This window comes from Pseudorca crassidens, chromosome 2, assembly GCF_039906515.1.
Source record: "Pseudorca crassidens isolate mPseCra1 chromosome 2, mPseCra1.hap1, whole genome shotgun sequence".
In the NCBI taxonomy this organism is placed as follows: Eukaryota; Metazoa; Chordata; class Mammalia; order Artiodactyla; family Delphinidae; genus Pseudorca; species Pseudorca crassidens.
This window is the reverse complement of record NC_090297.1, coordinates 107466520-107606254: the sequence shown is the minus strand read 5'-3', so window position 1 is coordinate 107606254 and position 139735 is coordinate 107466520. Positions and strand designations below refer to the sequence as shown.

General features: G+C 43.6%; 8 protein-coding genes and 2 long non-coding RNA genes across 17 annotated transcripts; 7 read left to right on the top strand and 3 right to left on the bottom strand.

The window, feature by feature from the left end:
• The first annotated feature begins 21284 nt into the window (after positions 1-21284).
• Positions 21285-77606, top strand: OTUD7B (OTU deubiquitinase 7B). Of its 4 annotated transcripts, XM_067727601.1 has the most exons (13): positions 21452-21588; positions 37047-37260; positions 51908-52057; positions 55948-56136; positions 58018-58245; positions 59743-59844; positions 61425-61552; positions 65745-65857; positions 67536-67663; positions 67972-68121; positions 68704-68818; positions 69782-69866; positions 71103-77606. In XM_067727601.1, the coding sequence occupies exons 3-13, from the start codon at positions 51973-51975 to the stop codon at positions 72309-72311; spliced, it is 2532 nt and encodes an 843-aa protein (XP_067583702.1). In that variant the 5' UTR covers positions 21452-21588; positions 37047-37260; positions 51908-51972; the 3' UTR covers positions 72312-77606. The 4 variants fall into 4 exon arrangements, with proteins under 4 accessions (XP_067583703.1, XP_067583702.1, XP_067583701.1 ...); XM_067727602.1 differs by lacking the exon at positions 37047-37260 and having other exon boundaries at positions 21285-21588; XM_067727600.1 differs by lacking the exons at positions 21452-21588; positions 37047-37260 and adding an exon at positions 22192-22213.
• LOC137219282 (uncharacterized) lies at positions 68243-78651 on the bottom strand. The gene is made up of 3 exons (XR_010941053.1): positions 78514-78651; positions 78037-78124; positions 68243-69012 (listed from the first exon to the last, which is right to left on the bottom strand). It is a non-coding gene; the product is annotated as an uncharacterized lncRNA (long non-coding RNA).
• Positions 78652-78765: 114 nt separating this feature from the next.
• On the top strand, positions 78766-86836 carry MTMR11 (myotubularin related protein 11). 5 transcript variants are annotated; one of them, XM_067727607.1, is made up of 17 exons: positions 78766-78900; positions 79272-79362; positions 79805-79926; positions 80161-80176; positions 80835-80977; positions 81449-81527; positions 81656-81791; positions 82042-82141; positions 82289-82377; positions 82463-82587; positions 83041-83107; positions 83300-83370; positions 83906-84072; positions 84369-84542; positions 84938-85120; positions 85555-85848; positions 86151-86836. In XM_067727607.1, exons 1-17 carry the CDS (start codon positions 78835-78837, stop codon positions 86295-86297), a joined length of 2070 nt encoding a protein of 689 aa, XP_067583708.1. In that variant the 5' UTR covers positions 78766-78834; the 3' UTR covers positions 86298-86836. The 5 variants fall into 5 exon arrangements, with proteins under 5 accessions (XP_067583708.1, XP_067583707.1, XP_067583706.1 ...); XM_067727606.1 differs by having other exon boundaries at positions 80161-80221; positions 82042-82129; XM_067727605.1 differs by having other exon boundaries at positions 80161-80221.
• Positions 86837-87603: 767 nt separating this feature from the next.
• On the top strand, positions 87604-92198 carry SF3B4 (splicing factor 3b subunit 4). Its single transcript, XM_067727611.1, has 6 exons — positions 87604-87727; positions 88203-88331; positions 88585-89127; positions 89695-89901; positions 91418-91591; positions 91795-92198. Exons 1-6 carry the CDS (start codon positions 87694-87696, stop codon positions 91980-91982), a joined length of 1275 nt encoding a protein of 424 aa, XP_067583712.1. The 5' UTR covers positions 87604-87693; the 3' UTR covers positions 91983-92198.
• An 8111-nt stretch (positions 92199-100309) lies between these two features.
• On the top strand, positions 100310-114456 carry SV2A (synaptic vesicle glycoprotein 2A). The gene is made up of 13 exons (XM_067727604.1): positions 100310-100467; positions 104117-105086; positions 106392-106572; positions 107395-107546; positions 107659-107792; positions 108458-108547; positions 108787-108897; positions 109086-109174; positions 109854-110018; positions 110229-110362; positions 111225-111431; positions 112024-112183; positions 112603-114456. The coding sequence occupies exons 2-13, from the start codon at positions 104465-104467 to the stop codon at positions 112784-112786; spliced, it is 2229 nt and encodes a 742-aa protein (XP_067583705.1). The 5' UTR covers positions 100310-100467; positions 104117-104464; the 3' UTR covers positions 112787-114456.
• A 2146-nt stretch (positions 114457-116602) lies between these two features.
• BOLA1 (bolA family member 1) lies at positions 116603-117860 on the bottom strand. Its single transcript, XM_067727595.1, has 2 exons — positions 117721-117860; positions 116603-117352 (listed from the first exon to the last, which is right to left on the bottom strand). Exons 1-2 carry the CDS (start codon positions 117751-117753, stop codon positions 116936-116938), a joined length of 450 nt encoding a protein of 149 aa, XP_067583696.1. The 5' UTR covers positions 117754-117860; the 3' UTR covers positions 116603-116935.
• A 1022-nt stretch (positions 117861-118882) lies between these two features.
• LOC137219277 (uncharacterized) lies at positions 118883-132106 on the top strand. Its single transcript, XR_010941051.1, has 2 exons — positions 118883-120683; positions 131947-132106. It is a non-coding gene; the product is annotated as an uncharacterized lncRNA (long non-coding RNA).
• On the top strand, positions 128005-128397 carry LOC137219274 (histone H2A type 2-B). The gene has a single exon (XM_067727596.1). It carries the CDS (start codon positions 128005-128007, stop codon positions 128395-128397), a length of 393 nt encoding a protein of 130 aa, XP_067583697.1.
• LOC137219275 (histone H2A type 2-C) lies at positions 128559-128985 on the bottom strand. The gene has a single exon (XM_067727598.1). It carries the CDS (start codon positions 128946-128948, stop codon positions 128559-128561), a length of 390 nt encoding a protein of 129 aa, XP_067583699.1. The 5' UTR covers positions 128949-128985.
• Positions 129229-131526, top strand: H2BC21 (H2B clustered histone 21). The gene has a single exon (XM_067727599.1). The coding sequence runs from the start codon at positions 129275-129277 to the stop codon at positions 129653-129655; it is 381 nt and encodes a 126-aa protein (XP_067583700.1). The 5' UTR covers positions 129229-129274; the 3' UTR covers positions 129656-131526.
• Positions 132107-139735: the final 7629 nt, after the last annotated feature.

Below are 139735 nucleotides of genomic sequence, written 5' to 3'. Positions count from 1 at the left end.
CTTCTCTAATTACTGTTCTCCATTAATGAAAATTAGTTTGTCTGATTTGCTGGCTGAAACCTTAGGCCCTGAGGAAATAAAAAGTAGGACAGGTAAATTTTATGGAGGTGAAAGGGAAAGCACATCAGTAACAGGTTCTCTGGGACAGCTGAAGAGCATTGAGCAGGAAAGAGCCAGACTAGGTTAATGAGGAATGCAATGCGGGTGGCTATTGCTGGAGAGCAGTTTTGTTTGGGCCTGCCCCCATACCTCATCTAAAATATGATGTTACAGTGCTCTTCCATATCACTTAACATTTTCATTGATGTATTTAACAAATAATCATTAGGTTCCTCCTTGCTAGGCACAATCGGGCACACAATGAAAAATTGTTTAAGGAGTCTATAACTTAGTAAGCGAGATTAGGGAGTACTAGAAAATGATCACTACAGTAAAAAGATACTATGTACCTTGAGAGGTCAAAGTGGGGAGAGATTTATTTATTTTTCCAGCTTTATTGGGATATAACTGATATATAACTGTATAAATTTAAGGAATACAAGGTGATGATTTGACACACTTATATGTTGCAAAATGTTTACCACAATAAGGCTAGCTAACACCTCCATCATCTCACTTAATTACCATTTGTGTGTGTGTGTGTGTGTGTGTGTGTGTATGGTGAGAACATTTAAGATCTACTGTCTTAGCAACTTTCAAGCATATAACACAGTATTGTTAACTATAGTCACCATGCTGTACATTAGATGTGCAGGGAGAGCTTCCTTTATCCAAATTTTTTTGAGCCCCTGCCAGCTGTTAAGCACTGTTCTTGGTACTGGGAGGACTGCAGATGACGAGACAAACACAGTTCCTGCTCTCACTGAGCTCATATTCCCACATCGAAGACAGAGAAATAATTATAACTTAGCCTAGTGTAAAGGCACAAAAAAAGAAAGAAAATGCTCCAGTTTACTTTATAATCTGGCAAAGCCAGGATATCAAAAACATACAAATTAGCACCAGAAAAGAATATTATACCCCATTTTCACTTATTAACACAGTGCAAAATCTTAAATATTAGAAAATAAAGTCAATAGTGTATTTTTAAAAAATAAATTTATTTATTTATTTTTGGCTGCATTGGGTCTTCGTTGCTGCGCGTGGGCTTTCTCTAGTTGCGGGGAGCAGGGAATACTCATCCTTGCGGTGCACAGTCTTCTCATTGCATGGCTTCTCTTGTTGCGGAGCATGGGTACTAGGTGCACGGGCTTCACTAGTTGTGGCTCATGGGCTCTAGAGTGTAGGCTCAGTAGTTGTGGGGCATGGGCTTAGTTGCTCTGCGGCATGCGGAACCTTCCTGGACCAGGGCTCGAACCTGTGTCCCCTGCATTGGCAGGTGGGTTCTTAAGCACTGCACCACTAGGGGAGCCCAAATAGTGTATTAAAAGAATAATCCGTCATGACCAAGTAGGATTTATTCCACGTTTATAGAATAGTTCAATATTAGAAAGTCTATAAATATAATTCACTAGATTAATGTACTAAAAGGGGAAAGATCATTTCAGTAGATGGATAAAAAAGATTTGATAAAATCCAACACCTATTCCTGAATAAATAATACAAATTCTTAGCAAAAAAGGAATAGGAAGAAAAATTCTTAACTTGATAAAGAGTTCTTAATGTATACACAGACATTATACTTAATAGTGCAACTTTAGAAGAATTTCCAGACAGGGGAATTCATCACTACTATTCAACATTCATTAGGAGGCAAACAAATATGAAAACATGAGAACAATAAAAGGCATACAGACTGTAAAAAGAAAATTGTTTTTATTTGAAGATGACATGATGATCTACATAGACAAGAAAATAAATGGGCAAACTATTTTTAAAAACACCATACACAAAAATAAACTCAAAATAGATTAAAGACCTAAATTTAAGGCCAGACACTATAAAACTCTTAGAGGAAAACATAGGAAGAACACTCTATGAATAAATTACAGCAAGATCCTTTTTGACCCATCTCCTAGAGAAATGGAAATAAAAACAAAAACAAACAAATGGGACCTAATAAAACTTAAAAGCTTTTGCACAGCAAAGGAAACCATAAATAGATGAAAAGACAGCTCTCAGAATGGGAGAAAATAGTTGCAAACGAAGCAACTGATAAAGGGTTAATCTCCAAAATATACAAGCAGCTCATGCAGCTCAATATCAAAAAAACAAACAACCTAATCCAAAAATGGGCAGAAGACCTAAATAGACATTTCTCCAAAGAAGACATACAGATGGCCAAGAAGCACATGAAAAGCTGCTCAACATCACTAATTATTAGAGAAATGCAAATCAAAACTACAATGAGCTATCACCTCACACCAGTTAGAATGGGCATCATCAGAAAATCTACAAACAACAAATGCTGGAGAGGGTGTGGAGAAAAGGGATCCCTCTTGCACTGTTGGTGGGAATGTAAATTGATACAGCCACTGTGGAGAACAGTATGGAGGTTCCTTAAAAAACTAAAAATAGAACTACCATACGACCCAGCAATCCCACTACTGGGCATATACCCTGAGTAAACCATAATTCAAAAAGACACATGTACCACAATGTTCACTGCAGCTCTATTTACAATAGCAAGGACGTGGAAGCAACCTAAGTGTCCATTGACAGATGAATGGATAAAGAAGATGTGGCACACATACAATGGAATATTATTCAGCCATAAAAAGAAATGAAATTCAGTTATTTGTAGCGAGGGGGATGGACCTAGAGTCTGTCCTACAGAGTGAAGTAAAGTCTGTCCTACAGAGTGAAGTAGGTCAGGAAGAGAAAAACAAATACTGTTTGTTAACACATATATATGGAATCTAAAAAAAATATAAAATGGTTCTGATGAACCTAGAGACAGGACAAGAATAAAGATGCAGCCGTAGAGAATGGACTTGAGGACACGGGGAGGGGGAAGGGTAAGCTGGGACGAAGTGAGAAAGTGGCAATGACATATATACACTACCGAATGTAAAATAGCTAGTGGGAAGCAGCCGCATAGCACAGGAAATCAGCTCAGTGCTTTGTGCCCACCTAGAGGGGTGGGATAGGGAGGGTGGGAGGGAGACGCAAGAGGGAGGAGATATGGGGATATATGTATATGTATAGCTGATTCACTTTGTTATAAAGCAGAAAGTAACACAACATTGTAAAGCAATTATACTACAATAAAGATGTTAAAAAAAAAAAGAGTACCCGCCACTTGCCGCAACTAGAGAAAGCCCGCACGCAGCAACAAAGACCCAATGCAGCCAAAGATAATAAATAAATAAAATTAAATTAAATTAAAATTCAGAGATGACAATGTGGTGCAGTAAAAAGAGCAAAGGCTTTGGAGAACCCACTGCATTTCCTGGCTATGTGGCCTAGGATGACTTACTTAAATCACTCTGATCTTCTGTTTCCTTATATGAAAAATGGGAAGCCAGAAGAATGCTAATACCAAATTGCTTGTCTTCAGGGACTGTGGAGCCTGAAAGAATGAACAACCTCTGCTGGAGGCAGCTGTAAATAAATGTGTTCCTAGATTTGCTTTGGGTTAAATTCTGAAACTTCTCCTGGAATCTTTAATAAGTTCTACTTATTAAAGTATCTTAATAAGTAGAACTAAGTATACTTATTAAAATACTGTCTAAGCTATCTAGTAGTACAAATCTAAAGCAATCTCAAGGGATAGGGTCAAACTTCAGTTACTTATCTGCTGGAAATAAGACTTTACCTGAGTCACTGTTGAAACATAGACCTCACACAACCTTATACTAGGCCAAATGATCTTGATAGGATTTACTCCAGTGGTTACTACAGTGTAAGCCGGGCTCTTTAGAGCTTGCTGCTACCTGCTTGGTTCCTTGTGCTTAGTTTCACGGTGTCTGTTGAATTAAGGACACAGTTGACAACTGTATCCTAGAGCCTTGCCAAACCTGTTTGATTTAAACAAATAACTCTTTTGAGTAGAATGGTTATGTACAGATCACCTAATGAAAACATGAATATCATTGAAGATTACCTACTATCTAATAACTTAATTTTTCTATCTGAAGGAATTCAACTTAAATTTCTGGTTTCATTATTTGGATATTGATATATTATTTTGGCTATTTCAGAAAGCTTTTTTTCTAGTATTTTCCCCTGTATTAAAAATGTCTGAGGACTTCCCTGGTGGCACAGTGGTTGGGAATCCGCCTGCCAATGCAGGGGACATGGGTTTGAGCCCTGGTCTGGGAATATCCCACCTGCCGAGGTGCACAACAACTGCTGAGCCTGAGCTCTGGAGCCTGTGAGCCACAACTACTGAGCCCGTGTGCCACACCTACTGAGGCCCGCATGCTTAGAGCCCATGTTGCGCAACAAGAAAAGCCACCACACTGAGAGGCCCGCGCACCGCAGCAAGGAGCGGCCCCCGCTCGCTGCAACTGGAGGGGGCCCGCGTGCAGCAATGAAGACCCAATGCAGCCAAAAAATAATAATAAATAAATAAAAATTTTAAATGTCTTCTGGTCTTGGCTAATTAATCATCTTAATAATTTGAACTCGTCAAATTAGTTGAGGAAGTTTCTTTTCTACTTGAAATCTCTCATGATAGAGTAGAATAGAATTTATATATTTCATAGGGAAGGGATAAGGTAAAGAACTATTTTTAATTTGGAATTTTAAGAAAATGCACTTTGTCTTAGCACTTACTCTTTTAGCACTGGAGGAGACTCGTAGAGTAGTCAATTAATTATTACAAAGAATCTTCTTTGATAAATAAAGTTGGAAATGTCCAGCTGATCACTCCTTCCTTTGTACCATTGCCCACCTTTTACTTATCTCTATACTATTGTAACTATTTATTTCCTCTGCCTCCCCTACAGAGGATAGGGATAAAGGCATAATCTTATATCCCTGGAACCAACCTAACAGGGTGCCTATCACATATAGAAGGCACTCAGTACAATACTATAGAACACAAAAGGGACTTCCCTGGTGGCGCAGTGGTTAAGAATCCGCCTGCCAACGCAGGGGGCATGGGTTCAAGCCCTGGTCTGGGAAGATCCCACATGCCGTGGAGCAACTAAGTCCGTGTGCCACAACTACCGAGCCTGCGCTCTAGAGCCCGCGAGCCACAACTACTGAGCCCGAGTGCCACAACTGCTGAAGCCCACGTGCCTAAAGCCCATGCTCCTCAACAAGAGAAGCCACCGCAATGAGAAGCCCATGCACCACAATGAAGACCCAAGACAGCCAAAAAAATAAATAAATTAAAAAAAAAAGAACACAATATATTTGATTTATATTATCTGAAGCCCGAAAGTTAAAGATTATTTAAGCAGGAGCTCATCACACCATTAATGGCATACACTGTATATGCATACAGTATAACTTTGTCTAGAAATTAAAAATTTTTAAATATTTAAAATTTAAATACAAATATACTTTTTTTTTTTTTTTTTTGCAGTACACGGGCCTCTCACTGTTGTGGCCTCTCCCATTGTGGAGCACAGGCTCCGGACGCGCAGGCTCAGCGGCCATGGCTCACGGCCCAGCCGCTCCGCGGCATGTGGGATCTTCCCGGACTGGGGCATGAACCTGTGTCCCCTGCATCAGCAGGTGGACTCTCAACCACTGCACCACCAGGGAAGCCCCCAAATATATTTTTTTTTTCAGACAAAGTTAGGTAAAATTTAATGTTTATCATAATTCACAACAGACTTCGTGTTTCCCTTAACTTGGGTGAACATTTCTTCACCTGAAACAGTTTAAATATTATCAAGAGTTGCTCTGGAGGTGGATTTATTCATAACAACTAACCACACCATGTATATTGTAGACAAGGTAGTCATTCTTGCTGAGATGGTCATGGTTCCCAGCACTGCTGACGTGGCCAGTAGCCTGACCTGCCTTTTTCCCAGTGCACAACTGAGTGTCTGCAGGAACACCGTGAGCTTCAGGGCTCCTTCCTTGTGGGTGGACATTGAGGAATCCCCAGGGCTAGCAAGCACTAAGAACAGACAGCTCCTGGAAGCTCCTCAGGACTCCAACATGCTGGGCAGGTGACCTGGTCACAGTGCACAGATTCACTCCTTCTAGAAGTGTTCATTTCTAACACTCTCTGTCACAGCCAGTGACATTGGAGCTCAGGGAGCACAGTTCCCACTGCACTGGGTGAGAGAACATGCATGGTTCTTGGAAGTAAACCTTCACAGTGAATGGCTTGCAGAGCATGATGGCGTCATGGTAAGAGGAAAGTCCAAATATACTTTTGATTACAAATTACAGAAAGCCAAATGGAATGAACTTAAGCAAGAAAGGGGATGTATTGGCTCGTATTGCCAAACTGAAGAAAGGGCAGGAGTCACGCTGTTCTCATAGCTGACTGGCTCCAAGAGCTTAGATATCATCCAGGGTCTCCTCATTTCTTTCTTTTCACTTTTCACCTCTGCTTCTTTCTCTGTGTTGGCTTTAATCTTTTAAGTTGCTGTCACCATATTTCAAGCATAGCCTTAAGTAGCCCTGAGCTATATACTTATGACCTCATAACCTAAGAAAAATCCTACTAGAAAATTCCAGGGAGGGTCTGTGATACGTTGAACTTGGGTTATGTGTCATCTTTCTGCTAATCACTGAGGTCAAGGTGGATGGCAATGTTACATTTGAAAGAACTTGGGTCAGCAGCTCATCTCTGTGGCCAGGGAAGTGGAATACTATTATTGGCAAGTCCCTCCAATATCACATGGTTGCAGTCGGAGAGAAAAAGTTCCCCGAAGAAGATAAGTACTGTTATAGTCAGGCAAAATAGTAAATATTCATTGCATGGCCTATATTGTTAGTTTTCTTTTACTATTCCTTCCGATCTTCTTCCTTAGTAAAAGAATTTCTCATTTTAACTTGGCAAACAGCTACCCAGAATAAATAATGTATTTACATTTATGAACTTTCTCTGCAGCTGGGTGTGGTCACGTGACCAAGTTCTGGCCAATGATGTAAGCAGAACTATTGTGTGCAGTGTCTAGGAAATGTTCTAAAAGAACATGTGCTTCTTCATTTTTTTCCTCCTCCCTTTGAGGAACACTGGAAAGCTCTCACTCAAGGCCACTGTTGCTCCAGAGCTCTCCAGATCCCCTTGCAGCCCTATAAGACTCTCCCCGCTCTGCTTCCCCTATACTGTTTTGTTCCAAGTATGAACATAAGCCCCTGACCACGTTGGCTTCTCCAATCATGTAATTCTTATGGAGGCTTCCATGTTCTTTTTTTTTTTTTTGGCTATGCTGTGCTGCATGCTGCAGGATCCCCTTTTCCCAATCAGGGATCGAACCAGTGTCCCCTGCAGTGGAAGCACGGAGTCGTAACCACTAGACTGCCAGGGAAGTCCCGGCTTCCATGTTCTTATATGACTCCTTGTAGCTGGCCATGCTCATTGGTCTAGGGCCAGACACAAGACTCAAACATAATATTTCACTATTCCCAACATTAGACATAATTCATTGGTCTGGTGATGGGCACCAGACCCACTTTGGTTCAATAAGAGCCCTTCTTCCAGATTTTTAAACTTGGCCAGAGAAAGCTGGTCTCAGATCTTCTCTGGTGGTGAGAGCACTGTGAGACGTGTGGCTCCTGGAGTTGTTACTCCCTCTTGTGTAAAAGAAGCCAGTCTGTGCTGGGAGAGAGTAAAGCTCAAACGTAGAAAGAACTTTACTCATGATAAAGGCTGCAGAGAATCCTGGAAACATTTGAGCCCTTGGTTTCAGTCACTCCTTCCTGAGGTCGCTCATATGTTGGACCTTCCGCAACTCAGCTCAGATCAGGTTGTGGTGTTTTATAAAACTTCACTGAAGACTTGGGGTTAAAAGAAGAATTGTTGAGAGGATTAAGTGAGAAAACCATCATCAGTCCTTTAGTTTTCTGTGCCTGGCATACAATACACTCTAAAATGATAGCTGCAATTATTTCTATTTATTGAGATATTTGTTCTCAAATCGCTATATTTATGTCTTTACAATTCTTGTCACATAATGTCATTCAGGCTAAACTCTTAAAACATCAAAAAAAATTTTTCTAGCTTTTGTGCAGAACATGGAAAGCAGCATACAGATCAATACCTTTAACCCTCTTTGGTGTTCTTCATCAAGCCGTCTGTTCCTAGGCTTTATCACCTTGTACTCAAATCCCTTATCCTCTTTATTGTTCTCCTCCTATTGAAGCTAATGTTCCCTCATAAGCCTGTGAGATCCTTTATTCCCCAGAGTGCAGAGGCAATAATCAGGGACAAGCTCCTGCCAGAAAAACTGTTACCTCAGACATTATTGTTTGCTGTGGTCTCATTCTTGACAACAAAAATGAAAATGGCTCTGTTTGAAGGGACTTATAATTTGTGATCTAAAATAGATCATAGGGGCTTAGAAAAGCTAAGCAGGAACTAGATTTGACTTGTAAAATGGAATATTTATTCCATTGCCTTATGCAGATAAATACTTGTGAAGTCTTTTTTATTAATATGCTAAGTAGTGGTGCTCCACTGAGAAATAATTGCCTTTCCTGTCCCTAGAACCCACCACTAACTGATGTGTCACAACTAGGAAGGAAATAGTTCTCGGCTAAAGTAGTTCAATTCTGTCATCACTCACTAACACGTGTAGAAGGAAGCAGGAAGTATGGATGTCACTAGGTCAGGCTACTATACCTTTCTGTATTTAATGTCAATAGCCCTTCCTGATTCTGCTTTCACACTATACACCGGGTAAGAGAAGTCTCCCTGTCTTTTCTAGTGCCTAGTCCCCCACAGCCAGGTATCATTTAATTGTATAAACCTCTTGCCACAATGATGGCAAACAATAAAATCTTATTGGATACTAATGTCCCTTAGCTGAGGCTCCTGCAGATAATGTTCTGGCCTTTTAGCAAAGAGACTCCTTGGGTTTTTTAGTAATAGGGCACTTTGAGGTGTTTCTTTTTTCTCTTACGTTCTTAAAAATACACCTACCATTGGACATAAGATGAATGAAATATTAGATGAAGTACTAGATAGCTGAATAAAACTGCAGGTAAATGGAGAGTGACTCCTGACCGACTTGCCCAGGGGACAGACTCCCATCCGTTTTTTGTGGTTTGCAGAGTCTGTTTTAGAGACATGGTGATAAGATGTCATTACATGGCCTGTGGAATCTGTCTATGCCAACAAGTCTACTTTCCAATGAACTCCCAGGTGATGTACTGTTGCTGGTCTGAGAACCACGTGAAGTACGCGCTCTGTTCACGTGAGCATGTGTGGACGTGGCTGTTTTACACAATTCCAGGTACCAAGGGCTGGAGTTGCTCCCTCAGCCAGATCAGCTGCTTCAGACTTAGGCATGAGGCTTTATAATATTGGTTACAGTTGAAGAGTGTTGAACTAACTCCGACTCATTACTACCTCCATTCTGAGTTCCAGAAGCTGGGGCAGGGAAGCAGGAAGAATAGTTTTTTTAAAAAGAGAGAGATATGCTAGATTTTTCTTCATTTTGGAATAAGAAACTGTTGTTTCTTAACGACTGTTGAAACTGTTGAAATGACTGGGTTAGATGTTGTATTTGGTGGCAAGAGAAAGTCTAGGGTAACCACTGTGTCTATAATGTTAGTGAATTTTAAATGTCCACGTTCGCACCTTTCTCTCCCTTTTGCCTCTCTTCAGGAAAGCTGCTCAGTTTGCTGGCCATATGCTTATTCTAATACATCTTATATATTCTTCATACATATTGTTGACTAATTAATAAATGGATTCCATCAACTGAAAGTATCCATTGAGCACTAGAGCCTGGATTCCATTGGGCTGCTGCTGTCGTGTCTTCTTCACTAAACCTGACCTGGGCTTAGCCCATGTTTGCTTATCCCATACCAGGGAGCTCTGGTGCTCAGTCTATTTCATTCTGTACTGGACCCTTTCACCTCATACCTGCCTTAGTCATGGTACTTGAGTTTCCTGAGTTCCTGCTCTCTGACTTCATCTTCTGTTTTTGGCTCTGAATTTGCCCCTCGGACTTGATGACAAGATTTTGCTTCTCCAGATTAATAATTAACCCCTGCCGGACCTCCCTAATATAGTTTTACACTCACCCTCTGGCTTCATTCACTCCCAGTGGCTGTGAGTAAATACCTTTCTCAAGTCCTCCTAGCCTCTGGGACCCTGCCCAAGGCTGGCCTGCTTTCCTCCTCACCCCCACTGGAAAAAAAAATCAGACATCAAAAGGCTTACAATACACTATTGAGCAAAACAGAGCATTTCCTACTAAAAGTATATGACCCAAAGGGGGAAATTCTGAGTCACTGAAAAAAGATTGTTAGATTTTTTTTTCTTTTGAGAGAAAGGAATACAAAAGAGTCGATTCATTTGCTATTGAATAAAAAGTCTTTTAATCTATGTACTTAAAAAATATGTGACTTTCCTTTTATTAGAAGGCTGATGGAAGTGGAAGGAGGGAGACTGAGGCCAAGCAGAGGAGAAAAGGTGGGAACAGCAGCCCCAGCAGAGACCAGAGCAGGACCAGATAAGGCAGACTAGGGCCAGGATCCAGGCCCTTGTTTGGAAGCTAAGAAATCAACAAGTGCCCATAATTATTTTGTTACACCAAACATGTGTGGGGAAAGTAAAATTTTTAGATACAGACAATTATTTGACAGGGGTCTGCTTCACCTTAGAGAAAAATTTCCAGGTAAATCAGTAGCTGTAAATAAAAATCTAGGTTTGTAGTCCAGTTTTAATCAATAGCAGGGAAGCATATTTTCTCTTAAATATATAGTTCTCTAGTCCCAAGCACTTTATTTTAAATAGGGTCACTCCTAACATTCGTAGGCATGGGGCAAGAGTACAAATAGAGGCCCATATACCATATGCCTAAATATTTAAAAGTTATGCATAGAGCTAAGAAGTTATTAGATAAAACATGTTTTATCTTCCTACCTTAACAAATGTATTTGCATAACAACTTGGAAGGCAGGGTTCAAATTTAGAATTATTGGTCTCCTGGGGTTGTGGCCTGGGGTGTTGCAGCGTGGGAGGAGCTGGCCCACTGGTGTTTGTGATCACCCTCAGAAATCTTGACCCGGAAAGAGGCCCACATAGGCCCTGGAAGTGGGCTCAGGAATTCCAGATTCCCAAGCACCTAGCATGTGCTCTAGAAGTGGGTGCCAGGCTCCAGATGTGTATGTCTCCTGATTCTACAGAATCCTAAGGCCATCAGAGGAAGGTAGGAATGGTACCTTTTCAAGTTCAGGGCTCAAAGCAGAGGCCCCTTGCATGAGCCCAGTGGGTGGTATAATTTGTCACCTGGGAACCACCCTTTATAATTCCTACTCTACTACAAAACCCCTGTCTTTTGCTTCTTTTCTTGTCTACTGTCTTCCCTCCAAATACACAGAGGTTACCAACTGTTCTGCTCAGATACTAGTTTCACTAAATAGGACACAAGGATGGTATCTTCCATTATTTCTCTCTTTGATTCCAATTCCCTCTACTAATTATCTGGGACCTTTCTTATTAGCAAAGTTAACCCAGGGGAGGAAAGAATGTGGGTGGCAATAAGTCTGGGGAAGAGACATGGCGTTTTGTTTTCACTGAGGAGAAGGCCTTAAGAATACTACTGTTCACTGGGTTTGTGGCAGATTCCACCCCTGGGTAGAGGAGCGGTGGCCCCTGTAACAGTCACACTGGGAGGGAGGGAACACTGCTTGCTGACCACAGCTGGAGGAACAGAAAACGCACAATGGAACAGGCCTCTGAGCAGACCATTTTGAATGAAAGGAAAATGAAAAATGTCAACACCATTATCAGATAGGTATTTATTTAGTACTCATGTTGTGGGCACTGAGCACACACTGGGCCCCCGGAATACTCACAGGGAACGGGAGTCAAAAGGGAATACACATCTCTCATCAAATCGTAACCCATGTTTCTGTGAAGGTTCCAGTGCTTTTGTACAGATACCAGTGAGATTCAAATGATACTGCCTTAAGCCCATTCTCCTGTATGGTAAGAGCCCTCAGTCTCTCCTGGAATTCTGGAGGTGGAGGTGTGCCTTATGCCTTTCCTTGTTACTAATTGGTTCAATGGATAGATTGGTTCACCATCTATAGTGGGCTGTTGCTGTTTTCCACCACATTGCCCCAAGATGTGAAATGACCACTTTCATTTTCCCCAGAAAATACTCCTCGCACAGGATATTTGTGTATGTGTTAAGCTTTGCTGAAGATTTGGAGGCGATGAAGAAGTCTTATATTGCCATATTGCTTGTTCCTTTCTCTTCGCTTAAAGATGCCTTGGGAATTCCCTGGTGGTCTAGTGGTTAGTACTCTGTGCTTTCACTGCTGAGGGCTTGGGTTCAATCCCTGGTCAGGGAACTAAGATCTCTCGCTAAGCCACACGGCACAGACAGAAAATAAATAAATAAATGAAAAAGACTCCTCATTTTCCTGATCTCCTTCCACGGGGCTCCCCTCTTATAATTTTATTCTCCTTTTTTTGTTAGAGCCAAGGACTCAGTAATGTGTCATGCCAATTTGTGGATCATCAGTTCTAGTTCCCATCCTGAGACTCAGAAGGACCAACTGAGCCTTGCAAAGGCCACCACTCCCTTCTTCCATTTCTGTGAGGGGAAGCAGGCAGTGTGAAGAAATTTTCATTTTCTATATGAATTACATCACTGCCTTTAAAAGGCAGCAGCTGTAGTCAATTTTGGTTTTAAATAACATTACATATTTTCTTTCTCAGTTTACGCAATGATCACAAAGTAAGCTACGAGCTCTTTGAATTCTTTTAGTCCCTCAGGGATGTATAGTGCCAACCACATTGACCAAAAAAAGTATTCTATAAGTATATGATAATATGATTATAATATAATAATATATATGTAATAGAATTATAATCTTTAATTTAATATTATAATATACCTATAATAATTATTATTATCATCATTATTATTATTGGCAGTAGCTACATTTTGCTTCAAGGACAATTGAAGGTTTTTGAACAGGGGAATGATGTGACCAGACCTTAGTTTTAGACAGGGCATGAAGGATAGTAGGAGAAGAGAGAGCTGAAAGGCAAGAGACCAGTGGTGGACTTATTTTACAGTAGCTTAGGTCAGAGGTCATGAGCTAGGATTATGGCAGTGGGAATTGGGTGAAAGGAACAGATTTAATGATTCGATGTAGAGGTATTGACAATAGATTCAGACATTAAAAGAAAACTAACCTGGGTTTAAGCAGGGACACTAGTGACAAACTGAGTCTGTGGTGTAACCTAACTGTAGATGTGTGTATGTCCAGTGCTAGGGGTATCCCACAGAATAGGCCAGAGCACTGGGCTGTGCTTCAGTGTTAAGAAGTAACCACCACGGGCTTCCCTGGTGGCGCAGTGGTTGAGAGTCCGCCTGCCGATGCAGGGGACGCGGGTTCGTGCCCCGGTCCAGGAAGATCCCACATGCCGCGGAGCGGCTGGGCCCGTGAGCCATGGCCGCTGAGCCTGCGCGTCTGGAGCCTGTGCTCCGCAACGGGAGAGGCCACAACAGTGAGAGGCCCGCGTACCGCAAAAAAAAAAAAAGAAGCAGTTTGCTGCATAAGGGCCTATAAATACTATTCATCTAGAGATGGAGGCGAGGAGGAAACTAAAGATCAAAAGGAAGTCATGTAGGAAGCAGGAAATCAATGACAGAATGTACAGTACGGGCAGTAAGAATTGGCCCTTTCAGCTTCTTTTAGGAATGGATGTCTGTAGTCAAAGGCCACATTGTCCTTTTATACTCTACATCACCTTCCTTTTGTGTGTGTGTGTTTGTGTGTGTTTCTTTTTTGTGGTTTTTTTTTTTTTTTTGCTGTACGCGGGCCTCTCACTGTGTGGCCTCTCCCGTTGCGGAGCACAGGCTCCAGACGCGCAGGCTCAGCGGCCATGGCTCACGGGCCCAGCCGCTCCGCGGCATGTGGGATCTTCCTGGACCGGGGCACGAACCCGCGCCCCCTGCATCGGCAGGCGGACCCCCAACCACTGCGCCACCAGGGAAGCCCCCTTTTTTAAAAAAATATTTATTTATTTATTTGGTTGTGCCGGGTCTTAGTTGCGGCTCAAAGGCTCCTTAGTTGTGGCATGCAAACTCTCAGCTGTGGCGTGCATCTAGTTATCTGACCAGGGATCGAAGCCAGGCCCCCTGCATTGGGAGTGAGGAGTCTTAACCACTGCGCCACCAGGGAAGTCCCACCTTCCTTTTTTTTTTCTGGATTAGGTGAAGGCTACGTGTCATAGAAGGATTTGGATTTCTAATGCCTGGTCCTGCTCATGAAATCTCCTTAAAGACTATGATTGTATTTTTGCATGCCTTACACATGGTGGGTGCCTAAAAATAGCAAAAGAATTCACTGAATGGTATTAATTCCCATTTTGTTGCTCCTGTAGAGGATCTAAATAAGGAGGCAAGTGTTCTGGCGCTATATTCAGTATCATTTCCTGGCAAGTAAGAGCAGAGCTGCCACTTGTGTGTGATCTCTGGCCCAGAGGAGGATAAAAAGGACACTGCTTGGGGGAGGCTAGACCACTCAAACACTGTTGCAGGGGCAGCATCCCTGAGTAGCACTTGTAACCTTCTTCGAGCAGGTCTCATTTTTCAGCCCCTCAGTTTTCCTTCCTTTCTTTTCCCATAGTCAATGCTTTCTCATAATCAATGTCCCTCAGGCCTTACACTTTTCTCTTGGGTGCCCCTAGAGTACTTTACTCATCCAAGCATCTCCCTAGTTCTTGGTCTTGTTCTCATTTCTTCTGACCTCAGGATTTCATCTCTTCTTCGACTAGGAAGGTTACCTAACGTGCTAGGGTAAGGGTAACCTAAGGTAACATTTTGACGCTTTTCAAATCCAGATTTTTTTTTTCCAGCAGAAAAAAACTATCATCCATTTACTTCTCTATGAGGAGCTGCTATGATCTGCAGGCTTGTCTACAGAACATAAGCAACACGGGAAAAACCCTAATGCTGATCAGTTCAGTAACCTGGAAAGAGGTAGTCAGAGGGTACCTATAGTCACTCAACTATACCACTTACAGCTGGATGGTAGCTCTCCAAGGCAGGAAAGAAGCACATATTTATAATTTAGAAAACATTCCTAGTGTTCAGTACCCATAGAGCTCAATATGGGCCATTTGTCTCATTAAAAAAGGAGAGTTTGGTGCAGTCTCACATCTCCTATCCCTTGAATGCTCTGTCAGTTTCCAGTAGCCTGAATTTGGCCTGCCTCCCAGGGCTGACCTAGTCAGGGGACAGAGTGACTTAGTCACTCCATTCCCCCGCCTCTCCTCATTGCCCCAGCCAATGTGTTGGCAGTCTAATTATTTGCTTTTCCTCCAAACCTAAGAGTGTCACCTGTGAGGTGGAGATGAAGCTGATCCACCTGGATGGCATTCCAATCAGGTAAGGTAGCACTTGCTCTCTTCAAAGCCTCAGGAACTGGCTTCTCTTCTTTACCTACCTGTTGCTAGGCCTCTGATGGCCTTAAACTCCCATTCTTACATCCTCAGGGGATTTGTCAGGACCAGAATAGGAACAAGCCCAAATCTTGCCAACAGCCTTGTAGTTAATGTCCTAACATAGCTCTCCTGGGGACCAGCACTTGCAATAATTGAGAGCTGATAGGTTCTATTTACAACAATGTACCTCCAGTGATCTTTACTACTTCTAGGGCCTGGAGGCAGGATTTTCTGCTTAGTAGTTCCCCTAGTGCCTAATCTTAAGAACCCTTTAGAAGATGTGGGAACGTAAATGGTATCACTGAACTCTTCTCTCTTGCTGTTTTATTATTCCTAGGTTCTTAAATTAATTGATTAAATAGTTGACTGATGAGCAAATGCTTGTGAAGACTAACAGTTCAAGACAATTTTTAGATTCCAATTGATTGGTAAAGCCATTTATAGTTTAGAATTTTATGGGAAGTCTTTAAAAGGACATGATACAGGTTGGGCCTTGAACTCTAGGGAGAAAACTTATAGACAGAAGAAAGGAAGGTGGGTAGTAGCATGGTAGAGCCCTCTAACTGGCTTGCTGGTGCTGATTGCATGTCTCTTCCCGACTCTGTGTTCAGTGATGTCATATTAGTGGCATGAAATTATCAGGAGTAGAAATATTTACACAATGGAAATTGGTAAAGGCTATAAATCAGGGCCTTTTCCACCTGGAGAGCTCGTTGTTAATATTTACCATTGATGGTAAAGAAAGCAGAAAACCATTGGAGAGATGGAAATTAGCAAGCCACATTCTGGAGTTAGTACTAGACTGGGGTCAGATTGTATAGGATCTTACAGGGGAGACTGAGGAATTTTGGCTTTATCCTATAGATATCGAGGAATTGTTGATGGCTTTATATTAGCTGAGATGCTTTTCCTTACAAGCAATAGAAAAACTAAGTTCAAAATTGTTTAAACAATAAGGAAGACGTATTCTTATATAATAAGAAATTCAAGGAGGACGGCTGAGGGTTGGCTAATTCAGCAGTTCACCCAAGACCCAGATTCTTTTCATTTTTTTTGCTCTGCCATCCTTAGTATGTCACCTTGTCCTCCAAACAGAACAGCAGTTCCAAATCCAGCAACACTCAGCAGCAAAAGAGAATCATTTCTTATTTCTCTTTGTCTCTTTGTAGGAGCAAGGAAGTCCATCAGATTTCCTCAAATCTCACACTGGAGAGAATTTTATCATAGTCCTAAACCAAGTACTGGCAAGGGGAATGGAACCCCGTGATTGGTTTAGATCCATCAGTGTTTCACCCATCTCCCTCCCACTCAGCCCCCACCCCTACACTGGAGTCAATCTCCCCTGAAGCCCATGGCCACATAGAGAAGGATGGCTGCTTAAACATGATCAGGATTCTATAAGCAAGGGCGGGGAAGGGGGATGGACAGTGGTTAAGCAAGCAACATGCTGCTACAGCTTTTGAAAAGGGAGAAAATATCAGTGAAGCATTTTAGGAAGCGTAATCTAGCAATGGTATGCGAGCAGATAGAAGGCCTGGAAATAGACCCAGTTATATTATTATGAGTCTAGATGTGACTCTATTATAAAATAGAGTCTGATATGTACTACCAAAGCAATGGTTCTCAACTGGCAATTCATTCACTCATTCACTCAATAGATATGTAATGAATGACTGCCATGGGTAAAGCACTATGCTAGGTACTATAGATAAAACGGTGAACATATCTGGTGGAGCTTTGCAATCTAACTGATGAATCAAATATCAATGAAATAATCTACAAGTAAATGTAAATTTATAACTTGGTTAAGTGTTATGAAGGAACCCAAGATGTTTGTTTTCTATTTTTTAAATTGAGGTAAAGTTCACATGGTGAAATGTGCAGATCTTAAGTACACAATTTGAGGTACATGTGTAACAGCTACCTCATCAAGATATAGAACATTTCCGTCACCTCAAAAATTTCCCTCATGCCCCCTTTCTATTCAATCTCCACTTCCCCCCAATATGCAACCATAGTTCTTTTTTTTTTCTTTAATAAAGTTATTTATTTATTTTTGGCTGCCTTGGGTCTTTGTTGCTGCGTGCGGGCTTTCTCTAGTTGCGGCGAGCAGGGGCTACTCTCCATTGCTGCGCGCGGGCTTCTCATTGCGGTGGCTTCTCTTGTTGCGGAGCACGGGCTCTAGGTGCACAGGCTTCAGTAGTTCTGGCACTCGGGCTCAGTAGCTGTGGCTCGTAGGCTCTAGAGCACAGACTCAGTAGTTGTGGCACATGGGCTTAGTTACTCTGCAGCATGTGGGATCTTCCCGGACCAGGGCTCGAACCCATGTTCCCCTGCATTGGCAGGTGGATTCTTAACCACAGTGCCACCAGGGAAGTCCCTGCAACCACAGTTCTGATTTCTATCATCATGGTTACTTTTGCCTGTTCTCGAATTTCATATAAATGGCTTCTTTTTCTCAACAAATGATTTTAAGACTTATCCATGTTGTTGTGTTTAAAGGGAGTCCATATTTTTAAAATTGTATTCCATTGTTTGATTAGTGTATTTTTTCTGTTGGTAGACATCTGAGATGTTTCCAGTTTGGGTCTATTATGAATAATGTTGCTATGAACATTTACGTAAAAGCTTTTTGTGGACATCTGTTTTCATTTCTATTGGGTAAATACCTACGAGTGGAATTGCTGGGTTACAGAGTAGGAAAGCGTTTCACTTTATAAGAACTGTGGATATTTTTAAAAAATATAGATTCATGGTCCTCAGTCCTAAGAATTCTGAGTTAGTCATCTGAGGTTCCTAGGCACATACGGTATGTAGTTTTTAAGACTCCACAGAACCACTGGTCTAAATTATAGTGGTGGTAGTGGAAAGGAAGTTATTTTGGTTTGATTTTCTTTTCTACCACAAAAGCATATAAATGCAAACAATTGCCGGGTGGCTTTTTTTGTTTGTTTTTTGTTTTCCTGGTTAGCTGCAAAATAGCTTTCTCTGAACATTTCCCCCTACTCTATCCATTAGCCCAGGTGTTGAAATAATCTCTCCTTTTAGTTTCTCTGCTGAAAGGCAAAGCTCTGTTTTTTTCTGCTCTTGCTTAAAGTGAAGTGAAAACTCAGGGAGCTCCTTGGAGTAGCCCTTAGAATTGCTAAAATGAGTAAACAGGCCTTTAGGGTGGATGAGAACTTTGTACTGAATGGCAGATAAGGCTGTGTGACCCTGTGTATACTGGTAGGGTTTTCTCTGCTGTTTTTACTTCCCTTACTGTTTTTCTACCTGTCAGCAAAAAATAATCACCTGTGTTCTGACTTCCCACAATGACACTGGACAGCTGCTTCTGAGCATTTAGCATAGTGACAGCCTGAATGGCTGCACATCACTACAAAAGAGGTCCCCTGCTTCTAGGCAGAGAAATTGACACATAGGAATAGGGAATCACTTAATGGATTAGGGGCTGGCTGAGCTGGGACCAGAACCCAGGTGGCCTGGCTCCCAGCCTGGCTGACCACACTGCTACGCATACAGCCTGGGCTGACCCAAAACAAGCAGCCCATTGAGCAACTGCACAAACAACAATGAGTGATGGATGGTCAGAGCAAGAAACAGGCACAAAGCAACTGCAACCCCATCACTTCCTGGCCCCTAAATTTCCAGGCAAGCCTATAAAGTGTGGTCACTTAAATGAGTTTGATCAGCAACTTGGCCCAGCTTTCAAATTTGGAAACTTTTTGTAGTCACTGCCAAAAGTAAAGGTCAGCCTTGTACTGAGAGGTGGAGAAGGCCTTTGAACGTCATACCTGGTCATAATAAGTCTGTGGTAGTGGAGTTAAGACTAGAAAGACGTAGTTAACAGATGGGCATAACCTGGTCCTGGGAGGGCCTTGGTGAAACAAGACAGCTTTAAATTTTTGAGGCTCCTCATCTGTGGACCTTTCTTCCTACCTCAGATCTAGCTGGCAAGGGTGGGTGTGATCCATGGAGTTCGGTGACCAAGTCTCATCCTACTCCTTCTCAAATTTGCCACTGAACAGTGTCCAAAATTTGTAGTCCCCACATGCTTGTCCCCCAAATGCCTCTGCCTGCCAACCTGTATTGCTGGTCCTGGATGTGCCTCATGCTAGGTACTCTGACCTACTTGGCCTTGGTATAGCCCTAGGCCCTAAATCTTCAACTCTAAATCCAGGATATTCCCAAGAGATATAGCTGTCTAGGAAGTTTCTTGTTTCAGATGTCAGTTTTCTAGTCTTGAGCTGGATAATTCTAAAGTGTCTATGCTCCCCTCTTTACCTTTAGAAACTGAAGACTTCAGAAAGTAGTGAGGGGACAGAAAAGTTGACTGTAATATTTGTTTTTAAATAGGCCTAATGGGCACAACATTTTGAAAACGCAAACCAGTTGCCACAATGTTAGGAATCTGAATTAAAATTTAGCATTTCTTGCGCTTCCCTGGTGGCGCAGTGGTTAAGAATCCGTCTGCCAATGCAGGGGACAAGGGTTTGAGCCCTGGTCCGGGAAGATCCCACATGCCACGGAGCAACTGAGTCCGAGCGCCACAGCTACCGAGCCGGAGCGCTAGAGCCCACAAGCCACAACTATTGAAGCGCGCGCGCCTAGAGCCTGTGCTCTGCAACAACAGAAGCCACCGCAATGAGAAGCCCTCGCACCTCAACGAAGAGTAGCCCCCGCTCGCCGCAACTAGAGAAAGCCCCCACGCAGCAATGAAGACCCAACACAGCCAAAAATAAATAAATAAAATAAATAAACTTAAAAAAACTTAGCATTTCTTTGGTCAGATTATAGCAGGGGCTGGCTGCACTTTGTGTTTGTCATAAAGAGGTATTTATTAAATGGCTCTTCTTACTTGAAACTGTCCACGTTCGTCTAATATTTATTCATTCAACAAATATGGAAGGTCTGCTATGTGCCAGGCAAGGCTTATGTTCCCATAGCCATAGGTCCTTGTAAATCACACAGCACATATGTGAGTTCTGCCTTATACAATACAGTTTTGTGTTTTACTAAAGTGTAAGACCCTTGATGCCTGGAATTATGTCTTATTCATTTTTGTGTCCCCAGGATCAATGAGCACAGTGCCTTGCACGTAGTAGGGACTCAATATTTGTGAATTGAACTATGCTACAGCATGGTTGTTGTACAAGGCTGTTAAAAGGTATTACCAAAAAAGCACTACATAACTTGTTTTGCTTCTGCTAACAGTCTAAGGCAGATATGTCAATAGGGTATTATCATTATGCAAGTAAATAAATATTGAGTATTTACAGAGAAAAGTATGCGGTTGGCCAAAAAGTTCGTTCGGGTTTTCCCCTAACATCTTACACTATGTTCACTGCAGGAGTGAAGGAGGGAGAGTGCTTAACTGGGTGGAGATTGGTCTGGAAGAAGTGTTAATTTTCCTCCGGTCAGTCCAGAATGATCGCGTAGAGTAACTAGAATTTCAGTCTTCTCAGTCTAAGTATTTTCATCCCTCTCACCTTTCTAGAACTACCCCGCCTCTTTCTGCTTCTTCCCAAAGGGCTGTGTCCAACTAACTACACCTCAAAGTCTCAAGAGTCCACCGAGTAGCCCTCCAGCTCCGGTTCAAGAACTCTCCAGAACAGGGGCTTTAGGTACACGGGCCAGGAAAACACGGGGTCACGCACGGGGCAAGCGCCAAACTGGCCGCAGCTAGGGGAGTGGCGCTAAGGGCGGGGCTGCTACGGGGTGGGGCGGGGCGGGGCTGGGCGGGAGGAGGCCCGGGGGCCGCTTGGGTGTCACCACCAACCCGCTCCGGCCGGAAACTGGCGCTTGTTTCCGGCCGGACGGCCGAAAACCACCGATCCTGAACCAGCAGCCGGAGTCGAGTGTGGAGCAGGCAAAAAGCCACTGGGGGAGGCCAGTCCAGATCAGTCCCGTCTGGCTCCAGCTCCTGATCCTGTGCGGAACAGCAGCCGCGGTCTCAGTCTCTGCCACCGCCTCCGCCTCCATCGTCGACGGGGGAGGGGCCGGCCGGACCCCGGGGTCACAGCAGAGGAATGAGGAGAGGCAGCCGGGCCCCGCGCTCCGCCCCGGCCTAGGGCCTTGCCCCGGGAGCCGCGAGGGTAACGGAGCCCCCGCCTTGTCACCCTCCCCCGTCTGCTCCCGCCCCTCCCGCCTCTTTAGACTCCCAAACTCTGACCCTCTGATCGCCACTGTTCCCCATCTCCTTTCTGATTATATTTCACCCTGAGCCATCTCCTCTCGGCACCCCCTCTCCGCCCTGACTGTTCCTTGCTTGGCCCCAACCTTTCCGCGGTTACTCCTCCCTTTCACCTGCGTCCCGCCTTCCCAGCCTCCCTTCCCCGTTCGTGGCCTCCCTTCGTCAACTGTGCTGGGCAGTTTGGACGGTCCTCCCTTGTCAGCTAGACTTTCGGGGAGAGATGGTGGAGTTTTAAGGTGGCTAGGAGTGCAGGGTACTACCCTCATTGTAGGATAAAGTTCATTTTAAAGTCTCAATATAAAAGTAAAATGAAAAGAAAACAAGCTGTTCTCCCCTATCGATAGCCAAACTGAGGTGCGTCCAGTAATGGAGGAAGGGAGCGAAAAAGAAGTGTGTGTGTGTGTGTGTGTGTGTGTGAGAGAGAGAGAGAGAGAGAGAGAGAGAGGTTGGTTCTAGGGCAGGCTTATGAACTTTAGAAAAAAGAAAAGTTGCCGTGAGCCGATGGAAACTTTAGAAGCTGATGATGAGTAAGCCGGGGGCTGCGTGATCTCACTCCTCTTCTCATAATTACTAGGTTAACGGTGTGGCTCCGGTCGGGATGGAACGGGATTTGTTTACTGGGCCGGCGTATTTTTAGCTTGTCGGCTCACAAGGACCAGCGCTCTGAGTCTCTCTCTCCGCCTCTCTCTTCCCCTCCGTCTTTCCTTCTCTCTCTTCCTCTTTTTTCCCACCCCTCCCCCCCACCCCCCCACGGTCTAGATAATCTCTCTGGAGCCCAGGTGGCTTCTCTGGGCACAATACAGATATAAAAATTAGGTTCAAAGAAATTTTCTGTAAGAGGTTCTCCCCAGCTTTTCAGGGAGTTTTCATGAATGCAAAGGCAAAAATTAGTTGACTTTTAGTACATATATGTATAAAATACTTTATAGAAAATCAGAAACAGGTAATGTTCAGTCTTTGGCTTCTCATACTGTATATTTAGATCTTAGAGGACGCTGGATCCCTTTGTCTTTCAACCTATTTCTAAAGTGGGAAAGGACAAAGTAGAAGAGGTAGTCGATAAGGCGGGTCCAAAAGGGTAGTTAGTCCTAAATCTTTTAAAAAACATTTTCTATACTGTATTACTTTAAAAAACAGAAACTTTCTTTCCTAATAAGTGAGATTGCATTCTTGATGGGATGGAGAAGACAGCAGGGGCTTATGCTGGGTGCCTAGGGAGAATCAGACTTGTAATTAAACATTTGCTGTGCATAATTTACAAATGAATACATTATGGGCAAACAATTATACTCTTTGTCCTCATTGTTTTTCCGAGCCTTTCTTTTAAAGGTTAGTAACCAACCTGCTGTGCTAGTCTATTGATATTTTGAAGGCTGGACAGAACTGTGAAATAAATGAAATTGATGTTGCTCATCTGGAAGCTGAATACCAGTCTGTTCTAATTTCCGCTAGCTACGCAGCATGCCTCAGAGCACCTCCCTGAGTTAGTGGCCAGTTACTATGTACTTAGAGATTACAAATGAATACACATATTAGCTCATGCTAGGAATAATTGAAATGATAAATACGCTGAAAAGATTTTCCAAAACTGAAATAGATTATTTTTCGATTTTTTCCATTTCGGATTATCAGCACCTTTCTACCGATAATCATCCATTAACATGAATAATTTAGAGTTGAACAGATATCCACTTTGGACAGTACGCATTCAAGCAGGAAGGAAAGATGGAAGGACGATAGTTTCCAAACTATTACTATTTTTGTTGTTGTTGTTGCCTGCTTTGACTTATCCCTTTCATTTAATGCCAAAGACTCCTTTGTGAAGAAAAAAAGTAAACCTTTGCCAAAGAAAGGGCTGTCTACTGACTTGTATAAGGCAAGCTGACCAGTAATGAATGTTAATTACTAGTTGGACTTTGTGTAGTTATGTTACCAACAACGTGGAAATTTTCCTGAAGCTTTATTTCGTTAATCTCTTTCTTTTGGGACCCCTATTGAAAATGACTTAATTTGAAGGGTAATATCTAATTTTTAAAAATCACACATGCTGTTCCAGAGTCTGTTGACTATCAATAGTTGTTTTAATTTATGAGTTAGTTCGTGCCAATATTAGTGATGATATCTGGCAAATTCAATTCATATCTGTATTTAGCAACTTCCCCTAGTTGAACTACATATATTATTCCAGGGGTTAGGGGTGGGGATTGAAGGAGTGAATAAACTCTAGGAATAAGTGTAGCAGCCCAATAGCCCATCACTGTTTTCAGTTCTCAGAAGGCTTTGTTTGGAATTTTGAGATTCAATATATATGTAACTAAGTGAATTATGATGGAGTAACTCAGTATTAAAAATAAGTTTTCAGACTGTTACGGGGGCACTAAGTGCCACTTGTTAAAGTTTTAGAGCTCCTGAATGTCTCAAGCATGCTAAGTATGCTGGCAGAGGACTTTATAAGGGAGCACACGTTCTCCTTACGCCAGATATTCATCCCATCAAGGGAAAAATCCTGAAACAATGCTTTGAAGTGTGACTTCAGCAGTATCTTTCCTATGCAAACTTAGGAGCTGTGGAATGGCAGCCTGGAATCTTTTCAACAGCCCCTGATAAGTCAGACAATTAAAATCTGTGTAACTAGAATGCAGATGCAGGACAGTTTTATCATGAATGCCTGAAATTAGTTGATTTTTTAATATGATAGAAGAAGGAAGTTGATTTTTTTTTTTAAGTAATAAATCCTTGCTGAATAATGACTGAACACTCCTGTGGATAAGGCAGTTTCCAAGTGTCAGTGACAGGCTTTGGGGAGATATAAAAGTTGTAAAAACAGGTGTTCTTGCCCTTGGGACAAGGGTGATGTTGGGGAAGGCAGTATGTAAATGAGAAAGCAGACTATTATAAGCTTTAACATTTAAGAAAAAACATATAAACAAAACCAAGTTTAATGTGCTACAAATGAAGTATGTAGAGATTAGGAAATTCGAAGTAACAAAGTATGAATGAAGTAAATTAGGGAAGATTTCTGAGTCAGTAAAATTTGAAGTGGACTTGGGAGGCTATGGATTACAGTCATAATGAGGCATGGGCTATGGAGTTAGACGATCTTGGTTCAACTTGTGGTTCTACTTTTTACTAATGTGACCTTGGGCAATTTACTTCTCCATCCTTATCTATATAATAGGTGTGAGCATTCCAATAAATAAAATAATTATTCTGTGTTAGGAGTAAAAGGAGATAAAAGGAGATTCTATACTTTCTGGGCAGAAAGTATAGAATGTACAGTGTGCAATGATGGTATGAATGACTAAGTTGTGTTTGTGGGGAGAATAAATGAGAATGACTGGAGAGAATGTGGGTTGGTCAAGTCATGGGTAGAGCAGGCGAGAGGGTGGAGGGGACTCAGAGGCCAGACTCTGTTGGGTGTTGATGAAAGGGTCAATAGAGTCATTGTAGGTCCTTGAACAAAGGATGGCTTTAATGAGAAGTATTGAGCCCTCTGATCCAAGAACTCAGGGACAAGGAGTCAGGCACCGGTAAATTGTGACTCTCCTACTTCTCTTCTGGACCATCCTGGCCTAAAGAGATCAGCCAGGAGACGTAAGATTCCTTGTAGAAATTTTTGTATTTACACACCTTACTCACTATGTTGAGCTCTGCTTGTGACTGTCTGATGTTGTACCAACCTGTGGGGAAGTCTCAAGGCTATGTCTGGATTCTCTTCAAGAGCTTATGGTAAGGGCAGTGTCATGTTTCCAGTGCATTGAACTTTCAGTTATCTCTGCTATTGTAGGGAGCACTAGTTTAGGTAATTCAGAACTTCAGAAAGAAATTTCTTGGTTTGAAAATGCATTATTTTAAAAACCAGACTTATTTTAGTGTTTTGGGGATCATACTGATGAAATGAATTGGCATTTCTAAGCCTGAATTACCTGATAGTGAGGAAAGTATACTGATGGTGAAGAAACGTCAGTCTTGGATTAAAGATTTTGCCTCAGAAATCCATAAAATGAAAAGTCCATATGAGGGTAATTAAGACTGGGCTATACTGAGTATGTTAATGAAGACCAATTTCTTTTCAAAATCTGTGTGTGTCCAATGTGGCCTCAGGCTGTCTGCCTTATTCCTAAGAGCTATTGGTAGAAGATGCCTGTGTTGCAGCCTGAATAAGTCTTTACACACAATATCTGGAAGAGTCCTACTGCGTGATACTGCATTGTTGAAGATTAAGCTGGCTTTTTTTTGAAGGACTTGGGCTTTGTAGAGGCTCTTCAGATATTAGCTCCTTTGAAAATCTATTAGATTTTTCCTCCTGGAGTAAACTTGTTTGAAAATGTGGCCAATTTAAGAAAAAAAAAAAAAAAAGAAAAAGGAATGAGGAGAAGTCCACACTTAAGAAGTAAACAAAAAAATCACACAGCTGTTCTTCCATCCTTGTTCTTTCAGTTGACTTGCTTTCCTTCATCCTTGCCTACCCCCAGCCTTCTCATAATCATTACCAAACTATGTGCTTGTGATGTCATGGGCACAGGATTATTATTTACCACTTAAGTCAGGAGATTGAAGTATCTCTGAGCTAAAATTCAGAGGTGGAAAAATCAGTCATCTTAATTTATACAGTTTAGTTCAGGATTATTTTTAACTGTGTTTTTTAGGATTATCTCTTATACCTTATACTATAAGAAATAGTTTTTGATAGGAGAGACTACTAAGCTGTTATTTTTAGTGATCCTGCTGTGAATTTAGTTCTACTAAGTGGTATGGAGGATTAGGAAAAATGACAGTTTTGTGCCCTTGAAGAATTTACAGCCTAGTTGGGAGTAAGGGGAATAGGAAGGAATGAATACCTATTGAGCCTCTTTATGCCAGAGAAAAATTTAAAATGTGAAAGTGTATTATCATTTGCATAATACAGACCTCATACCATAGGTGTTTTGGGAGTAGAGTACTCAGGTAGTTATGAGTGATGTCACAGAGGAATTGTGACTTACTCCAGATCTTAAAAAAAATTGTATTAGGTACAAGAAATGAAAATGAAGCAAATAACAAAAAAATCATTTAAATTTGGAGCTGAGAGGGATCAAGCAGAAGCCTGGGCACAGGAATGTACTTGGAATGTTCTTGGGGCAGTGATGAGACTGACCTGAGTCGCAGTGAATAGTAGTAAAACACAGGTGGTTAGGATGGTCTGGAGCTATGTTTATAGAGGGTCTTAAAAGTCAGGCTTATAAGTTTAGATCTTGAACAATGGAAAATAGCTAACCACTGAGAATTTTTTATTAGGATTGTAATATGATGATATTGGGAAATAGATTGGCTTGGAGGGAAGGGAGATTAGCAGCTGGGATGTGTGAGGTGATGAGGCCTGAGCTAGAGTTGTGGAGGGTGGGTTAAGGAGGGGAAAGAGTGACAAAGAGATTGTGAAGGAAAAAATTGAAATCAGTGCGGGCTGGATGTGGAAGATGATGGAGAGTGTTCAATCAAACATAATGATAGCATTTTAAGCCTGGGTTTCTGAGATACTGACTGGGGTAAAGAAGTTAGGGAGGTTTCCTCATTTCTTAAGGAAATATGATGAGTTCAGTTTGAGATGTTTTGGATTTAAAGTGGCAATGAAACATCCGAATGAAAGGTGTTCCAGTTGTTAGAGAAGAGCCTACAGCTGGTGGAGCGGTGAGGGTTAATAATGCTTGAAAGTGTTGTTTTGCAGTTCATCAGCATAGATGTGGTAGCTGTAGCCAAGAAGATGAATAAACTCTCTGAAGACTAGAGTTTAGGGAAAGAGCAGAAGGCCAAAGATAGTGGTACTGATAAATACTACTATTCTCCACTCTTCAGGCCATCTTAATTGAGTTTTTCTGTCTCCTTTCATGTTTTCTGTTCCTCTGCTCCCCACTCCATCAAATACCCATTGAATGTCTCTTGTAAGCACTGTCTTAGGCACTAAGGAAGCAGATGAGTCAGACAGGATCTCAATGTCCAAGGGGGTTATGGGTCTAGTGGGAGGAGAGAGATGTGTCAGTATATAGATGGAATGAAGTGTGATAGGTATTGTGTTAGAGGTATGTAGGGGGCAGAGTGGGGGCCTAAAGGTCAGTTCTGCCTTGGACATTCAGAGGTTGGAAAGTGCCTCCCAGAGGAGATGATATTTGAGCTGAGTCTTGAAAGATGAGTTAAGGATATACCCTACAGATGAGAGAGAGAAGTACACTCCAGGCTGAGAAAACAGCATGAACAAAAGCTTAAAGGAACGAAACAGTCAGGCTTCTTCAGGTAACTTTTAAGTAATTATTATGGCTGGAGGACAGGGTTGGAGGGCGGGGAAGAGGCTGGAGAAGTAGGTAAGGCCGATCATGGACAGCTTTATCTTGTGCTACACTAAATGATAAGCCATTTAAGGGTTTTTAAGCATTGGGTGATAAAGTAATTTTCATGTTCTAGAAAGATTATTTTGTTAGTGGTATATAGAGGGTGGATTGGAGAGGAACAAAGCAAAAGACTTTTAAAATAACTTTATTATGTTTAACAGTAATACGTTTGTTGTTGAGTGATCATGTTTGTGGAATCATGGAATCAGAGAACTAGAGGGACTGTTAGGCTTCTTAGTCTCCCTCATTGATTTTCAAACGGAATACCTGAGATTTACTTAGGATCACAGAAGTAGTGAAGTGATAGCTTGGTCTGGAATTCAGTCTTCAGTGGCTGTAATGAGGTAGGTGATTAATAAATGTTAGCTCACCTCTCTCATTCCCTCACAAGTCCCATTGCAGTGTTTGTTCCATTCTGCCACACTGCATTGAGCTAGAAGACAGAAGGACTTCTGTCGTTTCACTCCATTGTCCTTTTTACTAGTCCAAAGTGAACAGTGGTATTTTCCCAGGTCTGACTGAGGAAGATCTGTTCTGAGAGTACCATGGAGAATAGGGACTTTGACCTGGGGCAGTTGGATGCCCTGGAGTGGAGTGAATAGGATGTTAGGATTCTTCAGCGGTAGTGATTCAAATGTAGAAGAATGTCAGGGTATTTGTGTTATTGTGTGTGTAGATGTATTTATCTCTCCTGCTAAGTTGCCTTCAAGTTTTCTTTTAAACTTAATTTTAAATTGTACTAATGAAACTTTTTTAAAAGAAATAAGCTATGATAAATTGGGCACCGAAAAAAGTATATCTAAAAAACAAGATTTGTCATTATACTTGGATTCTAAATCTTTCTTCCCCATGTTTTTAATTTCATTGGATTTTTGTGAAGGTAAATAAATTATTTGGGTTTAAAGCGTGAAGTAAGAGTTTGGATTTTGCGTTTTAGTCTTTTTTGCTGGAGAAAAACAGAACAGGATAGAGGACATCTTAGAGGTCCTTAGATTCCCCTGGGGAAAGTTGGGACATGAGGGGATGTAGAAGGATGGATGCCTTCCACTGGTAAGTCTTCATCGAAACTTAACTGAATTATGATTTCTCTACTCCTTTCTCTGGGCTCTGTCAACATCTCCAGAGAAGGGCCTTGGATTGGATACTGTCCACTTTAGCAGAGCTGCCAATTCTTAATTCTTTCTCAAGTGGGCAAGGGTACATTTTGTTTTTGTTTATGAGTGTTTGGGGGAGGGGTGGGGAGAGAGGCGGCATGGAATAGCTACTCACAGTGAGTCTTTATCTGAATTCCTGTGTAACTGGAAGTTTCCTTGGCTTTGTTTTGCGGCAGATGACTTGGTTACAGGGCATTTAAGCTACGTGGGAAGGTGGTTCTCTCTGCCTTCAGTTATCTGACCTAGGATGGCAATAAAAACTTCCTTTCTGTCCATATATGTCAGCCTCCACCTCACTCTGTTCTAAGTGCCTTTTGTGCACACTAGGTGGGGGATCTGAAGGACGCTCTTCAGTCTAAAACTGAGCTTATCAACTGTTCCCTTAAAGTTTAGGGGAACCAACCTGCTCCTGATTATTTTTGTGTTAATGACCCCCCTATTCTTCCAGTTACCCGCCCCTTTCTTAATTTAAAAATTTTGAATACTAAGATATTTTAAATATTTAGAAAAGTTCAGGGGAAAAAACCCTAACACAATTTTGAGCCCACAACCCAAATTTAATGGATATTAACATTTTGTCATATTTGTTTTAGATCTCTCACTCTCTGTTAGGTATTAGATATAGCCAAAGTCCTACTCTGCATCCTTATCCCCTTCTTCTTTCTTGGGAAATGAATCCTGTTCTGAATTGTTATGTATCATTCCGTTTCATGTTTTATACTTTTTAAAAAAATGTGTAATACAGACACAAACAACATATAGTTTTATTTTGAAATCATAAATAGAGTCATACTGCATGTATATTTTTGCAACCTTTTCTCTCAACATTGTTTTTCACATTTGTGTCCATGTAGATCTAGTTCATTTAATCACCTTAATCTTGAAGACCTTTTTCCTCTACTGTCCTCCCCACTTGCCTCATGAAATAATCCTACCCATCAGAGTCCCAGTTTAAACCCTGTCTTCCATGAAAACTTTCCTGTTTTTTTTCTCCTGCAGGCTGCGATCTTTCCTACTTCTGAATCCGCCTATCATTTTATTGGTACTGATCTGGTGGTGGTTGTATATTCTTGTATTTTAGTTTATTTGTGCCCTTAGCATGGCTCTTCTACTATACTGTGAGCTCCTTGAAAGCAGATAAGTAGTTTATTTTATCTTTGTATCCCTCAGGGGCTTGCCACAGTAACATAAACATAGTAGGCATTTAGTCGCTATTAGTGACTAAATGGTTAACTAATGAATAAAAAAATAAAGACAGTCCTTTGAGTTGGTGAACTGTTTAATTATGAGTGATATAGTGGCCCTAATGAAAAATAAAGCTTATAAAGAAACATTCAGCACTGAAAATTATATAGAAATGCACATAAAAGTTGAGAGCAGTCAAGACTAACTTCCTGTAGGAGATGAGAGCAAACATTCCCTGAAAAATGAAATAGGAATTGATTGGTGATATCATCCCAATGAGGAAACTCCTGGGAATTGATCCTGATGGTATTTGAGGCAATGTGCTCCTGTGGCCAGACACATTTCACTAGCTATCAAATTCTGCTATTGTCATCAAGGTCTTGACACCTTCACTGGAGATTTATATTGGCATTGGGAAAAAGCAGCCTATCTGTTCACTTAATGAATACTGCTGAGAAACAGGAATTCTTAGGCCTCTAAAAAAGAAAGCCTAAATAATGTACACATTTGTACATATATATGTACTTATACTTTTAACAGCACCTTTTTTATTGATGCGACCAGATTGTATCTCAGCAAAATATTTTTAAGCTTTTAATTGTGGAATGTGTAGTACCAGTATAACATTGTTAGGCCTCACGGAAGCCCTTCCCTCCCCCCACCAGGAAGAAATTAAATGTTAAGTTTAACTATAATGAAATTGCAATTTTAGAGGTAAAGTAAGTAAAATATCACCAATGGTTATTGCTTAAACTTATGTTTATGTTGTTATGTTAAATGGTTATTATGTTTAATGGTTATTATGTTAAATGGTTATTGCTTAAGCTTATATTTAATGGTTATTGCTTAAACTTAAACTGTAGTTAAACTTAACATGTCACGTCTTGATTTCCTATGGGGGTTCTGAAGAACATTATTATGGACCTTTCTGAGGGCTAATTCCAAATCTATTTATAATTCTAAAATGCACTTCTGAACTTTAATTTACAACCGATTATCTTTTGTAGTTATCTTTAGCTCAAATTTTTGATAAAATGTTCTTATTTCTCAGCACACATTTAGTATATTTGGGAAGGTTGTAGGGGAATGTGTGAAGGTTATAGGCCAGAGTACCTGGAAGATAAGGCTGAGGTGAAAACTTACGCTGTCAGTAGCTACATATAATTGATTGAATTGGCTTTAATGAGCTTGCAGTTCCTTTGAGTAGATGACCACCCCACTATCCTTTCCTGCCACCCCCATGTCTCTTCTCTAGTCTTGATAAGAGAGATCTGGTGGTGGGAAGAGAAAATTGCTTGTGACCCTTGATTTTATTGATATTTGGAGACTTAACAGGGAAGAGGGTAAGAACCCTGGCTCCTGGCACCAGATTCTTACCCATGGTTCCCCAAACAGTTCTTAGGGTAAGAGCGAGGAGGAATGCGGAAATCAGGAGAAAGAGCAAAGAAACAGCGTAGAGAGCGAGAGTTAGCAGAGGAGCAGAAATGGGAAAAAGGGATATGTATAAAAATTTAAAGAGGTTCTGTTTCCTCTCATCGTTCAAAACCGCTTAGAATTCTTTATAAACCTTGTACCTAAACTATATCAAAGTTGTATCCAGGCCACATACCTACTTGGAAAACATCATATATAGACGTCAGCTTTGAAAGTATCAGCTTTGTGTTCTAAAATAATTCTTTGAAAAGTTAGGTCATTTTAAATGAGTTGGTCTGCTAGTGCCTTTTGAATCATTAATAACTGACTTCAAAGGAAAAGAAAAGAATTCCTCTGAGGCTTTAGAATGAGTAAGTCTTGATATTTACATGAAGATAGTCCCAAGTGAGGAATGAAGGCAAGACAATGGGAAAATATAATGCTACTAACAAAAATATTTTGGATAGCATGCTCTCATTTAAAAACTTTAAGGCTCTAATGAGTTCCTTTGTGAGTGTTTGCTTTCATCTTCTTTGAACTAGGAGCTCACCTGGCTGAGTGTTTGGACTCTTCATTTTCTGAAATTTTCCATCAGTACTAAGGACAAGATTATCTGATATGAAGAATACTTGGTCCCTGTTTACTGTCCAGGGATAGAGACTTAACACACTCCTCAGAATTCTGCAAATAGAATTTGAGGGTTAGACTTAAGATTGGCTGCATCCTAGTTTCTTTGGATGCCTAAAATAAATTCCTAGCTGTTTGACACAAGGTGACCTCTCATTTTAATATTAAGTTCCTTCTCTCTCACATCATCTTTGTAATTTTTGGTAATATACTAGTTCATTATGGAAAGTAAGATTGAAAAAAATCATCTACGCAGATTTCCCTTGATGTTTGCTGTCTGGCTGAGACTATAAATTCCTTTCTACTGAACACCTGCTGTGTACTGGAATTTGGACAAGATGCTCTGAGGAGATGCCAAGGAAGTGTTACCCAATAAATAAACTAAACAAGTAGTAGGAGACTTGGCCCCTTGGGAATATATATTCTGGGTTAAAATAGGACATAGTGTTATATATTTACACACACATATTTAGAAAAAAAGAAATACAGGCTATGTAGTATTATGTATAATCTCACGTAGCATTTTAGAATGGAAAGGAAATTTACATGTTGTCATCATTGTCTGGGTGAGGAACATGAGGCCCAGAATATTTCAATGACTTGTTCAAGGTACTTACCCTCAACAACAAACATTTTGTTAGATATCTGCCCTCTGAAAAGTTAGGCCTCAGGTATAGAAAGAGTTAAAGTTATCAAGAACTTAGTAAGTTATGAAGACTGAATGTTTGCATAAAAAGATAAATAGTAATACAAAGTCATGGGCATTACGTGTCAAGTGAGGGATACAGTTATATAGAGTTATACAGAAGTTTAGAGGGAGTGGGTAGGGAAAATTTTTACCCTTAGGATAATCTAGGCCTTAGAGAAGAGAGAAGACTGGGTAATTATAGAGGGGAAACATTCAAAGTATGAGAACTTTGAGCTGAGCCCATCTTGCTTGGGAGGCAGAACAAGTAGACATAGTGTTTCACCTAGGAGAGCAATGAGATTAATAAAGTTGGAGAGTTAGGTAAATTGGAGAGGGCCTTAAATCTGAGGCCAAGGAGTTTGGTTTATCCTTACAGTGAAAAATTCCTGAGCAGGGAATTGTATATATAAATTAGTATTTTAGGAAAATTGATTCAGCCGTGTGGTGTGAAATGGAGGAAGAGAGAGCAGTTAGAGGACTGTTACAAAAGAGTCTCTACAGGGGTGATGGGAATGGAGAAAGGGGAGAGACTCATGTGATTTGAAGAAAACTAAATAGAATTTGGTAACTGCTTTTATGAAAAAGGATAGATAAGAACAATGCTCATGTTTTTATTTATTCTGGGTTATAGCAGTAGGGGAGCTGGATTTGGTTGGTTTCTGATCTACTCTCCAAAGGGATACCCTGGTGGAAGCAAGCACTGAGTCTAGCCCAACACTCAGATAATACTGAATACAAAGAGTTTAAGTGGCTGGTGTGCATGCCTCGTAAGTAGTGGAACTTGGTGTAGAGCCCATTCTTTTGACTGTTGTTCAGTGCTCTTTCTATTATATCATACGGCTTACGAGGAGGTGGGTCAGGTGGTTAAAAACACAGAGCAAATGCCTGGAAGTGAAATGGGAAGTTGAAGACCACATTATGATGAGGTTTAACCACAAGCTGTTTCAGTTCTGCATAGATCTTCCTTATATTTAGACGCTAAATGTGTATACTTCTGTCAGGCTCGTAATGTAACAGTGATCTAGGTTTCTTAGAGCCATCTTCTTCTGAGTTTCACTTCTTCACAGTCAAGGAAAAAGATTCTTTCAGATTTTGGATTTAATTGCATATATTCTCTGACCCCCAATTTTCAAGATAAAATAGTCCTTCTCCCTGCATGTAGTTAGGTTGCTTTGGTTACAAACTATAGGTGAAGTAGCCTCAAAGGCCACATTAGTCTTTTTGGAGGAGGAGAGTTTTGGACCCAAATCTTTCAAGCTTATTTACCCTGTGAGCAGTTATGAACAGTTTCCTTACACAGATCTTATTACCTAAAAAGGGCAGTAAATACTGTGAATCAATAGGGTATTTTTGCTAATGGTGTGTTTTTAGAGAATTGAATGGCTTTCTGAAGAATCCTTTATGTTTTGTTTTTAAATATGTAGTCAGGTATATTTAAGATGTGACTCCTATTTTTTTTTTTTTTTTTTGCGGTACGCAGGCCTCTCACTGTTGTGGCCTGTCCTGTTGCGGAGCACAGGCTCCGGACGGACAGGCTCAGTGGCCATGGCTCACGGGCCCAGCCGCTCCGCAGCATGTGGGATCTTCCCGGACTGGGGCATGAACCTGTGTCTCCTGCATCGGCAGGCGGACTCTCAATCACTGCGCCACCAGGGAAGCCCGTGGCTCCTTCTTACTCCCTTTTTTTTCCTTTCCTTTCCTTTCCTTTTCTTTTCCTTTCTACCAGGCTTTTATCTATCTGGTAACAGATACCTGCAGATGCAAAATAGCATTTTCTGGATCAGCTAACACTATGTATCTACTATAAGGGTCTGGCACTGTTATGTAATTTCATCAGCCAAGATTAAATATTCCTGGATTTTATGTTAGCTCCCTTGTAGTCAACATATTCCAATGTTTGGCTTCTACAATTCTTATCCCATTTTAATCCTTGCCATGACTCTTCTTTTATAACTTGTGACCTGCCTGGGGAATAAAGGGAAGAAAACTTTGCTATTTAATAGTGAAGACCCTACCCTCAGCTATACCAAGTGTTTTATATAATCATCTCATTTAATACTGATAACAATTCCGTAAGTTAGGTAGATATTCTTATACCTGCTTGCAGGTAATTCATCCAAAGTATTTATTACTATGTTAATAAAATATTAATTCACCAGAATATTTAGGCGCTGTTTAAGGTGCTGAGGGATATCACAGTGAATATCAGATGAGGTTCCTGCTAAGGCACAGAGAAGTTAAATAACTTGCCCAAAGTCGCATAGCAAGAAAGTGGCAGAGGTAGGATTTAGGTATAGAACTGATGGATTCCAAAGGGAATGTCTGCAACAATTATTATCAATACAATATGCTACTGTTTACATGTACTACATGTTCTCTGTAATTGCACAAATCAAGCTATAAAAATAGGTGGGTTCCCCCAGTATTTCTTTTTAAAAAGGCTCTTGATGAATCTGAGAAATAAATCTGCCTTGGTGCTGGCAAGCACATCTGCACAGTAATGCTTTTCCTCTCTTCCCCTCCCCTCTACCCACTCTCTCTGAACCCACTCATACCTGGGCATGAACTGGACAGTGAGACCTGCTTTGGCATTTGGATGTGTTTGTGCTTTGAGCACTGGGAGAGTTTTGTTTGTTTCCTTGACTTCCTTGCCCGCTTGCAAGTTCTTTCTTGTAGCACAATGATGAGTAATGTGTTGTTAACCTCGTGATGTGGTCATGCCAGTTGGAATATTTTTTTCTTTTTCCCTTGGTTCTTTCTGATGAGTATGTGACTCTTGGGTCACACTTGCTTTCCACAGTTCATTCAAATAGAGAAGACTTTCTGTATTCAGAGGACTAGAAAATAGTCTCGAGGTTGAGAAGACTGTTAATATTCAATGTCTTCTGCCCAGCTGAAATCCAGTTTTGTTAGCATTTTAGGTTTATTCTTTAGCAAGTGTGATCCAAGAGAATACTTGTTAGATTATGGCCATTATCACCATGTGCCATATCTGGAATGAGTGGTATTCTGGAGTTAGGAGCTTAAAAACAGGCACAGGGAGTTTTTTCATGAGCATTACCTAGCAGAAAGCATTAAAAGATGGTTAAGTCTGTGAGAGTGATGAGCTAAATTCCAGTAGTTGAATTCTAGGGATTAATAAGGTGGGATCAAGGTTGTAAGTGTCAAAACTATTTAGTATTGGGGATCCAGTCAATTTAGTATTTGGATTCCAGGAATATCTGGGCATGGCTCATGAGGTTAATGAGATGATTTATGTGGGTGTGTCTAGCCTAGTGCTTGATACTTGATTTGGTGCACAGTAAACGTTAGTTAAATCTTAAAAAGATACTTGAATGCTGAGTATTATCACTTTGTCTTCCTAGGGCAGCTTCCTCATCATTAACTGTTCCTTCTTTAGAAGAGTATTTGTTGAGCCTTTACCTGTGGGTAAAGCATTTGGGAAAGGGGTTGGGGTAACAAAGATTTATAATATCAGATTCTTGCTGAGACTTAACATTTATAAATTGAATCAGTTAGGCCTGGCATATAAGGGGGTATTTGTGATTTTGCTTTGCTAGAGTCAACCCTTTGCTTTTTTGATAGAAATAACTTCTTGACCCGTTGGTAGAATTAAAAATGCTTGCTTTTCAATTCAGTTAAACTGGGTTTGATTTTTGATATTTGAGACAGTTGCCTATGATATTTCCTTTTATCCCCTCTCCATTTTTTTTAGTAAATAAGATAATATATTTGAAAGTGTTTTGTGAACCACAGAGCTAGTGGTTGCTATCACCACCACCATCATTACTAATAATAACATTAAAAATATTAATGGAATGGGATTCATTTTTACAGGGGTTGGTTTCCTAGATTAATTTCAAGGAGAAGAACTCAGAGGACAATGGGATATTTGCCAGATGACTTGTGTACTAATTGATACCTTTTGTAGTTTTTCTGGAAGGGAGAAGGAAAAGCAGATACCTGACACCCTGAAAACTTGGCCTGGTGCTATGTCTTCATGAAGGGTTACCTATACTATACCTGGTGCTCTGTGGTGGCAAGAAAATTTAACAGGATTTATCATCTGTTTGACCTTAGAGGCTTATAGTACATTTTACTGGAAGCATCTGTCTACATAGGAAACAACTCATCCCAGTTTATTGGTAAGATCAACCACATTCCTATATTATGGATCTTATAATAAATAACAAAATTATGTTGGTCCAGGATAGTATCTGCCTGGCCTCCCAGTGTAGGAAGATTGAGGAAACAGTGCCTTTGACCAAAATATTTGGTTAGGTGTTATCATTAAAAGCCTTTACAGTCAACTTCTGATGATTGGTGTTCTTAGAGAAGAACATGTGATTTTTATAATCCAAAAGAGCAACTTGTTCAGCAAATTTTGAAAAAACCTATTACTTTAAAAAATTTCCTTGCCATCCTTTTCTGTCTCTAGGCCTGGCACTCAGTAAATCTTTGTTGAATAAAGGAAGTTAGCTGATACTGATCTTACGGTTTTCTCTGGAACCAGCCCATTAGATGAACTTCTAGAAAGCAGGGATAATGCCTTATTAGTTGATGCATGATGTGTCCCCTCCGCTTAGCAGACTGCCTGGCACTGAGGGGGTCCTTAATAAGTGCTTATTGAATGATTGAGTCAGGAGGTTAAAGTTTTCATAAGGGGAGAGTTGTGTGACCTCGGTGCTGCTGTGCCGATGGTGGCCCTTCCTAAGAGGAAGAAGAAATGTAGCTTTTCTGCAAATAAACATGAATAAATGTGAATGCGAGGAAAGTGATTGCTTTGATGCTTCCAGGCATTTTACATTTTTGGACAAGGAGAAGTAATGTGTTAAAGGTTGGTGCTTTATCTCTTGGTTTTTATGTTTTATTCTGTTCAAAGTTTAGTTATTGCTGTGATTTCTTAACGTATGAGAAGTGTATTATAGCTTCAAACTATCAGTAGAAAAGAAAAAATCTCTCCCTATGTCATACATAATTTTATAATTTTATAAAACTTAAATTTTACAGAACTTCAGACCTTAGGGATATAAGGCTAAAAGAATACAGTATTTTCAAATCCAATTTATATTTTTAGTGGTGACGATCAGAACAAAAATGATGATTTGAGCATGTTTTCATGATTTTCTTTATAGATGATTTCCCTTCTCCAATATGGTTTGCTTAAGTGATTAAATTTCCCAGGTACACATTTTTTTCTTTGATATACATCTGTAGAAGTAAGAGATTTATCTGGGTGGCAGGAGGAAAAGACATTTTCATATATCAATCCGCAGTGCAGATTACATGGAGAATTGAAAGTTATCAATATATATGAAGTCAAGTGAAGATTTCTGGAATGGGAGTTAACAGATTTATGTTCTATACACAGTTTTCTCGCTAGTTAGCTGTGCGGCTTTGGGCAAGTCACTTAATCTCACTCACCTGGTTCTCAGTGTTCTTATCTGTAACTTGAGGGTATGGAATGAAATGATCTCTGATATCCTAGTTCTAAAGTCCATAATTCTAGAGTGCCAAACAAGGAAAATAGACTGACTTTCTGTACCTTACCACCAGCCTTGTTCCAAATAAGACCTGAATGTGAAATGTTAATTATGTAAATATATTAGAAGTGTATAACTAGGTAGACTAGACTTGTCAGATTGTATTATATGCTTGTAACTAATTTTATGTGCATAAATATGAGGCTTGCTTGCTTTTTTTAAAAAATAAATTTGTTTGTTTGTTTATTTATTTATTTTTGGCTGCATTGGGTCTTTGTTGCTGTGCGTAGGCTTTCTCTAGTTGTGCCGAGCGGGGGCTACTCTTCGTTGCCTTGCGCGGACTTATCGCTGCTGTGGCTTCTCTTGTTGTGGAGCATGAGCTCTAGTCACGTGGGCTTCAGTAGTTGTGGCGCATGGGCTTAGTTGCCCTGTGGCATGTAGGTTCTTCCTGGATCAGGGATCGAACCCGTGTCCCCTTCATTGGCAGATGGATTCTTAACCACTGTGCCACCAGAGGCTTGCTTGCTTTTAAAAGAGAAATTATTATCACAAAAGGTACAACCTATACAAATGAATGAGACCCAAATAATGCTCAGGATACCCTGGGTTGGAGTTTCTGCTTCTTAACTCTAACCTGGAAATAGAAATAGGTGTGTGTTGGCAGGATTGCTGGGGGATGGGGAGGGTGGTGGTGGCTAGAAGACAGTGTGGGTGAATGTGGATAGTAGTTATAAAAGCAAAGTATTAAAGAGTTCTTCAGCTTGTGGACTTTGCATGGCTAGACTGATTTCATTTTGCTATAAATCCCTGGAGAACTGATATGAACCCTGTATTCAAATTCAGAATATGTAGGTCCAAGCTCCTTGCTATCTGGGTATCACTCAAGCTTTGTAAGCTTCTCTCTGTGTATGTGTTTTCCATCAGAAAAGAGGGGATTAAAAATCTCAAAGGGTATATAATTTTTAAAATTGTTATTAAATGAGGCCATATTTGTGAAAGTGCTTTAAAAACAAAAAATTACAGCGAAAGAGAAGCTATTCTTAGTGAACAGACAGCTGTACAAATGTATTTGTTCATATAGACCTTTATTTTACATGTCTATGGGGTGAATGGTGACATTTGAAACCTGTAAATATTCACCAGCCTATTTTAGGTATAGATGAGCTCTTAGTTAACCACACACATGGACTACCATGAATAATTTAGAACCACAAATATTTGTTGGGCATCTACTATGTGCCAAGCAGTTTGTTAGGCCTGTTTAGAATTTTTAAAAGTATAAAAGAGAGGTGCCAAGCTCAAGGATCTTAATTCTACCTAGAATGTATCTTGTCCTCCAGCCTTACACATCCTAAAAACTAAGTTTGAGAAACTTCCCTAACCCATCAAGGTAAACTAGTTGCTCCTAATACCTCTTCCTACCCCACTGGGCACTAAAAGCATGTTTAGATTTCTCACACCAGACTGGAGTGCCTTGAAGGTAGGACTCTGGCTTCTCTTCTTCATTTGTATCCCCAGGCTGTGGTGGACCCGGCTTGGTAAATTTTGAATGAATGACTGTTAGTCAAATTGGCGAGGTAAATTTCCGGAAGGCCAACTAATATGATAAGGCAATATATGATAACAGCAAGTGCCACTGAATTTTTCACATATTGTACCTGTAGGAGTTCAAATGAGGATTAGATATAGCCAGGAAAGATGGAACAGTGGAACTTGCAGGTGGAGAATTTAAAAAAAAAAAAATAGTAATAAAAAGTGTCTTTCTTTGAACTGAATTATATCATTTTATAAAACGCAGATTTCATTTTCTAATTGAGGCTTTTATAAAAATTAGTAGTTGTATGCTGAAGGAAGTTAATTTATCAGAAGGAATTTACAAAGTGAATTAATTTCCTGTGGATAACTAATCTCAGATAGGATAGTAATTGGAATTTTTTTCCCTTCTGCTATTTCTTCCCTTGAATGGAAGTTCTGTAATTGACAGTGAAATGACCAGTAGTTAGGAATCAAGAAGGGGAGAGAAGGTTGTCAGCTACTGAATATTTGAGGGTTGATTCTAGAGAAATAGTGTGTTTTGCTATTAGACTAGCCTCTGTTGATTTGTAGTATTTATTTTTCTCTCATGTCGAAAGTTCAGGGCTTCCCTGGTGGCGCAGTGGTTGAGAGTCCGCCTGCCGATGCAGGGGACACGGGTTCGTGCCCCGGTCCGGGAAGTTCCCACATGCCGCGGAGCGGCTAGGCCCATGAGCATGGCACTGAGCCTGCGTGTCCGGAGCCTGTGCTCCGTAAGGGGAGAGGCCACAACAGTGAGAGGCCCGCATACTGCAAAAAAAAAAAAAAAGTTCAGTAATGAGAATATTTTTTTAAATAAATTTATGTATTTATATATTTTTTATTTTTGGCTGCATTGGGTCTTCATTGCTGTGCGGGCTTTCTCTAGTTGTGGCAAGCAGGGGCTACTCTTTGTTGTGGTGCACGGGCTTTACTTTGTGGTGGCTTCTCTTGTTGAGGAGCACGGGCTCTAGGTGCACAGGCTTCAGTAGTTGTGGCATGTGGGCTCAGTAGTTGTGGCTTGTGGGCTCTAGAGCACAGGCTCAGTAGTTATGGCACACCAGCTTAGTTGCTCTGCAGCATGTGGGATCTTCCTGGACCAGGCTTGAACCCATGTCCCCTGCACTGGCAGGAGGATTCTTAACCACTGTGCCACCAGGTAAGTCCTATTTTTAAGGGCTCAGTAGAACTTCTGTTTTTACAGGCTATTCTTTTTTTTTTTTTTTTTTTTGTGGTACGCGGGCCTCTCACTGCTGTGGCCTCTCTGGTTGCGGAGCACAGGCTCCGGACGCGCAGGTTCAGCGGCCATGGCTCATGGGGCCCAGCTGCTTCGCGGCATGTGGGATCTTCCTGGACCGGGGCAGGAACCCGTGTCCCCTGCATCAGCAGGCGGACTCTCAACCACTGCGCCACCAGGGAAGCCCTACAGGCTATTCTTTTAAAAGTTGAACTTACTGAGAATCAAACCTTGGGCTATCCTTGACCTTAGCTGAAAGGAAAAAGAAAAAATTCATTGTGTGTGGCAAATAGACATACTGGTCTGGATCTAAAAAAAAATAAACATTAACATGGTTTCTGTTTCTATTCAAGTTACTCTTGTGCCAATATTATAATAATAGACTTTCTCTGTGACTGTCTCTGCCCTTATTTTTCCAAAGGTCACTTCCATTGTACAAGCCTTCCAAATTATTAAATTTCCCAAATAACTGTAATCCAGGGAGCCTTTTATCAGTAGCACTGAAAAGACAAATACCAGTTCATAAGGAGTTCTCTGTGAACTTCTGTCTCATTTGTATATTAACATTTGGCTATTTATGGGATTTGTCTCTTAGAAATTTATTTTGCTGTTTGTAGCCCAATAAAAACTAGAAACTTTTGAAAAGAAATAGTTAAATCTTGTTCTGACTCATACACATACCAGTTGTAGTGATAAAGTCCAGGGGCCAATTCTTGAGTCCTTACTGGTGTGTATACACAATAACATTGTTTTGGGAGTGGTAAATTATATGATCGGGTTAAGTTTTTTTCTCTTGAGTTTGTTTTTGGGGGAGAAAATAGACATTCCCCAAGTATACACTGTAGTGGAGGTAGAAAACATCTCAGAATTGTGCAGGGTGAATAGGATTATTCCAATAATCCAAAAATAGACATTGTGCATGAGATTAGGTGAATATTATAGAGTCTTTGAATCTGGAATGAGGAGAGTAGTAAGGTGGGGAGATAGGGCTGGTAGATTAAGGCATTAGAATTTCGGTCAATATGTGTGAAATTGCTGTTCCTGGAGATTTGGGGATGAAGGAGCTATTTAGCTATGTCTGTACCTCTAGGAGAGGACAGACATTTTTCTTTTGCTCTTTTTTTTGAGGGACCATCCGGTAGAAGATGCAACTAAGGGAGTTCCCTTTACGACGTTTTCTTGAGGACTTGAGGAGTTGAAAGACACTGGAATGGGAGTGATAGAGCATGTACAATGTGTATGTGTTAAGACTGTGCCTTGGAAACAGTTGTAGGACTGGAGGGTTTGTTTGGAGAAGTAGGGGGAGCTTCTGAAGGAGAGATACAGAGGCTGTGTTGGGCACACAGTGGAGTGAGGTAGAGCGCGTGGGAGGGAATTAGGCAAGAAAGCAAATGACATTTTTTGAGGACTTACTGTGTGCTAGGCACTGCCCTAAAGGCTTTTCATATCTTAAGTTATTTAATCCTAACAAGAGGTCTGAAGTGTAGGTATTTCCCCCAATTTAACATGAAGGAACAGAGGCACAAAACAGTCATATTACTTACCCATGATTGCACCACCGTTAGTAGTAGATCAGGGATTTGAACCTAGATCTGTCTGAATCCAGAGCCTATTCTCTCTCTCCAGGTGGAGTTGAAAGGAGTTGAAGCAGTGAGGGTGGACTTTCACATGGTGGACTGCCTGTGTTTCCTCAGTCCTCCTCCCTGGACTAAGTGTGATTTAGTGCAAGTGTTTGGTCTTGGGAGTCAGATTGGCTGGACTCATAAAGATTCTGGTTCTACCACTTTTTAAAACTGTATAACCTTGGGTAGATTATCTAACCTTTGTGAGCTTTAACATCTCCATCTATAATATGGAGTTAACAATACAGACAAACCTCTAAGAGTTGTTTGGAAGTTTAAATGAAAACAGTGTCTAAAACTGTAACACATATTACTTCTTTTCCTTCTTTTCTTCCATTTAGACCCATCTTATTATCTCTGGGTTATAACATTTAGTGATATATAGGTCTCTTTAGTATGGAACTCGGTCAATTCTTTTTTTTCTAAGAAGGTTATATTCTGTTTCTTTCACTTGGAAGGATGTATGTTAACTAAAAACAATCTGCCAAGACAGTCTTTCATCTCTCCCGCCCACCTAGTCAAGAATTGTGTGAAAGTCTAAGGGTTTCTGTCCCTCCTCTTTCTCCCTGTCTGGATTCCTTGGGACTGACATCATAGACGTGGAGGAGTTGCTGACCTTTGAAAATTCTTGACAGTCTTGAATGTTGTGGTTTTCCAGTGAGTTTGGGGAGGAGTTGGAGAGTACTCAGACACAGCTGTAATGCATCACTGGGACCAGGAGAGTGGGTATAGTGTGAGAATGTGGACACTTTGGGGAATGTTGTAGATGGGAGAATGTAGGGTCAGTAGTTTCTCACGCATTTTAACATAGCTGTATTATCTACAGTCGGTATTTAATTTTAAGTCACTTTTCTCTGTTACTAAGTAGTTGGGCACTCAGATCATGCAGACTGGTTTTAATATTAGTCTGAGCTAAATGTTTAGGGAGAGAAATCTGTTGCAAATAAGATCATATTACAATCTTAAGCAAATGTATTTGAGATGAGCAGCGTTTACAACACTATAAACACTTTGAGATGACTTGCCTGTTTACAACACCGATTATCTGATTATCGACAATACTGTTTTGTGTGTGTGTGTGTGTAGTGGGATACTGTACAAGTAGAATTCAGTTCATCTGAACAAAAACTGAGTACCTCCCAGGTGCTTGGATGCTAGGAATACAGGATGAACAAGACAAGATTCCTGCCCTCAAATTGCTCATGGTTTAGTGGGGAGAGAGACATGTAAATAAACACAAATACTGTGCAGTGTGATAAAGAATATGATAGAGGTAGAGTACAAGATGTAACACCAAGGAGGAAGCAGGCACTTTAACTTGAGAAGCCAGGGAAGGTGTTGCAGATGAGGTAGTACTTAAGTTAGCCTTAAAGAAGAGATAAGAATTCACCTGCTAGGCCAGGAGTTGTTCCAGGCAGAGGGAACAACATTCACAAAGGAACTGAAATGTGAATCACGTAGTATATGCTTGGGGAACTACCAGTACAAGGAGGGGAATGATGGGAGGTAGATAAGGCTGGAGGGTTAGGTAGAGCTAGATCATGAAGGGCCTTGTTTGTCATGTATAGGAATTTGGATATTAAGCTTTAGTCACTGAGGATCCAATAAAGAATTCAGAGCAGTGGGATATAATACTATCATATTTGTATTTTAGATTGATCAGCCTCTACAAGCAACCATTGTGAAAAGTGGCTGGAGAGAGGAAGAGGGAGAAATTAGGAAGCTACTTACTGGGGTCCAGGTTATGAACATCTGAAGGTGTTGGATGGATTTGAGAATTTTTTAAGGTTAAAATTAGTAAACCATAGTAAAGGACTATTTGTGAGCGAGGATAAGGCACAAGAGAAATCCAGGGTGGTTCCCAGGCTTGTGACCTGAGTGATAGGAGGGATGGTGGTACCACTTGCTAGAATAGGCAATACCAGAAGAAGAATAGCTTGAAAGGGTGGGGGACAGAGATAGAGAATGGGCTCATTTTTTTAATGTGCTGAGCTTGAAGTGCCTGTGGGATTCCTGGGTGAGTTGAAAGAGTTGGGGACTGTGAATGCATTTTTTTAAATGAATGAATGAATGAATGAATTTTTGGCTGCGTTGAGTCTTCCTTGCTGCGCACGGCCTTTCTCTAGTTGCGTTGAGTGGGGGCTACTCTTCGTTGCGGTGTGTGGGCTTCTCATTGTGGTGGCTTCTCTTGTTGTGGAGCGTGGGCTCTAGGCGCACGGGCTTCAGTAGTTGCAGCACGCGGACTCAATAGTTGTGGCTTGTGGGCTCTAGAGTGTGGGCTCAGTATTTGTGGCTCATGGGCTTTAGAGTGCAGGCTCAGTAGTTGTGGCACATGGGCTTAGTTGCTCCACGGCATGTGGGATCTTCCTGGACCAGGGCTTGAGCACCACTGCACCACCAGGGAAGTCCCTACAAAGAGATACTTTGGATAAGCAGTAAGGAGGATGGTGATGATCTTATCTATAAGACAGTGGTGCCGTTGTCTTTCTATAGAAGCCCATTTTAATAGGTCGAGGACTGACCATAAGATGAGAAAGTAGCATCAGTGACTGTAGTCTAATTTAAGGAGTTTTGCAGGGAAGAAAATAGCAGCCAGCAGGTAGGGCAGAGGAGGAAGCCTGAAGGAACTCCTTTTGCTTCGTTTCATTATTTTTTCTGTGAAGTCAGAGGGAAGGTCATCTACCAGGAGTAAGGGAGGTAATAAGGTTTTGGTGGGAGGCTCAGGGAGAATGGCAAAGGTGTGGGGTAGTAGCTGAGAAGACTGGTTAGGTACCAAAGTCAAGCAAAAGACTGCAGTGTTTCACTGAAAGGAATGAGATGGAACGCCATATATCTGTAGTCACTTTACTCTGTAGTATTATGTGATCTTGTCTTGTACAGTAGCCCTATTTAGTAGCAGAGAAGTTGAATGTAGGGTCCATCCAGGTTGGGCCAATGAAATGGAAGGATAAGGATAGGTTTTTACAGGAAAATAAAGTCATCACTCATTGTGTTTATGTTCAGGTAGGTAAGAAGGAACAAAGTGGAATCTATCTGTTTTTCTCAGTCTTCTCCGCTCTCATCCTAGTCTAGCTCACCATCATCTCTTTTCCAGCAGTTTTCTAAACAAGTCTCCCTAAATCCACTTGTGTTCCCTACAAACTATTCCCACTGCCACCAGGATGATCTTTTAATGATTTAAATCTGATCATGTCCTATCCCTGCCTACAACCCTTCAAAGCCTTCTCATTACTTTTAGGATAAAATCTCAATCTTCATTAGGGTCCACTAGGGCCTTTTTTTTTTTTTTTTTTTTTTTTTCCGGTACGCGGGCCTCTCACTGTTGTGGCCTCTCCCACTGTGGAGCACAGGCTCCGGACGTGCAGGCTCAGCGGCCATGGCTCACGGACCCAGCCGCTCCGCGGCATGTGGGATCTTCCCGGACCGGGGCACGAACCTGCGTCCCGTGCATCGGCAGGCGGACTCTCAACCACTGCGCCACCAGGGAAGCCCTAGGCCCTTTCTTCATCCTCATTTTGCACCATTTTCACTTCTGTGTTCCTCCTTGCCACAGAACATTGATATGTGTTTCCTCTGCTAAGAGCATTCTTTCTTTCTTAGTTTGTCTCCAATGCCTACTCGTTCGTCAGTCCTTAGGTGTAATGTCACTTTCTTGGGAAAGCTTTTCCTGACTCCCTATAGGCTATAACACCCCTCCCCCCAATATTTTTCCCTATTATAATTGTGAAATTTTGTGGGTTTTTTCCTCCATACTGGAAGCTTTGTGAGGATAGAGATTATGTCTAGTTCATGGTTGTGTTCCTAGTCCTGACCGTAGTGCCTGACATAGAGTAGGCACTCCATGAATTTTTGTTGAATTAATGAATAAGGTGGTTAAGGAATTGGATGTCTTAGTCTGAGGTGAGGATGTCTTGAGGTGAGGTAGCAGGTTTAGTAGTAAGGGAAAGCTGGAGGGAGATGAGGTTGTAGACAGAGTAAGATGTTAGGAGTTGAAGATTTAGAGGTGGAATGGTTTCAGGGCATGGCAGGGTCCAGGACTGAGTTGTTGAAGTGGAGATGGAGGTCTTTGCATTTGATGAGGTTATGAAACTCTAAGGCAGAAATGTTGGATGGATTATGCAGGTGGGTGTTGAAATTGCTCAGGAAGGTGGTAGGCTTTGAACTGAGGAAAATATAAGGCAGGTGTCTAAGTCATTAATAAACACTGAGAGATAGGCACAGCCCTTTCCTATGGTGAAAGAATTGAATGGATAAGAATCAGTGCAGTTCTGGGAATCAGTAATGACTTAGTCCCTAGGGAAGCAGCATGGTACAGTAGAGAGAGCATGTGTTCAAAATATCTGGGTTCAGACTTTGGGCAACCCACCTGACTTTTCAAACCTTATACCTTTCTCTACTTGTAAACTGGGAATAATAAGCCTGCTCTAGGGGTTTTGTTGTTAATGAATAAGATAGTGTTTTTGAAAGTGCTTACTTAATATTAACTTGTTAGTTTTTATTCTTGATTGCTGTCATCACTTCAAGAGGGCATGAAAGTGTGGAAGTAGGGATGAGAGGCAAAGATAGCAGCAGAAGTGAATTTTGAACAAGGTACATGACTTCATTTATTCCACTAGTTGAGTTTGTACTGTAGGGTCAGCATAAACATTTATGAATGAATACAGGTAAAAGCAAGTATTGATATAAGGAAGAATTTTGTAAAAGAAAAAAAAAGGCACTGGCTGGCTTATGATAACATTGCAGTGTTGACCTACAACACATTTTTATGGAAAGAAATGCTTTATCTGTTCCTTTTCCATGAAAATTCCATCATTCCTGGGAGTAGATTTTATTGTTCTAGAGAAGAGATCAAGGACCATTATGTGAGAGAGAGAGGGGGCTGGTGATTTAGTTTAAAAAAGCATTTTCTAACAATTAGAGCTGTCCAACAATAAAATGGACATTGTGGCAAAGAAATGAGTCTCCATCAGAGCTTGTATTCATGTGGAGACTGGATGATTTATCTGTCAGAGATGCAATAGAAGGATTCTTGCATTGGGGCAGACATTGGTTTAAATAATTGCTAAAGTCCCACCAATTGGAAGGTTGGAGGATTTTGACTCCATTTTAGATTTGTCTAAACACCATTCAATCAACAAATATTTGAGTACCTCTTCTGTTTCATTTTGAAAGCCAGTGTTTTGTTTTCTTTTTTTTCCTTCCTGTGTGCTGAGTCAAGGACTATGAGTCTTAGTCATTGCCTTGGATATTCCCATTTGGAATTTAAGAAGCTCAAGCCAGGTGTTGGTGGTGATGTAACAAAAGCTGCAGTCCTCACCTGTTGGGTGGGCTTAGGGTGGAGTCCATGGCATGCACCTGGAGACATCAAATATAAGAATGGGCTGCCAAGAAGTTTGGTTTAGTGCTTCGAATTTTTGAGCAAGTCATTCTAGATAATGTTGGACCTTGAAATTATTTATTTATTTATTTTTCAGATGACTTACTCAGAATTAATTCTTTTTTTTTTTTGGAAATTATTTTTTAAAAATATTATTTTAAAACTTTTTTTTTTTTTTTTTTCCTGTATGCGGGCCTCTCACTGCTGTGGCCTCTCCCGCTGCGGAGCACAGGCTCCGGACGCTCCGGCTCAGTGGCCATGGCTCACGGGCCCAGCCGCTCCGTGGCATGTGGGATCCTCCCGGACCGGGGCACGAACCCACGTCCCCTGCATCAGCAGGCGGACTCTCAGCCACTGTGCCACCAGGGAAGCCCTAAAAATATTTTTTTAAAAGAATATCCTACTACTTTGGCATATGAGGTCTACGATGCCATGACATCGATGGTATTCATTGGCTTCTCTCACTCAAAAGCCTCTGGCTGGCTGGGAAATTGCCTATAAGCCTGTGGCTTAATCAACTCCTCTCTTCTGCTGAGTACCTTTTTGTTGATTGTTATTTGTGTACTTACTGTATATTTCCCACATCCTTTCAGTAAGTTATTAGAGTGGCTTTACCAAGTTCCTTTGCATGTTTTTTTAAGAGAGAAGGTTGAAATTCATTTTGCAGCTGTGCTCTTGGTTTTAGATTATTCATGTGTTTAAGTTATTTGGGCTGCTACCATGCCCTGTGACCTAAGACAGTGACTAAAATGGGCTTGAAGAAGGAATTCTTGTCTGTATTAGAGGAAAGGGAAACCACTCATTCATCTGTGAATTTTGAAGGAATTTAATTGTTAAGTATTTTATCTGAGGAACTAAGTTGTTTAAAAACAACAACATTTTGAATTTGAGACATCTCAGGCCAAAAGTTCTTTATGTAATGGTAGTCTTTTCTGACAGTTGTGATATTAAAATGGAAGTAAATTAGACATTGATAATATGCAGACCAAAAGAGAATGTAAGGATCATGGTTTCTGAGGCTGTAGTGAACTAAAGAAGTTCATTTTTTAAACCTGGGAAGAATCTTAGAAGTCATCGAATCCAAGTCTAGGATATACAAGAAGCAACTGACACCCTGTAAGTAATTTGACCGAAGTCACCCAGCTAATATATATAAGTGTAGGTAGAACTCTTCTGATACGAGGGTGGTGGAAGTGTCAGTATGTTGATGTCTCTTTAGAAAGGAGAGTTTGTAAAACTTTGAGAGATGGATTGGGACTGGGACAGACCATTAGAAATAGTGGGGTGATGTGAAAGATGAAGTACCCTTGAATTTCTCTTCTTTTTATGTTTTTTTTAAAATTTATTTTTGTTTTTATTTATTTATTTTGGGCTGTGTTGGGTCTTCATTGCTGGGTGCGGGCTCTGTCTAGTTGTGGTGAGCGGGGGCTACTCCTCGTTGTGGTGCGCGGGCTTCTCACGGCGGTGGCTTCTCTTATTGTGGAGCATGGGCTTTAGGCGCGCATGCTTCAGTAGTTGCAGCTTGCAGGCTCAGTAGTTGTGGCTCGCGGGCTCTAGAGTGAAGGCTCAGTAGTTGTGGTGCACGGGCTTAGTTGCTTGGTGGCATGTGGGAACTTCCCGGACCAGGGATTGAACCCGTGTCCCCTGCATTGGCAGGCGCATTCTTAACCACAGTGCCACCAGGGAAGTCCCACTCTCACATTTCTGATCTTCTGAATTAAGCCTCAAATTGATTGGTTTGGTGGTGGCTGATGTGGAGGTTCAGTTAGTCATTTAATCATTTATTCATCAGGCGTTTATTGACTGTCGACAGTAATGTAGATGCTGTGCTAGATGTTGCGGCACGAATAGGAATTAAACATGTCCCTCTGCTCCTGGACCTCTTGTACTCATGGAACAGTACAAGAAGGAATACTTTATATTTTGCCATCTCTCTCCAAAAAAAAAAAATTTTTACATGAAGTTATTAAGTTAATGGCCTACTGGTTTTATAACCCACAAATCACTGCTTTTCATTTGCCTTACTATTTCTAAGGAATTTAGATAATTAGGATCTGATCACACTACTAAAGAATCTGTGTCTTGGGGTCAGGGGAGGTGTGATGAAAAAGTACCTGAGAATCACCCTTAGAGTTTAGGTTGTTTAGAAGGAGATGCTTCTGAAGAGACAGTCATCTGAGCCACTCTGTTGCCTTTGAGAACTCTACTTTTGGCATTCCGCCAAAGCAGGGGACTGGTGGGTTTGGTGGGGCAGGTATGTGCCTGGTGACTTTACCAACAAGTCCTCTTTTACAGAGAACTGTAAACCTGTCTGAAGTGGCAGATTTTGGTGAGAAGTTGTTTTTCACTCGGTTATTGCTCCCTCCGCTGGGACTGCTAACTTCAGAGGAATGTGGATTGGTGCCAGGCCGACAGGTCAGGGACATAGTTTCTGCCAAAGTCAAGTCTGAAAGAAGCGATCTTTTTCAGGTGAACTTACTTGGTGGTCATTTGTCCTGAGTGGAGAAAGGCATGTTTCCTGGGTTCATGAAGTTAGTGGACAAAGATTGACGTTTGTTATGAACCTTTGGGATCTCCACTCTGCTTTGCATAATCGCAGATTGTTTTATTTTGAGTATTCTTATTTTTAAAAATTTTTTTGGCCGCGCTGCTCGGCTTGTGGGATCTTAGTTCCCCAACCAGGCATCGAACCCATGCCCCCTGCAGTGGAAGCACAGCGTCCTAACCATTGGACCGCCAGGGAAGTCCCTATTTTGATTAAGTTTAGATATCAGTTTGCTCCTCCCATTTCCTCAGCTAGCATCAGAGTACTAGTCAACTCTAAAGTTACTCAGTGTATAGTATTCATTCATTCAGTAAAATGTTTGCTGAGAGCCGTGTGCCAAGCACTGTGCCAAGGGATACATGCTGGGGATACATTAGTGGACAAAACACACAAGCTCTGTACTTTCAAGAAACTTTTACGTTGGAGGAGGAGGCTAGACAGCAACCAACTAAAATAATTTCAGGGTATATCAAGTGCCAAGAAGGAAATAAACAGGCGCTATGTAAGAGAATAATGCAGGGGGGGAATTCTTCAGGGTGGTAGTCTGCTGCTTCCTTCCATTAGTTTGGATAAGCAAACTGATGGCTAGAAATGTAATACTCTAGAAAGGTAGAGGAAGAGCATTATTTGGAGTGGTATTATGGTTTTGTGGTTAATGTAGTAGTTAAGAAATTAATATAGGTGAAGTGGGTGAACTGTATGTAATGGATGGTAACTAGACTTGTGATGGTGATCACTGTAGTGTTTATAGATGTTGAACTGTAATGCTAGACACCTGAAACTTATATAATAAAAGGAAAAAAAACTAATGTTAATGAGAAATTAGGAAACTAAATGTTACTCTTTATAATAAATTCTACTGAAATGAATGAGCTAGGATAGTTAGTTTCCCCATTTGGTTAGGAAGCTGCTGAAATTGGGCTATGATCATCCCGTTCCAGTGTAATTTGGGCCTTATGTGTTTATTTCCTCCTCAGGTGGAGGCCTGAATTTTGATCTATGTCCTCCCTACATCAGCTGCCTGAAAGTACTTAATGATCACATGACCCTGGACATGGATGCTGTCCTGTCAGATTTTGTCCGTTCCACAGGAGCAGAGCCAGGGTTGGCCCGAGATCTCTTGGAAGGTAAGGAGTCTTTGGGGGAGAATGAGAAGAGAGAAAATAAGATGTGATATTTATTGTTAGGATGATTTGGAACATTTAAGGTGAACAGAAAGACACTTTGTGTATGGTAGGCCTTACATTTAAGTTACTTCTAATAATCTACTTTGTGTATTACCCACCATAATTTTAAAATGCAAAATTCCCTTTTCACCTTGAATTTTTGGGTAGCTTTCTCCACTGTCAATTTAAGCTCAGGTAATGCAAGTGAAATTTGATATTAGTCCACTAATAATTAATCCACTAAAACCATAATTTTAGATCTGTAAGACTTCTTTTTTATGTATAAATGATTAGATTTTCATATTTGGGATCATTCATGTTTTTTGTCTTTCCTTCCCTAACTTGTATGGGTCATTCTATATAGAGTGGATTAATTTAATGTTTTCATTTAGCTGCTTTTGTTTACTTATATCTGTATGTATACGTAAGTGTGAATGTTCTAGATTTTAAGGTCCTTTAAGGCTTGGCCTCATGTCAGTAGGATTCTTTGTTTGGAGTCATAGTTAACAGATGCTTTTTGGTGAAAATATATAATGACGCAAATAGGTGAGCCTGTGGGGGAAGGAGCAAGTTCTTAGCACACATAGGTAATTTTCTAGGTTGTCAGCCCTTAGTAAGGTGTGGCAATATGACATTTACTTAGGCACCTGTGAGAATAAGGTTGGTTTGGAAACGGAAGATCAGGGTTTAAATTCTAGTTTGATAATTCAGTATGGCTTTGCCCTTAACTTGTATTTTCAGTTTCATCTCCTACTACCTTCTCCCACAGTTCCTGTGCTCCAGCCAGGCCTGACCTGTTTCCTTTCCCTGATCATATTAAGTTGTCTCCTAAGTCTGCAGTGTCCTTTCCTCCATTATTCTCTTGAAATTTTCCTCATCCTTCCGGATTCAGCTCAAATGCCTTCTCTTCCTCTTGTAACATGTGTTGAACACTTCTATGTGTTCAATATGTGTGAGGCACTTGAAATATATTACTTTATTCTCACAACCATTCTGCAAAATAGGTTTTATTATCCCAGTATTACAGCTTAAAAACTGAGGTCCAAGAAGTTAAGTAGGATTTGAACCTAGGCCATCTGGTTTCAGAGTCTGGCTTTTAACAAGTGTGTTACAAGTTAATGCTTGCATGTCGTCTCTCTTTCTCTCACACACACCCATGTGCACACACACTCATACTATGAAAGAAAAGTTGAGGGTGCTGTGGAAGTTTAAGAGAGAAACCTAATTTGGATATAGAGTTCAGAAAGGCTTTTTCTGAAGAAGTGACATGTGAACTGAACACAGAAGGATGCACAGGAGTAGCAAGACAAAGGGATGTAGCACAGAGTGTTTATGTAAAAAAAAGTAGCTTATACAAGGACCCTGAGGTGGGAGAGAGTTTGGCACTGCTAGTGAGCGAGGTAGGAAGAGTAGTACAAGAAAGAGTGGTAGGAAGCTGGTTAGATAAGCAGGAAGCAGAATATGGGGGGCCTTTGTAGGCCGTGGTAAGGGTTGTGCATTTCAGTGTATGTTCGGTGGGAAGCTGGTGAAGGATTTTAATCAGGGGAGAGAAATGATTGGGTTTGAGTTTCTGAACAGTGTACTGATAAAAGATACGGAACCGATTGGAAGGTGGCCAGAGATGAAGTGGTAAAATCAGTTAAGAATGTTGCCATAGTTCAGGTGAGAGGTGATGGTGACTTGGACTACAGTGGTAACAGCAGAGTGAGAAGTGGGTAGATTTAAGGTATAATTTAGAAAGGGAACCAAAGGATCTGATCCTCATTTTCTGTCTCTATCTTTCTGTCTCTTGCTTTTTCCTTTGAAAGTTAACCCTGGTTGTAGTGTAAAGAACAAATTATAGAGGGGAGGGGACTAAGAGTAGAGAGACTAGGGAGCCCCCTCCCAAAAGACCAGGTGAAAATATGAGGACCTGAATTGGGGTAGTGACAATAAAAATGGACAAGAAAGAATAGATTTGAGAAATGTCTCAAGGGTACAAACCACCTTGAGAACTGAGTAGATAGTGAGGGAAGAGAAGGAGTGGGGTCTGAGGAATGGTGAAGAGCTGAAATGACTGTAGTTTCTGGCCTGGAGGGGTTGTGATGCCATTACTGATTTAGGGACTATAGAAGAAGGAGAAGAAGCAGGCTTTAGGAGGGAAGATGATGGACGTTCAGTTTTAGACATGTTGACTGTTAGGAGGACCTGATTTTAAGGACTTTAGCAGACAGTTGGAGATAACTATCCAGTGCTCAAGACAAATCATTTATTCATTCATTGGTTCAGAACAAAAGTCCTCCATTCTTTAACAAATATTTATTGAGTACCTATTATGTACTAGGTTCTAGATGCTTGAACAAAACAAAACAAGCAAAAATCTCTGCCCTTACATTCTAGCCTGAGAGATAGTCAATAAACAATAAACATGATAACCAAGTAAGTTGTAAAGTACATAGTATAAGGTGTTAGGTGCTGTGGAAAATGGTAAGGGGAATAATGAGGTAGGTTGTGATTTTTAGTTGGGTAGTCAGGGTAGGCCTTTTTAAGAGTGTGACATTTGAGCAAATATCTGAAGGAGATGAGGAATTGTGTAGATATATTGGAGAAGGAGCCTTCTAGGCAGTGGGAATAGTTGGTGGAAAGGCTGTAGGTGGGAGCAGGCTTAGCACATTTCTGGGAACAGCAAAGAGGCCAGTATGACTGACGCAGAGTGTAGAGTGAGCAAAGGGAGTTGGAGCAAGTGGTGAATCTAATGGTTCAGAAATAAATTCATCTGGCATGGATGATTAATACAGCTTAACTGGAGAATTATAACAAGAAGCATAACAGCAATGGCAGTAAATACATATATAACACTTTCTGTGTGCCAAGCACTGTTTTAAGTGCTTTCAGTTAATTTAATCTTCTTAACAATCCTATGTGGTATCACTTCCACTTTCATAGCCAGGGAAGTTGAAGCACAGAGGAAAGGTTAGAAAAGTAAGCTAAGTCATAGAAAGCCTTGAACGTCAGACAAAGGAGGCTAAACTTTATCCTGTAGGTAGTGGTAAGCCACTAAAAATTTGATTATGGAACTGGAATGATCAGAATTGTGCTGTAGAAAGATTAATCTCATGGGATCCTTTAGAGTAGATTGGAGGTGGGACACTAGGTGATATAGGAATTGAATTAAGGTGGTGACAAATGGAATAGAACAGAAAGAAGTGTGAACAATTATGCAATATGTTATTTATTGACTAATTTAACTGGAGAAAGCAACTGAAAAATCTGCTGTGACAAATCTATCCTTCGGGTGTTTTCTTCAGCAGAGTAGTGATTCTTAAATTTGAGGGGAATTAACAATTCCCTTTGATAACCTGATGGCAGCTATCAGCTCTTTCTTTAGAACACACATACCTATAACTTTGTATACAGTTTCAGGTGGTTTAGGACACCCCAGAGCACATCTAGGCTCAGAACTCTCTGGATCTCAGAATTAGGAGACCTGGGCTTGAGTCCAGCTGAGGCCCTGGTGTGAACTACCCGTGACTTTGGGCAAGTAACTCTACTTCTTTAGGCTTCATTTCCTTTATCTGTAAAATGAGGTTACTAGGTCTCCAAGGGCCCTTTCAGTTCAGAGAAACAAATTCTGTATGCACACAGGGCTTTCTTAGGAAATAGACAATAAGTAAATAAAGAAGTTGTGGTATTCCAGATCGAAGTGTTATGAAGGAAATTAAAGTAGGGGAAGGAAAAGGAGAATGACTGAGGTACGCATGAGTATATGCTCGCTGGTTTTGATAAGATGCTTAGAATGATGGTTCTGTATCTTTCCTCAATTTTTCTATACTCTTAGCTCCCAATTCACTTTTTGCTTTGTGTCCTGACAGGAAAGAATTGGGATGTGAGCGCCGCCCTCAGTGATTTTGAACAGCTACGTCAGGTCCATGCTGGGAACCTGCCCCCACCCTTTAGTGAGGGGAGTGGTGGCTCCAGGACCCCTGAGAAAGGGTTTTCTGATAGAGAGTCTACTCGCCCTCCCCGACCCACCCTACAGCGGCAAGATGACATCGTTCAAGGTATTGGGGTGCTGAGGGCTGTTTCCATATGCGGAGTAGAAAGAAAGGGAGGCAGCTGCTGACCAGTCAGAGAATTTAGTGATCCTTTAGAGATGATTCCATTCCTCCCCCACCTCCCCAACCAAATGATCAGAGGTGACAGTCTGTCCAGATGCTGGAACCCCTCACTTTCTGCATCTTGAGTGCCATCCTGTATAAATGCCATCTTCAAAGAGATAGAGGAAGAAGAATAATGATCTAATTGTTGAGATAAGGTACACATAAAGATAGAATTCAAAGGATCACTATCATCTGCCCCTTTGGAGGATATTTTGTTAATATTTATTAGCATCTGTCAAAATTTTTAAATGCACGTATACTCTATCTCAGCAATTTTGTTTCTAGGAATTTATCATATATGTGTTGTGTGTGTCTGTGTCTGTGTGTGGTGTGTATCCTTTTAAATAAATACATACTTACCTAATTCATAAATAGACACAAAGACATGTAGTGTAAAGCTTAAAAGTTAAAGCTTGAAAACAACTTTTAATTATCCATTAATAGAGGAGTGGTTAAATAAATTGTAATCATCCATATTATGGAATACTTGGCAGCCATTAGAAAGAATTAAGTAGAACTTGATGTGCTATTTTGGAAAAATCTCTAAAATCTATTGAGAAAGGTAAGATGCAGAACAATATATATAGCATGTTCCTGTTTATGTTTTTAAAAATTGTTATAAAAGTTGTTTGTGCTTCTATGTGCATAAAAAATTCTAGGAATTCCCTGGTGGTCCAGTGGTTAGGACTGCGTGCTTCCACTGCAGGGAGGCACGGGTTCAATCGCTGGTTGGGGAATTAAGATCCCACATACCACGCCGCACGGCATGGCAAAAAAATTCTAGAAGGATACAAAACATCGCCTCTGGGGAAGGGATCAGGAATTTTGAATGAGAGGGACATTTCTTTGTAACACTTCAAACCTTTTGGTAGTATTTTGATTTTTTACCATGGGCATGTGGTACTTTTAAAATACCTTTAAAAAGAGTTTAAAAAATAACACTATAAAATAACTTTAGACTAACTACTTACTTTATGCATCATCCCTGGCAGATATTGGATTAAGACCTGATACCCAATATAATTTTTAGCTCTTTCTGATAGTCATTATATAACTCAAGCCATGCAAATGAATTTCAATACTATACTGAGCAAATTATTATCACACTGGAATATCTGCTGGAGAATTATAAGTGCCATGTATTCAAAACAAATGAAATAATTTGGGGCACTATCTATATTACCGCCTTCCTCTGTAGTATGTTAAGTAAGAATTGACTGTACCTATAAATTTCTGATAAATATGAGCATCAAGAATAGTTGTAGTAAATAATGTAAATAAATGTTATTGATGGTAGATAAGAAAGTTCCTGAATGTGTAAGATTTGTCATTAATTTTCTATAATGGAAATCCTTTTCTACATTCTCCAAGGCCCTGAAAATTATCAGAGAGATTATTTGACTCAGTGTAGCCAAATGAAACTCCATTTCCCTTATTCCCTCTTCCTCCCACCAAACAATGACTAAGTTGCCAAATGAAGGGTCCCTATTACGTTGGGAAATGGAAGTGGAAGAAGACAGTGTCGTGGAGAGAAGTTCAGGCAAAAGGGTAGAAAGAGGAACGTATATTTGGTGCTAATGCGAGTGCCTGTGAAAAGGCCACTTTCTATGTTTCTCCAACTGTGTTTGGCATGAGAAAGAGGGTCATGAAATTTGGTAGCCAGTTAGACTTACAGTTTTTCCCTGACTGGAAACCTTGTCAAGAGGTAACCATCACCTCATGAGTGGAAAGTTCTCTGAGTGGGTTGTGTTTGTTCTAAGGTGACTCCATTTCTCATTGCAGAAAAACGCCTGTCTAGGGGCATCTCCCACGCCAGCTCCAGCATTGTTTCCCTGGCCCGGTCCCATGTCTCCTCCAATGGTGGGGGTGGGGGGAGCAGTGAGCACCCCCTGGAAATGCCCATCTGTGCCTTCCAGCTTCCAGATCTCACTGTGTACAATGAAGACTTTCGCAGCTTCATAGAGAGAGACCTCATTGAGCAGTCCATGCTGGTTGCCTTGGAGCAGGCAGGTCAGTGAGCACTTTCTTTCCCATGCTCTTCCCTCTGCTCTCCACGTCTAGGCAGCCATGTGGAGGGGCTGGGCTTGACAAGCGGCTTCCAGTCTAAGCCTGCGATCTGATTGACTGCAGTTAAACTCGGCAGTCAGTCAGAGAGACATGTACTGAGCTAGGTGCTTCTTCAAGTTAAAGAAAGGACACAAATAAGACACTTTCCTCTGGAAATTTCCTGTTTGATTGAAGGGAAACCAGATACACATGTGAAAGGCCTACAAATCAATACCTAAAACTCAATACATGAAAAAAATACAAATGAATTATAATTGGCTCTGGAACACCTTGTGTGTTCCAATGCTGTAGATGGTTGGTTCCAAGAACCAGTGCTGTACATGATGCAAGTGGTGATTAAACTAAGTCACATTTATTTATACGAACCTTTCCCAAAAGATTTATTTACCTTTACAATTATGTTTGTCTTAAATTATATTTAAAATTTGTTGGTATGTTGGGGTGAGGCAGCTGGGATTTCTGGGAAAGCTAGTCAGTTATTAAAAACCTCCCATGGAAGAAGGACGGGGGCGGTGGGAGGTGGGGGCACAGAAAGGAAGGTCTTGTTTTTCATTTTGTGCCCTTCTATACTAATCATGTGCATCTATTTACAGTTTTTTAAGTAGTAAGCAGTTTATCTGACTGCTGTGATTATAGGCCAGTTTTTCTTTCAGTAGACTGTCCAGTAATTCAAAAAAACTTTTAAGCATTATTCATAAATTATTTTCCTTATATAAGTAATGGATCAGCAATTATAGGATCACTACAGAATTGAGAATCATTTTCTTGGGTATTTTAAGTACTTTGTCTTATTGCTCATGTCTTTAAAGTCATACCACATACATGGTGACATGCTTACTGTCATATATGCAGATGATACTTGCATGACACTTTGAATATACATGTTGGGTTGTTTTTCTTTTACTGATGATGGATTTGTGCTGACCTTTATTGCTACAGTGTCTGCTGGTCTCTTGACCAGAGTGAAGAAATCAGAGCCAGACCAAGTAGCCAACACAGATTTCGACCTATGACCTAGGCCTCATCATCTAACCCAGGGTTGTTCAATCTTAGCACTACTGACACCTAAGACCAGATGATTCTTTGTTGTGTGAGCTGCCTTGTGCATTATATTGTGTTTAGCAGCCTTCCTGGCCTCTACCCACTAGATGGCAGTAGCATCTCCCCACCACTTGTGACAACCAAACATATTTCCAGATGTTGCCAAATGTCCCTTTGGAGACGAAATTGTCCCTACTTAAGAAGTGATCTAACCAGTTGTGCTCACCAGATTCTGATGAAGCAGATACAAGTGAAGAAGATACACAGAGTAATAGAGTGATGGTTTGATTTTGGATAGGCTTCCTAGAGGAGGCAAATTAGGAGTCTGTTTTAGAAATAGGGAAGTAGGGAGAACTTCATGCATCATCTGCTGCTCTCCTTTTCGTCCTGTTTCTGTAGGGCGTTTGAACTGGTGGGTGAGTGTGGACCCCACCTGTCAGAGGCTCCTTCCTTTAGCAACTACTGGAGATGGAAACTGCCTCCTGCACGCAGCCTCTCTTGGTGAGTCTTGAAAATGGTCCTTCATTCCCTCATAGAAAGGAAGCAGTAGTTAAATCTCATGTGAAGGGCTTGATCCGACTATTCTTGATCTCAGACAGAAGTGATGGCTCAGAGCAAGGCTGTGTGTGTGTGTGTGTGTGTGTGTGTGTGTGTGTGTGTGTGTGTGTGTGTGTGTGTGTGTGTGTGTGTGTGTGTGTGCATGCTCACTGGTGCAGGAGGAGATGGAAGAGAGCCCTGCCCTAGTTTTTCAGTCTTGTTGAGAAATCGTATGGAGTACATAGGATTTAGCACAAGTCCCACTCGGAGAACTGGCCCCCAGAAGTAATGCGCAGCAGTAAGCAAGCAGTATACTGTATGTGTATGCATATAATTCCACTAAGTATTTATTCTTTTGGTATATAAAAAAGATACGTTTTCATCAGTCCCCTGTGAAACTTGTTTATTATTATTTTTTAATGTATGTCTAATCTAGAATAATGTATTTTTCTTTTTCTTTCTTTTTTCTCTTCCAGTTTTATTGATATAATTGACATACAGCACTGTATAAGTTTTATACAGCATAGTGATTTGACTTACATGCATTATGAGATGATTACAATAAGTTTAGTGGACATTCATCATCTCAAAATTAAAGAGATAGAAAAAATTCTTTTTTCCTTGTGATGAGAACTTTTAGGATTTACTCTCTTAACAACTTTCATATATAATGTACAGCAGTGTAATTATATTTATCATGCTGTACATTGTACCCCTAGTACTCAATAGTCTTGTAAATGGAACTTTGTACCTTTTAACTACCTTCATCCAATTCCCCCTGCCTTTGGTAACCACAAATCTGATCTCTTTTTCTGTGGGTTTGTTTTTGAAGTATAATTGACCTACAACACTGTTATACCCTGGCACACAACATGGCGATTCAATATTTCTATATATTTCAAAATGATCACCATGTTAAGTGTAGTTACCATCTGTCACCATACAAATATATTACATAATTATTGACTTGTTTTCTTTAAATTGTTATGCCTATTTATAATTCAATATATTATTTGCCTTAGCTTTTAAAAAAAGTCCCCATTTTCCAACCACCCCTCAAGCTTTGATGCTGATTACCATGTGCCAGACCCATCTTATCTGCTGCTACTCTGTATTTTACTTTATTTATTAAAAACAATTTGTTTTTAATTGGCCGCACCACGAGGCTTATGGGATTTTAGTTCCCTGACCAGGGATCGAACCCAGGCCCTTGGCAGTGAGAGTGAGGAGTCCTAACCACTAGATGGCCAGGGAATTCCCACTCTGTATTTTAATTTGTTAGACTTGGTATCACGAGTAAAGGCTTCTTGTCAGGAGTCTGTAGGATGTGGTATATCCCCCACTTTCAGGTTCTCAAAGTTTCTGAACCTCCAGAATAGGAACATCTTTTCTTTCTTGATTACCTTTCCCCCAAGTCACAGCAGGGGTTTCTTTGAACCTGGGCTTCAGCCTGATTTCCTTCATGCCAGGGTCTGTGTATCATAATTAATGAGTGGAGTTGAGTCGAGGTAGGGTGTCTTAACCATAATGTTTTCTTGCCATAGGGATGTGGGGTTTCCATGATCGAGACTTGATGCTACGGAAAGCTTTGTATGCACTAATGGAGAAGGGAGCGGAGAAGGAAGCATTAAAACGGCGCTGGAGGTGGCAGCAAACTCAGCAGAATAAAGAGGTGAGGGAGCTTGGGCAGGAGCACCTTGTTTCCCAAAGTTACCGAGGGGAAATGCTCAGTCCCTACCAGTAGGAAATGTCTCCTACTTAGGTGCTTAGGTCAGTGTCACTCCTCTTGTAATCCTGGAAATGGTTGAAAATTCAGATACCACCATAGGGTACATGCCTTCTGATAGAGTTATGAGAACTGGTGTGGGGAAGTGGAGACTTGTAGAGGAGGTATCTAACGTTGTGCATTTCTACCCGATAGGCACTCAATAAGCCTTTAGTGGCAGTCTTTTGCAAAATGAAATACGACAAGCTCATAGGATTTTTGTGTTGTTTTGTGTTTTTGCATATAATAAGGCTAGACCAATTTTTAAGGACTTATGTTTTCAACCATTATAGAAATGTAAATGCATAAAAATAGTTTTGGCCATATATACCGTGTTTTGTATGTTCAGTTTATCTGTTAAAAAATTGTAAAAGCATGAGTTTGAATGGTACTTCTATTAGAAGTTCAGCAGATGTTGAGTTGAGTTTAATTGGTACTTCTCAGGGATTTAGTAAATGTTAAGGCTACTTTCGTATAAGAAAGCAATACTGGGAAGTTCCCTGGGGGTCCAGTGGTTAGGACTCCGGCGGTTTCACTGCCATGGCCCGGGTTCAGTCCCCACCACCACGACGCAGCCAAAAAAAAAAGAAAAAAAAGAAAAAAGTAACACTGGACTGTTTGTACTTTCCATTCCTATAAACGGGCTGGGCAAAATATGGCCTGTAGGGCTTCCCTGGTGGCGCAGTGGTTGGAAGTCCGCCTGCCGATGCAGGGGACATGGGTTCGTGCCCCAGTCTGGGAAGATCCCACATGCCATGGAGCGGCTGGGCCTGTGAGCCATGGCCGCTGAGCCTGCGCGTCCGGAGCCTGTGCTCCGCAATGGGAGAGGCCACAACGGTGAGACGCCTGTGTACCGCAAAAAAAAAAAAAAAAAATATGGCCTGTGGGTCAAATCCCACCAAATGTTTTTGTTAAAAAAAATTTTTTATTGGAACACAGCCTCCCCAACTCAATTCATTTACATGTGTTTGTGCTACAGCAGCAGAATATAGAAGCTGCACGTTGCCCCACCGCAAAGCCTAAAATATTTCCTGTCTGGCCCTTTACAGAAAAAAGTTTGCCGATTCCCTTCCCTTTAATAATGACGTTATACAGTTAAATAAAGATAATGAGTCTTCCTATTTCCTTTTGCCCTGGTTCTCTGTCTTCTATGTTTATCTCCTGCTCTTCATGTATATCTTTTTTATTTTTGCCATGTATATAAAGCTGGGTGTTTCTGGCATTAATATGGGAATATCTTCAGAAACTTAATTTCCAGCTTCTTTTCCTTCTCTTTTTATTGCTCTATCATAACTGGCCATAATATAGAACTAACGGACTTGTTGTTTGTTTCAGTTATTAGAATTTTATGTTCTCAAGATTTAAAATATGGAAGTAGAATGTGTTATGTTTCTTTCTCAAAAATAAAGAACTCAACCTTAAAATTAGGATGATATTAAGATCAGAATCCGGTCTTTGATCAGCCAGTCTGCCCCGGAAGATTCCTGAGGGAAAGAAATGCACAGGGGCAAGGCCAAGTAAACAGCATTCTTTATTGACACCAAACCCCCTGGCAGTCTGGTGAGCTGAGCTGGACTATGTGGAGAGCTTTTTTTGTCTGAGCTAGAGCCAGCCTAGAGTTTGCCTTCCTCATTGTTGAATTCAGGCTATACCTGAACCTTAGATTTGACCACTTCAGAGACAGGAAAAGACCAAACCAGGTCATGCCAGCTAGTAAAGTAGACGTGATAGCCACAGTCAGAGGATAGGTAGGCCCAATTCCAGCTATATTAAGCTGTTATAGTTACTATTTTAAAGGTTAAGTTAGATTATGATGGTATTTAGCCAGGAGACCCAGAAATACCCAAGTTCTATTCCTGGTCAGCTATCTATTCCCTCTCAAAGTCCTCAAATGGAAATACATGCCTGGAGGATAGTAGATATTGAAGGACTGATCTTTTTACTCCTTTTGCTCAGCACATTGAAAGTTCCACATGGAAACAAGATAATTGTTTTAGCTCAGACCATTCATAGCATTATAGTGGGGTGGGGAAGGGGGTGACGGACTGCGGAGCTACTTTTAGCCAGTACCAAACACCAAACAAACTAAATTGGTTTTGATTTCCCAGGCCTCCTTGTTTTGTTGTTAAAAATGGTGGTAAAACACAGTAAGAACATTTTCAGCCTAGAAGGGTACACCACCTAGTGGCTGTGTGTATAAAAACAGCAAACAAAAATAGGTGAGAGCAAGACGGAGACAGATCCTCATGAATGTGTATCAGGGACCATTTATCAGAGTGACCAGAGCACCCCATATATAACCTGTGCATTGTTCTTTTGTATTTTCAGTTGAAAAAATCTGTGATAGAATTTTACACATTGAAAATAGCTTTGTCTATTTTTTTATTGTTAAAGTAAAATGTGGTCACAATAGCTCTTTAATTCCTGTTAAATTTGTTCTGATACTTCTCATGTTTCCAGTGTGATTCTTTCTACTATGTCAATGTGTGTTTAAAGTATAAACTCATTTTAACACTTATATAGGTCAAATATAATTAATAATATAGACTTTCTTCCAAATCATCATATACATCCTAAAGCCAATATGGTATTTTAAGATTGTTTGTACTACTCCTTCTACTCCTTTAATAAAAAGTTAATAGTTTTACTGAGCATGTATTTACTGATTACTGATCACATAGTAGGTACTAGGCATATTGCATAAAACATGGTCCTGGTTCTTAGGAGTAGTAGTAGGAGATGGACATGTAAATACATAATTGCAACAAAGTAACAGGTTATGACTTCTATGATAGAAGTCTACATAGCACTTGAGGAGGGAGAGCACAAAGGAAGGAGTGAGTGGTTGATGTACCAGGGAGATTTAGAAAGGGCTTCATAGAGGAGTGATACTTGAGTTCTTTCCTGACAGTTGAGAAATTATTCACCAGGTGGATATGGAGTGGGCTGCTCCAGGCAGAAGGCACAACCTAGACAAAAGCTCAGAAGTATAAAACAACACAGTGCATTCAAGGAACTATGACTAATTAAATGGTATTAGAGAAGTGGGTTGGGAGCCAGGAAGTGGAGTCTCTGCTATGCTTAAGGAGTTTGAACTGTATCTAAGAGGTAATGACAGGTCTTAATTTGTAGCAGGAAGCAAACATCATCATATTTTAATTTTAGAAAAATCTTTCTGGTAGCATTGTAGAAAACGGATCGTAAGAATGTATGACTGGAAGTAGTAAAACCAATTAAGGGTCCATTGCTGTAGTTCATGCTTAATAACTGTTGACTAAAGGGTTAGTAAATCCTTTCACCCATCCCAGGTATGGGATGGGTGAAAGGAGAGGAGTCGTAGATAACCCCCTGGTTTCTAGTTGGGTGTTTGGGTGATAGTGTTGTTTACAAAGGTAGGAAAACAGGAAGAGAGGGTTTTTGAAGAGGCAGAAGTTCAGTTTTGACTGCACAGAGTTTGAGGTAGTCATGGGCAGGTGGCAGTCTTCAGTAGGCAGCTGGATGTGAACATAGAAATTAAGAGGAAATCTGGGCTGGAGAAGAAGATTTTTGAATCCTGAGCATGTAGATAGCAGTAGATGAGATTATAGTAGTAGAAAAGATAACCTAGAAAGAACCAAGGCTAAAATCATTGACACAACATCAATATTTTTGAGGTAGACAGAGTTCAGAGAGGTAAGAGAAAGTAGTGTTGTGTGAGCTAAACGAAAAGAAAGTTTGAGGAGATCAAATGCCACATGAAGGCTAAGAAAGATGAGAACTGAAGAGTTTGCTGAATTTGGCAATTAGAAGGTAATTGTCTTTGCTAGAGTCAGTTAGGTGAAGTAGTTTGTGGGGGTGAGGGAGGGGGCATAGGCTGGAGGGCAGATACAGAAGCTAGACTGCAGTGGGTCAGAAAAGAATGGAAGAAGTGTGAGTGATCATAGACATTCTTTCATGGATCCTGACTATAAAAGGGAGAAGAGATTGGACTTTGTAGTAAAAATTGTTAGCCAAGTGGTAAGAGAATAGGGAGTGGAGTAACACGAGTGAGTTGGAATGGCTATTGCCTCTTGAACCTAGCCTCTAATTGCTTGATATTCCTTGCCTGTCTTTCACACAGTCGGGGCTGGTATACACAGAGGATGAGTGGCAGAAGGAATGGAATGAGCTGATCAAGCTTGCCTCAAGTGAACCCCGCATGCATCTAGGTACCAATGGAGCCAACTGTGGTGGGTAAGTATGTCTAACTGGAGGAGCCGGAAATAATCTTTGCTGAGTCCTCAGTGTCCAAAGAGCTCTGTGCTAAGAGGATGTTAGAAGGAGAGGAAGAGAAGCCATGGCAAGGGCACAGAAGGGTGTAACAGCATGGTACGTTCTAGGAAATACAGGTAGTTCAGTATTGCCAGAATATAGAGTATGTGGCGCAGAATGGTAGATGAGGCTAGGCCGTCCAGATTTTTGTGTGCCATGCTAAGGAATTAAAATTGTATTCTATCCAGACTTTGGGAAACTGCAGGATAAATGACCTGGTTTCCTCAATAAATAAAGACAAAGAAAACAAAAAGGGAGAAAGAACCTAAGTTTAAAGACACTTTAGAGACACATCAACCAGCTGGAATGTATGGACATATATAAGACAGTTGGGGAAATGTGAATAATGTTTACATTATTGTTAAGTTTTTAAAGTGTGGTATTGATGCTATTGTGGCCGTTTTTAAAGGAGTCCTTTATTTTTTAGAGATTGAAACTGAAATATTCATGGATGAAATTATGTGATGTCTAGGATTTGCTCCAGAATAATCTGGTGGGGTGGGGTGGGTGTGGGGGCCATCCCTAGGAAAATATATCAAGGTCTAGGTGAAACGAGATTGACCATCTGTTCATAATCGTTGAGGCTGGGTGATGGATACATGAGAGTTTAGTATAATATTCTTTCTAGTTTTGAATATGTTTAAAATTTTAAATTTTTCTATAGTTAGAAAGTTAAAAAACTATAACCTATCCAAACTTTATTGGGCGTAAGAATAATCTGGGAGGATTGTTTAAAATGCAGATTTTTGGACTTCCACCCTAAGGAAGTCCAGTTGAGTTGGACTGAGGTGAGGCCCAGAAATCTGCATTTGTAGCAAGCACCCAATGTTGAATAACATTGCTTTAGGGGGCAGGAAGCCACTAAATTGTGAGTTTGTGAGTGACGGGAGCAAATTCATGTATTTGAACACACTGACAGCAGAGTGGATGATGAAGCGGAGGGGAGTAGTAGTAATGGGTGTGAGCAAGAGTGGTGGGTTGCAGATAGGCCAGAGGAGACAGTTACAAGAGACACTTAAAAGATGGAATTGGTCAAGCCAGGTGATTAATTGAAGATGAAATATAAAGCACAGTAAATATTTCACAGATTTCTGATTAGGCTACTAAGCAGATGGGTGAGGCTGTTCTTCAAGTAAGTGAACATAGAAGGAGGGATTTTTGTTTCTTTCCTGTTGTGTTTTGTTTTGTCCTTTTTTGATAGGACATGGTGAGTGTGATGTGTGCGTTGTGGTGCGTAAAGTGATAAGCAGGATGAAGCTACACAGCTGTACACTGAGCTACTGGACAAAGAATTGGGGAAGGTTGTTGAACAAGATGGGTATTAAGAGAGGGATTACGTGCCGATTCCTAACACTACTTTAACTCTTGAACCTTCATATTTCTTTTCTTGTATTTCCCCATCTGTGAAACGGAAGTAGAAACAGCCATGGTAGCATAAAAAATAATCAGCTGTGTGTGTGACAGCCTTAAGACTGGAAAACAAGGAAGGGACATTGTTTTTTCCTCTTTGCAGAGCTGGTCTTCATGGGTTTCTTGTTTTGTTTTCTTCCCTCTCCCTGCCACTGCACCCCTTCCACTCTCTCGCCTCCTGCAACTCTAGGGTGGAGAGTTCAGAAGAGCCTGTGTATGAGAGCCTAGAAGAATTCCATGTTTTCGTCCTTGCCCACGTGCTTAGGAGGCCCATAGTTGTTGTGGCAGACACCATGCTGAGGGACTCTGGTGGGGAAGGTGAGTCAGTCAGTCCTCACTCTACCCTGAGCAGCCCTATTTGCAGAGCCTTGGGCTAAGCACTGGAAGGAGGGCAGGAAAGGGGTTATATAGACCCTTGGGAAAAAAACAAGGTATAAATTAGAACAAGGCAAAATTCTCAGGAGATTCAGAGTAAAGCAGCTGAGGTTAATTGATGTGGCTTCTTAGGAAAGAATTATTAAACATGGGTTGGAATGAGAGGGGGGCTCAATTGGCAGAGTGGGGTGGAGGGATTTCCCACTAGGCAAGAATATAGCCTTAATAATAATCTCCGTGGTTTCCTGCAGCATTTGCCCCTATTCCCTTTGGGGGAATCTATCTGCCCTTGGAGGTTCCAGCCAGCCAGTGTCACCGCTCCCCTCTGGTGCTCGCCTACGATCAGGCCCACTTTTCTGCACTTGTGTCCATGGAACAGAAGGAGAATGCCAAGGAACAAGGTGCGGAATGCAATGTCTGTGTCTCTGGTGTCTTTTGATCCGCTTTATTTTCACTTCGAAAAACTGAAATGAGAGAGAATGTAGGAGGAAAGAATTAAGCGACATGCAAGCTCAGACAGTGCATGTTGATACTGTTTTACTAAGCTATAAGATATACAGAGGTTTTAAAATTAAAAAAAGAAAAAAGGTTTGGAGAAAAACACAGCCTGTATTCCCTGCTCTGGAGTAAAGAGCTAATACAGTAAGGTCATAGTACCTTCCAAATGATGCTTTGCTATATTTGTCTTGATAATGACTTTGAATTCCCTGAATCTCCGTTAACTGGCAAGAACATCATAGGTGCTAGATGACTGGTGGGAAGTCATGGAGATTAGTGGCCTAAATTGTGTGCTGGGTTACAAGGGAAAACCTGCCTGTTAAGTTTTTAAATGCTAAGGTAATTCACATGTTACGAACTGAGAAGTGACTGCAGTTAGAGACCTTTGGTATGGTTCAGCCTCCTTTTCACTGAAGTCAGTCTGTGTTCAGTTGCCTTCCTCTCTCCTCAAAGAGACTCCTTGATCATGTTTCTTTCCTTCCCAGCTGTGATCCCACTTACAGATTCAGAGCATAAGCTGCTGCCCTTGCACTTTGCTGTGGACCCTGGAAGGGGCTGGGAGTGGGGCAAAGATGACAATGACAATGTCCGATTGGCCAGGTGAGGCAAGCCTAGCCTTTCTATCTGCTTTGTAGCTGCGATCTCTTCCACATATGATGTCCGATGTCCGTCTCCCGGGGACTTTTCCTCAGCTCAGAGGCAAAGACAGTCGCATCCTAGTTCCAGTGTCTTTGGGAAGATGGAGAGGAGGGAGACAGATTGGGCACCAGGACTCTTGCAGCTGCCTTTTCTCCCTGTGAAAGACAAGGGAATCCTGGGATCTCCTTACAGTATGAGGAGTGTTCTTGCAGAATCCCCAAAACAGTGATCAGAAAATCAAGATAATCAAATCACACTTCTTCTCCCAGCCCAAATGAGAAGGGTTTTAAATAGCTGACCAAAACAGTTTGGTCTGGGCTTTTGCCTTTCTGGAACTTAAGCAGCAAGAAAAATATGTTCTCCGCCCCCCTGCCACCTCCCAGAAGTTGGCTTCCTCCTGCCTCCAAACTTCCCATAAGAGCTTATGAATGTAAAAGCTCCTCCCTTACCTCTTAGCCAGTGCCGCCTTCTTCGGGCTCCTAAAACTGAACCCAACTGAGACAGTTTGATTTAAAAACCCAGCGTTTATGGCTTTTTAAATAGTTCTCACCTAATTATGAAAAGCTCCTTCTGAGTAATACTTACAGCAACAACAATAATAGTGGCTGCCGTTTAGAAGTATTTCCTAGTTTCCAGACACTGTGCTGGGCCCTTTTCAAATACTATTTTAATCTTCACAGCAACCTTGCAGGATAGATATTATTATCTATACCCATTATCAACCCCTCCCTGAGTTTCAGGGAGGTTGAAGTGACTTGCTCAAGGTCATAAAGCTTAGTAACTGGTGGAGCCCTAATTCAAACTCAACCCTGTCTGAGTTCCCAGCCATGTAGCCCTCTCCCACCCTACCTCCCAAATGGATCACACTGCTCTGCTTTTTAAAGGTCACAGTATTTTGAAATTCTTTTTTTCTCCTTTTCACAGTGTAATCCTGTCCCTAGAGGTCAAATTGCATCTGCTGCATGGCTACATGAATGTGAAGTGGATCCCAGTGTCCTCGGATGCACAGGTGAGGACTTCTCCCACCCCACCCTTGCATGTCCTCATTTTCATGTCAGGGAGAACAAGGAAATCTGGTGGTGGTTCCTTCTGAGTCTCTTCTGAGTAGTGGCTTATGATTCAAGGTTAGGAATACCTAGAAAATATCAGATAAATTCCAAACGACACTTTTTCTTGCCTTTCTACGTGTTAGTGCCCTTTGTTTTCTATATCTTCTCACCGGCCAGGCTCTTCTTTCTGATACTAAAACACATTCTTCAAGAAAAGTTTTCTGAACTTTTTGGTGAACTTGAGATTGTTATTACTTTGTTCCAAGCCCTCTGTACATAGACCTCTGTGTTGGGCACCAGAGGAGACAGAATAGCTTAAAGGGCTCCTGATACAGTAGGTTCTGAGGATGTCATTATTATCCATAGAACAGGAACACAGGAGCAAGGGCCAACTGATGGACTCCAGTGCTGAATGTCTAGAACTTGAGGGGATGCAGAATGGTTAAGGCTTGGGGTGGTTATTCAAGACTTCCTTGAGATTAATTTTGAGCAGAATTTGGCATAGAGAAATTTATAATAAAGGCCATTCTAGTATCTATAGAATATTCTCCCTCCTCACCCAGAGGCCATATATTTGTATAGTTGCTCATTGTTCTAGAAGAGCAAAATCCAGGCTTCATTTTGGTATCCCCTTATTACAGAAGGGCATCAAATTGCAGGGGGTGAGATAAAAGTTAGTTATTAGATACCTCTTTCCCTGGTTCATGGGAGAGCTGATGAGCTGGGGAAGGACAGTGCCCTCCTGGGTGACCCTTCCCCTGTCATGACAGCAACCCTTCTCTGGAACTAGGCAGTCACTCCAAGGAAGGAGTTCATAGGGGTGTTACCACCCCTCTTCCACATGGCTAATTCCTATAGCAACAGCTGCAGGGAGCCCCGTGAGCCAGATGGATGGGCTGGAGGTTCCTGGGGGCTTCCCTCAACCCAAACCAATGGGATAACTGTCAGTCACATTCTTTTTTTTTTTTTTTAATTAAAAAAAATTGTTTTTATTGAAGTATAGTTGATTTACAATGTGGTACCAATCTCTGCTGTACAGCAGAGTGACTCAGTTATCCACATATACAAATTCTTTTTTAATACTCTTTTCCATTATGGTTTATCACAGGATATTGAATATAGTTCTCTGTGCTATACAGTAGGACCTTGTTGTTTATCCATCCTATATCTGTCAACCACTTTCTTGTCTCTTCCAGGCTCCCCTGGCCCAGCCTGAGTCCCCGACAGCCTCAGCTGGAGATGAGCCCCGGTCCACTCCTGAGTCTGGGGAATCAGACAAGGAGTCAGTTGGCAGCAGTTCTGCCAGCAATGAGGGCAGCAAGCGGAAAGAGAAGTCAAAACGAGACCGGGAAAAGGACAAGAAAAGAGCAGATTCTGTGGCTAACAAACTGGGCAGCTTTGGCAAAACCTTGGGCAGCAAGCTCAAGAAGAACATGGGAGGCCTGATGCACAGCAAGGGTTCTAAGCCTGGAGGGATGGGAACAGGGTCGGGGGTAAGCAGTGGCACTGAGACACTGGAGAAGAAGAAGAAAAACTCACTGAAGAGTTGGAAGGGTGGCAAAGAGGAGGCAGCTGGGGATGGGCCTGTAACTGAGAAGCCCACATCTGAGTCTGTTGGTAATGGAGGGAGCAAGTATAGCCAGGAGGTGATGCAAAGCCTGAGCATTTTGAGGATTGCAATGCAAGGGGAGGGGAAGTTTATTTTTGTTGGAACCCTGAAGATGGGTCACCGTCACCAATATCAGGAGGAGATGATCCAACGCTACCTTTCTGATGCTGAGGAGAGATTCCTGGCAGAGCAGAAGCAGAAGGAGGCAGAGAGGAAGATCATGAATGGAGGGGTAGGGAGTGGGCCTCCTCCAGCCAAAAAGCCAGAGCCAGATGGCGGGGAGGAGCTGCTGACTGCCCCTCCAGCAGAGTCCAAGGCGGTGGCATTGTCTACTGGCTACCCTGGTGGCTTTACTATCCCTCGACCTTCTGGGGGTGGAGTCCACTGCCAGGAGCCCCGGAGGCAGATGGCAGGGGGGCCATGTGGGGGGGGCCTGCCACCATATGCCACCTTCCCCAGACAGTGCCCTCCTGGGCGACCCTACCCCCATCAGGACAGCATCCCTTCTCTGGAGCCAGGCAGTCACTCCAAGGATGGAGTTCACAGGGGTGCATTGTTACCACCCCACTTCCGCGTGGCTGATTCCTATAGCAACGGCTACAGAGAGCCCCCTGAGCCAGATGGATGGGCTGGAGGTCCCCGGGGGCTTCCCCCAACCCAGACCAAATGCAAACAACCGAACTGCAGCTTCTATGGACACCCTGAGACAAACAACTTCTGCTCCTGCTGTTACAGGGAAGAACTGAGGAGAAGGGAACGTGAACCGGGTGGGGAGCTGCTGGTGCACAGGTTCTGAATGGGGAAACCCTGGAGGGCAAGGGGGCTAAACAAAGAAAGTTAAGCTCAACTAATTGGCTCATGAGACCCAGCCTCCATGTTGATGGGGCAAATGCAGTAATGTTTGTGTGAACCTGGCCAGAAACTTTTAAGTGTGTATGCTCTGGAGAGCTGCCAGGCTGGCAAGAGCAGGTCAGGGCTGGATGGTGCCTCAAGGGCTCTACTGGTCCTTTGCCCATCTTGACTTAATGGTACTGAGGAGGTACAAGCGGGGAAAGATGGTAATTCTGTGTCATAATCCCTTGGGTCCATCCCAGGACCTAAGGGAAAGTGTAAGGGAAGATTTGATGTGAGGGGGTGGGGAGGTGGGCAGAAGTCTGGGGGAGGAACTGGCAAAGGAGGTTCTCAGTCAATAAAAGAAAAAAACAGACCAAAGTTCTTTTAGGTTGGAAAAAAGCACATGGTGGTGGAGTTGGGAGTGTGGAGGGAAACTGGGAAATTAGTCAAATTTTCTATTGAGTTGAATTAAGGTAGAAATTTAGTGTTGGATAAATTTTTCCTCTTGAAGGATCTGGAAAGACAAGGCAGTAACATGTGCTTATGGATGCTTATTAGGAAGGGGCTGGCTTAAATCAGTTTAGTGAGATGGGAAGGGGAGAAACTTAAAAGGGGAATCTTCTTCCTCTTGAGTTTGATTTCCTTCTAAACAGCTATCTGTCATCCCTTCTAGTTCGGGAGGAGATTGCCAATTGCCCCCTATCTTTTTCTCATCCTTTTTGAGGGCTGAGCTAAGAAGGTTGTGATTTTTTTTTTAAGACTTTAATTTTATTAAAAAACAACAACAACAACAAAAGTTCCCTCTGGGGAAGGCAAGAGAACGATGAGAAGAGCAGCTGTGTGTGTTGAATTTTCTCCAGGTGAATTGGTACAGAGGTGATCTTTTTTTAACTACTAGCAATAACCACATATTGGGGTTTGAGTGCGCCTTGGGAGGGGGGTGGGAGGAGGACAGACTTTTGGCCAGACTGTTTCAAACAAAACCAAAAACCTAAATAGAGCACTACCATCCTCTGCTGCTGTGTTTCTGTAGAAAGCAACTTATTTTTTGGAATTTTTTTTTTTTTTAAAGAAAAGAAACAAAAAGACCCCAGCAAGCAAAAACATTTTAAAAAATATTTTTTTTTCCTCCTATTTAAGTGATTCTTTCTCCTTCCTCTCTACTTTTGGAGAATGAACTTAACGTCCCGGCTTCTTTTGTTAAGCCATAGCTGACCTTAATCTGTGGTTAGTTTATTAAAATAATAAAAATACTTTGTAAGAAGAGATATTTTTGATAATAGGACTGATGTTGAAACTTGGGGTAGGGGCTAGGGGCAATTTATAAAAAGGTAGAGAAATATATTTTAGTGAACTATAACCACAGATCACAGATTACTCCCAATGAGCTGATCTGTTTTTGGGTTTCCCCCTTTCCCCCTGCCGCCCCCCCCCCCCCCGCCATCCTTTTCCCCAGAGGATGGGAGTGGGTCTGTGGACACAGTAGCGGGGAGCTCCTTTGCATTTTGCACAAAGCACAAGTCTGGCCAGCCTATGCTCTGGCCAGCACCATTTCTAAGAGCTTTAAACTGGAGGACCTATCCTGGGCCAATTTTCCCTTTTCTTTAAATTTTTTTTTTCTGGGGGGAAAAAAACTCAACTATGCAATTGTATACACTCCTGGGTGCATATGAGGAAGGGGAATAAGTGTACTTAAGTGTCCAGAGTGTTAATTGGGGCTATTTTTCTGTATTTGGATTTCTCTTTTGAGGTATGTACTCATAAACCATCCTGTGGAATGTAATCCCCACATTTGATCCAAGGCAGACATGGGCTGGGTGTGTGTGTTAGGGGGACTCGTGTTTGCCCTGTGTTGCTTCTGCCCAATCAGGAAAGTTGTCATCCCATCTCCCCCTTGGTAACAAAGCCAGCCAAGACTGTCCTATACATTGGAACTGCTCACAATTTAGAAAGTTTCCTTTCTCCTCAACAAACTTGAAAAGTCACTTATTTTCTAAATCTGATTGTTGATTTAATAATTTCCATGGCTGTTAATTCTTAGGCTTTTATTTGAAAACAAACCTGGTGTTAAGGAAGCAATGAGATGAGGTCAAAGGAGATAGGTTCCAAAGGAGGGTGGAGGGTATGTATATATTTCTGGGCAGGACTGGGACTAGTGTGAGACAAGCACGCCCCTCAGGTTCAAAACTTAAGGAGATACCAAAAACTTAGTAATCAAGATAAATACTGTTTTAATGCAGTATTTTTAAAAATTAATGCAAAAAATCCATGACAAGCAAAATATCAGAATCTTAAAAAAGACAGAATCCAACAGGACTGGGGTTAGAGTGAGGGTAGGAACACTGAATTGAGCAAGTACGGGTTGAATCCTGTCTTTATTTAAAATTTTGATACTTTAGTCATTGTGGATTTTTTTACATTAGTTTTGATTTTCAAAATATACTGTGTTAAAATAGTATCTTGGTTACTGGGTTTTGGGGCACCCCTTAAATTTTGTGCCCAAAGTGAGTGCCTTGCTCACCTTACCCTGTTTCCGGGGTTAGAACAGCACTGGTGAGACCACCACCTTATGAACTTCATCCCCTAACATGCACCCAAACAACAGGTGGCTCAAACCCACACCAAGGATTTGCATAGCTCACCTAGCTTTCCCATAGGCATCCATCTATATCATAGGATTTTGGCCTGGACCAATAGAAATGGAAACAGACCAGGGACTTCCCCAGAGAATAAAACCAGGAAAGTTGATTCTCCACTGGACTGCTGTGTTTGGATTTGACCTGTTATTAGATTCTAGTTAATACTTTTGTTTTTAAAAACTGAGGACAAATGAACAAAAACGGAAACCTTGTGTCATGTTTGCTTTTGTTCTGATTTATAAATGAATCAATCCCAATTGCTTTTGACTTCTTTTCAAATAAAAAAGGTGGAAATTCTGGTGGGTGGCCTAGGGGTGAATATGGTAAAATAGAGCTTTATTTAGACCCTCTAGCTTTTTCATTAAGAAATACATTTCTTTTTTTAATTTGGGAAGGTAACTATTTATTGACACATTAAAAAAAAAAAACACCCTCTCTATTCTAAAGATGAGGGACCCTGAGTCAATGGATGTTTTTCCACAGGGATGAGTAAAGTTTGTTTTGCTTCATCCTTTGAGAGGGCTGTGGAATGGGAGGGTGGTGAAAAAATAATGCCTGCAAAATGAAGACAGACTCTAGTTGGTTTATGGTATTTGGGGAGGATGAGGGGGTGGAAGAGGCAAGCTCATGCAATTACTGTGTTGGGGAAAAGGGAGGAGAAGAGTACATGATGTGCACTCAAAATGAGCCAAACTCCTTAGTTAAGGAGGGTGTGGGTGAAGGGGGGAGGCAGACCCCTCAACACTGGATGAGGGATGATAATCTCTCAGGCTTAAATAAGTGCACCTAGTTCCTTTAATCCAGGCACTGGGGTACCTACTGAGGTTTTTATTGGAGAGGGAAGATTTTTCAGGGCTCTTATTTTTCCCCTTTTGATTTAAGACAGTGCTACCCCTCCACCCTACGTTCTCCATCTCAGCCCTGATGGAGCAAGTATACTATAGGAGAGGCCTCCAAATTCCTCCCTTAATCTATGCTGGTTTTATTGAGAGTTATAAGATTTAACCAAATGTTTTCCCCTCACACTGGATTCTAAAACAAAAGTAAAAGATTATATTAAAAGTTTTTTTTTTTTTTTTTTTTTAAGATTCAGTCTCTTTATGGAGTGCGGATGGTGTTTAACTCAGTGCTGTACAGGGCCTGGAGGGAAGTTCCTTCCCTCTCCTGTTGGCTGTTTCTTCTCAAGTGAAACTAAAGCTCACAGACCAACACAACAGAAATTAGCAATGACTTTTTGTTGTATATTTGAGAATGATACTGAGCTGGAAAGAATGGAGCTGAATGAATTCTGAGAACCTAGCTTTTGCTATTCTTACTACTTTCGAAACAGCCACATGTCCAAGGTTCCAGTCACATTTTATCTTTCCCAATAAAGGAGGTTCAAAGATAATTGTCCCCAGTTACTCGGACACCTCTGGACTCTGTGTTCTCTTCTTTCTCTAAGGAGTCAGTGCCCCAGACACACAACCACAGGTGAGAAGACAGAATCAGAAGCCCCTTCTCGGCCTGGAATCACCTGCACCCCAGATTTTTCTAATTTCCTTTTCCCTCCAGGCCCTTCAACAACAGATTCAGTGACTCATGTAGGCAGTCTGTCTCTTTCACTTTGTAGATACCTGGTCTGCAAATTACAGGCTGTGTTGCCTCCTGAACTTAAGTTGACTAGCAAAATATGACATCCCCCATGGAGACTTTCTCCATGCCACCTCCCTTCACTGGCCACTTGGGTAAGGGGCAGTAGAAAAGAGAAAGGGAAGCTGGCTGACAGTGGCGCAGAGAGGAGTGGGGGTGGGGAGGACCTTGGCCTCTTTTCTGTGCTTATAACTGGATCTGTGACTCATCTTGTGAGTCACACAGCTCCACCTCCTTCCTCTAGCTGCCCCTCCCAGCAGCCTTCACTCCTGGCACAAACCTGCAACCAGACCAGGATTCTGAAAATGGAAAAATCTGATACAGCCCCTTGCCTCTTCACCCTTCCTTTCATCCACTAAACCTCTACTGGGTGTGTGTAGAATGGACAGAGGGGATCCTCCTGTTACTTAACCCTCAGCTGCTGCCCCCTTTGCATTCCTGGTGAGGTGCTGATCCAAGTCACCCATCTTTTTTCTGCCTGTGACCTTCCACCATTCCCCTGATGTTTTTTCTCTGTATTCCTCTGCTGCTCCTACACCTCAAGTATTAAAGAATAGAATGAGGCTCTTGAATGAAGGGTGGTGGGGAGAAGGAAAGTGGATAATGGATTTTTAAACTGTGGTACACAGCTCTTCCTATTGCCACAGACCTTGGGAAATATTTTCTTCCCCCCAAGAGATTGAGGCTGATGGAATGCAGGTGGGGGTGGCGGGGCTTGGTAGCTTTTAAGACTTCTAGAATCAGGCTTCTGGGCTACCTTCCTAGCAGGTGTATGCCTCTCTGTTCCAGACTGACTCCCTGCCTCAGAATATCTTCACTATTTCCACAGTTGCAGCCAAGACAGGGAACTTTTAAAGCTGAGGCCGGAAGGGTGTGTGTGCTGGTGGGGGGAAGAGACAGTTGTCACTAGAAAACTGGGGCCCCCACCTAAGAATTGCTGCCTCTGTACAAACTCAAAATCAATAAAACAGCAGCTCGTGAATTCATTACTTTGTATTTTATTTTCTGTCTTTTTCATACCTAAAGTTAGAGTTTTGCGTTCCTACCCCCAGTCACCGTTGCCTACAGTTCCTTTACTTCCCTCCTAGTGCCCTCCCCACCCATCTTTGCTTCTTGGGTTGCAAGGGGGAGGGTGGGGGGATGGGACTGTTGCACTTAACAGAGGTTTCCAACCCTCAGCCTTCAAAGTCCTTAACATGAATCATTAACTTGGAGATCTGATGTCTGGGCTGGAGGGAGGGCTCCTGTACCTGGAATGGGCCCTAGTTTCCAGCTGGGTGTGTGTGTGTGTGTGTGTGTGTGTGTGTGTGTGTGTGTGTGTGTGTGTCTGTGTCTGTGTGTGTGTGTGTGTTGGATTAAGTGGATCTTTTCCTTGAGCCTCCCACCCCCACCACCAGAACTTGCATGTAAACATACCTGTACCTGTGTCTGTATCCTGCAGATGTTTCAATTTCTCTCCCTACTTTTCCACTGGACCCTTCACATGAGATATGTTTCATGCTCTCTGGAGAAGGACACACAAAAACACTTTAACTCACCCCCCTCCCTAATTCCCTCCCCAGGCAAAAATACCCTGAGGGCCAATTTCCATTAATAAATTTCTTCTCAACCACTTCTGTTAGGTCTGTAAGGGGAGGCAGCAAGGAAGTCTGCACTACTTTAACATTCCCCCCACCCCCACCCCCTTTAAGAAGACAAAAAAACAAAAACAGCTTCCCAGGGAAGCCATCAGTGAGAGTCCAGGGAAGTGGCCCAATGATTCCAGTTTAATACTTGGCACTACTGCTCCCCTCAAACAGTCTCCAATGCTCATGAACAGGAAGACAATAGGATCTGGGTTTGGGGTAAAGCGGGGAATCTGGGTATTTTCTCACTCCCCCATTTTTTCCTCACCTTTCTTAGGCTCCTCCACTTCCTCTCCACTTTTCCAAAATTGTGTGTATTCTCCTTTAAGGGGCTGGGCATCTCTCCCGCCCTCTCCAGAGTCGACTGAAGTTTCCGAGGAGCCTTCTCTAGCTGGGCTGGACACACCTTTCAAAAGACCCCAAAGCGTGCTCCTTGCACCTTAAATGCTCCTTTCCCTTGAATCTTCCTCCTGCCCCTCTCCCTGACTTCCCTCCTCCCATCTACAAGATTCAGCCTCTCCCCAAGGGGCTTGAGCATCCTCGAGGTTTCCCACCCTTGACCGCTCCATCCCCGGATGGAGCCAGAGAAATGTGGTGGGGGGGCCGGGGCCAGAGTTTCAACGTCACCCCCCAGAAGGAGGAGCCAGAGATGGGGGTAAGGAGAGGAAACGGGCTTGCGCGAGGGGGGCATTGGCAAGAGGGTGTGAATGGGGATGGTGTGGAGAAAGAGGGAAGAAAAGGATCTAGAGGAGGAGGAGGGTGTGTCTCATATCAACCTCAGTTGATGGAGCTTGGTCTTTTTTGCAGTTTCAAGTTCATTGTCTCATTATCCATTAACCAGCTCCTCCCTTAACTATCTGCCAACCCCCCCCCCCCCCCCCGCCCCGGCCCCGTGCTGAGCTCCCCACAGCCACTGATCTCAGTTTATCCTGAGTGTCTGAGTGTAGGCCTCCAGAGGTGGTTGCTGAAGTAACCCCAGACCCCAGGATTGGAGAGGCCTAGGGATTAACCCTACACCCTTCGCAGCTCTCTGGACCAAAGTCTGTCCAGGGGAGTGGGATGCCAGAGCCCAGGAGTCATCAGCTTGGCAGCTGCCTGGCCTCTGGATGCCTCCCAGGTAATAATGCCCTTCCAATACTTCTGATCTCCAAAGACTCCTCCAAATTTCATGCTCCTCAGACCTTGTTTCAAACCTCACCAAAGGTACCTCTGTACTCCTCTCCTGGCTCAAAGTGCTTCTGCCTGAGGTTTGCTCTCTTCTCTGTCCAGGGCTGGCTGGGAGCTTGGACCTTGATGGTCTCTCTGTTTTCTTGACCCTGTTACTCCTCTTCTCATTTACTTATTCAATAAATATTTGGGTGCCTACTATGTCCCAGGCACTTTCTAGGCTCTAGAGTAAAAGAATATAAATTCTCTCCTCCTAAGCTTTCATTCTAGTGGGGTTAGGGGAGGATCTTAATCTTTCCTCTTTAGATCCTCCTGTCTGAGAGGAGTGGGTGTATACAAGTGTGGGCAGTACTGGGAACAGTCATAACCTGGCTTCCCTTCTTGCCCTGCAGGGGAGCAGATCCTAGCATGGGCCCCAGGGGTGAGGAAAGGGTTGGAACCTGAACTGCCTGGAACCCTGATCTGCAGCAACCTGAGGGTCACCTTCCAGCCCTGTGGATGGCAGCGGAGTGAGGTGAGAAGGTTAGGGCAGCGCAAAGGACAACTAGTGGGAAGTGGGTAGGGGAGTCTAGAAGATGTAGACAAACATTACAGGAAGTGAGAAAGTGAGAGTTATGCTTAAGGGCTGTCTTCTGAGAGTATCAGGGATTGTCCATAGGGACCATCTCTAGGGAGGTTAGGGCTGCCAAGGTAGGACAAAGAATGAGACTTCAGATGTCTTTAGCATCAGTTCATGTGCTTCCTCTAGGAGACTCCCCTGAGCAGTGAGTATGATTTTTCCCTGGCCAACATTGGGCGATTAGAGGCTGGTAAGTGTGGGAGCTTGGTGAAGGGGCTCACTGGGAGTATCGGAACCCCTCATCCTTCCTTTATTTTCAGAGGACAGCCTGAGTGGATGGAGTGGGATGGGCTGGAAGAGTTCCTCCTAGAGGGACCCTGATCCATGGCTGTACCGCTCTCTAGCTCTTTTTTTTTTTTTTAACATCTTTATTGGAGTATAATTGCTTTACAATGGTGTGTTAGTTTCTACTTTATAACAAAGTGAATCAGTTATACATATACATATGTTCCCATATCTCTTCCCTCTTGCCTCTCCCTCCCTCCCACACTCCCTATCCCACCCTCTAGGTGGTCACAAACCACTGAGCTGATCTCCCTGTGCTATGCGGCTGCTTCCCACTAGCTATCTATTTTATGTTTTGTAGTGTATATATGTCCATGCCACTCTCACTTTGTCACAGCTTACCCTTCCCCCTCCCCATATCCTCAAGTCCATTCTCTAGTAGGTCTGTGTCTTTATTCCCATCTTACCCCTAGGTTCCTTTTTTTTTTTTCTCTTAGATTCCATATATATATATGTGTTAGCATTCGGTATTTTTTTCTCTTTCTGACTTACTTCACTCCACTCTCTCTTGACTTCAGTGAATGGCCTGTCCCGAGTCCAGCTCCTCCGTCCAGGGTCCCTGCTTAAATTTATCCCTGAGGAGATTCTGATTCATGGCCAAGACTTCCGGCTACTCAGAGTTGGTTTTGAGGCTGGAGGACTAGAGCCACAGGCCTTTCAGGTAAGAGGCCTCCAGCCCAAGGACCCCTCTTCCCCTTAGAACCTTGGCATCCTTTCCCTGGAAATTCCCAATAGTCCCCTGTCTCCCAAGATCCCTCTCATCATTCTCTCTGCTTCTCTTCTCAAGGAGTGACTAAAATGATAGTATAATGAGAGTAAAGGCCTGAATTCTAGCCCAGCTCTGCCAATTATCAGGAGTGTAACTGCGGACAAGTTTCTTCCTTTGAAAAACAGGGAGGGTTGCATAAGATTATCCCCAAGATTCCTCCCAGAATTACCATTCTGTCATTCTCTGGTCCTAAATGTGTTCCCCTGACTCCAGTCCCCATGACCTGTGGAAGCTCCCTTCGTTAGGGATTGTCTTCGCTTTTCTTCTCTATTGGCAGCAAAGACAGTGGAGCAACACATGAGCCCTATTTCCTTCTTTTCACTTCAGTCTGAGACAAAGGATGGGATGTCCTTTCTTCTACAGGTGACCATGGCCATTGTCCAAGCCAGAGCTCAGAACAGTCAAGCCCAACAGTATGCAGGGATAACCCTGAGCAAGGCTGGTGAGTGTGGTGGCTTTAGGATAAGGAAAGGGTAGAGAGTCTGAAAAAGTAGAAGCTGGCTGAAGGCAAAAGAGCTGAGCTGGCTCTGGTTCCTCTTCCTCCTCCTCTGTGCCTCCCTCCTGCCCTAGGCCAGAGTTCTGGTTCCAGAAAACCACCTATTCCCCTCTTGGAGACATCAGAAGACTGGGAGATTGAGCGAAAAAAGCAGGGGGCCAGGGGCTGGAGGGTCAGCACTGTCAACGAGAGGTTCGACGTAGCCACCAGGTGATCCCCCAGTCCACCCAACCCCTGCTGCCCCCTCAATCTTCCCACACTTCTCTGATCCTCTAAAACTAGGACTTCCCACAAACTCCAGCCTCCTAGGACATCCGCAAAGCTATCCCCTTTAATTCCTAGATCTCTAAACTTGAGATCCCTTGGAATGATCCCCTCCTAAGCAGCTTCCTTGTAATAACAGGTTCGCATTATAATGAGGTCACTGAGCCAAGCTGTGACATAACTCTCAATTTCACAGCCTCCCCCGTTACTTCTGGGTCCCTAACCGAACTCTGGACAGTGAGGTCAGGAGAGCATTTGGCCACTTCCATCAGAGCCGTGGACCGGTCAGTGTGAGGGTGAGGGTAACGGTTGGGAATTAGAGGGTCATGGGAGGTTACGGGTCATTGTGGAGGGAGGGGATCCCTGTGAGGTCAGTGTGGGGGCAAGGGTAGGGTGGGGCTAGGAGTTTCTCCCTCAATGATCCTTCTCTCATCCACATGAAGCGCCTGTCCTGGCATCACCCTGGGGGTAGTGATCTTCTCCGCTGTGGTGGCTTCTATACAGCCAGTGACCCCAACAAGGATGATATCAGGTGAGGGGAGGTTTGATGAGAAGAATCAAGCGTTAGATATTCAGGGCAGACAGCTTCCCTTACTTTCTGACTCTCTCCCCTCCAGAGTAGTGGAGTCGATGCTCCAGGCTGGGCATTCAGACGTTGTCCTGGTAGACACTATGGATGAGCTCCCCAGTCTTGCAGACGTCCAACTTGCCCACCTGAGGCTGAGGGCCCTCTGCCTGCCTGGTGAGTAAACTATGACCCCTTACCCCATCTCTAGGTCTGCTGACCCTAACCTGGTTTACCCTTTTGCCTGCTGTGGATGAGTACCCCTTCAACCCACTGATCCTTAGTTTTCTACTCAACTCCCATCTCCCACAGACTCACTGATTTCCTGTCTTTTTGACCCCGAGATATTTTTTTTTAAACAGCTTCATTGAGATATAATTTATGTACCATAAAATTCACCCTTCACCCATCTTAAGTGTACAATTCAATGCATTTCATTGTATATACAATGTTGTACAACCATCGCCACAACTTAATTGTAGAAACCTCATAGCCATTTATAGTTACTTCTCATTCCTAACCCCAGACCCAACCACTACCCAACTTATTATTGACCCTTCTTAATTCTGGATCCTGAACTCCCAGTTCTCCTGATCTCTTTGCCCTTCTGACTCCTCTACTCTCTCTCAGATTCATCTGTGGCTGAGGATAAATGGCTCTCAGCTCTGGATGGAACACGATGGTTGGACTACGTCAGGTACTCCCTCTGACTCCTAAATGGTCTTCCATTAACTCTTCTCCTTGGTTCCCCAAGAAGACTGTTATTTGTTTCTCCTTAGAAGGAGAGGGGGAAGGAATTGGGAGTCTGTCTCTGTTGTATCCTCTGACCCATCATTCCCTTCCTCCAGGCTTGTTATTCTCCCCTTCTCTTCCTCACCCACTCCTCTAGGTCTTGTCTTCGAAAGGCTAGTGACATCTCAGTCTTAGTGACATCCAGGGTTCGCTCTGTAGTACTTCAAGGTGAGTTTCTTGGGCCAACCCACTCCATTCCTTGCCTTTTCTCTTTACTCACCTGACTGGATTCTGCTCAGGGAGGGAGACCTATAAAGCTTCCTTGTCCCCTCCCAGTGCTAGCATCCTCTCGTTTTGCTAGGAACTACCCATCAGCTCTAACTCATCCTTCAGTGCTACTTCTGCCTCCCCACTAAGCTTGTGGTCCCTAACAGAGGGGTTCTCAGCCCTCTGTTCCTGTCCTTCCATCAGAGGATGGGGATTGGGGTTGGGGTGGGAAGGAAAATGTGGAAGCTGGTTGGACATTTATGATTCTGCTTCCTACATGTGAAGCTGGGTATTTCTATGTCGGTGGAGTGTATGAAGTGAATCACTCAAAGTCTTTGTTTTCTCTTCACTTTTATGTGCCCTCTCAATCCTACCTACCCCAAACTTTCCCCCTCTGTGCTGCTCACTTCCTCTTGCCATATTTCTTTTTCTCACTCTCTTCTGCCCTAGTTTCTTGGCCTTCCTTCTTTGTCCCTTATCCCTCTTTATCACCCAGAGCGCGGTGATCGTGATTTCAATGGCCTCCTCTCTTCACTCGTCCAGCTGCTTTCAGCCCCTGAAGCCCGGACACTGCTTGGCTTCCAATCACTAGTGCAGCGAGAGTGGGTGGCAGCTGGACATCCTTTCCTGACCCGACTTGGGGGAACTGGGGCCAGTGAAGAGGTGAGAATGTTTGGGGAGGGTACTGGGAGAGTATTATTAAGAAGTACGGGGATGAGAAAATTAAATAGTAAAATCCATCGGAGGCGAATTAGGTCCAAAGGGTTCTGAGGTTGGGCTAAGCTTGAAGGGAGACCCAGATGAGTGAGGGACCACAACCCCCTACCTCAACTGAGATTTCCACTCCCTGACCTCCTTAGTGTCCTCTGTTCCTGTGCCCCTCATCCCCTGTTATTTTGTCATCCTCCCCATTTAGGTCCCCATAACCCCTTCCAACCTCTTAATTTCCCTCTTCTCAGGCCCCAGTGTTTCTCCTCTTCCTTGATTGCGTCTGGCAGCTCCTCCAGCAGTCTCCAGCTGAGTTTGAATTCTCTGAGTTCTTCCTTCTTGCTCTTCATGACAGCGTCAGGGTTCCTGACACCCTTACATTCTTGAGAGACACTCCCTGGGAGCGTGGAAAGCAGAGTGGACAGGTCAGTGAGTTCCATTTTTGACTTGTCTTTTTTTCCCCCCATTAAGAAGAACTCTCTGGGAGTTCCCTGGTGGGCTACTGGTTAGGATTTTGGGCTTTCACTCCCGTGGCCCAGGTTCAATCCCTGGCTGGGGAACTGAGATCCCGCAAGCTGTGCAGTGCGCCCCCCCAAAAAAACCCCAGAAAACCCCACTACTCTCTGAAGTTTAGTCTTGATTATGAAAAGTGAGGTCTGTGGATGGGAAAGGGGGAGGTTGATGCTCACTTTCAGGATGGGACTTTCACCCTATATCTGATTCTTAAGAGATGAGAATTTCATGATTTCTCTCTAGACTTGGGAGAAGGATTATATATTTTTGTTTGTTTAACCATCCTTTTCTTGTTTCCTCTAACCAGTTCAACACCTATACACAAGTCTATACTGCAGGGTACTCCCAGCCCCCAGCTGGGAACTCTGTTAACCCACAGCTATCTGTCTGGGACTGGGACTTACGCTACAGCAACGAACAGATACTACAGTTCCATAATCTTGGCTATGACCCAGAACACTGCCCAGATTCATGGCTCCCTAGACAGCAGGTGAGGTGTCTAAAGTTCCTAAATTCTTCTGACTCTCTCACAGGCTCATCCCACTAGGTGAGAAGTGAAAAGACAGTGTCTGAGGTCCTCACTCCTCTTCTGTTAGCTGGCATTTATAGTACCTGACTGTCCCCAGGAAGACAGAAATCCTAAAGTTAACATAAAGCATCTTTTTTGTCCTCCTCATCCTTATTAGTCTTCCTGTCTCACGCAAACATTTTTATGTTTCCCTAAAATCAACTTGAATCAGTCCTGAGGCCTAGTCTGAAGGCTAATAAGGAGAGCAGATAAAGAGTTCTAGGGCGGAGGCTGGTAGTTTGATCACACGTGCAGTGTTGAGTTAGTGGCAGCTGGACATTCCTTCCTGACCCAGTTTGGGGAAACTGGGGTCATCAGTTTTCTAGGTTGTCAGTTGATTTCCCTTTCCTCCTTAGCCAAGCTTCATGGTTCCTGGGCCCCCCAGTTCCGTGTGGCTCTTCTCTAGAGGGGCCCTGACCCCCTTGAATCAGCTCTGTCCTTGGCGGGACAGTCCCTCCCTGCTGGCAGTCTCTTCTCGTTGGCTCCCTCGACCTGCTATCTCCTCTGAAAGCCTGGCTGATCAGGAGTGGGGGCTCCCCTCACATTGGGGAGCTTGCCCTTTACCCCCAGGGCTGCTGCTGCCTGGATATCTGGGACCCCAAATCAGGCTCTGGAGACGCTGCTACCTGAGGGGAAGGCCTGAGGTCCAGGTGAGAAGGAAAAACAGGGACTGGGAGTGGGAGAAGGGGCCTGACTGCTGAACCAGAAGTTCTAGGAGAAACCAGATATTTCCAGGAGCTGGAAAGGGAAAGGGCTGGGGGTCTGGGAAATGAGGTACCATTCTTGTTGGTATCAAAGTGGATAGGTCTGGGAGTGTGGGGAAACTGCTTGCGACTAATATCAAGTGGAAACTAGGGCATAGTTGGAGGGGGAAAGAGAATTAAGGATGCCAGGAGCAGAGAGCTGCAGCTAAAATAATATTCCTCTCTGCCTCTCTTCACCCCCTCCCCAGATGGGACTCTCAGCTCCCACGATCTCTGGCCTTCAGGCTGAGCTAGCCCATCTTCAGGAGTTATTAAGGAAATGGACACCAAGAATATCTCCTGAGGATCACTCCAAGAAAAGAAATCCAAATACCATTATGTCCCAGTCCCGTTGAAATTGCTGGCTTTCTCATGGGCAGGGCAGAGGGTGGTCTGGGGTGAGGGAGAGTTTTGTCTAATCCTTCAATTTTCTTACTTGGTCTTGCTGCCTCAGCTTTCATACGCCAGCCCTTAAACAAGCTCACTGACTTGAGTTTCCATTGCAGATGGGTGGTGCTGACCTTATCCAACTCTTACTCTGCCCTGTTTGGTTTAAATAGTTTCTTGTGATTTGAAGAATTAAGAAACGAAAACAAACAAAAACAATCCAGAATATGATCGCATCCTTTTTTCAGGGCAATGCCATCCCTTTTGGATGGAAATTTTGGATACTGAGCTGGTAAATTGTGAGATCAGAGATACCATTTATCAGTGTCAACAAGATGGCCTACAGACCTCCTTCTCACCTCCTCTTGCTGTTCCTGTAATTCCGATTTCTACTTCTTCCTTTACAGTTTTCCATGGGTATGGGAGACACCCTGTCTCTTCCAATTGTATATTTTTGTCGTGACATTTCTATTTAAGGAGTTCATTAAAGCACAATATTTATACACGCTGCTGGCATTGTTTCTTGTGTCTGAATAAAGGAATCTAGGTAAGAGAGCGGTGGGGGGTGGGGTGGGCGAAGGCGGTGTGACCCAAGAGAGGAAGGTACCGACCATATTATATTGCTAAGGAAATAAGGGGATGGGTCAGGGGAGGCTCTGAAGAATTCACAGGCAATTTGGGTTCTCTCTTCCGTGCAGATGGGTCAAAAGACACCCAGACGTTGCTGGGCGTCAGGGTGCGCTCTGGACGTTGAGACAGAGGACTCTGGGCTTCTGTGTCAACCATCCTTCAGCTTTGCTATCACTCCACCTCTGAGCCTCACGTTCCCCTCACTCTCTATGCAATAACGCCTAGGCGAGCTCAGACCTTCCGCAATCCCCTGGCTGAGGAAAAACGAAATACCTCAAGCCCAGGCCGGGGCTGTGAGGCCGCATCTGTCCAAAGGCTGCGGGTCGGGGCGGACAGCTGCCTCCACGCCTTGCGTTGGGGGGTTCCTCAGCACACCCTTCTCTGGGAAACGAAAGAAGGCTACAAAATACATGAAAAGTGAAGTTTTGTTCTCTCAGCTTTTGAATTGACATTTTCGGGAGCAGTGTGACCCTTTAACGTCTAGCACTGCCTTAGGAGGGTCTGGGCGTTTCCGTTCGTCTGCCCCGCCCTGACAACTCCCAGACGCACTTCAAACGCCGTCACCTCCGCCGCTTCAAGTATCAGCGGCTCCTAAGATGGCCGCGGCCGCTTCCGGCTCCTCCCCTGCCTAGGGCCCGCCCACCGCCTCACGTCAGCTTTCGCCCCGGAAGTGGAAGTTGTGACTGAGGTCAGGGGGCGGGATCGTTGTCTGGAGACGGCGGGAGTTGTTTCGCCATGGCGGCCGGGCCGATCTCCGAGCGGAACCAGGGTGACTGGAGGGGACAAGCCCGGAATGAACTCAGGGAGTTTGGGGGGCCCCGATTAGGGCTAGCAGTGTTTCCTCCGGGGCGGGAGATTGGGCCGTTCCGAAGGGTGCCAGACCTACCCCGATGCCTGCTGGGGACGGGATGGACGGGTGCAGGCTGAGGCCTGTAGGTGTGATGCTATGTCCAATCCCCTGCTGCCTTCCCACTCAAAAAAAAAAAAAAAAGAGAAAAAGAAAAGTTACGAAGTGAATTTGCTCTAGAACTCTAAGTTAGACTTAAGAAGTTTATCTGTTTTCTGGAAAGGAGGAGGTGTAAGGGCTTAAGCTAACGTCTTTTTTTTTTTCTCTCTCTCTTTCCCTCTTTGCTCCTATACCCTGTCTCAACCCGCAAATCCCCCGCCTGGGTTCCATCTTCATGTTCCCGTTACCTCCCTATCTCCTCTCATCTCTGCCCTAACCTCCTAATCCTGTCCTCCAGATGCCACTGTGTATGTGGGGGGCCTCGATGAGAAGGTTAGCGAACCACTGCTGTGGGAGCTATTTCTCCAGGCAGGGCCAGTAGTCAACACCCACATGCCAAAGGATAGAGTCACTGGTCAGCACCAAGGTGAGTACATGGCAAGAATTGCAGTTATGTTTTGAGGGGACAGGCTGCTCCAGGAGGCCCCCAGCAGTATTCATAGCTGTCTTGGAATGAGCAAACTAAGGATTTTTTTCTCTTAAGCCTAACTCACAGTTTGTTTCTGGAACCATTCTCAGTTGAAGTGAGATTATTATTTCTTGTTCTTTGTGCTTCAGAAGGCAAATGAGTTATACCTCATTTGGAATCACTTGTTAACCTCTTCTTTCCACTCCCCCAGGCTATGGCTTTGTGGAATTCTTGAGTGAGGAAGATGCTGACTATGCCATTAAGATCATGAACATGATCAAACTCTATGGGAAACCAATACGGGTGAACAAGGCATCAGCTCACAACAAAAACCTGGATGTGGGGGCCAACATTTTCATTGGGAACCTGGACCCAGAGATCGATGAGAAGTTGCTTTATGATACTTTTAGCGCCTTTGGGGTCATCTTACAAACCCCCAAGATTATGCGGGACCCTGACACAGGCAACTCCAAAGGTTATGCCTTTATTAATTTTGCTTCATTTGATGCTTCGGATGCAGCGATTGAGGCCATGAATGGGCAGTACCTCTGTAACCGCCCAATCACCGTGTCCTATGCTTTCAAGAAGGACTCCAAAGGTGAACGCCATGGCTCAGCCGCTGAACGACTTCTGGCAGCACAGAACCCACTCTCCCAGGCTGACCGCCCTCATCAGCTGTTTGCAGATGCACCCCCTCCACCCTCTGCTCCGAATCCTGTGGTATCATCACTGGGGTCTGGGCTTCCTCCACCAGGTAAAGCTTTTGATAAAAAATATGTTTGGGGGCTTCCCTGGTGGTGCAGTGGTTGAGAGTCCGCCTGCCGATGCAGGGGACACGGGTTGGTGCCCTGGTCCGGGAAGATCCCACATGCCGCGGAGCGGCTAGGCCCGTGAGCCATGGCTGCTGAGCCTGTGTGTCCGGAGTCTGTGGCCTGTGCTCTGCAACGGGAGAGGCCACAACAGTGAGAGGCCTGTGTACCACAAAAAACAAAAACAAACAAACAAAAAAAACATGTTTGTCTTGGGTTGGGGGGCTGGCAGGTAAGGAGAAGGAAAAAGAACCTGGAAAGGGAAGAACATTGAGTCAGTAAGTGATAAGAAAGGGATTGAGGGGTGATTGTGGAGGGATGATTGTGGAGGGAAGAAAGTTGTTGAGTTTCTCCAGAAGGTGCTGTTTGAGTCATCTAGCATTGCTTCTGACTTTAGAGAGCTGGGAGGAGGAGGAAAGAGCTCATCCTTCTTGGAGAGGCCAGATTGGAACAGGCTCTCTAAAGGCACTCTCTTCTCACTGTCATTAACTCTTTTTACATTTTCTCTATAGGCATGCCTCCTCCTGGCTCCTTCCCACCACCAGTACCGCCTCCTGGAGCCCTTCCACCTGGGATACCCCCAGCCATGCCCCCACCACCTATGCCTCCTGGAGCTGGAGGACATGGCCCCCCATCAGCAGGAACCCCAGGGGCTGGACATCCTGGACATGGACACTCACATCCTCACCCATTCCCACCGGGTGGGATGCCCCATCCAGGTGGGTGTTCTTTGCTGGGAAGGAGAGGAATGTTGGTAGAGGAGCTCTATCACCACTTATGCTGCTGCTCTTTGTCCTTCAGCAATAATAAATAGTCCCAGAGTTCTCCTTTCTTTCAGACATTCTTTTGTAAAAGTAAATACAAGATACTTTACTCTGTTTACTTTAACAACTACCACCCTGTCTTCATTTCTTATTTCAGTTTTACCAAAGAGTATAACTATACTTGCTATTTTTTGTTTCCTTAACTTTTACTTCCATTCTCTCCTCTGAATTCCACCCAAAAGCAGTGACCTAATTGCCAGGTCTAGGGGACACTTCTGCTCCTTATCTGGTTTGACCTTTGCTATACTTGAAACTGGCCATGTCCTCCTGTTTGAAAATCTTGTCTCTTTTGATTTTTCTGGATTCTCCATCTATCTCTCTGAATCCTTAATCTCATCCACCTTAATGGGCTCCTTTTTCTCTGCTTGTACCTAGGTTTTTGTGTTTGGCTCTCTTTTCTGCATAGTTCCATTATTTGTACACTGATGCCTCCTAGATCTGTATCTCTGTTCCATGGTTATTAACATTCCATACCCTTAATCTTGGTGTTTAATGGACAGCTCCATTCTTCTGCCATTCCCCTTCAAACCTATTCTTTCTCTAGTTTTCTTTGTTTTCAGGTGCTTGATTCAGAAATCTAGGAGTTATGTTTGACTGTTCCCTGTCACCCCACTCTTAATACCAAGTCTTATTTATATCTGGCATCGACCTCCACTAGGCCAGTGCCCTAGTTCAGGCTGTCATATCCTCATTATTTCACACCTAATTTATTGTAGTAATATCCTGACACTTTGACTCTAATTATGTCTACCTTTCATCGACTTCCACAGAGTAATTTTTCTAAAATACAGATGTTCACACACCCTTGCTCAAAATTCTTGTGTTGCTCCCTTTTATCTACAGAGTGAAACCCAAACTCACTGCCGTAGCATTCTAGGCTTTTCACCATCTGGCTCCTTCCCCTTACTCCTATGACTGCACGCTGCTCCTGATGACTGAGTTACTGGATTTCCTTTCACATACTATGCTGTTGATCATCCACGTGCTTTGCACATGCTAATCTTTTCTGCCTGGAATATTCTGTTCCCATTCTGCTGTCCACCTGAAAAATTCCTTTTCATCCTTTAGAATTAGATCTTCGCTCAGACAGCATCTCTGTTACCTTCCCAAATCCTACTCCGTAGAATAATCACGCCATTTGTTATGTACTGTTGCAGCACTATTACAGTGCCTAAATCATGGAAGGAGCAAGTGAGCTGCAGGGGGCAGGGAGTTGATTGGGTAGTTCGTTGGTTTGTTCTCTTGGAATGGAGTCAAGGATAAGGGCACTTTTTACCAGCCTTATTTTCCATGCTCTTCTTCCTGATGTCACTTGCTTCTCCATTTTCTTCTCTTCCTGTCTCGTTTTCTTTGCCCTCTTGTCTAACTTCCTTTTGTCTCCTTTCTCTTTGTGTCTGTTTTGTTCTCATAGGGATGTCTCAGATGCAGCTGGCCCACCATGGCCCTCATGGCTTAGGACACCCCCATGCTGGGCCCCCTGGCTCTGGGGGGCAGCCACCACCCCGACCACCACCTGGAATGCCTCATCCTGGACCTCCTCCAATGGGCATGCCCCCCCGAGGGCCTCCGTTCGGCTCTCCCATGGGTGAGTAGGCTGTAGCCACCTCCCTCATCCTCACGTGGCATTCTTGCAGCTTCTTTTGTCACACCTCTTATCCACTGCACTTCCTTACTTTTCTTTCTTAGATTTCTTTTCACTGTCTCCCTGTCTGTCCTCTCTCTGCATTGTCCCAGTGTGAACTGTCTCCTGTTTCTTGTTTTTACTAAGTTTTCCTTTTCTTCCTGCAGGTCACCCAGGTCCTATGCCTCCGCATGGCATGCGTGGACCTCCTCCACTGATGCCCCCTCATGGATACACTGGCCCTCCACGACCTCCACCCTATGGCTACCAGCGGGGGCCCCTCCCTCCACCCAGACCCACTCCCCGGCCTCCAGTTCCCCCTCGAGGCCCACTTCGAGGCCCTCTCCCTCAGTGATTTCTCGTTGCCTTTCCTCTTGTTATAGCCTCCCAATATCTGTTCACTTCCTTGGACCAATCAGAGTTGCTGTAGCTCCCAGGGACTAAGGCGCTAATCCCTCTCAGGCCTCCTTTTGTAAGTGTAATTTTTTTCACAGGAGGTTTTATTTTTTTCTGTGTCAGTCCTAAGTGTTTTGCAAATGCACAGAGAAAATAAAACTAAACTCCTTGTTTATTCTTTGTGGTGTTTAACTTGGCAAAATAACTTCTTTTTCTCTAAGAAGAGACGTATATTGGGAGAAGAATGGTAAGGTAGGAGTGAGGGTGTTTATTCCATGTTTTAAGGGCTTACTCTGTAATGTGCTGTTGCAGTTGCTGGACTGCTGTGTACTACAGCAGCTGTTTCCTTACATCAAGCTTATACATAAGATGGAGACCCAGTATCCATGGCATCGGTTATTGTGAGTATTAAGTGAGAACAGAAGTAAAGTTCCTGGAGATATGATGGCAAAAATATAAAGTAACATACACAAAGCTATTCATTGCAGCACTATTTGTAATACCAGTAGATTGGAAACAACTCACGTATCCATCAGTAAGGGAATGGTGGAATAAACTGGTAAATCTATACAGTAGAGTACTGAGCAGCAGTAAAAAAGGAATGAGGGAGACTCTACATACTGTTTGGAGAGAGCTCCAGGATATGTTAAGTGAGGAAACTAACACGCAGAACACAATGTATAGTGTGTTTCCTTATCTAAGGGGTGACACGTAATATATACATTTGTCTATATTTTAAAAATGGAAGGATAAACCAAAAACTAATGGAAGTTGTTACCACTGGGGGAAGGGAAGGGATATGGAGGAAACTGGATTTCTCCGAGTGTACTATGTTAATGTGGTTTTCTTTGGAACCATATAAATGTCTTAAATGATTGCAAAACAATTGAAATGGGACAGTAGGAACTCAGTAAGCCGTCATTTTCTTTCATTCTTCATACCACCAGGTATCTTGGGTAAGGGATTTGTATCTTATTCCTATTTTTTCCTCATTCTCAGTCCTTCCAGACCTGATTTCCATCATATTTAAATCTGTGCTCAGACTTTCAGTAACTAGAGCAGTAACTAGACCGAATCCAATGGCCTATTCTGTTCTTTGCCACATTTAATCCTGTTATATCACCCCCTTCTCTGAAGCTCTTACGTAACCACGAACTAAACTCTAGGAAAGAAAAGGTGAGCCTAGCTCTCTCGTTCTCTTGCATCGTTCTCATTCATGTAACGTACATACAAGGGCTCCATGCTGGTGGCCGCTGAAGATGCAAAGATGAGCAAGGTGGTTCTGCTGTCTGATCATTACCGAGGGGGTAGACTGACACATAGGAAACAAAATATTTTGGGGAGCGTAAGGAAGGGTATCTAACCTGGCATGGAAGTCCTGGCATGAAAACTTCCTGGAAAAAAAGTGATACTTGAATATAATCTTAAAGGAAGGTTAGAAGCTTCTCAGACAAAGATGAAGGGAAGCTCATTCCAGGTGGATGGGATGTTTCTGAGCAGAAGCAGAGATTGACGAGTAACATGGTATGTAATTCGCTAAAGCTAATAACACTGTTCTGTGCTGGAGGTGGGATGAGGTCAGAGCCAGTTAGGGAGCTCCCAAAGATCAGTGCTTCTCAGCCCTTTTTCACATCAGGGCACAGAACCATTTCAAGCAACACATTGAGGTAAAGAGAGGAGGGTTCTTTAGGCTCGAGGCTATTGGCTTAAGAATTCTAGCGATCCCAGGCCCTGCCTAGCAGTCCAAAGTGCTGAGGGAATTAATAACTGAGCATCATTGTCAAGGCACACTGGTTGGGAAGTTGCTATCCATGATGGGAAGCCACAGTAGGGATTTAAGCAAGGGGATGACAAATTGGTGTTTTAGAACCATGGTTGCACTGTAGAAAGTAGATATGGGGGAGATGAAGACTGGGGGCAAGGTAACAAGTTATGCATCTGGCAACAATTCAGGTGAGAGATGAGGGCTAAATGAGGGCTGTGACAAGTAGGGAAGGAAAGGGAGAGATGCAGTGGGGAGATATTTAAAAGGCAAATTAGGACTTGGTATTAGATAGGATACAGTGAATGAAGGGGAGGGTGGCATCAAGGATGAGAGTATGCAGCAGGAAGAATTTAGGGGGGCAGGATAAAAACGATAGGTTCAGTTTTGGATATGCCAACTTTGAGGGGTGTTGTGAGATATGCAGGTTGGGTCGTCTAGTGGATGTCTGATTCCATATGTCAAAAGCTTGGGGGAAGGACTTCTCTGGTAGTCCAGTGGTTAAGACTCTCCGCTTCCACTGTAGGGGGCATGGGTTTGATACCTGGTTGGGGAACTAAGATCCCGCATGCGGCATGGTGCAGCCAAAAAAAAACTTGGAAGATTAGATGTGATATTTCACATCATGACTGGATGCCGGTCTTCTGAGTCATAATGGGACAAACTGACCTCGTAATTTCAGAGTTCTGCTGTATGTGGTCATAAGCTGAGGTCCCAGGAGCACTTGGAACCCGGCACAGCACTGAAGCAGCCCCAGGTGGTGGGAGGGTTTTTTCAGTCTCTGTGTCCTTTCTGTCTTCAGGTTACCTATCAAATGAATGGACTCTTCTGAGATCTCACTTCCCCGACCAGGGATTGAACCTGGGCCACGGCAGTGGAAGCCCAGAATCCTAACCACTAGGCCACCAGGGAACTCCCCCTATGCGGTATTTTCTGCTGTTATCTGATATCGTGTTGATGAATTCACACCATAGAATAAATTAGTGCCTTTGCTGAATTCCCTACTTCTCTCTTTGGAGCCACTTTTTTTCTCAGGCATTCATTCTCAGAATCTCTGAGCTTTTCTTCGTTCAGTGATTCTTGAGTGCCTCCACTACTCACTGAGTTTGACTCCCCTAAACTCTCCTTTATCTCTCCACCCTCTGGTTCTTTCAGACTCTAGTACTCAGCAATTCTCTGAACAGAGCTAGTATTGCTTGTACACTTAGGTACTTCAGTTTGCACATCTGTTTGTTTTTTAGTGTTTGCCCATCCTCTGACATTTTTTCCTAATTGCCCTCCCCCTATGCATGAAATTTTAATATCACCAATGTTCTGTGTCTCTGCATATGTACTATGGCCCTTTGGAAGGACATAAACATTGTAAAGCTAAGATTCCCATCCCTGAACCAATTTTTGACTTCTTGTGTGTGGGGGGTGGCGATACCACCCCCATTGAGAATGCATGCTCCAGACGATGGGTTCTCAGTGTTTTGTAGGTCATGGGACAGTCCTTTGAGAATATGACAAAAGCTGTGGACCCTACCCAAGAAAAAATACATACATGCATATATATCCAATATCCTGAAGCAAAAATTCCAGAAGTTTCATGGATCCTGGTCTAAGTATCCCTGCACTAAACTGAATCCCTTAAGAACCTTTAATGAATCTCATTCTGTTAATCTGTATCTCCCGAGAGTGTTGAAAGGTGCCTAACATATACAATAATTGTAAAAATAATGGCTAATATTTATTGAACTTTTACTATGTGCCAGGTACTGTACTAAGTGTTTTGTATGCATTATCTCAATTAATCCTCAAAACAACCCCTTAGGTAGATTTTGCTGTTATGCCAATTTTAAGATCAGGAAACTGATACTAATTTACTTGACCAAGGTCACATGCTAAGAAGTGGTAGATGAAGTAAGATCTGTCTGAACTCCAGAGCCAATTGCTTAGTCACATTATACTATTTTATATTTACTGAATAAGTCCTTGTTGAATGAATGAATTTTTTGCTTTGTGACTTATTGGCTTTATATATAAGCTATCCCCTCTCTTTAACTGGATTATAAGCTCTTCAAGGATAGGAATTTTGGTGCTTCACTTGTTAGCCTCTCTCACTGGAACTTCATGGTATCTTAGAGGGGCTGTCACTGACCTTGTTTTGTCCCTCTTTACACTCCCCATTCTGACAATCTCGTGTGCTTGGAGTGGCGTGCGTAAAAGCAGTGATAGGATATAGATGGGTGGCTGATGTTGAGGAGTAGCCATTTAAAAAAACTTTTTTTGGCATGCCACACAGCATGTGGGATCTTTAGTTCCCTGACCAGGGATCGAACCCGTGCTCCCTGCAGTGGAAGCACAGAGTCTTAACCACTGGACTGCCAGGGAAGTCCTGAGGAGTAGCCAGTTTGATAGGTAAGTGGTGAAAGAAGCTACACCACGAAGTAGTATAAGGTAGTGGTTAAAAACCCTGGAAAGCTCTGAAACCCAGAGCTATGAAGCCAGAGACCTATATACTGTATGAATCTACTTATATAAAACTCTAGAATAGACAAATCTAATCTACGGTGACAGAAAGGAGATTAGTGGTTGCCAAGGATGGGGAGATGGACCGCAGAAGGGCACAAGGGAACTTTTAGGGGCAATGTTCTTTATCTTGATCAAAAGGTTGCTTACATGGGTGTATACATTTGTTAAAACACATGGAACTATACACTTAAAATGGATGCATTTAAAATGAATAAGAGCTCTGCATCTATATTGCCTTGGTTCAAATCCTAGTTTTGCCACTTTTGAGTTGTGTGATTATATCAAGTTACTACTTAACTAATCAGTGCCTCAATTTCATCTGTAAATGGTGATCATCTCATAGGTTAATGAGGAGGTGGGGTGAGTTAATCAATGTAACTGGTCAGAAAAGTGCCCAAGTCAGGTAAATGCTCTAACAATGTTAACCATGATTACTGTACACTTATTGATCACCTTCTGCTCCATAATTTTATTTCCCACACCCAATTTAAGCCATTTGTGGAGGAGAGCTGTCTGGTGGGGGGAGGTAAGAGCAAGTCTAGACTAGTTCCCAGCAGTGGCAGCAGGACTCCCAGTGCCCAGGTCCTCAGATGTGGGCATGTTGGAGGCACAGCAGGGAGACCAGTGAAGGTAAAGCAGAGTTGAAGCCTGGGAGAGACCTAGGAAAGAGGGTTGGAGGGAGCAGGTAGGGGCCAGAACATGCACAGCTTTTTAGATCTTGGTTAGGAGTTTGGATTTAATTTTTAGTATAATGGGAAGCATTGGAGGATCTGAGGAAAGGAGAATGAAAAATCTCATTAAAGCTTTTTTTAAAAATTTGCAGTATAAAATACATTCAGAAAGACACACAGATCTTAAGTGTATTTTTACATCTGTATGCACCCTTTTAGCCACCATTTAGGTTTAAATGTAGCACATTCCCACCATGTAACCACTATTTTCTCTCACAGTAGATTAATTTGCTTTTTCTTGAACTTTACATAAATGAAATCATAAAGTGTGTACTCTTGGTCTGGTTTTTTTTTTTTTTTTTGCGGTACACGGGCCTCTCACTGTTGTGGCCTCTCCCGTTGCGGAGCACAGGCTCCGGATGCGCAGGCTCAGCGGCCATGGCTCACAGGCCCAGCTGCTCTGCGGCACGAGGGATCCTCCCGGACTGGGGCATGAACCCGCATCCCCTGCATCGGCAGGCAGACTCTCAACCACTGCGCCACCAGGGAAGCCCTGGCTTCTTTTGTTCAATATTTTGTGAGATCTTTTTATGCCGTTGTATATAATAGTTCTGTCTTTTAAGTTTGTTACATAGTATTTCCTATATGAATATACCACAGTTTGTTTATCCAGGTTTAACCATTCTTTGGCTGCCACAATTTGTTTATCCAGGTTTAACCATTCTTTGGCTGATAGACATTTGAAGTTTTTGACTATTATGGATAAAGCTGCTATAAAAATACTTGTCTTTTTATGGGACATACGCACTCATTTCTCTTGGGAGCATATTTGTTGGATCAGATTTGATTTATTTTTAAAGGATCACCCTGACTGCTGAGAATAATGGGTTTTAAGTAAGCAAGATTGGAAGTAGGGAAACCAGTTAGGAGGCTGTTGCAGTAGCTAAGGAAGGAGATGATGGTGGCTTAGACTAAGGCAGTGGTGGAGAAGTGGTAGATACAGAATAGATTTTGAAGGTAGGGCCAACCAGACTTGCTGATGTAGGGAAAAGAGAAAGAAAGGAAACAAGGATGACTGTAAGGTTTTTGGCCTGAACACCTTGGTAAAAAGATGAGGAACTCGTTCAGAAGTTTGTTTATGGTCTGTTAGGTTTGAGATGGTTTTTAGATACCCATGTGATGATGTTGAATTGACAGATGGTGATTCTGAGTTTGGTGGAAAGGTCTGGACTGGAGATAGAAATGTGGGAATTAATAGCATATAGGCAGCATTAAGGTCCTGGGTCTACCTGAAGTGATCAAGGAGAAGAGAGAGTAGGTGGACGCAGAGACAGGCCCGGGACTGAGCCCCTAAGGAACTCTAATGTTAATGGACCCAGAAAAGGGGCCTGTGAAGGAGTAGCTGGTGAGGTGCATGGGTCCTTGGTTCTAGGGGAAAATGATGGTCTTTCCTCAGAACTTGAAAAGTATATACAACTTTTCTCTCTAAGAGTACAAGATTTCTATTTTAGTAATGGGTAAGTAGAGAGTATGCAAAGTAACCTTAAAGAGAAGAGATGGCTCCCTGCCAGCAGGACTTGGCTATGACCTAATTGAAAATATTAACGTATTTCAATAAGGAATATGTCAACCTGAAGAGAGGTCAGCAGTGAATGCTAGCCAGTAAAGGGAGAGTCCATGAGGCCCACGTGGGCACAGCCTTTCCAAGAGCCATCCTGGAAAGAGTGCCTTAACTAGCAGAGTTAGAGTAGTCCAGGAGCATTGGCAAGGCTGCCCATAGCTTAAGAGATAGGGGTGGAGAACCGTAGCCAAAGAAGAGTTTTCTGAACCCATTGGCACGACTCCTTGCTGGGGATGGCCAGATGCCATTAAAGAAACAACTACTCCTGTTCAGTTATGTCATTGTGCATTTATATGTTGACATTATTATTCTGATTTGGTTTAAGGGAGAAAATGTGCTGGACATGCAGACATGAGTTTTCCTTCAGTCTGAGTGACAGTTAAATTTCTCACTGTAAATTATGCTTATGTATTATGGTTTTATATTTTAGTAAATTATAAAGTTTGTTGGCAAAAAACAGTATTTCCAAGATGTAGCTTTGGAGTATGCGAAACTCCAAAGGCCCACATCCTTGTCAGTGGTAAATTCAACACCACAAATGCCATCTGTCAGGTTGCTTGGGACACAGCCTGCCAGCCCTCTCCATGTAACATATCCCAGCATTTTGAAACCTCCATGTTTAGGAGAACAGAATCACATACTATTAAATATAAAAGGGATCCGATACAGCATCTAGTCCAAGACCCTCATTTTCCAGATGAGAAAACTGAGGTTCAGAGAGGCAGAGAACTGGACCAAGAGCCCATAGCTTATTGGAAGTGAGAACCCAAGTCAGAGCCCCTGGTAAGTGTTCTGTGTAGATAACCCAAGACCTTACCTAGAATAGGTAGACACATTCAGTATGAACATCCCCAAAGCACCCTGCTCCCGCACTCTGGAGCAAAGATTTCACCAAGTGGTATGACTTGGATCTCTAAGCCCAGGTTACTGGTACAGGGGCAAAGGAAAGATAAAGGAAAGAATTGAAACCAATTCACTCCTTCTTGCCCTGGAAGCAGAAGTGTGAAGTGTGTGTGTGTGTGTGTGTGTGTGTGTGTGTGTGTAGTAAGAAAGTGGGGAAGAGTACTGAGGGAGTTCTTTTTTGAGTCATTGGAGCAAATAAATGGAAAGGGAGATGCCCACTTGGTCAGGCCTGTTAAACCGCTTCAGCTTCTCCAAACTCTGCTGTCGCCAGCAGAATGGAGGACAGGGAGGTCTGCATTGGAAATAATCTGGACTGTTTCTGGAAGGAGATGGCAGGGATCCAGGAGTTTCTGCCTCTGGCAGTTCGGGATAGAAACCACACCTTGTTATTCCTGCTTCCTCTAAAACAGCCAGGTAAACTTTAAGTGTGAGCACTCCAGATTTAGGAGAGGGTTGTGCAAAGGAGTTTGGCTAGGAACCGTGAGGAAGGGGAAGGGAGGCGATCTGAAGGAAGAGAGAGCCCCTGAAATTCGTCGGTCCTGCCATTCTGGGATTGGGCCGCTGAAGAAGGGGCTTCCTCGTTCACCATCTCCTTTTTTGTCTTCCCACTTGCCTCCCTGATACCAGTTTTACTTTCCTTAGATCCTTTAGTCTTTAACTAGAAGGGGCTGTGTGTCATCTCCAGCTGTCCCTGTGACAGCCCCGCTAGCCCCGTCAACACTTCTCCGCGGAGCCCCGAGTCCCTCCCCATCCTCTTTTCTTCTTCCACCGCCCCCCCCCAACAATGGTCTCTCCCGATGCTCAGTGGCACTGGGGGGTGGAGGGGGAGGGCGGAGGCGGGGCCGGAGCCTGCTGGGGGGCAGGTCTGCGCTGCCGCTTCCCCTGGTACCCGGAGCAGTCGCCGCTGCCGCCAGCCCCACGGCCGGGACCCCCGCCCTCACCCGGACTCCCTTATCCGGGGGACCCAGCCCAGGTAAGACCCCTCTCTCAGTCTCTGGGCTCCACCCCGCCCCGGGCAGAAGCATCCTCGCCTTGCCTTGCAGCCATTTTATCCTCCGATGCTTTGCTTGTGGGAAGGGTGACCGTCCCTCTTTAAGGCTGAGGGAATTGGTGGTGGTTTGAATGGACGTTTATTGTGGTTGCTGTGCTGATCAGAGAAGGAGAGAAAAAAAACATTGTCTGTATGTGTGTATGTATGTATATATATATATATTTCATATATTTACGTATATGTAGGGAGGAGGGGTGTTTTTCTCTACCTTAACCAAGTCTCTACTACCCTCCTCAGATATTAACGGGCTGGGGGTTGTAAGGTGGAACAGGGTTCCTTCAAACTCCAATTCCCAACTCATCTTCCCCCGCCTCCTTGCCTCCCCCCAGGAGTGATAAATGACCTTGGCTGGGGCCAGAGAATGGATGCTGCCTCAGTCTGTGCGCCTGGACTCGAGTTGCGCGGGGGGGGGGGGGGGGGGGGGGGGGGTTGGAGGAAGGCAGGAGAAGGAGGGAGGGAAGGGAATGATGAACGGAAGCGCTGGGTAGGTAGAGGTGGTAGATGAATAGGCTGAGGGGCACGGATGGCGGGGGATGGAGGCAGTTGCTCCGGGGTTGGGGGGAAGGGGTGTTGAGTAGGCGCTCGTCCAGCAGCAGAATCAAGGGTGAGGGGAGGCGCTCAGAAAATCGGTTCAGTCAGTTCTAGGGGCTCGTCTCTTACACCAGAGCGGAACGGGATGGGGACGGTCACCGCAGATGATGGCAGGGGCAGTCTCTGCGCGTGTGCGCGTGGAGTTCTCCCCCTGCGCCCCTGCCTTCCCGTATTCCGTCTTGGGCATTCTCAGCTGACACCTTGATCTTCTTCCCTCAGATACTCCATCTTCCTAACCCTAGGGTAGCATGTAGGGAGGGGAGGTGCAGCCTTGGCTGTCCTGGGGTGGGGACCGAGGCTCAATAACCCAGCTGTAATGGGGAGGGGTGCTCCAGAGCCTCCCCCTCCATGGATGTTTTGATAAGTGACTGCTTCTTGATGACCTTGTCACCTGGGCTAGGGTGGGTTGGGAAATCCAGGTGGCTTCCAAAGTCAGGGGTTTTGATGGGGGGGAGGGGGCTTCTGGACCCTCCTCCACTTATCCAGGACTGATTCAGTTATCCTGAAAGGAAGCTTTTGCTCAGAGTCTCCCCGCCCCTCCATCCTCTGCAGAAAATCTCCTGGGCACATTTTCCGGTCAGGTGAAGTCAGCCAACCTTAAAGGGCCCTGTAACCCTGAATCTTGTCTCCTTTAACCCCCACCTCTCCGAGTCCTGTCTCCTCTCCCACAGGCTTAGCCACCCTGTGCTGCTTTGGGGGCTAAAAATAACACCACTTCCTCACCAGCTCAAAGAATTTGTCTTCCTTCTGTCCATCCTGACCTCCTGGGCTTGTTGGCCCTGGGGGAGCTGGCTGTTGAGCCATCATATCCTGCTGAGGCTCTGGGGGCCTTCTCTACCCTTCCCGTACCTCTCAGGGGTGGATAGTGTTAACAAACAAGGGGCATGGCTCCTGGTGGGTCCATCTGCCTCCTTCAGGGTTTGGAGGGAGATTCTAGTTGGGAAAGAAAGGAGAGGCAAGCAAATTGCATGCACGAAGGGGATTCCACTGTTCCCTTTCTTTCATGGGGGATGGTTTGGGTCCTGAACTGCAAAGAAAAGAAGGTGATGTAGGGGTCACTGGTTCTGGTCATCGTGGTCCAGTGCCCACATCTGACCTGAGGGGTAGGACTCTGCTTGCCAGTGCTTCTTTCTGAACTACATAGCATTACTTACCCTCTTTGCCAGGGCCATCGTGTGTGTGTGTGTGTGTGTGTGTGTGTGTGTGTGTGTGTGTGTGTGTGTGTGTGTGTGTGTGTGATATTTAATGAGGGCCGGAGCAGAAGGAGGCAGGATGTTTTTAGGGGAATGATCTCTGATCAGAATCTAGTCCTGCTTCCTCTGCTTCTATGAAGGAAGAGGGGGTTCTCCTATGCCTGCCTCTGGAGGGTGACTTTTATGGTGGGGAGGTCCAAGGCCCCCTTCCTTCTACATCAGCCTCCTACGCAATGCGGTATTTATGGACTCCCTTTTCCTTGACTCCTGGAGGAGGAGCAGAAAGGATTAAGGGGGATTAGGAAGGGAGGCCATAGGGGAATGAGGTGCAACTATAGACCTTAGACCCCCATATTGGAAATGTATGTGTTTGATCAGTCATTTCCACTCCCACCCCCACTAGTGAAAGGGGGGCCTATTTATGACATCCTGAAGGAAGGTGGCAATAGCCAGTCATCACCTCTTTCTTAGATTTTGATCTGCCTTTTTTTCCATGACCTTAGGTTCTGGATCTCCCTTTTTGTGAGTCTTCCATTGTTTGTCTGGAGGGAGACAGTGTGGGTCCAGCTGCTGGAATTCGTTTGCACACAGACAGAGGGGTCTTGGGACTCTGTTTTGGGAGGATACAGTAGCATCCAAGTATGACTCCCCTGCTTTGCCCTTGCTGCTTGCTGCTTCTTTCACATTTTTCAATCTAATAGGAAGGAAGGAAACTAATAGAATGTCTGTTGTGAGATTAAATTCTCACATCAACTTGGAGAAATAGAGATTGTTATCCCCAATTTAAATATAAGGACTCTGAGGCTTGGAGATGTTAAGTGACCTTCTCAAGATCAGTTAGTAAATGGCAGAGCTGGGATTTCAACTTATGTCGTGTAACTGTCATGTGCTTTGCACTGAACCAGCTTTCTCCTTGCCAGTATCCCTTTCTGTTGCTCACCCTAAAGAGCACCCACAGGGCTTTTGTTCTGGCATCTTGTGAAGGAGTAGAGGGCATCTCCGTACATTATTATCACTGTGAAGAGTAATAACTAATATTTATTCATCAATTTTTACGTGCCAGGTATTATGGTAAAGAGCTTACACACATTATGTCATTTAATCCTTACTTTTCCCTGCTTAAATAAGAGGTAACTAAGGTTTGGAGGTTCAGAGACATGCCCATGGTCACTTAGCTAGTAAGTGCTGAAGCAGGAAGTCAAACCCAAGTGTGTCTGACTCTGGAAGCTGAGCTTTCACCCACTGAGCTATGTTGGGAGAAGACCCCTCCCTGTGAGGCCTATAAACATGAAACCTGAGGGAAGGACTGTGGAAGCCCCACCTTCAGATGCCATCCGTGGGCTGAAGGCAACAGGTTGGAGGACTCAGTGCTCCTTCTCTACCTTCTCCCCAAGCTCCACCCCCAGTAAGAAACCCAGACCAGACTGGAGTAGGGAGTTCTGGTTTCTCTATTTCCTCTGGTGTTCTTGGCAGGTGCGTGGTAAAGCAAAAGGTCTGATCTTGATGTGGGGCAGGGGGTCGTGAGACGGGTTCTGGGTCGATGACTGTAACTTTGGAGCAAATCCCGTGGGTCTAGTCTCCAAGGTCAAAGTAAGGGGGCTTATACTGAATGGCCCATAGTAGGCCCAGGTAGTCATCTCTTTTTACCGAGTGGGACTTGAGGCAAGGAGACCATCTCTGTAACACATGGCCCAGGTGGGGCTCTGTGTCAGCAGGAGCTCTTTGTTGGCCTTCTTCAGTGTCTTACGCCTCACAACCTCCTTTTTCTCCCTCTTATTTTTTTCTAGATCTCCAGAAGCTCCTGGAAGAGAAGTAGCAGCCTTTTCTGAGTTATCCTGGCTCCCCAGCTTAGCCTCCGCAACCTGGCTCCCCCTCCCCTTCCTGTTCCCCCTCTCCCCTTCTCCCTTCCCAGTGCACCCAACTGAAGTGGGTGTGGGCCAAAGCTCCTCTCCCTCCTTTCCCCTCCTAAACACACACTGGCCAAGCCCTATATTCTCCTATTCTGTGCCCAGAGATACTCGAACACACTTCATCTAAGTAACAGGGGGACGGGGTCTTTCTGACTCCACAAGTCCTTGAGCAAAATCTGAATAAGGAGTGTAGGAAATCTGGTGAAGTATTCCCAAAGCCCCATCATGGAAGAGGGTTTCAGAGACCGGGCGGCTTTCATCCGTGGGGCCAAAGACATTGCCAAGGAAGTCAAGAAGCACGCAGCCAAGAAGGTGGTGAAGGGCTTGGACAGAGTCCAGGATGAATATTCCCGGAGATCCTACTCCCGCTTTGAGGAGGAGGACGATGATGATGACTTCCCTGCCACTGCCGACGGCTACTACCGCGGGGAAGGGGCCCAGGATGAGGAGGAAGGTGGCGCATCTAGTGATGCCACTGAGGGCCATGACGAGGATGATGAGATCTATGAGGGGGAATATCAGGGCATCCCCCGTGCAGAGTCTGGGGGCAAAGGCGAGCGGATGGCAGATGGGGCACCCCTGGCTGGAGTGAGGGGGGGCATGGGTGATGGGGAGGGCCCCCGTGGGGGCCGGGGAGAGGCACAGCGGCGGAAAGAACGGGAAGAACTGGCCCAGCAGTATGAAGCCATCCTACGGGAGTGTGGCCATGGCCGCTTCCAGTGGACACTGTATTTCGTGCTTGGTCTGGCGCTGATGGCTGATGGTGTCGAGGTCTTTGTGGTGGGCTTCGTGCTGCCCAGTGCTGAGAAAGACATGTGCCTGTCTGACTCCAACAAAGGCATGCTGGGTAAGATTCTCAACCAGCACTCTAGCCCCGTCCTGCCCCAAACTCTGGAAACACTCCTGTTCCTGAGAACTGCTCCTGTCCTCACCACTGGGCTCCCAAGGACCCTGCTCCCAAGATGTCCCCAGAGGGTTCAGGGTTCCTCTGCAAACTCTCCACCCCCACCCCCTCCTCTGGGGGTTGGGTCATGGTGAGGTTGCTTATGCAAGAGAGGCCTGAGGGAGGGCAGCTGGGCTGGGGCTTGGGCCAGTGGTTGGGTGGTGGTCTGCTTAGTTCTGCAGGAGGTGGCCATGGTGGGATGGGCCCCCATTTAATGTTTCTTCAGAGCCTTCCCTCTTGTTATCCTGATCCATTCCCCTTTGGGGGGGAACAAGAAGTCAGTATCCAAATTCCTTGGTTTACATGAGGAGAGTCAGTTTGGGGTGGTCGGGGGAGGGGAAGAATCCTCGGCCTTCAGCCAGAGAAGCTGGTCACACTTGCTCTTGGTTAGCCTTGGGAGTGTTCAGGGGCCAGCGATTGGTCTTTAATGGCCCTTCCTGATGGGGACCCAGAGGGAGGAAGTCCCCTAGATTCACTCAGAAGGGATCAGGTCTTGCTCTGTCGCCAAGTTGCCATGAGATCTTGGGCAGTTCCCTTCTCCCTGGGGCTTGGCTTGGGCCTGGGTAAAATGTAGAGTTTGGAGTAGATGACTTTTAAGATCAATTCCAACTCTGATTTTATGAAGGAAGTAAGAAACAGGAGAGTTTTAGGACCAGAAGTATTGGAGCTGGAAAGAGTAAAGGATGGATTTTGTGCATGGGATTTCCTGGGAAGATTGAAGCAATGGAGCTTCTTTCCCAGGAAACATAAGAGACACCTCTTGCTGCTTTGAGGGCATCACGGCAGAGAGAATAGAGGGGACCCTGGGAGGGTCTGAGAATCTAGGCAGATCCATTCCTCATTCCAGGCAAGCCAGAGATGGGGGTGTCATGTATGTGTGTGCGTGTACATGTGTGTGCGTGACAGCAAGAGAGTGAGAAGTAAGAGCGAGCAAGAAGGAATGAGGGAAAGAAAGAGGAGAATTCTAGGGATCTCCCATACCTGCATCCCTGCCTTTGAACCCCTGGCCTGCAGAGATGGCCTTCCATTTTTGCTCACATAATTCATCTTCTCTCACTTGCTCTCATCTCTGGGTAGACTTAGCTTCTAGAGGTCCTTCAGATCCTCCATCCATGCTCCTGCAGTTTCAGCTCATTTAAATATTTGGCAAGTGGAAGAATTGAAATGTGTCTGCTCATACCCCTTCTGCCCCTGTTTTCCTCCTTCCAGGCCTCATTGTCTACCTGGGCATGATGGTGGGAGCCTTCCTCTGGGGAGGGCTGGCTGATCGGCTGGGTCGAAGACAATGTCTGCTCATATCGCTCTCAGTCAACAGCGTCTTCGCCTTTTTCTCATCTTTCGTCCAGGGTTATGGCACTTTCCTTTTCTGCCGCCTCCTTTCTGGCGTCGGGTGAGTGTCCACTTCCTAAGCCCCTGGAGAGCAGGGCTGGGTCTTGGTCACTGTTGTATCTCTAGGGCCCAGCACAGTGCCAGGCACACCAGATGCACCTCAAATATGTGTGAGTTGAATGAATGAATTCCTTCCTCTTCCCACCATCTTCAGGCCAGCTTCTCCCTGTCCAGGACCTGTCTACTGCCTGTCCAGAATGCCATTCCATGTGTGGTTCACTCCTGAGTCTTCCACCCTATGCTTTAGTTCCATTCTGAGCCTGGCTCCATGAAGAGGCCTAGTGGGTCTCAGCTTCACCCCTGGGTACCTGTAGACCCTTGAGTTATCCCCTTCCCAGAGTCTAAATATTTCCTACATTCAGTAACAGACCTTGTCAATACCCCCACCTGCCAGAACTCTGAAGTCCTGACCCACCCAACTCCTACACTTCCTCAGCCACCTGCATGTACTCTCTGCATTGTCTCCAAGCTCTCTTCTGGCCTGCTCCCATATATGTGCCCTCAGTTGCCTCTTTGCTCTTTTTCCTTTGGGGATTTCCCTTCTTTTCTGTAATTATATTCCCTCCCTTCCAACTCTGTAGTCATCTTCAACATTCAATGTTTGTTCCTTCCCATTCCCCGAGACCTGCCTGCCTGTTTTCCAGATTCCCAAGGATGAGTGCTTGATGGCTGGTGGTGAGGGAGCTTATAGGGCACGTGTGAGAAAGAGTCTCTTTAAAAGGTCCGGAAGATGAAAGGGACTTGGGGATCCAGAGCAGTGGGGCAGGGAGGGGATCAAGAATATGGCCATTTTCCAATGCTGGATTCTTGCAATGCCCTCCAGGATTGGAGGGTCCATCCCCATCGTCTTCTCCTATTTTTCGGAGTTTCTGGCCCAGGAGAAACGTGGGGAGCATTTGAGCTGGCTCTGCATGTTTTGGATGATTGGTGGAGTGTACGCAGCTGCTATGGCTTGGGCCATCATCCCCCACTACGGTGAGCAGCCCCCAGAAGATGCACCCCAGACTCCCTCCTCTCCTGTGCTCCCTGTGGTAGGACCTTCCAGCCTCTGGCCTCTCTGCTGATGCTGTGACTCTGTCCCTGCCAGGGTGGAGCTTTCAGATGGGGTCCGCTTACCAGTTCCACAGCTGGAGGGTCTTTGTCCTCGTCTGCGCCTTTCCTTCTGTGTTTGCCATTGGGGCTCTGACCACACAGCCAGAGAGCCCCCGTTTCTTCCTGGAGGTGAATGCGGCGGGGGCTGGCCTGGGGGAAGGGCAGCAGGGGCTCCTGTATTCAAACACCCACTGTGGGTTTGGTTTGGTCCTATGTGGCTGCTTTCCTTCCTCACAGGGTCCAAGGTCTGGGGGACTTTATCTTGCTTCCTTTGTCTTAGAATGTGTTTCCAGAGGAGTTCTGTGGGTGGAGAAACCATGGGACCTGCTCAACCATGGGTGGCTTAAGGTTTTGCAGGCAGAGGTCCTGGCCCTGGCCCTGACTTTACAGTTCAAAAGAGGATCTACTGCCTACTCCTTCCCCCTCCAACTTTATCTTGATCCAGCAGGGTTAGGATGCTGCCCCTTCTCTGACTACATGCTTGCCCACCGTCATCATTTCCCTTGTTTTCAGTTTTCTCTTTCCATTGGACCAGGGGATTCCCTAAGACCTGGGTTAGGACCCTGGATTCCCCCACTCTTACCCAAGTCTGATGATATCTTGCTGTACTCCCGCTTGGGCTCTTTCAGAGTGGATGATGGATGTGCCCATAGGTCACATAGGGGCACATAGGGGTTGGGGGTAGGAGCCTTTTTGTGTCCTGTGATTCCATAAGCCAGGTTGAGGGAGGGGGTCTATAACCCTGGGTCAGGGAGGGGCTAACCTGGATGTGGGGATTGTGTCTGTGGCTCTAGAACGGGAAACATGATGAGGCCTGGATGGTACTGAAGCAGGTCCATGACACCAACATGCGAGCCAAGGGGCATCCTGAGCGAGTCTTCTCAGTAAGCCACAGTCCTCCCCCTCAGTCCTCCAAGCCCCCACCTGGCCCCTCTTTGGATACCTCCCGCAGTCCCCACCCACCTTCCTAGGCAGCTCTGGCCACACTCTCCCTCAGCGAGATCCCTCAGGGTATCATGTCCACCTCCTGCCTCCCATTTTGCTACTGCGGGAGAAACTGAGGTACCTGGAAGGGGTGGAAAGTACAGACTGTGTGACTGCTCGCTCCTTCTCTTGACCCTAGGTAACCCACATTAAGACAATTCATCAGGAGGATGAGTTGATTGAGATTCAGTCAGACACAGGGACCTGGTACCAGCGCTGGGGGGTCCGGGCCTTGAGCCTGGGAGGGCAGGTAATGGGGTATGGGATGGTGGAGAGAAAGAAGGAAGTGGGAGAGATGGAGAGGAAGGCAGAGCTTGAGCCTGGGTGTGGGGGTGATGCGTGAACTGAAGGGAGGTGGTAGGGCAGAAGAATGGGGATCTTTAGGTGCTAAAACTACTGGCTGGCAGCCACTGTCTGGCTTTGTCCTGTTCTACCTAGGTTTGGGGGAATTTCCTCTCCTGTTTTGGTCCAGAATATCGCCGCATCACTCTGATGATGATGGGTGTGTGGTTCACCATGTCGTTCAGGTGAGGAGGTGGGTGGGACGGGTGGTATGTGGGGGATGTGATGGTTTGTGGGTTGGGAGGGAGGTGGAGAAAATGGAAGTGAAGGGGATGAATAATGAGGAAGGTGCTTTTCAGAGCCCCTCTTATCCTCCACCCTATACTTCACTCATTAATCCAACAAACTTATATTACAGGCTGAACAGTATTAATTTCTGTTCTGTGCCAGGTACTCTGATGCGATGGAATAGATGTGGTCCCAGTCCTCATGGAGTTTACATTTTGGTCCAGGAGCTAGAGAAAACTAGCTGTAAAGCAGTGTGATGGGTGCCACGGTGGGGGAAGTGCTTCTGGAACACATGAGCAGGCTTTCCAGCCCAGATCTGGGGTGGGCTGGGGAGGGGATCTAAGTCCTAAAGGATGAATAGGAGTTAGATAGGCTGAGGGTGGGATGGGGAGACTGTTTTAAACAGAAGGAAGAGCAAATGCCTGGGAGGTAAGAAATAATATGGTGGGAGGGTTAGAAGAACCTGAAGTCCCCCAGAACCACAGCAATTGGTGAAAGATGAGATGTGGTAGGAGATGAGGCTGGGGAGGTGAGCAAGGTCCTAACATGAGCTGACTCCTCTATTTCGCCCTCCTTCTGGACTGCGTGGCCCTGATGCTGGAGCCCTGTCTGATTCCATTGCCCTTGACTCTTCAGCTACTATGGCCTGACTGTCTGGTTTCCCGACATGATCCGCCATCTCCAAGCAGTGGACTATGCAGCTCGCACCAAAGTGTTCCCTGGGGAACGTGTAGAGCATGTGACTTTTAACTTCACCCTGGAGAATCAGATCCACCGAGGGGGACAGTACTTCAATGACAAGTATGTGGGGACCTCTGCACTTCACTCCTTCCACCCCTTCTACCCTTTGCCTCCTTTGTGAGTCTGGGGATTTGGAGACAAGGTGTTTGGGGGCAAGGAGCCGTGGTTCTCCTCAGCGCTGCAGCTTCCTGTTACTTCACTAAGGAACTGAGTCTTGGAGGAGGGTTTAGGGATGAGGGGAAAGTGGCTCTCATCATCCTGGCCTTACAGGTTTATTGGGCTGCGTCTGAAGTCAGTGTCCTTTGAGGACTCCCTATTTGAGGAGTGTTATTTTGAGGATGTCACATCCAGCAACACTTTCTTCCGCAACTGCACGTTCATCAACACCGTGTTCTATAACACTGGTAAGGTGGGGTGGCTAGTGGCTGACAGACTAAAGGGTTGGGTGGATCTTGCGCCAGAGAAAAGGAGCCTTCTTCATTTCCTAACTCACTGTTCTCAAGCTGAGCTCTCTGGAGCCTTGGAGGTGGTATGGGGGCCTATTAGCTACTACCAATAATTACAAAAATCTAATGGAAATTGAACATTTTTCTGTGATAAATAGAACATCTGACAAAAACAGCAGGTTTCTTTGCCTTTGGCTAGAATTGAAACAGCTCAGTGTGGTGATATTAATGCATTTTTGAAGAGGGCAAAAATCATTCAAAACAGTGTCCTTGGGAAACAGAAAAACAATAAAAGGGATATTTGGTGGAGAAAAGGGAGTCAGTGCCTTAATCCATTTCTTTAATAGTGATTCTCAAACTGTATGCACATGAAAGGCTGGTTTTGTGAGCTAGACTGAGGTTTCCCACCTCTAAATGGAGTACTGGGTGAGTTTTTCCACCTTGCAGGAAAAAATAATAGATAGGATTTTTAATGATTTTTAATATTTTGCTCATTAATTTATCCTAAATTCATGGCACTGCTACTGCTTGTAGTCAGCTAGAGCAGACAAAAAGAATGAATGGGAAAGAAGCAGACACTGTTAATGAGAAAACTGGGAAACAGCCAGCCACACTGTTTCATTTGGTAGACTATGGTCATTTTGTGCTGTAAAGAGTTCTAGTTCATATGGTGATGTTATCTGATGCTTTGCCATGAGTGTCCTGAATGATTCTGAGAGCCATCCCAGCTAAACCCCTCAAAGGCAGAGCCCTGGGCATAAGCAGTAGCAGCCTCCCTCTCACATCTGCTCTGTCCGCCTGTCTTGGCCTTTGCCCCCAGACTTGTTTGAGTACAAGTTTGTGAACAGCCGTCTGGTGAACAGCACATTCCTGCACAACAAGGAGGGCTGCCCACTGGACGTGACAGGGACAGGTGAAGGCGCCTACATGGTGTATTTCGTCAGCTTCTTGGGGACGCTGGCTGTGCTTCCTGGGAACATTGTGTCTGCCCTGCTCATGGACAAGATTGGCAGGCTCCGGATGCTTGGTAAGGCGGGGAGGCTGGCTGGTGGTGTGTCGGAACTGTTTAGGGGGCTGGGGGAAGGGGAAGGCTGTCACTGGGCTTCTCAGCTTAGTCTGTGGAAAGCTTAGCCAGAAGCTAAGATAGAAGGTTCTGTCTCTCACGTCTTCTGCTTGGGGGTGGCTGCAGGACAGGGAGGGGTCTGGTGGGGAAGCTCTTCTGGGGGTAGGAGGTAGGCAGAATAGCAAGTTCAGGGCACAGGCTTTGAGGTCATCTGTTTTGAATCTCAGCTCCACCTTGGGCAAGTCACTTTACCTCTATGAGCCCAGCTGTCTCATCTGCAACATGGCGGTGATGATAGTACCTGTCTCATGAGGTTGCCTTATTAGCAATGCGTGTAAACCATCAAGTTGCTTGGCCCATAGCCTGCACTGAAGAAATGGTTGGTACTGAATTGTTAATAAGACAATTTTAAGGGAGGTTGGGGATGAGTGGAAAGCCTTTCTTTTGGGTACCTTGGCAAAAAGAGAGTCTCATCCTGGGCTGTGCTCAACGCTGGTCGACAGGACAGTGTGGGCTGTGGCCAGGCTCATGCTGCTTTCTCCTTCCCCGGCTCTAGCTGGCTCCAGCGTGATGTCCTGTGTCTCCTGCTTCTTCCTGTCTTTTGGGAACAGCGAGTCAGCCATGATTGCTCTGCTCTGCCTTTTTGGGGGGGTCAGCATTGCATCCTGGAACGCGCTGGACGTGTTGACTGTTGAACTCTACCCCTCGGACAAGAGGTAGTTGGAGTGTGGTAGGGGCAGGGCAGCAGGTTTAGTGCTCACAGGACAGGACAGAAAAGGGGTGAGGAAGGGGGCTGATTGGGAAAGGCATCTTTAGGGGTAAAAGGGTACATATTCCCCTTGAGTTTCTCCTCTACAAGTTGGTAGCTTTTATATTCACTCCTTGAAGTCTTAACTTAATTTTTTGGTGTCCTTTCCCCCTTGCCTCCCAATTTATCTGTATTCCCTGATGTGCATCCCTCACCTCTCTAATCTCTCCATCTTTCCTCTTCCTCTTGGACACTGCCTGCCGTCTCTCCTTCACTTTCCCACCTACCCACCCTTCCCCCACAAACCCTCCCATGCCTCTTCCCTTTGTCTCCCTCCTGGGCTGGGCCCCTGCATCCTGCGTGCTGCGCTGGGGGACTCCTGAGCAGGACCACAGCCTTCGGCTTCCTGAATGCTCTGTGTAAGCTGGCAGCTGTGCTGGGGATCAGCATCTTCACATCCTTTGTGGGAATCACCAAGGCCGCCCCCATCCTCTTTGCCTCAGCTGCTCTTGCCCTTGGTAGTTCTCTGGCCCTGAAGCTGCCCGAGACGCGGGGGCAGGTGCTGCAGTGAGAGTCTCTGGGGCTTTGGGGGTGGCAGGCACACTGTGAGACCAACAATTCCTTCTTCCCCTTCCCTGCCCTGCCATCCTGGCCACAAAGAGCCCTCATTCCCCGCTCCTGTTTGGTGTCTTAGCCGTGTATTCGTGTGTATGTGTGTGCACGTGCGTGACCCCGTGGGCAGGGACTACAGGGAAGGCTCCTCCATCCCAGGTTTGGGGTGCAGCCCTGTCCCCCACCTCCTCCCACCCGTGACTTTGCCCAAGAGAAGGCTTGGCCCCACACTTCTCCCCAGTGTTGGAGAGAGGCCCTTGCTCTTCCTGGCGCCTGGGACTCTAGAACAGGCTTCCTGCCTTCCCCCTCATTCCCTCTGCCTGGGCCCTGGTGAAAGCACAGGCGTGTGGCTATGCCGGCGGCAGGGGCCTAGTGTAGACCACGGACCAAAAGAACTTAGAGTCGTAAGCCCGTAAAGTGCCCTCTCACGCCTCCTGTTGGATGCTGGGGGAGTAGCAATAAACCTCAGCCCCCTAGCCTCCATTTCCTTCTCAATTTGGGCTACAAGTAAGAAGCCTGAATTTTATGAAATTAGCTTTCTGATTCTTATTTATTTATATATTAAGTTCTGAGGCAGCTCAGTAGGACTGTGTGTGTGAGTGCTTGTGTTCATTTATGTGTGTGTGTGTGCGTGCTGTGAGGTGGGGGTGTCGTTATGCTGTCCTCAGATACAAGCCAAGGGTAACTTCAGTGGACACACACACAACCCTGCCTCCCCCAGTACCTCCCCTAATCTTGTTTCTGTGCCGGGCCTGGGTGGGAGGAGCCCTAGGCCAGGCTGGGATAAGAATCCCACAGTCTAGGGAGAGCTGAGGGCACCTGACAAGGTCCATCTCCTCCCCTCCTCTCAAGAAGCACAGGCCTCCTCTGGAATGAGAGGCTCTACCCACTATAGCACAGACAGGCACAGCACAGAAGCCCTCCCACCTCCAACCTGTCCCCTCACAGGCAGGGGAGCAGTGGAGGGAAAGAAACCAGTCATATGGTCCAACCAGCAGATCAAAAGCACAAGGAGCTGGGGCGGGGCAGGAACTGGGGCCTTCCCAGCAACTCCTGTAAAGTGGGAAGAGGTTAGGCAGTAAGCCAGGGACTCCTAATGCAGGGACCAGAAGCCTCAGTCTCCTCATCTCACCCTTTCCACAGGACAGCCCCTGTAGGCTAAGCTGCCCCTGCCCCACCCTACTCTGTGTGGCTGCTTTCTTTGGTGCCCTCTTTCCCCCACCGTAGCTGTGATGTGTCGTAGTTTTTAGCTGTTTGTAAATGTTAAAAAAAAGTTAAAAGGAAAAAAGTGAAAACAACAATAAAAAAAGAAAATCCAAATTCACCCTCCTCATGCCGCGTCTGGTGCCCCCCATCCTATGGTCACTCCCATTTTGTAACAATGAACCAGGTGGTGACTGTTTAACTCTTTGATGTCTGTGCTCAAAGGACTGCCTTCTCCAGTGCCCAGTGTACGAGTGTGTGCCCTCTTCCCTCACCCTTCACTTGCTGGATGCAGCCCTCTCCCCTGCAACCCCCTGGAGGGACCCATCCATCTCCCTTACTTTCCTGGGGAACCCTAAACCCAACTCTGTTGATGTAAAAAATGAAAATATTGATGAAAAATAAAAAGGAAACAAATCCTTAAAATCTATGTCTGCTTCTTTGCCTCCACCTACGTCCAACTCTGAGACAGTCCTGGGAGGGGAAGACGTGAGATGGAAAAACAACTCCTCTCTCTCTAAACTGAAGGCCAGAGTAACATGATGCATCACATTTACTTCCTGAGTTGGCCTCTCTATCCTGACCTTTCCACTTCTACAGATGGAGCACCCCCTCAGTCTCCTAGTTTTGAAAACTTGGGGTAATGTCCTACAACTCAATAGCAAAAAAACTAATAACCTAATTAAAAAATGGGCTAAGGACTCGAATAGCCATTTTCCCAAATAAGACATAAAATGACCAATAGGTATATATAAAAAAATGCTCAATGTCACTAATCATCAGGGAAGTGCAAATCAAAACCATAATGAGATACCACCTCATACCTCTCAGGATAGCTATTATATAAAGTGTTGGCAAAGATGTGGAGAAACTGGAACCCCTGTACATTGTTGGTGGGAATTCAAAATGATACAGCCACTCTGGAAAATATGGAAGTTCCTCAAAAAATTAAAAATAGAACTACCATATGATCCAGCGATCTCACTTCTGGGTATTTATCCAAAAGAACTGAAATCAGGATCTTGGAGAGGTATTAGCACTCTCATGTTCATTGCAGAATATCACAATGGCTAAGGTGTGGAAACAACCTAAATGTCCATTGACAAATGAATGGATAAAGAAAATATAGTATGTACATAACAATGGAATACTTGCCAGCCTTAAAAAAGAAGGAAATTCTGCTATGATAAACCATGAGGACATTATGCTAAGTGAAATAAGCCAGTCACAGAAAGACAAATATGCATGATTCCACTTTATCTAAAATAGTCAAATAGAATCAGAGTGGTATGTTGGTTACTAGGGGCTGGGGGAGAAGGGAATGGGGAGTTGCCAATCAAGAGGCATAAAACTTCAGTTAAGCAAGATGATTAAGCTCTAGAGATCTGCTGTATGACATTGTACCTATAGTCAGTGATAATGTATTGATTGTACACTTAAAAAAAATTGTTAAGAGGACAGATCTCAAGAGTTTTTGCCATAATAAAATAATATTTACAAAAACATTTAAAAAATCTAAGAACTCCAAAAATGAATACAAATAAACAAAAACTTGGAGTAATATTTCTTGAGAATAGAACCAACTTTCCTCCAAATCCTTGTGTGTTTTTTAAAAATGTAGATTCCAGATTCCATTCCTGACTTGTGGAATCAGAATCTTTTTTTGGAAGAGAGTTGACCTAGAATCCACATTTTAAACAAGCTCCCGTGGGAATTTTTATCTGTGAGGAAATCTGAAAAGTACTGCCTGAGGTTTACCATTGACGCTCCTCTCACTCTAGTCCATTTCTGTTCTAATCAAGCCGTTTTCTGACTTTTTAAAAATGGTCACTCTCAAATCAACTCCTTCCTTTCCATTTCAACAGCTGACCTCTAGGTCAGGGTTCTGCCTGCACCATTGGTTAATCTCTGTGCCTCCTATTTCCTATGCCAACCCACTTACACATCACTGCCAGATCAATCTGCCCCAAAATGCTCTTTGGCATCCTTTCCTCAACACCCTTCAATGACTCCCTACTGCCCAACCAGATGCAGTCTAAACTCTTTAGCCAGAAACAGTTGATACATGTTAACCAAGCTTTCTCTTTACTGTCTAAGTTCCATCTCCATATTGAGATCATCAGAAAGCTGCTTATCTAGACATTACCTGAGCTTCCCTCAAAATTATGACATTTGGAAGGCTCATAAGAAAAAGGGCTATGTAAAGTTTTCTCCCCCTTCTATACTTACTTCCCAGATTATAATCTTTTCACTGCTTTAGTGGTTTTTTTTTTTTTAAGTTTTTTTTTCTCACGAACAAATGTAAATCCTTTTGGAAATGGACAGGTTGATAGAAAGCCAAACATTCCCCAAGTCTGAAGTTCAAATGTGTCTGTAACTGCTGTCTTGTCCAATAACTCTCTGCCCAGTCCAGCTTCTACGCCTTTGCTTGGGTTCTTCCCCCTGCCTGCAACAACTTTCCTTTCCTTTCTGGTTTAATGAAGCCCTTCCTGACTATGCTAGGCCTCAAGTATCTTTCTTCTCCCAAGAACATCTGTAGCACTGGTTCAACAGGCCTTTAACAACACAGCAATTCACCTCATATGTTAATTTCTCTTTTAATGTACAGGATTACTTGCAACTCATAAGGTCTGGTGGTTCCTTAAGTCACAATTTAACACGAAACAACTGGGCAGCTTTTCCTTAATAGTCCAGGGCAAGAGCAGTAGTGAGTGATTGTCTGCTTTCCTTAGGTTGACCTTGATGTGAAATGAATTGCTGTCTCCAGAGAACCTGTATATGCCGGTTGAATGGGGCCCAGGTCCTCAACTCTTACAAATACCAGACTGTATTGAAGGGAAGAAGGTCCCAGTAGTTTATTCTCACCCAACCCGTTTCGATCCCGGTCCTCCCTCTCTCTCAGGGTTCAGGGAGTTCCTCGAGTTTTCTTGCTCCCGCCCAGGCAGGGGGGGCTCGTGTCCAGTTGAGGGTTCTCCCTCCACTGGGCGGGGGTCCGCGCTTGTATGGCCAGGGCGTGGACCGGCCCAGCCAGTTCTTCTGACAGCGCCGCGTGGACCAGCCGATGCCGTTGCAGGGGGCTCAGTCCCTCGAAACGAGAGCTCACCACGGCCACGCGGAAATGGGTTTCACTGCCTGGTGGGACCGCGTGGCCGCCGCTCTCATTACGCAGCTCCAGGACCTCGGGGTTCAGCGCCTGCTCCAACTTTGTGCGAATGGCGGCCTCGACGGGACCGATGGCCCCCGATCTGGCGCCGCCCCGGGACACACAGACGCGGCCAGCCATGGAGAACAGGCTTCCGACCAGCTGCCCACTCAGCATCAGCTACGGCAGAGACAAGGACGGGAGCAGTGAGGGTCAGGGCCTCGCTCTTGGTGAGAGACCAGTCTCTCCAACCACCCCAGCCCCCGCCCCCTGGCCAACGTCCACACTGGGAGCCCGCCTAGACGCCACAGTGAGACGCGAGGCACCGCCTCTTTCCTCTGTGTGACGTGGGGGAATCTGGCCTCCAGCCGCGAGCCGCTGAAGGGAGGCGGTGGATTAGAGAGCCCGCGCGCGAGGCACGTTCCTTACTAAGGGGATTCGCTAAGAATGAGCTGGAGGTTGCAAGAGTAGGGTATGTGCAACTCCGGGCTTTTGGTTGAGCCAATGTCCCTGTGTCCCCTCTGAACCCCAGGCTGGGTCCCTTCTACCTTGCACTCAGTCTTCGCTACCGCAGCTCCCATTCAGGGCCGGACTCCTGAAGTTCCGGGCGAAACGTAGACTTCGCGTTCTGAGGCACGCTGGGAAATGGAGTCCTCGCTACGCGATAGACCGGGCCGCCACCACGTGGTGTCCTGAGGGTTCTCGGGAACTGTAGTCTCTACTTCCCCCGACTCGTGAGGTCGTGGGAGGCTCTGAACCTGAGGAACTGTAAAGAAAACGGGAACTTCTGTGCAATTGATATTGAGATTATTCGATTCATTTTATTGACAATACATCTTGTAGATTATCTAGCCCAACACCTTTATTTTACATACAAGAAAATGGAAGTCCATTTCATTTATTGAATACATAATTATTGTGTGCCAGACCAGTCCTGGAGGCTGGGGAGGTAAGACAGGCCCTGTCCTCAGGCAGTTTACAGAACACTGGAGAAGATGGACCAGTGAGTGGACAGTTGCAATACTGTGTGCTAAGGGCTGTGATGGGACTAAGAGCAGGATGATAAGGAGGCATGTCGTCCAGACTTGGGGGGAGAAGAGAAAACTTAAGGCAACAGTTTACAAGAGGCACAAAAATCCCTTTCTCAGCCCCTCCTAGTGTGGTAGCTGCACGCACAAAGGCCAGGAGGAGAGAGAACTTTGGGGGAGTGGTTCCTTTGGGTGTAGTTAGATATAGTTGGAGCCCACGGGGCAGAGATGATGGTGATGGGAAGCTGAGCGAATGTATAGGCCTGTGGGGAGAAGGCCTCGTTAGGCAGTTTTGTTTTTATCCTAGGAGCAGTAGGAAGCTAGGGAAGGTTTTCAGTGGGGATATAACAGGATGAGATTTTTCCAAGATGATATGTAACTCGTCAATTCAACCAGTATTTTATTTTGTATCCTAATATTTTATCGATTTCTCCATATATGTATTTCCCCAACTTTTAATTTTGAAAAATTTCAAATCTGCAGAAAAGTTGAACAGCGCAAAACAGCATCCTCTACCTTTCACTGTTTTTTACATTTATATATATTATATACTTATACATATATACTTTTATGTTTAAGTACTTTATGTATACTTATATACTTTAAAAATGTATTTCTATACTTTTTTTGAAAATAAGTTGCAGACAGCATGACATTTCACCCTTAGGTACTCCAGTATGTATCTCCTAAGAAGAAGGATATTCTCTTAAATAACTACAATACCCTATCACACTCAAAAAATTTAACATAATGTCAATTGCAAGGTTAGTACAATGAGCACCCCATTTATTCTTCACCTATATTTACTGACAACATTTTACCAGATTTGCTTTTTATCTCCCTTTTTTTTTTTTCCCGGTACGCGGGCCTCTCACTGTTGTGGTCTCTCCCGTTGCAGAGCACAGGCCCCAGACGCACAGGCTCAGCGGCCATGGCTCATGGGCCCAGCCGCTCCGCGGCACGTGGGATCTTCCCGGACCGGGGCACGACCCCATGTCATGTGAGTCCCCGGCAGGTGGACTCTCAACCACTGCGCCACCAGGGAAGCCCTAATCTCTCTTTGAATGTGTGTATATAATAAAAATATTGTTATCATTTTTGCTGAACCATTTGAGAGTTGCGAAAATCTTTACATTTCATTGCTATATACTTAAACGTGTATCTCCTAAGACAAGGATATTTTCCTACATAAGCGTAATACTATTACCACGCCTAAGACGTTTAATATTTGTTCAATACTGTTATTAATATATAGTTGACATTCAAATTTCCCCAGGTGTCTCATTACTGCCTTTATAATTTTTTATTTTTCGAAAGCCAATCAAGGATCATGCATTGAATTTAGCCATCTTTAAATTTTTATTTTGCAAAGATCCCTGGCTGCAGTATGGAGAACTGTAGAGGAGGTAAGAGTGCAAGCAGGGAGACCAGTTGGGAGGTTAGTGTAGCAGTCTAGGTGAGGGATGATGATGACTTGGACCACGCTGGTGGTCATGCAGGTGAAGATGGAAATAAATTGTGGCTGTAAGATATACATTGGGAGGGTAAAACCCACAGGATGTGGTAATGGGCTAGTTACGGGAGGGAAAGTATGAAGGATAACTATCAGGTTTGTGCATCTGGATGGATGGCATTTGTTCCCTAAGATACAGAATATTGGAAGAAGCACAGGTTTGGAAGGGTGGGGAAGGGAAAGACTAGGTGCCCAGTTCTGTTTTGTACTTGATCCTGAAGTGTCTTTATGATATCGAAGAACAGATGTCATGTTGGATGTATGGTTCTATGTGTGTGTATTTTATTTTTAACTTTTTCTTAAGTGCTTTCAGAGTTATAGAAATACAAAAACAGTACAAATAATTCTTGCATACCCCTCACCCTGATACCCAGATTATCCAAATATTGACATGTTATCATGTTTGCTTTGTTTCTTTTTATGTATCTAACTACACATATATAATTATTTTTCTGACTCATTTGAGAGTAAGTTTCAGACATAAGTCCATTTACCTCTAACTACCTGTGATGGTTAATTTTATGTGTCAACTTGACTGGGCCACAGGGTGCCCATATATTTGGTCAAACATTATTCTGGGTGTTTCTGTAAGGGTGTTTTTGATGAGATTAACATTAAAATTGGTAGACCGAGTAAAGCAGATTGCCCTCCCTATTGTGGCTGGGTCTCATCCAATCAGTTGAAGGCCTGAATAAAACAAAAAGGCTAACCCTCCTGGAAAAAGAGAGTTCTTTCCCGCCTGACTGCCTTTGAACTGGGACATTGGCTTCTTTCCTGCCTTCAGACTTGAACTGAAACACTGGCTCTTTCTGGGTCTCCAGCCTGTTAGTCTTTGACTGGAACTACAGCATTGCTTCTCTTGGATCTCAAGCCTTCAGACTTGGACTGGAATTACACCATCAGCTCTCCTGTGTTTCCAGCTTGCTGACTCACCCTGCAGATCTCGGGACTTGTCAGCATCCATTGTCATGTGAGCCAATTCCTTATAATAAATCTCTCTCTCTTTTTCTCTCTCTCTCTCTCTCTCTCTCGTTTGCTCTTGCCCTCTCCATATATATCCTATTGTTCTATTTCTCTGAAGAGCTCTGACTAATATATATTTGCTAATATGTATTTAGTAAAAAAAAAAAAAAAAAAAAAAAAAGACGTTTTCTCACATAACCAACAATGTAATTGTCAAATTCAGTACTATAATGTACAGATCTTATGCAAAATTTGCCAGTTGTCCCATAATGTCCTTTATATAAAATGAAAAAAAAAAAATTCTGGGCCAGTATCCAATCTAGGATCACATGCTGTATTCAGTTGTTATGTCTCTTTGGTCTCCATTAATCTGGAATAGTTCATTTGTCTTTTTGTCTTTCACGACTTTGACATTTTTGAGGAGTACAGACCGTTTATTTTGTTAAATATCCCTCAACTTGGGTTTGTCGAATGCTTCACTCTGATTCAGATTTAGGATATACATTTTTGGCAGGAAAACTGCAGAAGTGATATTGAATCCTTTCACTGAAGCATATAGGGGGCATATAATTCAATTTGTCTCATTGTTAATGATAATTCTGATTAATTGATTAAGGTGGTATCTCTCAGGTTTCTCAATTGTAAAATTTTCCTTTTTCCCTTTGTAGTTGTAGGAGATACTTTGAGTCGATGTACTATTCTGTTTTTCATTAAGCTTTTGTCTACTAGTTTTAGCATCTGAGAAGCGCATGTGAGGCAAGAGTCTCGCTGAAGACGAAATGAGATCGTTGCGGGGGGGGGGGAAGGCGGGGAAGTGGGTGAGGGGAGTGAAATGACCTGGGAAAAAGAATAAAGTGAGAAAAGAATCAGATTTTCTATTAGAAGATCACTGTGGCTAGTGTATGAGGAATATATTAAGGGAATGGGAAGAGCGGAAGCAGGGAGAAGAGGAGAAAAGCCTTTGGCAGAAGTCTGGTGCAAGATAATCTGAGTGAAGGCAGGAGACAGGCTAGAGAGAAGTAAATCAACTTGAGTGCTGTTAAAGAGATGGACTCTCTAAGAAGGACTTGTTTTAGGTGAGGGCCTTGTAATTTGCTAATCCAGTGACAGTGGTGGGGAATGGTGGGAGGCTGTGGTCAGAGAAGGCCTTGCTGTGGAGGGGACATTTAAACAGAGATTTGAATGACTAGAGGAAACCAATCATGTGGAAAGAGAGATCTGGCCAGAGGCAATGTATTCACTGCATGTGTTATGCCAGGCTCACTGTTGGCATACTTGGGTGTTCGGTAAAATGTACCGAATGGATAGTGAGCTAGTATGTGAATAGAGAGGGCCGACATTATTATTCCTGTTGCAAAAATAAATGAAAGCTTTGTAAGTTGCAAGCTCCCTAGGGCAAGTTTAGTGTCTTTGTTTCTAATAAAAACATAGTCATGACAATATGTACTACTTAGTGAAGCTTTGTCATGGACAGATTAAGAGTCTTAGAGGCTTTAAGCACTGAGACATTATGGTGGCCGCCTCGTGTAATTAAAGAAAACAAAACGAAAACTAATAAACACTAATGTGTAATGTGAGGAGTAAGATGCCCAACAAAGTATTCATCTTTTTCCTATGATGATTACTTCAGTATTTGTTCATTAAAAAATTAATTTGGGGGCTTCCTTGGTGGTGCAGTGGTTGAGAGTCCGCCTGCCGATGCAGGGGACACGGGTTCGTGCCTCGGTCCAGGAAGATCCCACATGCTGCGGAGCGGCTGGGCCCATGAGCCATGGCCGCTGAGCCTGCGCGTCTGTCCAGAGCCTGTGCTCCGCAACGGGAGAGGCCACAACAGTGAGAGGCCCACGTACTGCAAAAAAAAAAAAAAAAAAAATTGATTTGTCCCTACTGATGTATAATTTACACATAAGAAATGCACACTTTTTAAGCGCACAGCTTAATTTTACATGGGAATACACTATATCAAGATACAGAAAATTTCTAGCACCTCGGAAGGCTCCCAGGGAAGTCAATACCACCCTGCCACAGTTAATCATTATTCTAACCTCTAGCACCATAGATTAGTTTTGCCTGTTTTTGAACTTCTTATAAATAGAATCACATAGTATGAATACATTTGTGTTTGTCTTTTGCTCAACATTGTCTGTGAGATTCATCCGTGTGTGGGGCAGTGATTTGTTCATTTTCATTGTGTGGTATTGCAGTATATGAATATACTACATCCTTGTACGTGCTTTTCGTTGGATGTAAACATTGTTTTCTGTTTGGTGTATATCCAGGAGTGGTCATAGGATAAACTCAATGTTTATTTCTGAAATGGCAAATTTGTTCAAATTTTTGAGATCCCCTGCTTTGTTGGTGACAGGTACTATGCTAAATGTTTTACATTTATAAACTCTTTTAATTCTTGCAACAAGTCCATGAAGTAGCTACTGTTACTACTCTCGCTTTACCATTGAGGAAGCAGAGACCCTTAGAGGTTAGGTAAGTAATGTACCTATGGTCACAGATCTGGTAAACAAACCCAGAGAGTCAGGCTGCAGAATTTGAGCTCTTAACCATTAAGCTATTCTGCCTCCTAATCCAGCATTTGGGCATCTCAGGTTCCACCTCTGTACTAGGTTCTTTATATTTAATTCTCATTTATTCTAACAACTCTATTATGGTAGGGTATATGATTTTTATTTAATTGATGAGCTTCTGTTGTATTTTCTGTCACTCTGGCTACCACAGTCTACTGTTGATAGCTAGCTAGCATTTGGAGAGTGGTTTGTTGACTAAAGAGAAATATTTTAGAGAAGAAGATGCTAATTCTCTAAGAGTATAGTTTTATTTGTTTGTGCAAAAAACATTTAATTACCCTACTAAGAGCCAGGTAGAAGGAATAAAGGACTCCTGATTTAAAGGTGAAGAAGACATGGTCTGTCCCTTGAAGTGGTCACAGAAAGGAAGTGAGACCAAGGTCAAAACACAGGGCAGAGTGCTTAAATGCTATCAGCAGGATATGAACAAAGAGATGTGGGTACACTGAGGCTGTGTGTGTGACAGTAGGGAAGCTTCATGAAAGAGGAGGTGATATCTGGGTGGAAACTGGAAGGATGAGGAGGATTTTGCAGGTCCAGAGGAGGCTGAAAGCATTCTAGCCAAGGGCAACGTCATGTGCAATGGCAGGGAGCTGTGGAAAGGCCTTGCTCCTCTTATGAATGATGTGAAGCTCAGTACGGAGGGGGCTGGGGGTGGAGTTGAGGAAAGGTGGAAGAAAAGGGGAAGGGAGAGAAGTATGGTTGGAATGATAGAATGGACCCAGAATGCCCTAAATGTTTGATTAACTAGATTGCCTGGTTAGGAACTCCGCTGCTTTTGGTTAAAAATCCCAGAGGTGTTAAAGGAGATAAGATCCAGCCTGTTTGTGATGGTGTATGACTTTTACAAATGGCCTGCTCTGTTATATATTTTAATAGCTCTGGTAAGAATGCTGGGAAGGGAGGTCTGGGGAGCAATAGATAGTAACTGAGCCTGATAAAATTTGTAGGATATTGGCCTATCTGGACTTATCTAATAAGGTTTTATAGCTAGATGGAATTTAAAGTATTAAGTCTAATTCCATTCTTCTCTCATGCTCTCTCACTCTCACTCTCTAACTCTCCTGCTCTCCAGCTCTCCCTCTCTCTGTAACAGAGGCAGGAAGCGAGGTTGGGTAAGTTAAGTGACTTCATGAAACCCATAATCTAGTTAGTGAAGTAGTGTGCTTGGAGGGATGATGAGCAGTCTTTGAGTCAGGCAGACCTTGGTTCTAATCATGTCTTTGTAAGTGGCTGTGTGACCTTCAGCAAGTGCTTAAACGTCTCTGAGCCTTGGTTTCCTTATCTGTGAAACAATTACAGTCATCCTTCAGTATCCATGGGTTCTGAATCTGAGGATTCAATCAACCGTAGATGGAAAATATTCTAAAAAAAATCTGGAAAGTCCCCAAAAAGCAAACTTGAATTTGCCCTGCCCTAGCAACTATTTACATAGTTTTACATTGTACTTACAACTATTTACATAACATTTACATTGTATTAGGTATTAAAAGTAATCTAGAGATACTTCATCTGGGAGGATGTGCTTAGGTTATACACAAATACTACACCATTTTATATAAGGGACTTGAACATCCTTGGATTTTAGTATCCACTGGGGGTCCTGGTACCGAGGTACAACTGTATATCTACTTCATAGGTAGCCCCTAACATAGGGCTTATCTCTTAATAAGGGTTTAATATAATCTCTTTTCCCTTTACCCTTCCTAACAGCACAGGGTCACTGTGATAGAAGTAAAAAAGAAATCAGGAGGTCAGCTGGCCCCTCAAGCAGGGCCTCGAAGCGTACCAGAGTTGTCATGGGGTCCCTACTACTGTATTTTGTTCTGTGCTCTGTAGGGCTGAAAAATTGACACTATTAGAACTTCCAGAGCTGATTGGCTTCTTGGGGAGAGAGTTACACTAACAAAATACACAAGCAATTGATGAATAGGTCAGAATTCAAATTAATTAACTTCTAGTGATAGATACATCTTCCCATACTGGTTCTCCCCTTTTCAGTCTCATATTTTTATCCTAAAGTAGAATAATTGGAAAGTTGTTAATTGAGAGCAGAACCTGAGCTAAGAGGGTTGGATAGTCTTCAGAAACATTTCACCCAGACTATGAGAACAAGCTGATGCTTTCACCAGGGAACCTTCTATAACAGCCTAAACCTTTGTGTCTAGCAGACACATACTCTTAAGTGTTAGAGAAGCACAACACATTCCTACTGTAATTGCCCCATTTAGATGGTATGTGGACCATATCTTTCTATTAACACGTGCATCTTCTGAAATACTATAATCAGTTTGGCTAGAATTATCTTCAGTTGCATCCTACTATTGAGGAAACACTCCCATTACTTTTGACTGTACTTGGGTGTTTCACAAATCTATACCAGCATCTTACCAGGGGTAAGCTCTACAGATAGCTGATGTTAACTAATTTTAACTTACAGAGTTCACCAGATTTCCTCTATTTTCTAGAGGCATCTCATTACAGACCTCTTTGTACTAGTCTCAATTATCTGTATACCCACTGCCTGATAGGTAGCATGTACTCAATAAATGTCAGTGGAACAAAGGTGAGGATAAAAGAGGAACACTAGAAAAGAGCTCAGGGAAAAAAATTTAAGTCTATTCTTTTCTCTATAGCATTCTACCTCCTGTCTTTGATAGGGACATAGTGAAGGGACAAAGTAGGTAATTAAATAGTTAATCCCACTGGGGATTGTAAGTAAAGAAAAAGGTATGGGAGACCACTCTAAGTTAATGATCACTCAATCAGGCAGGCCTGCGTAGCAACAAAACTATGCAACAGAAGCATGAGACATGCCCCAAAACAATAAAACAATGGTGGCATGAGACCCACATCCTGCCCAGTGAGCTCAGTAAGCTGATTCCAAGGGCATGCTTCTCTCCACACACTAAAAACAAAAAAATATAAGGAAAGGGTGACATTATACTGAAACCTGAGATCATTTACCATTTTTAGAAAATGAGCGCCTTTTGGCTCATTTCCATTGCACCATGACAGTCCCGACTTGACCAAGTAGGGACAAGAGCCTCCCTCCCCCCCTCCCCGCCACGTGGAGGAGGAGCTAATGCTGGAAGTTTGACGTCTACTCAAGAATGAGGAAGAAGGTGGTCTTTTCCCCCTCCCCACTTTTCCTTTGATTATAAAACTGTAGCCCACTAAGTTCTAGGAGCACGGCACCCTCTCACCCAGCCACTTGGGAAGTCTCAAGTCTCACAAGTGTCCTATTCTAATAAGTCACTTATCTGTCACTTTGCCTCTCGCTGAATTCTTTCTGCGCTGAGACATAAAGAACTGAAGCTCCTCGGAGCCCCCAGACGCATTTCAGCGGTTTCAGCTTTATGGGATATTCAGGAAAGGGTGAAAATGGGGTGGGGATGTAGAACTCCCAGGGATGGGAAGCTGAGGAGAAAGAAATGGAACTTTCAGGACAAATTTCTATGGAAGGTAGGTGGAGGATTACACAAACGAGTCTCTAGGGGCTGTTGCTGAAGTCTAAGAGAGGCAAACAAGAGGATCATGGAGGAAAAGGCTGAAGTTAAATAAGTAACACTGGATATGCTGTTGAGATGCAGGGAACAGTGGATTCTGGCTTAGGTACCTGGAAGATTGTTGGTGCCATTCAGGTAAAGAGAGCAAAGGGCGGGGGGGGGGGGGTGTTTGGATGAGTTTGCTTTTGGATAGGTCGAGTTATTGGGACAAACAGGTTGAAGTATCCAGTCAGCAGTCACGTATATGGGTCTGAGCTTCTGAAACAAATTTAGGTGTTAGTTGAAAGCATGGAGTTGGGTAAGACTCTTCGGGGAGAGTGAAGAATGGAGGAGTGTGGGGGAGGGGCGAGTAGGGAGGCAGAGCCCAGCTGGACACCGGGATTTAAAGACGGGCAGAGGAATTTGGTGTTGCCAGAGTTGAGGGGTGGGGGTGGGGAGAAATAAAATTAAATAAATAAATAGGTAAAAAAAAGGGCAAAGGAACAGAAGCAGGATGAGGAAAGACGAAGGGCGACATTTTGAAAGCCAAGGGAAAGCCGCCTTCAGGTTCAAGGCGGTTTTGGACGCCGCCGGGAGGTAAAGAGGAGGATGACTAATTCTATGCTAGCCTCGGTCAAACTGGAGTCCGAGGAGCAGTGGCGGGTGGCATGGGGCTAAGCCACACTGCAGGCAACGAGTAAATTGAAAGGGGGAGGCCTTAGTAGTACTATATTCTTTAAGAAGTTTAGCTTTGACGAGCCACAAAGGGAGGGACTTGGAGGGTAATTTAGGGCTCAAGGGGGTAATCAGCTTCAGAATTCGGTACCCTTGAGCGGGAGTAACTCTACATCTGCCAGAGGCTCTCTGCAGTCCTTTTGGGTCCTTCTTGGGATTTCCCTTGGTGAAAAAAACCCTACCACTCTTAAGTTGGAAAAAAACTGCCACTCAATAAAAAACAAAACAGCGTGTTGTTTGAAAACCTTCGCTTTAAAAATCCTGGCATGCAAATAAGGGGCTTTAATGTGGTTCACAGCGATTGGTAGGTACTTACCAAGGCCGTCATTTCCTCGTAGTACAAGATGCAAACGAAGAGTCTGCTTTTCGCTTTCCTATTGGCTGTTCGATCGGACTCAGCTTTTAGCCAATCAAACCACTTCGCTTCACCCCTCCCGGTAGCTCTTATAAATTACATCAAATTGGTTATCTTTGCCACATTCTTCTCTTTGAAAAAGAAGCTGTAACTGCATTTTTAGCCGTAATGTCAGGACGCGGAAAGCAGGGAGGCAAAGCTCGGGCCAAGGCCAAGTCGCGCTCGTCCCGCGCAGGCCTTCAGTTCCCCGTGGGGCGAGTGCACCGCCTGCTGCGCAAAGGCAACTACGCCGAGCGAGTGGGGGCTGGCGCGCCGGTGTACCTGGCGGCTGTGCTGGAGTACCTGACAGCGGAAATCCTGGAGCTGGCCGGCAACGCGGCCCGAGACAATAAGAAGACGCGCATCATCCCTCGCCATTTGCAACTAGCCGTGAGAAATGATGAAGAGCTCAACAAGTTACTCGGGGGTGTCACAATTGCCCAGGGCGGCGTCTTGCCCAATATCCAGGCAGTCTTGTTGCCCAAGAAAACGGAGAGTCACAAGCCTGGCAAGAATAAGTAATTAGGAGGCTTGACACCAACCCCACTCACCCCAAAGGCTCTTTTAAGAGCCACTAAAGTGTCAAATGAAGGGCTGATCACGAAACAGCGCATTAGCTCTTTTTTTGAAAACTTGGGTGGCTCTAAAAAGAGCCTTTGGTCTTTGGTTCACTTTGTCTGGATTTATTTGCTTTTGGCTTTGTGGCTTTCAGTTTTCTTTGGTAATAGAACGGCCTGGATGTTGGGCAAAACGCCACCCTGGGCGATGGTGACTTTGCCCAATAGCTTGTTCAGTTCCTCGTCGTTGCGGATGGCCAGCTGCAGGTGACGAGGGATGATGCGCGTCTTCTTGTTGTCTCGGGCCGCGTTGCCCGCCAGCTCCAGGATTTCGGCGGTCAGGTACTCGAGGACTGCCGCCATGTAGACAGGCGCGCCGGCCCCCACCCGCTCGGCGTAGTTGCCTTTGCGTAGCAGACGGTGCACTCGCCCCACCGGGAACTGCAGACCTGCGCGGGACGAGCGCGACTTGGCCTTGGCGCGGGCCTTGCCTCCTTGCTTTCCGCGGCCAGACATAACTGAAAATAATGCTACAAGGCCTAGAGCTCAGATTCTCGCAACAAACAGGATTCAAAGATCAGCAACTGGAAAGCTTTTATAAGCTTTCCTAGGGGTGGGGTCAGGAACGAATTTTTCATTGGTCCTAAATTGGCTCCAGAAATGGCCAATAAGGTCAAGAGTCGGTGTTGTTACGTAGCTATTACTGATAACGCAAGGTCTCTACATGGCCCAATGGAAACGTAAGACTTTTGGAGCCTTGATTTGCATACGGTGGTTATAAAAGGATCAGGCCCGCCCATTCTCATGCTACTTTTCCTTGCTAACGGGTGTTGTATTCTACAATGCCTGAACCGGCAAAATCCGCTCCCGCGCCCAAGAAGGGCTCGAAGAAAGCTGTCACCAAAGCTCAGAAAAAGGACGGCAAAAAGCGCAAGCGCAGTCGCAAGGAGAGCTATTCCATCTACGTGTACAAAGTGTTGAAACAGGTGCACCCGGATACCGGCATCTCGTCCAAAGCCATGGGCATCATGAACTCGTTCGTCAACGACATCTTCGAGCGCATCGCGGGCGAAGCGTCGCGCCTGGCGCATTACAACAAGCGCTCGACCATCACCTCCCGGGAGATCCAGACGGCCGTGCGCCTGCTGCTGCCCGGCGAGCTGGCGAAGCACGCCGTGTCCGAGGGCACCAAGGCGGTCACCAAGTACACCAGCTCCAAGTGAGTCCCTGCCGGGACGCGGCGCTCGCAGAAGTCGCCGGGCCGCTTGACTTTCCAAAGGCTCTTTTCAGAGCCACCCACCTTATCACCAGAGAAGAGCTTTGTTCACTTGTTTTCCCTCAGTCTCTTCTCACAAAGTAAGTTGCAGTAGTTGGATGAAAGTAATGGCAAATGGCACACGTAGCTTTTTAGGCCCTTATGACTTGAGGTTCTTGGCGCGTGACTGGTATTGCTTTTGAATCTAGGCCGAGTCTTAACCCCTCACTGTGCTGCTTCGTTTTCTTATGAGTCAGTCAGTTCTAAATTAGGATTCTGAGACTGCTCCTTCCCACCCTCTTGCTTGTAGACTGTTGTGTCCTGGTGGCTCTGTTAGGTACGTTTCATCGGTGTTCTAAAACGAAGTGAGTGATTTCGGCCATCCTCATTTAAGAAAGGACCCCAGGATGTAAGTAAGCCCGAGTCCTGCGAACACTGCATCACAGCCCTGAAGAATTCTCCCGAGAGTTTGGCGGCTGCTTGGGTGCCCAGTCACCAGTTACGCCCTGCGACGTGACCTCCTGTGGATACCAGTAGTTCGGGGTATTTAGGACGGAACCCGCGCTGCCTGGTCTCAGCCTTTCCCTGATTGGACGACATGAATATTCAAAATCTCGCGCCGCTCCAGAATTCATAGATTCTGGTTTCCACCGCTCACTTTGGTGCTTTGAAATCCCTGTTATTTTTTGGTTGGTGGATCATTTTTGCATTTAATTCTCTTATCTTGGAATGTTTCGGCCTCAAGTAACTGCAAGGCACTAGTCATTTTAGTCTGGGCTCAAACGTCACCTCTCAGAAACCTTCCCAAGTCATCCACTCAGGAGTTTGCGCCTCTTCTTCCTGCCTGTCCTGGGCCCTCACTCTATTTTATCTTCCTCCTAGCAGCGGTCTGAAATTGTCTTGTTCGTTTATATTCTTGTTTACGGTCTTTCTCCTCAAGCCCTTAACAGAAACTTTGCTGGTCTGGTTTTCCTCTATATCGTCAGTGCCAACCAGTACTGGGCACACAGTGGACACTTCAGTACTTATTGAATTAGTATTTGTTTAATTAATTTTTCTGTCCCACTCCTTTTTTAATCGCTTCCGTGGATGGATGGGTGCGGTTCATTTTCATTAGATGTATGTGAAGACGTGATGAAAATGGAAATGTTTTTGGAGCTCCTCCCCCAAGTCTGTCCGTGGTCACCTCAGGGCAACAGCTGGGAGGAGGACTTTGTTAAGATTTTTTTCTTTTTCTTTTTCTTTTGCTTTAAGGGGGAGGTGGCAGTTTTGTCCCTCCTTTATACTTCTCAGTTTGGCCTAATCTCTTGGATTTTCATTAAATTCAAAACATTGGTCACTGGAAATCCTTTTCCTTTCTCTGTTTATGACATCCTTCCATCCTGATCCTTTGTTCCTCACGGAGATGAGCTTTTAATTTATGTTCACCATCTCATTTGCTTTTCAGGAGACCCTATACGATAGACAAGATTAATATCCCTTTAAAAACGAGATTGAGAGAAGCGAAGTGATTGGTCCACTGGTCATGCAGCTAACCTTGTCCACCTTTGTATCCTCAGATGCGAGGACAATTGTATTTTAGTTTTACTTCGTGTAATTACAGAATGTTGAATCTTTCTGTCCAAGCCTTGATTTTTCTGATAAAGACACTGATGGTCTGATGAGTTATTCAACTCTGCTTTTGGATAAGGGATCCTGGAGTTAACTGCAGGGGTTTCATGAATCCAAATGGGCTCCAGACATTATCAGAGACTGAATAAATCTTATGTTTCTTACATGTGTGTTTTCAGATGTGTGTAGATGCTATTGTTATTAATAAAGTTACCAGTTAATTTAAAAGCTTGGCTGGATTATTGTATCTGCAATATAGTTTTTAACTAAATGAAATGAACAGATACAACCACTACTGGGTCTGTGGAAAAGCTGAGTGCCTCTGACTTGGAAGATGAATATTTATAAACCATCAGCCAAACTTACTTCTACTCCAGAAGTGCACGGGGGCTGAAATAGCCTGTTATGAGGACACTGTTAATGCTCAGTAATTGGAAAATACATGACCACAAAACCAAACAAAAATCACCACAAACAAGAAGCACTGTAAACAAGATAGAAGAAATAAAGTCCTTAAGAAAGTTTATAACACCTGCAGAGTACTCACTGTATGCCAGATGACGTTCTAGGTCCTTTACACATAATGACTCATTTAATCCTCACAAGAACCTTATGAAATAGTTACCATTATTATGTCCCATTTTACAGATGAGGAAACTGAGGCACAGAAAGGCGGCTTCTCAGAAACTCTCCAGAGAATAAACTCTTGGTTCAATGTTTAACGGACCTGAGAAAGTAAGATCCCTCTCCGAAAACCTGGATTTGGGGGGAAATATTTATGCTTTAAAATTAAAATATAAAGAAATACCGCCTGCTTTTTTTTTAGCATGCACCTTGGATATAAGTCTATGGTGGTGGCTGAAAGTCTTGGGTGGGGTGCTCTCATTCTCCATTCCAGAAACCATAGTTCAGCTCAGTTTTATTTGTCCCCATAGTTGTAGGGCTCACCAGCTGAAATACTTTTACTAACGTGAGAGAGCATTGGTTACTGACCGTGGGCTCCTCCACTGTTTACTAGGAAGTTACAGAGTGAGAAAGGGGAAGGAGGTGTTAGAGTTTGGTATTTTAACTCTGGAGGGGAGGTGATTAATGATGGTGAGGTTTATCCTCCTAAAGAACCTCTTTGATCTTTCTCCTTCTCAAACATCTGTATACATTTGCTTAAGTTGGAGTTAATAACAATACTTGTTATAATAACAATTGCTTCTACTTCTTGAGCACATAAATATTTACCTTGTCCTCTGCTAAGTGGTTGACAAGCATTGCCTCATTTAATCTTCACAGCCACCACTTAAGATGGATTTCATCCTTATTTTATAGGTAAAGGAGATTGAATTTCAGAAAAGTTAAATAACTTGTCCAGGATTGTTTAGGAAGTAAATGGTGGAACTACAACCCAATGCACACTTTTAAAAAGCTTGATATTCAAGGCCCTCCATAATCTGCCTCTTCCTTCTTCCACAGCTCTATCTCCTACTGCTATACAGGATTTCTGCTCTAGTTAACATGGTCTAGTCACCTTCCCCTAAACCCGTTTGCTCTTTCTCAGGGCTAGACTGGACTGCCCCTTCTTTCTGGCCTGACCAGAGCTTTCTTTCAAGCCAAGGCCATAATCTTCCACCTCAAATGACACCTCTCAACTAATTTCTCTACCACCCTCATCTCTTCTTTGAACAAACAAACAAAAACAAAACAAACTTTACTGAAGTATAATTGGCATACAATAAACTGTACATGTTTAAAGTATACTTTAAGTTTAGACATACATATATACCTATGAGAACATGAGTACAATAAAAATAATGGACATATCCATCCACCCCCCCCAAAAAAGGGTTTCCTAGTGCCCCTTTATAATTCTTCCCCCCAGCTCCCTTCACCAATGTCCTCCTTTGGCCCCATCCTTGCCCTCAAGCAACCACTGGTTTGCTTTATGTCATTATAGGTAGTTTGTATCATACAATGTATCATTTGTATCTGGCTTCTTTCACTCAGCAAAATTGTTTTGAGATTCGTATATAATTCGGTGCATGTATCAGTAGTTCATTCCTTTTTATTGCTGAGTAGTATACCATTGTATAGCCGCAACTGGTAATTCAGTTACTTGTTGATCGATAGTTGTGTTGTCCCCAGTCCTTCCTCCAGTTTTTTTTTCTTTTTTTTTGGCTGCGCCCACATGGCATGAGAGATTTTAGTTCCCCGACCAGGGATTGAACCCACACCCCCTGCAGTGGAAGCGTGGAGTCTTAACCACTGGACCGCCAGGGAAGTCCCCTTCCTCCACTTTTTAATGCACTCCAACTTTGTGTCGTGTTGGTTCCACAGACGAGCACAATAAACTTTCTGCCTTCAATTGGGAAGGAACTCAGATGGTGGATGAACCATATACACAGATACTTATTCAAGTGGGAGAAAGTATTAGGGTTTCACTTTTGTTCTCCGAGTCTCAGAACGTCTCTAATCCATTTTATGTCCTGTGGCCAGAGTAGTCGTCTAAAGCACAGACGGTGGCCTACCTCTCTGACTCAGTTTGGCCTTCAAAAGAAAAACATGAGAGTAAAAAATGTAAAACTATCAGCAGTTCTTATACCATATTTGGTCTCACAGCATGGTCTGGGGAACTCCGCTCCTTTAAAAGGGAGGCTAACATAGCTCACAATATGGCTAATCAGTGGTTGTGGCACAGGGAGGAAGCCTGAGGGGCAGCTCTGTTCAGTTTTCAGACACTGACCCTTAACTGGAAGACCGTCCCTGTGGTTCGGGAGACTAGGTTTAATCATTTATTTAATATGGGTGATTGAAAATCTGTATCTGCTAATTTAATAAATAATTATTAAGTATCTATTAATATTATTAAGTTCTGTAAGAAAGGATCTCTAGGACCACTCTGACTCCTGAGCATTGTTAGGTATGATATAATTAAGTCATTCTTTCATTCAGTGATTTATTGAGTATCTGTTAGATAGCAGGCAGTCTGGTTTAAGGTTAAACGGAACAGAATGGCTTCTGCCTTCCTGGACTTTTAGTGGCTAGAAGGGAAGATAGATATTATACAAGTGACTATAATAAAATGTGACATGTGTTAAGTTGGGAGAAGTACAGATACAGAGAGTGTAATGGAGGGAGGCCTAACTTAACACGGATGGGGCTAAGGAAGGCGTCTCTGAAGAAGGACTTGAAGGAGAGTGAAAGACAGCAAGCTCAGGGAGGTAGGAGGAACTGCAAGAAATTTAGTATGGGTAGTATTTAGAGGGTGAGGAGGTAGGCAGGTAGAGCCAGACCTTGAGGGATTGGCCCAGACATATGGAAACGGACTTTAAAGAACCCGATTAGCTTCTGGGCCAGCGTGCCTGTGGAAACATCTGTACCCGTTCAAGCAACCTCTACTGCGGATGACACCTTGACCCTCGAAAGAGTGTCCATTCATTTCAGTGGCTTCCCTTAATGTGGAAATGGCTTCATCAGGCCATCCAGGCCGATGCCAGCCACCATCATGCTCTGAGGGGACCATGAGGTTCTGAGGGGGACTGTGAGATTCATAATTGGCCAAATGCAAAGGTTTGCCAATACCCAGAGCTGGTTGGGCTAGAGAAATGAGGTATTCTCATACACTAGTAGTGAGAGAAGAATTTGGTGCAAACTTTTTAGTGGGTAATTTCACAATAACTATCAAAATTCTCTTTTCATATATGAATACAAAACAAAACCCCTTAGAAAATCACTTTAAGATATGTGTGCAGGGATTGTAAATAGCAGCTTTTAAAAAAAAGTATTTTTAATTTTTGATAATTGAGAAATTAAAACATATACACAAACAGATGCCAATGTACCCCTTATCCAACTTCAACAATTATCAACTCAAACCAGTTATCAACTCAAGGCCATCTATCCTGTGTCATTTTGAAGCAGATCCCAGGCACCATATTATTTAATCCATAAAAATTTCCTTATGTGTCTCTAAAAGATAAGGACCATAGTACCAAATCATGTCTAAAATAATTAACAATAATTCCTTAATTTATCAAATATCCAGTTAGTGCTCAAATTTTTAATTTTAATCTCCCTATCTAATCTAATCTATATGTTTTAAAAGTACTTTATCTGAATCTGAAGCCAAATAAATCTACACATAGTGGTTGGTTGATGCCTTTTAACTCTAATGTATGTTTCCCATCCATCTCTTTATTTCTTGTAATTTCTTTGTTGAAGAAACTGGGTTGTTTTCCCTGTAGAGTTTTCCCAATTCAGATTTTGCCAATTACTTCTTGGTGTAGTTTATCATGATCTTCTGTCTCTGTATTTCCTGTAAATTAGTAGTTGGATCAGAGGCTTGATTAGATTTAGGTTCACTTTTCCACTCCCTGGCCAGACTACTTCATAGCTAGTGCCATATATATATATACACACACACACATATATATATTTTCATATCAGGGGACATAATGGCTAATTGCTTCTCTTTTTGTGATAACAACACCTATCGATGCTTAATACTTAGATCCTTTAAATCACTAGGGGCTGCAAAATAATATTCTAGCACTTCTCCTTTATTAGCTGGAATTAAGAGAAAGCAGTATTATTTTTAATAATAAACACATAGAAACTACTTAGATATCTATTAGCAGGTGAAAAGAAAGTGGTAGGATCCGTTTTGGTATAAGTAAAAAAGGACATGTGTGTATGCATTGGTGTGTCTGCACTGGTAAGTAAAACATTTTTCTGGAATTTCATATATTAAAGCTAATAATAGTGGCTATTCATCAGGAGAGGAATTTGGTTAGTCCAGAAGGAGGCTTTTACTTTTTCCTTACATCTTTCAATATCATTTGAATTTTTGATCAATGTGCACTTAAAAACACTGTCAGCAGAAGTAAGTTATTTGGGCAGTGTGGGATTATTGGCCATAAAAAAAGCCCGAGTGATATGATAATATTTTTGGTGAAAATAGTGTATTTCAGATACCTATCCTAATGCCTGGCACAGCAGATCCTTAACTTGTTTTAGTTAATTGTGAAAAACAGTTTTTAAAATCTTCAATAATATAACCTAAACAACAACAACAAACTCCAAAAGTCCTTGGGATTTATGAGCTGACCTACAGTTCCGGGGCTGGGACTCCACTAGTCCCAATCCTGTGAAATAAACAATCACTTTAAATTGTGAACATCCACTTTAAAGAAGGTATTCTCTGAAGTGATTTTCCTGACTGGTCAACTTCACTGATAAGGCTTCGGCTACAGATTTGGTCCTCAGCCAGGCTAGGAGACTGGGTCACGGAGCGAAACAAAATCAGGTGGAGAAGACAATACGTAGAACGTGCCTGGGAGAGTTGGTGTGGGTTCCTGAGTAAGTCAGGAGCAGTATTTTGGGAGGATTATTCTGACCTTTAAATCTTTATTCTGACTGAGACTTGCAGGATAAATTGATGCTCCTGAATTTTACTCAAATTTTTTTTCTAAAATTTGCAAATCACAAACAATCTGAGGATGTCTTACTATATTTGCTGTATGCATTTAATAGAACCATTTCCCCTGTTCTTTTTATTCCTTTTTATGTTCATTATTTGCTCCCTTTCAGACAATCATTCTAATTTCGCTTCTTTGTGTTCCTGCAAAAAGTGTATTGCTTTCTATGCATTAAAAATAATTATCCTCGCATACTATATATTCAACCCATTCTCGAAATAGCAAAGCTACTGAGATGAACAGATTAGTGGTTTCCAGAGGGTGGGTGTGAGGTAGGAGGTGGTTGGGAGTAAATTGTGGAGTTCTTTTGAGGTGATTGAACAGGTCTGTATCTTGATTGTGGTGGTGGTTAGAAGAATTTATACATGGAATAAAATTGCACAGGATTACATGCACACACATATGAATGAAGTTTAAAGAAACTATGAAAAGTAATTCAGGTCTATAGACTAGTTAATGGTAATGTACCAATGTCATTATCCTGGTTTTGATATTGTACTACAACTCTAAATCATGTCACCATTGGGGGAAGCTGAGTGAAGGGTACATGGGATTCTACTATTTTTGCAACTTCCTGTGGATCTATTATTATTTCAAAACAAAAATTTTAAAAAGTTGCAGAACATACTTTACTACTAACTAAATAGATGCAAAGTTAAACTAGAATGGCATATGCTTTTTCTGTTCCTATTGCCTATATATTCTTCTTTGGTACCAGACAATGTTCTAAACACTTTACATGTATTAAATCATTTTATCCTCACAATAACCCTATAGGTAGGTAGTATTATTATTTCCATTCTACAGATGTAGACATGGAACCACAGAGAGGTTAAGTAATGTGCCCACAGTCACACAGTCATATCAGCAAGAATCATATCCTATCAGCCAAGTGACCAAGGCAAGATAGAAATTCAGTCTCCTTTTAGTCACTGTACTACATCACTAATGTCAAAGAAGCAAGATGTTGATGCAGCATTTATAGCAGTTAACAATGTTAGAAATAATCAACAATTTAGGAATGCTGAAATAAGTTATATCAACTCTAAGGGAAAAAAAATTAGTAGTTAGACTAAGTCTAACAAGCCCAGTTTATTGACTTGTTTTCAAGGAGGGAGAGCACACACCAAAAAAACTGTGAGGTGTCTCACCAACAAAAGAAAAACATACAATACAATAGTAAGTACAATACATACAATAGCTTACAATAGTAAGCTGTGGGGAAGGATAAACTATAGAGTTTTGATGGGCTTAAAGCAAAGCAGGGCTGTGTGAAAAGATGGACATCAGAACTAGGCTTTCAAGTGCATTCAGGGTCCTGTTTCCTTGGAAACTACAAAGTATTGATGAAGGTGGAATGTTGTGTTTAGAAATCGCTTGTTTGAAGTTTTGTACCTGGGTTGAAAACCAAGGTTGCTTCTCAGAGTGATTTAGGTCCTCTGGGCAGGAGGGGGATATTTCATTCTTACTGATACGATTTCACACAGCCAAAGTTCTGATAATCTACGATTTTTAAGAGAACAAAGTTTCTCAGTGAATAAGAAAGCAGCGGTCCCTCAAAGAAGGGGATTCTGACTCTTTATAGCTACAGCATGTCCTTGGGACTTGTGTTTCCTGCTAATTTTTGACTAATTCTTTGACGTTCATCTCAGCCTGATGAATGGCAGAACAGATTTTTTACTTTCTCGGTCCTAGCAAATGTCTACTTTCTCAGAATGCATGTAAGTGGTATTGTGTTTTATATTTTATTCTATTTTTTACTTTCCCCCTTTCTAACGTATATGTTAAAAATTGGCCTTTCCCTCTCAACTCCCACAAAAACCTGCATCTCTCTTTTGCTCTCCATGTTGTGATGTGAACATGCACTCTGTTGACTGAAAGTGCTGCATTGAACTCCAGGATGTGCAAACACCACATTTTACCCCCCACTCTCCTGCTGACGGACATCCATATTTGCTCCAATTCCCCATCATCACAAACACGCTGTTATAAATAAACATCATTGTGCATTTCCCTCATGGACCTATGTAAGAATATCTTTTGGATAAGAACCCTCAATACTAGGGTCCATTTATTCTTTATTGAATGAAGTAGTACCAGGCTCCCCTCCAGAATGGTAGGCTCAGACTTCCAACACCAAGGCATCAGGACTCCCATGAGACCACTTCCAGGTTAATGCTTGGGTCATCCAACTTTCTAAGTTTGGCCAGATTATCTGGTGTAGAGTGATATCTCATCTTTGCTTTCATTTTCATTTCTTTGATTATTAATGAGTTCAAGCATCTGTACATGAGTTTGATAGCTTCTGTGTTTGCTTTTCTGTATATTGCTTACTTATAGACTTTTCCCAACATTGTTCATGGAGTAAAACCTAGCCACTCCATAGTTTGGCATTTGAGGCCCCTAAAACTGGTCCCTGATGTCCCCAGTATGAAAAGCTCATTTCTCATTACTGCCCTTTGTCCAGGCTACCTGTGGTCCAACAACAATTCTTCTTTGTTTTCACTCTCCTTTCTGCCTGGGTTACACCACCTTCCTTAGCTCCCAATCTAAATGTATCTCAGATCCTAGATATTCCTGAGAACCCACCTCAAATATCACCTCCTACAGGAAGGGTTCCCTTGTTTGTTCAGCTGGAATTGACCTTTCCCTCTCAGCTCCCACAGAGCTCAACCTGCACTCTCTTTATCATCCACTACAATAGGCCTTCCACTTTTGCTATTCATGTGGGTATCACCTCCCCATAAAGACAGGCATCAGGTTATGTGTGCAAGAACAGAAAGATTCAGAAGGCATGTTCTGAGAAATATTGACTTTAAAGAATAAGTACAATGATTTTTACTTTATTCTTTGTAGTTTCCTCTAGCCAGTGTTTTTCTAACTATAGGTTGTAACTCATTAGTGGGTTATGAAATCGGTTTACTTGATAGAGAGCACGTTTTTCTCCCCTTTTTTAAGAAGAAGAGAAGAGA

What these genes read in the sequence shown, in the direction of transcription:
- OTUD7B (XM_067727600.1), top strand. An exon ending in AAACTCAGCAGAATAAAGAG is followed by an intron (nt 61,553 to 65,744) that starts GTGAGGGAGCTT and finishes TCTTTCACACAG; the next exon opens with TCGGGGCTGGTATACACAGA. An exon ending in GGAGAATGCCAAGGAACAAG is followed by an intron (nt 68,122 to 68,703) that starts GTGCGGAATGCA and finishes TTTCCTTCCCAG; the next exon opens with CTGTGATCCCACTTACAGAT.
- MTMR11 (XM_067727605.1), top strand. Translation starts at nt 78,835, where the DNA reads ATGTGGTGGGGGGGCCGGGGCCAGAGTTTCAACGTCACCCCCCAGAAG. An exon ending in GATAACCCTGAGCAAGGCTG is followed by an intron (nt 81,528 to 81,655) that starts GTGAGTGTGGTG and finishes CTCCTGCCCTAG; the next exon opens with GCCAGAGTTCTGGTTCCAGA. An exon ending in CATGGCTCCCTAGACAGCAG is followed by an intron (nt 85,121 to 85,554) that starts GTGAGGTGTCTA and finishes TTTCCTCCTTAG; the next exon opens with CCAAGCTTCATGGTTCCTGG.
- SF3B4 (XM_067727611.1), top strand. Translation starts at nt 87,694, where the DNA reads ATGGCGGCCGGGCCGATCTCCGAGCGGAACCAGG. An exon ending in GTCTGGGCTTCCTCCACCAG is followed by an intron (nt 89,128 to 89,694) that starts GTAAAGCTTTTG and finishes TTTTCTCTATAG; the next exon opens with GCATGCCTCCTCCTGGCTCC. An exon ending in TCCGTTCGGCTCTCCCATGG is followed by an intron (nt 91,592 to 91,794) that starts GTGAGTAGGCTG and finishes TTCTTCCTGCAG; the next exon opens with GTCACCCAGGTCCTATGCCT.
- SV2A (XM_067727604.1), top strand. Translation starts at nt 104,465, where the DNA reads ATGGAAGAGGGTTTCAGAGACCGGGCGGCTTTCATCCGTGGGGCCAAA. An exon ending in CTCCAACAAAGGCATGCTGG is followed by an intron (nt 105,087 to 106,391) that starts GTAAGATTCTCA and finishes TCCTCCTTCCAG; the next exon opens with GCCTCATTGTCTACCTGGGC. An exon ending in TGGCAGGCTCCGGATGCTTG is followed by an intron (nt 111,432 to 112,023) that starts GTAAGGCGGGGA and finishes CCCCGGCTCTAG; the next exon opens with CTGGCTCCAGCGTGATGTCC.
- BOLA1 (XM_067727595.1), bottom strand. Translation starts at nt 117,753, where the DNA reads ATGGGAGCTGCGGTAGCGAAGACTGAGTGCAAG. An exon ending in TAGCGAAGACTGAGTGCAAG is followed by an intron (nt 117,353 to 117,720) that starts GTAGAAGGGACC and finishes TCTCTGCCGTAG; the next exon opens with CTGATGCTGAGTGGGCAGCT.
- LOC137219274 (XM_067727596.1), top strand. Translation starts at nt 128,005, where the DNA reads ATGTCAGGACGCGGAAAGCAGGGAGGCAAAGCTCGGGCCAAGGCCAAG.
- LOC137219275 (XM_067727598.1), bottom strand. Translation starts at nt 128,948, where the DNA reads ATGTCTGGCCGCGGAAAGCAAGGAGGCAAGGCCCGCGCCAAGGCCAAG.
- H2BC21 (XM_067727599.1), top strand. Translation starts at nt 129,275, where the DNA reads ATGCCTGAACCGGCAAAATCCGCTCCCGCGCCCAAGAAGGGCTCGAAG.